The 139082-nt window shown below is 47.6% G+C and overlaps 10 protein-coding genes across 16 annotated transcripts; 6 read left to right on the top strand and 4 right to left on the bottom strand.

Annotated features, from left to right (window-relative positions):
- Nucleotides 1–25415: 25415 nt before the first annotated feature.
- PIF1 (PIF1 5'-to-3' DNA helicase) lies at nt 25416–32557 on the bottom strand. Its single transcript, XM_030455416.1, has 12 exons — nt 32075–32557; nt 31885–31990; nt 31683–31808; nt 31432–31585; nt 30747–30861; nt 30556–30662; nt 30009–30148; nt 29238–29344; nt 28373–28460; nt 26890–27035; nt 25752–25943; nt 25416–25472 (listed from the first exon to the last, which is right to left on the bottom strand). Exons 1-12 carry the CDS (start codon nt 32555–32557, stop codon nt 25416–25418), a joined length of 1821 nt encoding a protein of 606 aa, XP_030311276.1.
- A 216-nt stretch (nt 32558–32773) lies between these two features.
- On the top strand, nt 32774–35900 carry FAM183A (family with sequence similarity 183 member A). The gene is made up of 4 exons (XM_008490811.2): nt 32774–32906; nt 33805–33864; nt 34736–34836; nt 35835–35900. The coding sequence occupies exons 1-4, from the start codon at nt 32774–32776 to the stop codon at nt 35898–35900; spliced, it is 360 nt and encodes a 119-aa protein (XP_008489033.1).
- On the bottom strand, nt 35289–40636 carry EBNA1BP2 (EBNA1 binding protein 2). Its single transcript, XM_030455662.1, has 9 exons — nt 40532–40636; nt 40344–40427; nt 39990–40147; nt 39264–39387; nt 38083–38172; nt 37769–37844; nt 37438–37528; nt 36956–37127; nt 35289–36618 (listed from the first exon to the last, which is right to left on the bottom strand). The coding sequence occupies exons 1-9, from the start codon at nt 40604–40606 to the stop codon at nt 36568–36570; spliced, it is 921 nt and encodes a 306-aa protein (XP_030311522.1). The 5' UTR covers nt 40607–40636; the 3' UTR covers nt 35289–36567.
- A 90-nt stretch (nt 40637–40726) lies between these two features.
- Nucleotides 40727–62707, top strand: CFAP57 (cilia and flagella associated protein 57). 2 transcript variants are annotated; one of them, XM_030455378.1, is made up of 22 exons: nt 40727–40883; nt 40957–41252; nt 42660–42943; nt 43099–43306; nt 44265–44417; nt 45442–45581; nt 46278–46443; nt 46814–46927; nt 47269–47481; nt 47871–48044; nt 49078–49239; nt 49447–49602; nt 51622–51715; nt 52387–52577; nt 53586–53759; nt 54848–55006; nt 55395–55538; nt 56716–56832; nt 57792–57926; nt 58009–58152; nt 61928–62054; nt 62336–62707. In XM_030455378.1, the coding sequence occupies exons 1-22, from the start codon at nt 40727–40729 to the stop codon at nt 62512–62514; spliced, it is 3687 nt and encodes a 1228-aa protein (XP_030311238.1). In that variant the 3' UTR covers nt 62515–62707. The 2 variants fall into 2 exon arrangements, with proteins under 2 accessions (XP_030311238.1, XP_030311239.1); XM_030455379.1 differs by having other exon boundaries at nt 43123–43306.
- Nucleotides 62708–71324: 8617 nt separating this feature from the next.
- On the top strand, nt 71325–72018 carry TMEM125 (transmembrane protein 125). The gene has a single exon (XM_030455477.1). The coding sequence runs from the start codon at nt 71356–71358 to the stop codon at nt 72016–72018; it is 663 nt and encodes a 220-aa protein (XP_030311337.1). The 5' UTR covers nt 71325–71355.
- Nucleotides 72019–75696: 3678 nt separating this feature from the next.
- C8H1orf210 (chromosome 8 C1orf210 homolog) lies at nt 75697–80882 on the bottom strand. Its single transcript, XM_008490807.2, has 5 exons — nt 80873–80882; nt 80270–80373; nt 78690–79197; nt 77898–78044; nt 75697–77448 (listed from the first exon to the last, which is right to left on the bottom strand). Exons 2-5 carry the CDS (start codon nt 80357–80359, stop codon nt 77117–77119), a joined length of 1077 nt encoding a protein of 358 aa, XP_008489029.2. The 5' UTR covers nt 80360–80373; nt 80873–80882; the 3' UTR covers nt 75697–77116.
- A 3014-nt stretch (nt 80883–83896) lies between these two features.
- On the top strand, nt 83897–97381 carry TIE1 (tyrosine kinase with immunoglobulin like and EGF like domains 1). Of its 3 annotated transcripts, none has more exons than XM_030454968.1 (23): nt 83897–84476; nt 84988–85275; nt 87890–88000; nt 88113–88268; nt 88366–88497; nt 88793–88933; nt 89134–89262; nt 89639–89784; nt 89995–90139; nt 90396–90554; nt 90748–90885; nt 90979–91269; nt 92350–92640; nt 93152–93465; nt 93567–93777; nt 93928–94038; nt 94149–94339; nt 94468–94581; nt 94748–94818; nt 95054–95094; nt 95217–95313; nt 95574–95673; nt 95958–97381. In XM_030454968.1, the coding sequence occupies exons 1-23, from the start codon at nt 84431–84433 to the stop codon at nt 96027–96029; spliced, it is 3495 nt and encodes a 1164-aa protein (XP_030310828.1). In that variant the 5' UTR covers nt 83897–84430; the 3' UTR covers nt 96030–97381. The 3 variants fall into 3 exon arrangements, with proteins under 3 accessions (XP_030310828.1, XP_030310829.1, XP_030310830.1); XM_030454969.1 differs by having other exon boundaries at nt 93152–93345; XM_030454970.1 differs by lacking the exon at nt 92350–92640.
- Nucleotides 97382–98317: 936 nt separating this feature from the next.
- MPL (MPL proto-oncogene, thrombopoietin receptor) lies at nt 98318–104060 on the top strand. Its single transcript, XM_030454972.1, has 12 exons — nt 98318–98517; nt 100613–100742; nt 101094–101269; nt 101440–101705; nt 101783–101939; nt 102106–102235; nt 102532–102704; nt 102814–102956; nt 103111–103270; nt 103446–103533; nt 103669–103756; nt 103848–104060. The coding sequence occupies exons 1-12, from the start codon at nt 98403–98405 to the stop codon at nt 104040–104042; spliced, it is 1821 nt and encodes a 606-aa protein (XP_030310832.1). The 5' UTR covers nt 98318–98402; the 3' UTR covers nt 104043–104060.
- Nucleotides 104061–104358: 298 nt separating this feature from the next.
- On the top strand, nt 104359–109921 carry CDC20 (cell division cycle 20). Of its 2 annotated transcripts, none has more exons than XM_030454973.1 (11): nt 104359–104415; nt 104817–105050; nt 105602–105747; nt 106457–106553; nt 107093–107221; nt 107589–107785; nt 108136–108230; nt 108560–108791; nt 108903–109028; nt 109197–109314; nt 109658–109921. In XM_030454973.1, the coding sequence occupies exons 2-11, from the start codon at nt 104852–104854 to the stop codon at nt 109834–109836; spliced, it is 1518 nt and encodes a 505-aa protein (XP_030310833.1). In that variant the 5' UTR covers nt 104359–104415; nt 104817–104851; the 3' UTR covers nt 109837–109921. The 2 variants fall into 2 exon arrangements, with proteins under 2 accessions (XP_030310833.1, XP_030310834.1); XM_030454974.1 differs by lacking the exon at nt 104359–104415 and adding an exon at nt 104534–104600.
- Nucleotides 109922–113558: 3637 nt separating this feature from the next.
- Nucleotides 113559–127652, bottom strand: ELOVL1 (ELOVL fatty acid elongase 1). Of its 3 annotated transcripts, none has more exons than XM_030455007.1 (8): nt 127633–127652; nt 117154–117215; nt 116543–116733; nt 116295–116375; nt 116044–116100; nt 115709–115814; nt 115412–115548; nt 113559–115003 (listed from the first exon to the last, which is right to left on the bottom strand). In XM_030455007.1, the coding sequence occupies exons 2-8, from the start codon at nt 117197–117199 to the stop codon at nt 114749–114751; spliced, it is 873 nt and encodes a 290-aa protein (XP_030310867.1). In that variant the 5' UTR covers nt 117200–117215; nt 127633–127652; the 3' UTR covers nt 113559–114748. The 3 variants fall into 3 exon arrangements, with proteins under 3 accessions (XP_030310867.1, XP_030310865.1, XP_030310866.1); XM_030455005.1 differs by having other exon boundaries at nt 127564–127652; XM_030455006.1 differs by having other exon boundaries at nt 127521–127652.
- Nucleotides 127653–139082: the final 11430 nt, after the last annotated feature.

The raw sequence follows: 139082 nt of genomic DNA on the forward strand, positions 1-139082 counted from the left end.
GAAGATGCATACACATATTTTAATGGTAAAAGACACGTATTTGGTGTTCTACCTTTAAAAAGCCAAAATTCAGGGCAATTAAACCTGCCATACGTCATCTTAAGCCAGTGAGGAACACTACTGACTGAGTGGTCTTTTGTGCAATATATCAGGTTTGCAATGCTAACTCAATTTCAAAAGTTTTCACTGGAACTAAGTTATGTACCTCCAGGAAAGATTTATTATGTCTTCAATCACAATCATTTCCAAAATGAAAAATCAAACCTCCATAATTATCATTCCCCCCTCACTACAACTTAAAGACTGTAAAGTCTCTGTAAAAGTACCCTCAGCAGTTTTAGTACATATTTATTGATCTTGCTCTATAGTCACAGCCTAGGTCCAAATAGCAAAGAAATCAGAACTTGAAGCCAAAACCATTTGAGAATGTCTCAGTGAAATGTGTTTGCAATGCAGATTTTTAACATTAGTGTGCAAGACATGTAGCGGGCTTTCCTGCTTCTATATTTTTAAAATGATTATCAGATATAATTTTCCTGTGTCTGTCCTTATTTTCGGTAGTGCAGCCATTAGTGCTTACACATCACATAACACCTCGATTTTCTTTCAAGAAAAGTACAAATGATGTTCTGTGTGAACACCAAGGAGGGAATAAACTGTGTATAGACAGATATGATTTAAACAGAAAAAAATTTGGAAATATAATAACTCTAATCATCCTCAGGTGAGCAACGCTGCTGATTTCATTTCCCCCAGAGATTTTTTACATGGATTAATCTCAATAAAACTACAGTATTTCTGTACCATACAATACACCACAAAGTATCAAAGCTTAAGATAGCCTGTGATTTATCACGCACACTACAATAGAATTTTATAACATTTTTATTATTTTCAAAGCCTTCTAGGATTTTCTTTATCAAGACGTAACAGAAGTCTTCCCCTAGCTCAGATGTCTCTTTAAAATGCTGCGGTACATGATAATGAAAATGCTGTACAGTTGGAGATAAACTTCCTGTGTCTGGCATTCCATTTTAATAAAATTTACAACAGCATTTGGAGAAATTTCAGCACTAGATTTCATTACTCTGAAAAATATATACTAGGAGTTAGATTGATGTTATGCCCATTTAGACACTTTGTATAGCAGCCACAGAAGGAAGAGATTGTCAGGACAAGGTAAATTAAGGATGATAAGGGATGATTCAATTTAAATTCTGGAGTGCATATGCAATCAGGATGGCTGTTCACATCAGGAAGTGTCAGACTACCTGGATAGCCTAGATTTTTCTGTGCAAGAGTAAAGGCAACACCCACCTGCAAACACAGAGTTTCCCCATTTTATTCACCTGAAATAAAGTTACCTTTTGCAGTTAAAGGCACCTAATGTAGAGATGCTAAATTTGGAATTGAGGAGACATGTAATTATATTGGACTAATCTTACCTTTTAATTCTGTTAATGAAATATTGCAGAAGTGGATACCACAGACAAGATGGCCACTTCCACTGATTTTACCCAGGACCATATTTATGTCTTTCTTTGTATAAATCACAATCCTTAGAGAATTTTCTGTAGAGGGAAGACATGAGCCTGCCTCTTAGGCGAGGTCACAAGCATCTTAGCTGGTTCACAAGCATCAGCAAGGACAGCTCTGATATGAAGGACAGTAATAGCTCTGTCACATCCTTTGTATTCTTGGACAGTTTGTTTTGTAAGTTAACACGTATCTACCTTCTGCTGACAAGAAGAACTGACAGCTGCTGCAGTCCTGTAAAAATCTTACTGTAATATAACCACAACCAGTGAGTGTTCCCCTTTTGCAAAAAAATCAAGAAGGAAATCAGGCCTTGCAGTCACATTCTGCTTCTGTGAGCCACGCAGTTGCTGTTGCTGTAGCCCAAGTGCTGTAATATTAATAAGGTTTCAGTCAGGACTAAAAGGTCTTGGGATAACATGATGGGTTGGGGGAAATACAGAATAATGGAGGTCAGGCAGGAAATTACCTCTATTGCAGCTTTGAGAGCATTTCCTTCCTTCCCCTGGTTACTATTTTTTAAATCACACAAAGCAAAGCATCAGCAATTCCTTCAAGGGAGGAACTGCAGCTCGGTATCAGAAGGTAAAGACATGAGGCCACTGATTGGAATAGTTAACTAGACCAGCATCAGGTTTGGGTTAAGAGCTGACAAATTTCTGTATAATTCTGTTTTCACTAACAGAAATAGGAACTGTTTTTCTAAAGTGAAGTTCTCTTTCTTAAAAATAGCCTCTCAAACATCAGCCTTAGGTGAGAACAAATTCCTCACCTTTCAAAGCTCTATCTTAAACCCACTTGAGAATTCAGTGACATTTTCACTTCTACAGTGTGCCCGGTATATTTCTATCCAGCTTTCAGAAGAAAAGCATTATTTGTACTGAGAGTAGCTTTTTTGTGCACAGCCCAAAGTATTACACAAAATAAGCTTAGGGAAGTGCAGAAGAATTGAGTTTTGCAAACATTCAGACAGTAGCTCCACTTTGAACTAAGCTTTTGGGGTTTTATCATGCTGTTCCATCTCTCCTTGAGAATAGCTGCAAAGAGAGATGCGAGGTCACAGCGACATGACCAAGATCTGCTTCATGAGACTCAGCATCAGGCAAAATAAAATTTTGGTGTATGGGGTTTAAGAGAACAAAAACAAAACTGTAACACAATCACACTGAAAAACCCATCTGTTATCTGGAAAGATCCAGGAAAATAACTATTAAACAATAAGTGGTGCTACAATAGTTTTTTAACAGAGCACATGGCAGATGCAGAGCTTTGTTGAGTGTAAGCTTGACCTCTGCATTAGGAACACATGAAACCAGTGTTGTTCTGCAAACAGGAAGAGAATTATGAGATAAAAAATATTACAAACCTTTTAGCTTTTTTAATGAAAAATGTTGGGAAACTGTCTGGAAGAAAACAGACATGTGAGCAATCATCATTATTTAGCTTTAGCTAGAGTAAGCTAAGGGCCTTGAGGCCTAGTTTCAAGGTTACTGAAAGATGAGCTATGGGCCAAAGATAAGGGACCTGGCAGAAGAAAAGGACAACAGGATAATGATGTAGCCAGCAGAAGTTCTGTGAGAACAGGATTTGTGGCCAAGATATAGCCACCTGCAAGATATCATTATATAAACAAGGGCTCTATATAAAGAGAGTCTGAATTGCTCATAAACGACTTCAACCATATTGGTGACTACGTGTTGTCCTTAAGCCTCCGTGAATTTGTCCACAGAAAAATATCTTGAAATTTGAAATAGATTAGACAATCACATCACAGAAATATTACCAGGTGCATGTAAAGCTAGAAAGGTTTCTATCTTCACACTGGATTGGCAAATTTCATACCAGCTATTCCTATCTAAACATTGCAACCCCAAAATAGAGCATAATCTGAAAGAGTCGAGCTTATTACATGAGCTACAAGACAATTAACCAACCAATTATTTGGTACGTATATATGCCTCTGTGTGTGCAAAAATATCAAATCATGTTATTAGCTTCTTTTCTGTGAACATGTTTCTTTTTCCTCACATTAACCTTCAAAATTGTTTTACTGTATTTCTCAGACTTTGGTGGTTCAGTTATCTAATGAATTAAGCACTTACATTGTGAACACTTAGATTTGTTTGCACTGGGAAGAATGAGTGAGTGAAAAAACCTTCCTGGAAGTATAATAATGGAATTTGTTGCCAGCACTCTAGCAGTAACAGAGAACAAGAAAAATCCTTGAGTGTGGCATTAATGACATCCAAGGCAGATTGCTTGTGATGGGATTATGCTGTACTTTTAGACAGAGTGCTCTATGTGAATTCCTCTGGCCATGGCCTTGACCCTATAGGTAGAAAGGCAAATCACTGCCATGGAAAAGAGTAGTATATTTTGGCCAGCATTCCAAAAGGTAATGAAACATAAAATAACATTGGAGTTTAAACTCGTTAGCATCATGCCCTCCAATTCCCACTGAAGAATTTTGCTTAGGAACATGCGTGTGGCAGTACTCAGAGAAAGTACACTTTTACAGTGACAAATTGAAGAGGCATCCAAGCACATACACTGACCTCCCTTCCCCTTCATGCTATTTGGTTGGATACAACAGCTCACTGCAGTTCCTAAACACCATTCATAACTACAGCAGTGCAATTCACAGCTTGTACTTAACAGAGACACTCCAGGTGAGAAGATTGAATTATTTTTCCGCATCAGAGCTTTCTAACTTGCCCTTTGTGACCTTGCTGCTCTCCTTTCCCTTCTACTCGTCTCAAGTGCAGCATTCTGGTAGCACAGTTGCGAACTCAGCCTGATTTATCCAAATGCTATGCTTATTTTCACATAGTCCCACTAAGCTAGAGAACAGTAATAATTAAATAACACATTGCATTTGTATGCTTATTTTATCTGTGGCCCAAGCAATTTATTTTCATTTTTAAATAAAATAATAATTATTAATACCATTAATTCAATGGTATAGACCAGGTTATATTATATGTCTGGAAGACTATAAAGCAAAAACTGTCTGGGACATGCTTAGGCAAACTGGAGCCCTTAGGTCTGTCTTATCATACTTTGAAATCAGTCTCAAGAAGAGAAGGAATACTGAAGAAATAGACATCAGGTGTCTGAAAACAAACGCCAGGAGCATGTTGAACATGGACCCAGAGCCAGTCTATTTCTTGTTGGGATGAAATAAAGTAATTGGCTTTTTTATCTCAATTTCCCACTTCTGTTTTAACACATAGAATCAGCTGATGTTGCCCAACAAAATATTCAGAGTTATTAGGAGATAAACCACAAAACCAAAGAGATGTGCATTAAATAAATAAATAAATAGGCCTTCAGTGGTCAGAGTCATGTTTCAAATGGGATCCTTGTTTCTGAAGAATCCTTTTTTTTGCAGAGTTGGAGGAACAAAACATACTATTTCCTGCAACTAGCCAAACATGATGCTAGATGAGCAGGAAGGAGTGTAATGTTCTCATCTGCTTTTCATATTAAGAAGACATTCATACTGTCTCCATTATTTTCATTTCACTTTTCAAAACTCCCTTAAAGTTGGTGTGTTGTGTCACTTGGTCTTTACGCCTACAACCACTCACAGTTCTGGTGTGCCAAGACATCATAATGTAAATAAAGGTAATCCCTGGGAGAAGAGGGAACTACTTGATTGGAATTGTTCTTTGGAACTAATTATCTTTTTGGTCTCTTTCTTGTGAGGGCTGTCAGAGAAAAATACTGCCTCTGTTTCCCCCATCGCTGTCTATCACACACCCTGGTGAATGAAATCAGTTGAAAATTCCTGTCCTCTTAAGAAACAGCTCAGAAACAGACCATCATTAATGACCATTTTCAGACTTGTGGTCTGTGTTTTCCCATTACTTGCCAGGGACCCTTCATGTGACTGCTGGCTGATGCTGTGCATTCCCATCCAGCACAAGTGACCCTCACAAGCTGACAAAAGTGAAACAAACAAACAAGCCTTTGAGCCATGCTGGATGGTCCCCATTTCCAGCATACTCTCTGTGAGAAAGGAAGAAACAACTAGTAATGTAAGCATATGTGACTAAATTACTTTCAGATTTCCTTTCTCCAGCTTAATACTCAAACATGTAGGGAAGTGTTAGAATAGATTTTTATTTTATAGAATTTATATATTTGGAAAGATGATTACCTTGACCTACTATAGCTCTTATGCTTTTAAGTAATCAAATGACCTTTGCACGAAAACAAAGCCTCAGGCTGAATATCAGCACTTTCTCTTCTTCTAGTACTGGATTTTGTGATACTTTATATGAATTAAATGTTTTCCTGCTATTTTGAGAGTTTGAGCAGCCTTGAATTGACTGATTATAGTCTCCAGAATGACAGCAGAAGGGAACAGCATTTATTGCAGGAATCACTGTCCTTCCTTTGTACTTCCCAAGTCAGTCCCCTCCTCCTAGCTAAAATAACACCTTTAGCTTGCTGCAGAACTCCATAAGCCAGGTCTTCAGAGATTTCCAACAACCACATCCTGCAGTAACAGAACAGCTCTTTACCACTCCAAACCCAGCATACCTCTACTAGATACTTACAACTTTTTGAGTAAAAATCTGTTGCAATAAAAACGTGAGGAGAGGTATTGCTGCCTATATCCTACATAATAGCCAACTACAGAACATCTGCTAAGAAGCAGGAGAACATTGTTCAACTATCTCCTCAGACTGAGATTGTTCAGATCTTCAAAGAAGACATCCTGGCAACCTCTGCTGTCAGGGATCTGCAGTGGGATCATCATTTACCCCACATGCTGGACTTGGCCACAGTGTGGCAAGGGTATTGGTGGAGATCAGTAAAGGTAACACCTATTGGTGAGGAGTCCCAGCTCATGGTGGCTGGGGCCACACCTAACATCAGGAAACAAATGCAAAATAATTTTCATGTGTCCCAGGAGCAATGCTGGTCAAAAAAGTACCCTGGCTTGGCTATACACCAGCCACCAGAACACCAAAGTCTGCCCAGACTCAAAGCCACTCAGTGCACCCTCAGGCTGAATGGGGACCAAACACTTTCAGCTCAGCCTGTGGAGCTGAGAGCCTCTGTAGGCTATCCAAGCTATCACCAATTTCTGACAGGTACCAGAACATAAATATTTGTATGACTGAATCTACAAAATGTGATGTGACTGCATAGAGGGCTAAGTAATTACCTAAACATATTAATATGAATATAGATACCACAAAAACTCATGAGTAGCAATTTCATGGTACAGTGTTGTCTAATCTTCATCATGCAACACAGTACTGGAAAGTAAATAACATTGGCTTGTATCAGAATAAGCAAATGAACAAAAGTCAAAACTCCCTCTTTATATCTAGTGTGCTTCTTTGTACCATATTAAGGTGGTTAGGTGTTTCTGCAGACATTTTAGAACTATCAGCTGAGCTTGAAGGTTATTGTCTTTAATCTGAAAAGCTAAACTAGAATGTGGGCAAGTCACCCATATGCATCAATGAAGCTTGGACAGTGTTGTCTTTCTTCAAGAGCTTCCAATTTTGTTTTTGAGTTCCTATTGTTGGCTCCAGCTGGCAAAGCAACACATTGCATACAAGTCACAGTGCTTAGGAAACACTTGCATCCTAAGGTGGTCAATGCGTGGCAAGACTGGGAAAAAAAAAAAAACAAACAATTGCACTGTCACCTGTCTACTGCAGTGGTGCTCTCCTGTTGTTTCTCCAGGCCATGGAGCAACATCTTTCAACCAGTTCATGAATTACTTATAATACTGACCATGTTTCCCAGATAACCCTTGCCAAAGCCTCATAAAGGGTGCACGTATCTACCTCGGGCAAAGCACAGCAAGTTAAATCACCTAAAATGGGAGACCGATCCCTGATTTGTAGGAAAAATATCCATCATATCATAAAAAACAAATATGAGCTTGCCAGGTACAATTATACATGCTTTATATAGTTCTCCTTGGCTTAATACCTGGCTTTGCCAGCCAATATAAATAATGCTTTGTACTAAGTACTAACTATCCCTAGATGTTTTCATGCAGCAACACTCTTCCATCTCCAACACAAGTTCTCCAGATCCAGCATACTCTCATAATAAATCTGTCTCTCTACCTCATCAGCAAAAAGTGCTTCATTTATGCTGAGGCTTGCACTAAATAAAAAAAAAAATAAATTTTCACTCCATTTCATGATTTAAGGAGTTTCTGCACTATAACATCACATTTTGGCCAGGTACAGGCATTCGGTGCTTTATTGTGCTGGTAACTACACCATAATATGTTTGTAAAATCTCTTTGGAAAGTTAAAGAAAAAAGGAGAGAGAACTTCAAACCAACTATTCATTAGTCTTTCACTCTCTTTAGAAGAGCTGGTCCTGTTGAGAAGATATTTTTCTGTTTCTTTTAAAACATCCTTACAGCATCCTACTCAGAATATGTTACAAAAATTATTCTACATCAGATTAATTGTAGTAAAATACCATTAAGTGAAACAAAGCTTCTTGCTGAAACAAACAGAAAATGGCTTTGCTTCCATCTTTGTGCTAAAATAGTAAATCACAGAATCAAACTGATACAAGCTGTCACTTTAAGTGGTTTGAAAACATGCCAGCACATCCGAGCAGTACTGACTTCCTGAGAATACACAATAGCAGATGATACAATTAAGACGAGGGCTATGCAAATAATTGATTTTGCAGTTTGCTTGGGGAACACAAAAACTCTTTTCAGATTAGTCTGACACATTCTCAGTTCTCGAGTGAGAAAACAGTCAAACAAACAAACTAATCTTACTCCTGTCAGAAGGCAGCCTTTCAAACTTAAAGTTTTAACCTTCTGAAATGTGCCTGCATAAGAAGCTAAGAGAATAAACATTTTAAATGTTTATTGAACACTCTGCCAAAGAGTCAATGCTATTTTTCAAGCAGACTTTATAGAGGAAAATATAGAAACATATCAATCCTTATGTGCATGTATTTGTAAGTTTCCACTATATTTAATTACTAATAAAAGGAAATTTTCAGGATGAACTTTATACCTTCTGCATAGAATACACCACCTAAATCTATTGCAAACCATGCCCTGTCCCCACCTCCCAAAAGAAATTTTGAATTTTTTTTTTTCTGGAATTTTGACAATATATTTAGCAGAATGCCTTAACCCATTCATATATATGCTATAGAACCCATCAGAATAGTATTTCATTCAGAGGAAAATTCATAACCTTTCCATCTAAGGCCTGCCCATCTGTATTCCCTTGTCCTCCAGGCTGTAGTGCCCAGAATAAAAGCTTTGTTCGCTCTGTTTCACATGCATGGATTAAAATTAGAAACAACAAAAAACTACAAAGTGTCTATTATTTGTGGCATCAGTAGTGACACAAGAGAGAGTCCCAGGCCAACGATGGGCTTTCACTTCCTTTCCCATCACTAACCTTTAAATACTCTCTATAAGTTTACAAATCCATATGCAGCTCTAAAGCCGCTTAAGTATTCATAAAAGAAGCAGAGGTATATTATTTCTACAAAGTCATTAAGAAACTTTCTCTGCTGTTCATACTTTGTAAGGGTAGAATGAAAGTTATGGAAAACTCTTAACAAACTCAGCATTATCTAACATGCTGACTCTGAAAATTCAACCAGCAGCAACCTCTTCACAGCCCCTATTTAAATCTTAGCACTTAAATAGTATTCAACATCTTCAAAGACAGCGCCATAAAAACACTTAAGTTACTTCCCATAACACTTTGAAGTCCTCATTAGTTCAACAGTTTAAAAAGAGAAATAATTTCTACTTAATATGAAGGAAAAAATAATTCCAGAAAGGACACATAGGCAACATGCAGTCACTATCCTGAATACACAGACACCAGGCAGCACTTGGCCCACTTTAGAGACAACAAAGCTCACCCAAAGATACTTTGAAATACACTATTACTAGAAAGTCAGCACTCCACACACAATGCTTTGAGAAGAAAAACACAGCTAATAAAACCTCATCAATAAAGCTTCATTTTTGAACCAACCTTTAGAAGCACATCCAAATACTTCCATACTTCTCCAACACCAAACAAACTCTCAGCTTGCTCTGCGGGCAAACCCAGGCTGAAAAGCTGCCCCTTCAGAATGCAGCTCTCTCACCTGGGTTCAAGCTGTAGCAGCTGTGGAGGTCAATCTGCTTGTTAAGCATTTGGTAGCAAACAAACCAGCTCAGCCTTGCCTGGGCAATCAGAAGACAGCTGTGACTAGCTTGGACAGAGTTGCTTTTGGGCAGCTATTTTGCCAAAGCCAAGGTTTTTGTCATTTCCTACCTATGGCTGTGGGCCTCCGTTCTGTGCAATCTGTCATCTCCCAGTCCCAGTCAGAGTTAATCTGAGGATTTGGCACAAACAGCTCATTTGTGCCACTTCCTCAAATCACGGTCTCTTCCTTCCCAGATTGTCTCTGTTTGTATTGGCTTCTCCTTTCCATCATGCTGTATTTTCATTGTTCAAACCCATCCTTGCTTATTGCCCACTGCTGGGGCTCCATATGGTATCTCATTTCACCTTTAATTTAAATTTAATGGAAATGCTAGAAAACCACAATGGACAACTGGAATCTAACTTATGTAATCAAACTATGTTGATGATGCCATCAGCTGACCACTTTACAATAGCTACTGTAAGAAATTATTTCAAGTTCAGAAACTGCCTGAGTTTAGCAACAATGACTTCATTGTGCATGGCAAGGTCACCTCACTCCTTCACATGCCACCTGGGAAAGGTAGCAAGATGTTAGAGGAGTTTCATCCACATAGGAGGAAAATGTCTTCTGCAAATGAGTCGTTTAGGACAAACCTACCCAGTTCCTGCCACAGATAGGAAGGGTCAGGTACCAGTCAGAGCTGACACACCTGGGGCTGCAGTTGTAGTGCTGAATGCTGCACTTAACCACAAAGCCACCCACAGAAAATCCCTGTGAGGTCAATCATACACCAAAATAGTCCCTAACTGATCTCATATTGGTCCATCCAACAGCCAAAACATAAGTGGGAAAATTAACATAAAGTTTTTTCCCCCCTCCCTGCCAGATGTACCCGCTACATAAGAGAATCTCTCCCAAATTCTTTCATGCAAACTGTCTCCCAGATCTGCAGGGCTGAAAACTTGGCTGCAAAAGAACACATGTGGGAGTCAAAGACACAGAGATGTTTTTCCCAGGGAAGCTTAATTAATTGTTTTTATAGCACATTAATGACATTAATTGCTTTGGAAGTGCCAAGCTTTTTTATCATTACCACCACAGGCAGTCATGGAGGACAAGAAATAGTCCAACCACTGTACTTCAGGCATTGATTTTATACTGTGACCTGAGTGTTCTGTAGCTTTTTTTCAATAGATAATTACAGACCACACGATACCACAATAGAAAGACCTTCTAGTGCATATAAAGGATGTTTGGGGGGATTAGGAGAGGGCAGAAACTGAGCATTTTTTTCCTAGTATTTTTCTGTGGTATATGGAATCTCAACTCATCTTTTTTGTATTCACTTGAGTTCATGCTGGTTTTATTGCATTGTGAAATTATCTTGGTTCGGTTAGGAGGCACTGCTCTCAGCTGAAATAGATAAACACAAAGGATAAGATAGCAATTAAAGGTTGCTTTTTTCCCCAGCCCCTGCTCACACAGTTTGTCCTTACTGGCATTCAGAACCAGGACCACAGTGCCATCTCTCTCCCTGAGCAATGTTTGCAACATAATTTAAAGTGCTTTCATCTTAGGGCAAAGTAGTTGTGAGGATGAATTATGCTAGTGTGTGTTAAGCAGGCAATCATAGCAGCTATTGTGCATCCCCCCATCCCTTTCATACAGCCACAGGGAGTTGCCCCACTGCCATTTTGCTGTGGTCTCTCTCTTTCAGTAACACCTTATTGAAAGAATGTAAAATTCTGTCAGTTTACATCCTCTATGCTATGTGATTGAAATACTGCAGTTATGGAGCGGGCCAAAGTAACAGATTCCTGCAGAAATAATTGTGCTGCTTTGCAAGGGAGTATAGCTGAGAAAAGCAGACAAACATGCTTAGCTGGCAGACCTCCTGGGTAGCCTTTGCCCACAAGAAGGTTAGGGAGGATGGTAAGGCATTGCTGTATTCTTGCCTTGTCTGGTAATAATTGTCAATTTACCAGAAAGCACAGGTGATAGAGAATTCTTACCATGCCAAATTTACCACTGGGTGTACCAGTTGCTCTAAAGGAAGGGGTCTGCTGGGCAACAGGTTTGGTGCTGTATTAAAAAGATTTATTTAGAGATCAGCAAGCTGGTCTATCCTGGGAAAATTTCAGGGGAATCTCTCCTGTGTCCCAGAATGATGTTGTGGTAAGCTGCACCCATAAATATTCCTCCTTGTGCTAAATTCAGTGTTCCAAATATCCTCATAAGGCAATAATGCCTGAGTACCCTCCTGCTCTCACCAGCATCATACTTGGACATTTGGTAGAATCCCTTTCCATCCTATAGCATTTGGCACTGCATTAAATTTCCAGCTTTCTGAGACATGTTGGCCTCTAGGAACACAGGAGCACAGAGACAGCTGCAGCCAACACCCTTGGCCACCTCCAGTTAGCAGCCTGATTCGAGGCAGAAGTTCAATGTCTTATTTGGCAAAGTGATTTCCAAGAGCAAGCTGTAGCTTCTCTGTGAATCTTACATATCTGGCTCAGGAAGCTTAGACCTAGAGATAGTTTTCAGCTTACTTCACCTCACTATCTGACTACAGAACTGCAAAGATGTTCTTGACATGTTAGGCCTATCCACTGCAGAACATCCTCGATCTTCGTCCATATAGCAGTTATGAATTTAAGGCAATATGATTTAGAAAATCAGCCTTAGGTTGCAAGTCGTATGAGGTGCTGATCTGCCTAACTGAAATCATGTTAGGAAAATAGGACAAAAAATTTCAACCCTAAGAATCCTCTGAATTCAAATTCAATAAGCCTATACAAATACTAGAAGTGAGCAAATCATAGCATCATGGAAATGGAGTTAAACAAAAATATTTTGCTTTTTCTGTATAACTTTAATCAATCAGGTCTCTAACTTAGAGGATAACAGGAAGGAAAGGGTAAAATAACTAGGAACTCAAACCAAATATATCCTTTCCCTTTGTCTCTCACAAAACAAAGATTTCCCATATAATAATACACTCCAATAGGAAATTAATTGTGATTCAGTGACCTCAGAAAGTTGGAAGCTAATAAAGCAGCAAATCAGCACAAGTGAGCCGGAGCCAGGGCTAACAAAGAACACAAGCTACCAGTTAGACACTTGGAGGGTAATTTTCTGTAGTGCTGAGCACTCACAATGCCAACTGAAGCCAAGTGGAATGGTAGATCAGTATATAAGAAGATCAGGCTCTTTGATTTAAAGACTATCCTGAGGCACAGAAGGCCTATGGTGGGATAAAAGAATGGAAGAGAATGACTGTCAGTAAGAATCAAGCATTCTGGGAAAACAAGTTGAAGCCAACAAAAAAGGCATAAAACTCAGCATTCTAAGAATCCAGGAGTGAGAAATATTTGTGGAGAGGAAAAAAAGTGCTAAGTGGTGCAGTAGTTTTTCAGAGCTGGGTTTTTAGGGTCACTGCTGAAGAGATGGGAATACCTAAGGGGGAAGTATATTATGTTCTCTAGCTGATAGAACCCATCTCTGCAAATGGATGGTGTAGGAATCTCAGTCATGCAGAAGAGATACACATATACACAGCCCTGTAACTTGACTGCCCAGCTGTTTAGCAATTTCCAAATCTGCATATATATAATAAATTCTATTTTACTATGAAATATATTCTGTCTAGTACCTATAAATATGACAGCTTATTGTAGAGTCTTGATTCAGGAGTATTTCTATGCCCTTACTTTGTTATTGCCTCATCCACTGAGAGCTACAACTCCATCAAGCCTGCCCGAGTGATATTCATTATACAGCACACACAGTATTAAAATACTAAAATTAAAATACTAAAAACGTACTAAGTATGAAAAATTATGTCACCCTCTATTCTTTCCCCTTACCAAAAAAAAAAAAGGAAATGTGACTAAAGCTTGATATTTTTGGTAAACATGAAGGAGGAACTGAATACATGTATATTAAACATGTAAAAAATGGTAAACTTCAGTTTGTAAATTAGCAACATTCCCAATTGTGTCAGACCACAAGCTCAGGACTGGATCAACAATCTCCATAAACATGTGAAAATGAAACTGTGTATTTCAAACTATTTTGTCAGACTGGAGAAATTAATTGTTATACTTTTTTTTAACCTTTCTTTTACTGTTCCTCATCCTTAAGACCATGTAACAGCAGGCTGTATCCTGCTCCTGATTCTATATGTAATTTTTTTTTTCCACTTCCAGAAATACAGAGGAAGTCTGAGTGAACTAGTTTATAACCAGTATGCAGCAGTAGCAAAGTCCCCCATTCTATTAGATGCAGAACATAAAACTGGGAGAGAGAACTGGTTTGTAGTTCTCCTAGTTGTAAAAGTGTCTCCACCTAATAAGAAAAGTTAGAACATACATATCTGGAAAGCAGGAAGCCCCCAGAACTTGTGAGAATCACTGGCCAACTCCAAAATAAGCTTCCCCTCGAAGACTGGTCACAGAAAAAACAAGGAGATTGCAGAAGGTGAAGAGTACATTCAGAAGAGGCTTAGGGAAACTCAAGTAGAAAGGACATGCCATTTTCACATTCTTTAGGAAAGAGAATCTGTAAAGATACCCCCCAAATACAGTGGTAAGTGTGCAAAGCCCCAGTTGTACAGTTTGTCTCAGCATGCCAAAGCCTACTTAGGTATTATATGCTGCAGCAGAACATGGTGAAAGAACAACATGCTTGATTCCTTGTAGAGAGGGGATGAATTTAAATGTATATAGTTGCTTTGCTGTGTTTCCATTAATGCTGGTTATCAGCCCTTACCAGAACTGAGCAGTCTGTGAATATGTTATTTTAAGCTAACCCTGCTTCAGCATGGAGATGCCTTGAGTTTTGCCTGTATTTATGCAATTAAGCTGCATTTAAGTTTCTCTGCCAGGGGTGATTTCTGTGCTAATATATTGTGAGCTTCTCTGCAGGAAAGGCTTTCAATAATACAGAGTCCAATAAATTTCTGGTGTAAACACATAGCTGAACCTTGAGAATGAACTGCACAAGATCTGAGTACTGAAAATAAAGCCAGGGTGGATATCTACGTCTTCACCTCCTTTCTGTGTCTGGCTGACCAAGTTTTCCTGAACAGGAAGTAATCTTGTTAGAAATTTAATCAACCTTGTATTTAGTGGGCTCTAAGTCCCAAATGTCTTTCCTTATTTTCGCTGGCTGTCAGTATTTTCAAACAGCTGCTAGTGAAAGCTGCAAGAGGAGAAATAAAAAAACCAAACCATATTCTGATTGTTTAATTCTTACATGCTTTTTACATGCTTTGATAGAAATTTGGATGAAATGGAGCTATGTCTTACATGACCTGAATGTTCCTTGTAAAAAATCAATGGAAAAAGAATAATTAGAGAAGAAATGTAAGATGCTTAGAATGAACAGCTTTCTCGAGGATAAAAGAGAACTTGATAGCGATGCCCTTAAAGTTTGTTCATTATTAATGTTTACTGTGGATCAAAAACTGCATGCAAACATGTTGGCAAAGTGCAGGGAAAGTTCAGGTCATTTATTCACAACTTTCACAGTTTGTGGAGGAGGTAATCAGTAAACTGATAAATTACATACATATTACTAAACTTTCTTAGTTTAAAATATGAGAATTAAACACCTCAACACTATTTGTCTGACAAGATGGGAGATAATGCAGTTTATTCAGTGCATCCAGGATCCCAGTTACAATCCAAACAGGTTTGATGCACCTTGCCCTGTAGCTAGGGCCCCACCTGAAACTCAGGAAAATGCATACATCTTTCTAAACACATTAAAAAACCTGAAGAACAGTTTTTAACTGATATATTTGAAAATGAAAAGTGATAGATAAGAAAATTATGCTCTTCTTCAGCTGGTGTACATGGAAAATATCTGATAAAGATGAGTAAATTTAAGATGGATCAGGTGAAAGTTCTTTTAACTGTAGTTAGAGAAACTGGACACAAAATATTTGTGCAGGGTTTTGTTTGATTTGGGGTTTGGTTTTTGTTTTCTAAGTGCAACAGTTAGATCTGTTGTACCTGAGTTAACGTGTGCATTTCAAGGATACCATAACTTAATCTTTCAGGGAAAGAGGTTACAACTTGTAAAAAAAAAACCCAAGGAGTCAGCTGTTCTTTCCTGAACAAGTTTACAAGTTTTCCTCCTCTCCAAGTTACCTAGATGAAAAATATTCATAGAAAAGCTGTCCTTCACTCTCTAAATAACCAGCTATAAAAGAGTAGGTAAAACTGGGGGCAAGAAATCAAACTTGATGGTCTGATGCAATATAGCAATTTTTTCAGCACTACTAGCAGTTCATTTCCATACAAAGTCCTTAAATAGCTAGATAAGAATTCCACTCTCCCTCTGATATCTCTGTCAATAGAATATTTATTGCGTCCTTCAGGCATTCCAGTGACTCTTCTCATGCTGGCATCTGGAGAGATCCAGGTGCATGTCATTCACTGTGAGGTTATGAAGAAACCCCTTGGGAAAGGAGCTCCAAGAGTCAGTCAAGGATCTAAGTATCAAAATGATTAGTTGAGATTGCACCGAGATATTACAAGTTAGCTCTTTGAAAATACCTGTTCAAGGCAAAAATAAAAACCCAGCAGACATTCCATATTACGGAACAGTCTGGCACACTCGTAGCTAATTGATTGTTAATGTTTAGTGTATTTGTTGAATGGAGCAGAAGGAAGCAATTAAACCTCCCTACCACTTATAAGCTGTAGAAAGGATTTTTGAAATTTTTTTTGATAGAAAATAACAGCAGCTTCCAGCCTGTTATCAAAGTATATGCAACTAAAGTAGGCAATGCATCTTTGTTCTGACAGTATGTCACATAGCATTTAGGATCAAAATGTGCACTCTGCCATGCTTTTATCATCAATTATCTTCTCCTTAATGAAACTGTATGTTTTAGAGACAAAACAATCCTACCGTATTAAAAGAGTGAACACAACAGCAGCTGTTTATTTTGGAGTGTAATAACATCAGATTAACTTCACTTCCTTCTGAAGGAACAGTTGGGTTTTAAAGTTTTTGCTATCAAAGTTTTTGCTATCAAAATACCTGTGAGGTAGCAATTTTTCCACTCAGTTGTTGGAAAATATGCAAAACAAATATTGAAAAAAAAAACAAAAACAAAAAAAAAAACCCAATTCTTTCTTTTTACTATGCAGTTCATACTGACTTGGGGTTTCAGCAAAGCTAAATTATCTTTGAAACAGGGGGATGTCACCGGTTGAAATTCCAAAATAAACAAGGAACCTCAGCCAAACCCTAAAGAAAGGAAAAAAAAAAAAAACAAACCAGCTATAAGGAAGTTTTCTGTCATCATGCTAAGCAAAGAATTGCCCCTTGATTTCCAGTGAATATTGCAGTGAGAGCAGGATGATGTAATGATGAACTGAGAGTTAAAGACAAAATATGCTTCATGGACTGTGCTCTAGAAATAAAGTAAAACATTCTTTTGAAGAAAAGGCAACACTGCAGACCCTAAACTCTTTTGTTGGGCAATATCCTCTGCACCATTTAGGCTCCATACTAATTGTAACCTCTTCCCTTTCAGTATGGCTTTCTAAGTTTTTTGTGTCTTTTTCCATTTGTTTGGGCTGAAATCTGTTAATACATAACCAGGTTGTGGACATATCATCACTACACCATGTATTCTACACACCTATACATATCACTTATCTTTTGTCACCTCATAAATGTTCAGGAAACACTTTTACCCACCTCCTTCAAAGAGTCCATTGTAGCAAAACATACTTCATGAGTGCCAAAACAAACAAACAAAAAAACCCAACAAACAAACAAATTAAAGATGTATTGAAGCATGTTGGTAGATATTGCTCTTTTCCAAAATGTTGTCTACAGTGTAGTCTGTACAGTATATACAACATCACTGCCCCTAGCCATGACTTTTTTGGTGGAGTACCTTATCATCACCTCACTTGAGTGGTATGCATCTAACAAGGGTTATAGTCATATGAATGCCTTCAACACTAACTTCACCATAATGCTTCCTAATGGCTTCTAAACAGACTGAACATCCATCTGGAGTCCTAAGGTGAACTGACAAATGCATTCTCAAGCAAAGAACAGAAAGCTCATAGAATGGGTGGGATTGGAAGGGACCTCCGGAGATGGCCAACTCCAACACCCCTGCAAAGCAGGATCACCTAGGGTGGGTTACACAGAAACACATCCAGATAGGTCTTGAAAATCTCCAGAGAAGGAGAGTCTACACCCTCCCTGGGCAGCCTGTTCTGGTGCTCTGTAAACTTTATAAATAAAAAAGTTTTCCCCCCATGTTGAGGTGGAACTTTCTGTGCTCCAGCTTGTGTCCATGGCCCCTTGTCCTATCACAGGCCATTACTGAAAAGAAACTGGCTCCTTTTACTTGACACCCACCCTTCAGAGATTTGTAAACATTAATAAGATCCTCTCTGTCTTCTCCAGGCACTATCACAAGGGCCCATATGTGTATCAGTTCTGGAAACTATTCTGTCAACTATTATAAATCTTTTTCCCCTTCCTGCCTTGGATGTATTTCTAAGGATTCTGTTTCTCTGCTTCTAGACAAAGTCCTTCAGATGTCATGTATTCTCCTCAGCTTCAGTTTTTTACATAGCTTTCATCTTAGCTTGATATCCTGCTCCCAGAACCCTCTTGGAGTTCTTCCAACTTGGTACAGTGCTGAATTCTTTTTTCATTGAGGACTCTGCCTTCTGCAGGACAAACAGTATTAATGCAGTCTTCATGCTTGAGGTTCATCAACAAGCTCCCCTTAACCTAGTGGCGTATAGTAGACACAAAGCTCCTTTTGTTGACTCTATTTCTTACCCATAAACAAGTTTGTGGCTATTCGTTAGAGACAGAAGAATATATAGTCCTTATATTTGAAAAGAAGAAATCACAGACCTTTCAAAAAACAAAGCAGGATCCAGAATATTTGAAGATCTGGACTTGCTTTCAACCTCCAACTGAAAGTCTGGACAAATCTCACTATAATCCCAGGGGTGTTAGTAACAATTTGAAAAAAGACCATATTATGGACTTATAGAAAACTGATATAGTCTTGTGTCTTGAGTAGATGGAGTATGTGATTTGCATGAGTATTCACCTACCAGCTGACAAAAATAATATATTTTAAGAGAAAAAAAAATTTAAACTTCTTATTAAAAAAACCTAGAATCTTAATAAAATTCCTGTCAGTCATCTTTATCCTTGCTTTACATTCTTGCAAAAAGATTATAATAAATAATTCAGAAAAAAATTGTGTAATGGTTATGTTTGGAACATTACAGGCTTAATTCAGTTGCCCACACATAGGCATTTAAGATACTCTTGGTGCTTATGTAGCCTCCAGCTGCCATCCCAGAAGGCTTCTCATAGGTTGTGTCACATCCTATAGCCCCCTGTAGAAACACAAGATTTTTTTTAAATAAAAAACTTGAGAGAGTGCCATAGACAATAAGTGAAGACATTTACTCTTAGAATTGTTATAAACTCATTTTGCTTGTACCAGTAACTTAGCTAAAAATGTCCATTTGACATCCTTATAACCTGCAATAGAAACAAGTGAAAAATAAGCATACAGGAAATATTGAGATAGAGATTTTACACATCTAAATACAATCTCTAGTAATTCAGTTTTTTCTCATGCTAATACTTGAACTGCTTAGATTTAGCAACAGAAGACAATTGATGTCACAGAGTAGCATATTACAAAATGAGAAACCTTTAATATCTGAGAAAAATTACACTATTAGCATTCAGAGGATAGCTTATAACATACCACATTTCCATTACTTAAGAGTAGCATTTGTTTGATCTATTCAGAGCAATTCTAGATAAGAAGATCTAATTCATGGACACAATATTATTACAGCACCTGAGACTAGGAGAACTACTGCTGCCTTTTCTGCTCGCTGCAGGACTTGTGGGTACAGACTGTAAGGACACATTCACATTTCATTATTACAAAAACGTCATGTAAAGAATGAGAAGGCTATTAAATCACCATACAAAGATTTAGACTGGAAGCTGGTTAAGTTTTAATAACTCTGCATGTGAATTATGCTTCCAATAACACATAAATGTATTATGAAGCTTTAGCTGGTAATAAAGCAGTTTCTTAGGCCTTACTGTACTTGAAAAAGAGAATGGCTGCATTTTGTAGTAAGAGAAATACCAATTATGAATCAAACTTGTAATTTAATTCACTTAATTATAGCTGCAGTTAAGGCAAAGGCCATGTTTAAATACTTTCTCTTCAGGTTGTGAAAGTGTAGAGACAATATTCATTTCTTCATATTTATTGGAGCAGGGCAAAGAAGCCCAGCCATTCGCTGCAGTGCCATGTACTCTCCTGGTGAGCCCCTCATGGCAGCCAAACTCCAGTGACACCGAATGTCACCTCTGCCTCCTGCCACCACCACACAGGAACAGCAGCATCTCCTTCACTGGCCATTTCCCATTTCAGCTACTGCAGCACCCTCAGCCTCACCTCTGTATCTTGGAGGTATCCAATTGCACAAGTGTTAGGAGCATCTACAGGAAAGGGTAAAGACATGATTTGGATGGATACCCACCAACTTGATATTTGGCAAGTCATGTGCCCATGGCCAGGTGTTGGCAGCAAACTCAGTGAAAGAAATCAGGGTTGCCTCATGCCTGACAAAGATGGTTCCAGCCACTTCCAGAGCAGCCCCACAGAGGGTACAACTGAGCCCATCATGGAGGCTGGCTGGTGCCTGTGCTGTAACAAATTTAAGGAGAAAACATCACACAGGTGTGAGAAATGAGCCCTGCAAGCTCCCAGGTCAGAGTCAGAGAAGCAGCTCCTGGTACTTGAGCAGAGACTGCCCTGCAGCCTCTGGAGAGACCATGGTGGAGCAGATTTTTTTTCCTAAAGGACTTGCAGCCTGTAGAGAGGATCTGCCCTAGGCAGGGGAAAAGGCTGAGCTTTGGGTTGCAGAAGCCAATAGCACATGTACTTGCTCTGTCACAAGCCATGTGAATCATCCTTGAAAAATCCAACCTGCTAAACCCACCTTGCCTCACCAGGTGAGAGCAAACACATCACCAGACATTTTAAAAGTGCCTTGTAGTGGCTTCATGTAAAATGTTGCTTATAAAAGTTGCTTATTCTTCAGATTCTTCTTCACTTTACTTGCTACTGAAGACCATCAGCTCAGTTCTTTCAGCACAGTCACTGCACCAAAAAAAATTTATAGCAGCAGCATTGTGTTGGTGGACTGGATTCTACCTCCATTCTAATTATTATCCCTCTGCAAGCAGAACTAGGATTTTAAAGAGTATTTGGAAGAAGATATTTTGATAGTGTTAATTTTTTTTTACCTTGTATGTATCTAAGAATTATTCATTTAAAAAGACCTCTTCAGTCCTGACTACAGGGGATCCATGAAAGGGCATGACAGGTCAGATTTGTCCTGACTGCTTATTTTAGGATTAAATAGCAATCTTCAGCTATTCCTACATCTGCTTTAGCAGAAGTGAGCAAGAACATCTAAAATTTACAGAGACAGACTTCTTTCAGCCTCAGAAAAGCTGCCAAGTCTCCAAAAGCCACTGCTGTTCCCACTGCTCTACCTCTGAGAAAGCAACCACAATACTTCATGTACATTTAATACTAACATGAAATATTTACTACCCTTTCCAGCTTTAAGTTCTGTTTAGTGTTTTATCTCAAACCTCAAACCGGCAAAAACCAACCCTATACAACTGGAAAGTTTTCAGTCCCTAAACACATGAAAACTGAAGTGAGTTACTTATGATCATAATTAAAATTTTATTTACATTGTACACAGTCAACCCTCTTACACTTTACATTATCTTGTTACAGTGGTACAGGAACTTAAGAGATGTTAAAGGATTTGAACCTGCATTTCATTACTCTAATGCAATCTCAACAAATCAGTGCATTGCGTATGACTGAAAGTGCCTGGCATATTCTTCCTAACCATCTACACCAACAGCAAAACTAATTTTAACATTTCTGAGCATTTCAGACTTCACACCTCAACCTCCAATGCAACACAAACCCCTCATAACTCAGCATCCCCTCTCTAAAAAAATCCAAGAGTGCAAACTGGCTCCATCTCAGCCTACTGGCCAAGCACATTTACCTGTTGGGCTTCCCTGCCCGCACAGACAGCTCTGCCCCTGACATCAGGGTCACCTGCACAAGGGGCACAAAGGGAAGATGGATGCTGTGCCAGGAGACCATCTGTAAAACAAGGTGAGTGAAAGCCAAATGAAAGACAAAACTCAATCCACAACAACAATGGTAAAGGTAAAGGACACATGTTGAGGAAGACACAGGAGGCATGAGTGACACATCATGGAGGTTTGACCACAGTACCCACTGCAGAATGGCAGCAGGAAGGAAGGACAGGTACTGGTGCAAGACAGGGACGAGAAGCAGAGCAGGGATGATGTGCAGCTGAGGGAATGAGAGACAGACAAGAAAGGTTGAAACCTGCCTGCCACAGGAGGCACAGGGCTGAAAACCTGAGCACCCTCACCTACAACTCAGTATTGCCACCCAGTCAAGCTGGAGAACACAGCCTGCAGCCTGGGAGGGGATACCTGCACCAGATCCCCAAGGGGTACAGGGCTGCAATGGGGGCAATCGCACAGCACCTACAGGATGGACAGGAGATTAGACCCAGCCAACATGGGGTTAGGAAGGGAAGGTCCTGTCTGACCCACCTGATCTCCTTTTGTGATCAGGGGACCCTCCTGGTGGATGAGGGGAAGGCTCTGGATGGAGTCTCCCTGGACTGCAGCAAAGCCTTTGACACCATCTCCCATAGCATTCTCCTGGAAAAGCTGTCAGCCCAGGGCTCAGACAGGAGCACTCTGTGCTGGGTTAGGAACTGCTGGAGGCCCCCAGAGAGTGGTGCTGAACAGTGCTGATCCAATTGGCAGCCGCTCACCAGTGGTGTCCCCCAGGGATCAGTGCTGGGCCCAGTTCTGTTTAATATCTTCCTTGATGGTTTAGATGAGGGGATTGAGTCCACCATTAGCAAATTCACAGACACCAAACTGGGGGGGGAGTGTGGATCAGCTGGAAGGCAGGAGGACTCTGCAAAGGGACCTGGACAGACTGGAGAGTTGGGCTGATTCCAATGGGATGAGGTTCAACTCGGCCAAGTGCCGGGTCCTGCACTTTGGCCACAACAACCCCATGGGGAGCTCCAGGCTGGGCACAGAGTGGCTGAGAGCAGCCAGGCAGAAAGGGACCTGGGAGTCTGGATTGACAGGAAGCTGAACATGAGCCAGCAGTATGCCCAGGTGGCCAAGAAGGCCAATGGCATCCTGGCCTTTATCAGGAACAGTGTGGCCATCAGGTCCAGGGAAGGGATTCTGCCCCTGTACTCAGCCCTGGTGAGGCCAAATCTTGAGTCCTGTGTCCAGTTCTGGGCCCCTCAGATCAGGAAGGAGATTGAGGTGCTGGAGCAGATGCAGAGAAGAGCAAGAAAGCTGTGAAGGGATTGGAGCACAAGTCCTGTGAGGAAGGGCTGAGGGAGCTGGCGGTTTTTAGTCTAGAGAAGAGGAGTCTCAAGGGAGACCTCATCACTCTCTACAACTCCCTGAAAGGAGGTTGGAGACAGGGGTGGTCGGTCTCTTCTCCCAAGTAGCTCCCAGTAAGACAAGAGGGCATGGACGTAAAGTCTGCCATGGGAGGTTTAGGTTAGATATTAGGAAAAAATTCTTTACAGAGCGAGTGATCAGGCATTGGAATGGGCTGCCCAGGGAGGTGGTGGATTCTCTGTCCCTGGAGGTTTTTAAAAAGAGACTGATGTGGCACTCAGTGCCATGGTCTGGTAACCACAGTGGCAGTGGATTAAGGGTTGGACTTGATGATCTCAGAGGTCCTTTCCAACCTGGCCAATTCTGTGATTTTGTGAGTCCAGCCCACTTATCCCTCCCTCAGCTCTAGGAAAGGCTTTGGGAGCCCTAAGCCAGGAGATCACCTCAGTGCTCATCTGCCCCAGCAGTAAAGCTGGCAGCCTCCTTCCCAGGACCATGGAAAGGTCATTTTTCAGTCCTTTCCCAAGGTGGAGTAACAACTCAAGCTCAAAGAATAAGATCATGTTGTTTAGAAAATATAAATGTATTTATATACATACAAGTGGAATGAGAGCCGGAAAGACAAGAGGTGCTGCCAGTTAACAGCCTGCAGTGTGAGAGGAAGTGTCTCACCTTCCACAGATTCCCATCTTAGGGTAATTCCATCTATTCTCCATCAGACTTCTTTGAAGCAGCATGCTGGTACATTAAGAACCGCTTTTTAGAGTAAGCAGCTCTAAATAACTCACATTTCTGTCTTCCACTATTACATCCTCTGAAACTCTACCCTCAAAAACCAAGGAAAAACAAACCCCGCTTTAAAAATATACTCTGAAATCCTAAAGTCTGATTTATGTTATGTTAACCACTGACTGGTCAGTATCTTTTCTAGCTTTAAAAAAGCTGTAGAGAAATAGCCTTCAGTTCTCTCAGACTGCAGAGGCTCCATTATGGACACTAGCCTGCAAGAGATGAATCATATCTGGATGTTGACATCTCCCATTATTCCTGCATCTTAAACTTTTAAAAATATACAAGGGAGTACTTAAGTTTTAAGGGATGTGCTAAAATACAAAGACCATAGCTTCTCTCTTATTAAAGACATCAAAAACCGGTATATTAGTTCTGCTCACCCCTGCTTTTGCAAAGTGAGCTGTAACTTCACCTGTTTCAGCATGTCCTTTCTTGGCCATCATTTCCTATTGCACTTTCAGCTTCAACCTCATTTGTCAGACATGTTGTTTCCAGCAGAAACTCCTTCCCCTTTAAGCAAGCCTTAAGGATTTAAGTAAGAGGGACTCCCAGCAGCACCCATCTCTCAGCTCCCTTCTTACTAATGGATTTTCATGAGTCTTCTAGTTCAGTAATTATGCGTATAAAACGAGAAACTGCACCAGTCCTGCACCTGGAATGAGATAAAACTCATTCCAGAAGGTTAAAAAAATAAAATCACATCTCATTGTATGCAACAGAAAATAAAATGGCTATGTATCACCATAACAGGCAATGTATAAATCTTTGTTCTGTTTATGGATCAGGTTGTACAAAGCCTCCTCGTGTTAGCATCTGGAAGGCAAGAACACTCAACATTCTGTAAAATAGTAGCCTGACTCCTGGCAGCTCCCCACTTGCAGAAGAATCAGGCACATGTTCCAGATACTAAGCATTGCTTTTTCTTGTGTCAGCAGCTCTTGTGAACAGGTGCAATCCGTCCAGGCAAAAGGACACACACCTTCCATGTCTCAGCTGTGGTATACTTGAAGAAATACACACATTTCAGTCTACACATATGGAGAACACAATGCAACCAGTCAGACAGGATAGAATGGCAGGAAAAGTCCTTCAAACATGTCTTTGTTCAGTCATTTTCTGTGTTTGAGTTGCATGTGTAACACAGAAGTATTCAAGACTGTGGGCCCAGAAAGGGGCTACAGGAGCCTTCCAAATTTCAGAGGCATGACATAGGGAGAATTCTACACATCCAGAGCCAGCTGAATGAAGGAAAAAAAAATAAAAATAAAGAGTCCTTTGACTTCATCTGTGTTTTCAAACATAGTCAATAGTGAGACTGCTGCAACTCAGTCTCTGCTGATGTTTCAGAGGCCAAAAGAGCATTCTCAGCTACACTTCCAGTTCTCCTTCTCATCAGTACCCAAATGGATGTGTTGTGAATCCTGGGGAAGAGAGAAAAAAAAAAACATACCACTGAGAAATTCCCACTTTCCTTTCAGTCCTAACTGCAAAAGGAGGATTAAAAGAACCCCCAACCCACCCTTTCTCCCATGGAGCCAGATGGGTGTTTTGCCCCCCACATTCCCTCTCTGCAGCTTCATCTCTCTTGCCTGCAAGTTTTAATTTTAATGATCTCACATAGGAATTACAGCATTTCAGCACAAACATGTCTCATATTGGTTGAGCAATGCAGTATTTGGTAGCACAGAGTTTTCCTTTACCTGGGTTAGAAGTTGATGACATCTCAGCTGTTTATAGAACCGCAATACAGAAGGATCAGCTCTCACTACTTTTGGGTCAAAATCCAGAACACGGAGACCTGCAAGGCTACGGGCTCGGGAAAGAGCTACATAAGCCTGTCCACTTTCAAAGACACGAGACAGGGAGATTTCCACGCAATCTAAAGACATACCCTGACAAAGGCAGAGAAGCTTGTTACAAAACAAATAAACAAGAACACTGTGCTGTATCAATGCTAATCTGTACTGTGAGTCTGTCAAAGGTACCATTCTCAATATACAAGCTTGACAAAAAGAAGAAAAAAAAAAAAAAAGTCCTTTGTTTGGCTGGGTAGCTGATTAAAAGATGGGGAATAAAAGAGAAAGACAGATTTTTACTGCCAAGAAGGTGCTAGCAGACAGTTGGGTCCACTAACTGATGAACCACTTGTGTGAAACTCCACAGATCCCATATACCCAACACAGTGAGGAAAGAAATCCTTCTGGCTTCACTCCTAGTAACTAACTGGAGGAACAGCCAGGCTCAAGCAATTCTCAGGCAGACTGTCTGAGGCAGACTTTGTTAGGCCTGGCCAGTCCTGTCTGCATCAAGAGATGTACCAGGAGGCAGTAGACTTTATAACTGGGACTGGTTTAAACAATGGCATTGGAACAAACTCACAGGTCTCTAACTGAGATGTATTTGTCAAAGTGTATGAAGTCTTTTGGAAAGGTAGGTTACTACTTAAACTGGAAAACCCAATACTCCATGGGATGGGAGAGTCCAGCCCAAAGAGCATATTACAAATCTTAGGATCACTAATGGTGATGACTATCAGAGAAACACTATCCTGACCAGCCCACAAGTGGTAAATAGTGACACTTTACAGTCCAACACCAAGTACACAGTCTGCAGAACTTTTATTTAAAAATTCTTGGTCAAAGGCAGGCTAGTAATACAGAAAAGCATCACAAACATGAGAGGAGATGCTGCCTTCTCTCCAGCTGAAAACACACATACCCTAGAATTCCCCCACAAGGGCCTTTCACTTTTCTTTCCCATTTTACCAGTAGCATGGGCTCACTCAGAAAATAAGGCTTATGGTGGTGTAAAATTATATCAGCAGCTGTGTAAGCTCACCTGACTCTTGTGAATGGAAATGGCCCATGCCAATTTTAAAGGCAACTGTTGGCGACTCAGATTAATTCCTGATGGTCCTTTGAAGACCCATTTCTCCATTTTGATGACTTGTGTGACCCCGCAGAGAAATCTAACCTTAGGCAGCCCTGTAGGAATAGCAGCAGGAGAGAAACATGTATGTCTCCTTGACACTCAGAAGCCAGCAGCCTAAGAACACTTTGTCCCTTCTTTCCCTATATCAGTCTTTCAGAATTTTTAGGGCTTCATTAGAAAAATAAAATCCCACACCAGTAAACTTAGTAAATGGGTTGTCCTGAAATGATATTTGGGACCTACTTAAGCAGGAGAATTAAAGACAGATGATTTATCAGTTGAGATACAGAGAAAAACACATTTAAGTAGCATAACATTATTCCCAAAGAAAAAAAACAACTTTCTTCAACAGCACAGGAAATGCAAATGAGCATATACATCTGGATAATAACAAAAAGCAAACACAAGAGACCTTTCAGACAACTACAGCTAATGGAGCATATGACATTACAGCTCATGAGAGCTCCAAGCATCCTCCTCTTTGCTTTCCCTCAAACTGGAAGTAGACAGTTGTCCTGGTTTGGGCCAGGATAAAGGTAATTTTCTGTCTTGTACTTTTGTTTTCAGCAAAGTCTCTTGTAAGTAGCTGCCCTTGCTGAAATTAACAGCAAGTTTCTCAGACAGTGTCTGCTTCTAGGACTGATAACACTCGATGTTTATAGATACAGCCAGAGACTGGGATGCAGAGCCAAGGACACTGCTCAGTTCTGAGGAACATTCTGCCCTCTGGAAGGACAGAAGGAATAAAGAGGTCACACCTGAAGCCCTCCTTTGGGGAGGAACAGACAAGACAGATGACCAAAACTGACCAAACAGAGTATTCCAACCCATACACATCATACTCAGTATAAATTTGAGGGATCACGAGAGTCAAACCCCCTCCTGCTTCCCCTCCTTCACCTGTCCCTGTTTGCTGCAGCATCCTGGGAGGATTCAATTCATTCATCTGCCTGTGGTCCTGATCCATACCAGCCTAAATCTGTGTGTTCCTGCCTCCAGCTCCCAACTGCTGCTGACCCCAGGAGTCCATTCTGGACTTTCCCAGGGCTGCCCTGCAGCCTCAGTGGTGATGTGGGAGTTACTGGGGGAGAGGGGGAGGAACGTGGTATCAATTTCCCTGTATATTTGTATATATTTAGTAATTTTTCCTATTTATCATTAATGTTTCATTAAAGTTGTGTAGTTTAGTTTCCAACCCATAAGTCTCTCTCCCTTATTCTCTCTCCTTTCAGGGAGGAGAGGGAGATCAATAGAGAGCATCTGTCATTCAGTTAATTGCCGGGCCAGTGTTAAACTGTGACAACAGTAGGCAAAATTAACATCAGCAGCTCGTGGTAAATTGTTGGGGACCTTCCCTCTCCCTCAGCAAAAGATCAAAAAGTTTACTTACCCTTCTCCTCACTTTCAAATCCCACAACAACACCTCGTGCCCCATTCACCAGCCCTTGAGACACATCCAGATTCTTTGCTAGCATCACCTACAAAGGAAGAGAAAAATCCCTTAGTACAGGGGCTTTGGAAGATGTTCAACCACCTGGAGCTCAGTTTCCAGCCAGGAAGCCTAAGCGCAGCAGGTTGGTGTAGTCACAGCCACATCATCCAATTGCAGGATACAATGTTACCGAAACTGTCTCATAGCCTTTCCTTCCTGAGATTCCCGGCTGAATCATGCTAAAAACACTGAACACTTCGCTTCAGCTGCTTCTGTCCACAGCTGTGAATTCAGATCTAAGGAACACACTTGCCTTCCCCAAACACCAACAAGCTTAGACATATATATTCTGGGAACACCTAAGGAACAACTTTCCTGTTGCTGCTGCTAAACACAGTCCTGCATCCTTTCCACTCTGACAGCCCCAGTTCACAACAAGGAGTCCAGTCCTGTAAATTTGGCAATCTGTGCCATAACCTTACAGGTCAGGAGGGCTGCTTCAATTGGAGATGAGATTGCACACAAGGACTGTCTGTGCTTACTGCTACCTGGAAGCTTCTATACCTGACTGGAAATGTGTGTCAAAGTCATAGTGATCACCACTGTACAGCAGATGTGGACTTGGGCTCAAAACAGTTCTCTGCCTGGACAAGTTTGCAAGCAGAAATGACACAAAGATTGCCAAGGCATCAGAAGACTCTAGCCCACAGACATTCGATACAGATTCTGTATTCTATACATTAAGCTAGCCTACACACTTATCTGCTGTTTCTTTTATGTTGTATGATCAACTGGTCTTTCACAGATGTACATACACACTCACCTGAGCTCCAAGCTTTAGCTCAACTCTACCACCCACAGGACACTGAGCATCAATTAACTTCACTAGCATTGGGTCACTGTCCAAAGCCTCAAAAGTGTGCACTTCTCCTATTAAGGAAAGAAAGATGTGAGAGATTGCAACTATTGAGCACATTCCACACAGCATTGCAGGATACTCAGCATTAATTTCCAACAGAAAGTCCTCTTAATGTCCACTCTGCTTTGCTGATAAGACATCTCACTAACCTTGTCACATCTGATAGCAGTAAGCTCACAGTTGCCCCTCTTCCCAACATATCTCCCAGATCACAAGGTAGCTCAGGAATCAAAGGCCAGCAGTTAATAGAAACTGAGCAGTCATCATTTTGAGCATACAAATAGTTTCATTTGCTGCCAACAACAGATCACCAAAGAGGACTAAGGAGGAATCTTAGGGCAGAAGGGTGGCAGAAGTGAACCCATCCTGAATACAATTTGTGGCCAGATAGAGCACAGCCTGAGGTGCTAATGGAAAGAAGCAGCAGGGGCACAGAGGGAATAATGACCCACTCTGCCCCCAGCAAGTTTGTGGTCTATTGCATACCAAGAAATAACAGTGTGGATTTTTAATCAAAAAGCTGTAAAGTTTTTTCTCCAGACAGTCTAACACACACAGGTTGGACTGGTGCTGTTGTGCATGACAGCACACCAGTTCCTCCTGACACTACAATATCCCCATTGCATCCCCTCAGAGGTCAGGTCCACAGCCAACAGCTTCCTCTAAGGAATTCACCTTGTAGCTGTTGCAGACGTTTCTCATTAGTTATTTCTACATCATCTTTATGGGTGCAGAGCCTTGTGGCCAGGATCCCATCACGCTCAGACCTGTTAGTAGCTGTCTGCATCAGCAGTCTGGTAACCTCCTCTGTGCACCTGGTAACCAGGAAAAGGGGATTATTATTTAAAATAACAAGAAACAGGTCTTGAGGACCAGTAACCTCCACACAGCTGGATCAGCTGTGCAAGCCCCAGGCCTCCAAAGAGAAAGACAAAGTTAACTACAAAGTGTGAGAACAGTGCAAGTGTCTGTTCCACCCCTATCCTGGCCACAGCCAGCTGGGGATCCATCACATTCCTTTGCAAAAATTACAACAGGGACCTAGAAAGGACCACTCCTTACCAGAGGAGCACATGTTAAACCTGCTTAGCTAAAGCATTTATAGCTATTGCCCCCAGGCATGTATTCTTCACAGAGCAGAGGGAAGAAATGATAATCCATTCTTTCCTCTACTCCATCAGTAAAGAGCAAGAATTACAAAGAAGACAGAATTGTTTCTCACCTTCCTAAACGGACTGCACTCAGGAGTGACACAAAGGTCTTGTCTGTCTGTCTCCGCACTTCAGTCAGCTCCATATTTATTTGGATGCACTTCCTCCAGCTTTTTGCCTGGCAAATCATTCTTTTGTTAGAAAAAAGATAGAAGTATAAGAGAGTTGAGGTATAAGGATGAATTCAAAGACAGTTTTGTACCTGGAAGCAGAACTTTGTTTCTTCATTAGCCTTGCAGACAGGGGGTAGTTGCAAGAAGTCCCCACATATGATCAACTGAATTCCTCCAAAAGGTTCATCACGATTTCTGACTGCCCTGAAAAGGAAGAAGGAGAAAAGAAGAGAAGCTTTGATTGCCCTCTAGGACTTGACCACAGTCACATCTCAGAAATTACTTCTTAGTCTGTCAGTGTATTCAAACATGCATCACCTGCAGTAAAAAATTATTATCCTCAGCTATATCATAAGAACTCAAATAATTAAGCAATGAGTGTTATTAAAAGACATTCATTTTTCTCTCCATACCCACCCCAGATATCATTAGCAGTCTTTGCCTCTTGGTAATTGTTACACTACAGCTGCTTCTCTTTGCAAGGGAGAGTTGTTGGGCAGAGCATAGACAGCTGCATTCTGGATTCAGCCCTATAGAAAACACTTGGCTCCAGAGATGGAAACAGGAACAAAAACAGCCACAGCTGAGGAGCAGGGACATGATCAAAACCTATTCAAGACAAATGTCTGTCCAGACAATGGCTGCAATTTCAGATTGCATCCACAGGCATACCAGGAGTTGCCTTGGATCTATTCACACAGCCAGAGGAATGAAGAAACTTGAAAATTTAAAGAAACTCATTTCTGCAAGTTGTTTAACCTGACAGTCACTCACCTGGCCACTGCCTCCAGCTTGTCGAAAAACTGCCCATCCACCATGGAGATCTCATCAATAATTAAGTGCTGGCAGGCCAGCCAGTGCTGCCGCACCCCAGGCCTCTCTGCCAGCTGGATACACTGCTCCAGCACTGCCTTCCCAGAGCCGATCCCTGGCAGGAGGGGGGAAAAGCAAAGCTTTGGGAGGCTCCCGACTCTTTAGGAGGAGAGCAAGAGTTCCCAGCCCCTCACCATCGGGCAGACCATTACCTGCGAAGGCATGAAGAGTGGTGCCACCAATGTGACAAGCTGCCACTCCTGTACTGGCTGTAGCATATGTGCTCTTCGGGGGGAGGGAGCCCACGATCTTCTTCAGCAGGAACGACTTCCCGGTCCCTGGGAGGACGGAGAGGAGATGGTTAGCAGCGAGACCCGAGGACTCAACCCGGTGACGGCCGCCCGGCGCCCTCACCTGCACAGCCGGTGAAGAAGATGCTCTTCCCGCTCCGCACAGCACCCAGCACCGCCTCCTGCTCAGCCGACAGCCTCGTCGGGGGCCGCCTCACCGCGGGGGTCACCTGAGGGACAGGCAGCGGCACTGTCAGTTCAGGACCCCTCCCCAGGGCCGGTGATGGCTCCGTCCCCTTCGCCCCGGGACTCACCTCCGCCGGGCGCTCCAACCGGGTCTCCCCGTCGCGGAGGCGGCCGGGGGCACGCAGCAGGTCCCGCTCCTGCAGCGGGCTGATGGTGGCGAACGCCGGAGGTGGCCGGTCCAGCAGACGGGGGCTGCGCTGCGCACCCCGCGGACCGGCAATGACCTTGAGGCGCAGGAGGCGGAGAAAGCGGCGCAGGGCGTCCGGGGGGCAGTCGGAGAGCAGGACCTGGGCTCCGTCCGGCCCGACCCGTACCGTCGCCCGCCCGTCGCCTGCGAACCGCGTGAAGAGCCGCACGGAGTCACCGACAAGCGGGAAGCTCAGCGCCGCGGCCGCTCCGCCGCTGCCTCCCACCACCCGCAGCACCGGCTGCCGCAGCTCGTTGCGGCCCAGCAGCACCAGCGCGCCCCGCATCATGCGGCGCCGCGGGGTCGGTGCCCCCGGCAGTGGCTGCTCCACGGCCACGGTGCAGCGGAGCTCCGCGTCCCCCATTCCTGCCCCACGCCCCACACTCCGGCGTTTAAACCCGCTGCGTGCGGCCGCCGCCAATCAGCGCCAGGGGCTTTAACTCCCTGGCCAATAGGAGGCGAGAAGGGACTCTGCCTGAAGAGGGAGAGAGCAGAGAGCCAGGCTGGCCAATCAGCAGCCTCCTGAGGGACCACGTGAGGCGTTGCCAGGTTACGGGACGCCGCGTAGCCCGGCGGGGCCATGGCCGCCCGCAGAGGGGAGAAGGAGCCGCTGGACGCGGTGCAGCTGAACCAGCTCCAGACCGAGCGGGTGCGGAAGGAGCTGAAGAGCCAGAGGCTGCACACGGAGTTCAGCGTGAACCCGCTCCAGCCCGGTGAGGCGGCCGGCGGGCGGGAGGGCCCGTGGTCACCGAGACGTGGCGTGAAGCCCCGAGTGCCAGACAAGCACCGCAGCGGGCCCTGGGAGGGGAGTTGGGGGAGGACCTCGAGCACTCAGCCGCATGTCAGGGACAAGCAACTACACCCTAGAACGCTAACAGTGGGCAGTGAAAGGGGCAGAGCGGGATGGAGCTTTTCGTTGCACCTGAGAAACCAGTCTGCAACCTCAAAAGACAGAACTGAGAAAAGACCAATTCACCCAAATTAGACCGAAACGCCGAAGTAAATGCATATAAGTGAGGCAATGATTTACAATCAAGGATCTTAAAAAAAAAAACCCAAAAAAAATCAACCCCCACAAAGAAAACCCAAAGAAAAATCCAAACTAATAAAAAAAATTACAAAAAAAAAAAAAACCTACAAAAAACCCAAAAATCACCAAACCAAACAAAAAAAAAAACCAACCCAAAGCCAAAAAACTACACCATGTTTCTTCAGCCCCATACTGGTTTCTGCTTGCCACTTGGGAGCCATAGAATGTCAGCACCTATCCTGGCACAGATGGGTGATGGAAATAGATGCAATCAGGCACAGCTTTCACCATGAAATGAAAATGAATCAGAGGAAAAATCACTTTAAACCCCACAGACCACCATGTGGACCAGGAGGAACTTAGCTGAGGTGGATGCAGACAGCATCCATGAGAAGGACCTTTAGCATGCATAATGCCTCTCCCTTTCAAAGAAGTTGCTTTGTTCAGTTCACACACTGCTCTTCCTTTACAACTTCAGTCAAGCACCTGGGCCCAGACTGGGGAAACAACCAAACAGAACATTTGCAATGACAGATGCCAAATTCACATCACAGTAACTCACGTGCATAATTTCTTTCCAGTTCACACCCTCGCCAAGAAGCCCATGTCTTGGCATGATAATATAGAAGAGAAAGGAGACGGTAAGAAATCTATGAACAGCTCATGATAAAAACATTAAAAAAGGACTAATAAATAAGATTTTTAAAATCCAGTTAGTCTAGAAGATGATGCACATGGAAATACCCCTGTGACAATTGAAGAAAGAAAGTTAAAACTCATTCACTACTTCTGTTAAATGTAATTATTTTAGGGCCCTTTCCTATTACTTGCCATTATCAAGCTTGCATTCATGCAATTATGCTTTTCATTTTTAGTCAGCATACTAGAAAAATTCTAAAACATGTTTTATATGTACATGTTGCCCATCATTGCAACTTCTACCTAGCTACTGCCTGTGGTAAACTGTTGAAATGGCTGCTGAGTCTTACATTAGAGCAGTAATAACAGGAACACTTTTAAGTAACTGCTCCCATATCTCTAATATGCCAATTTTGTCTAAACACCTTGTTAGTTAAGGTTGGCCTGCACTAGTCAAGGATTGGAATGAAGTGGGGTGGGAACCAGAAAAACAAGCAAACAAACAAACAGGAAAGAAAAGACAGCAGGTCTCAAGTTAACTGAGATGACAGCTTACGTGGAGCACTGGTTGATGCAAGATCTGGTGTAAGAAAAGTAAGATACTACAATATAGTACATGTGGATGACAGAATTAACAGGACAGTATGGGCAGGCAAACCTCAACACTTTATGAGGATAAATTTGAGTAGAAATGTCAGTCTGCATTCTCTTGGAAGATCATTCACAGATGCACACAGCCTGCAGCCACCCTTGGCTTTCTTGCTATTGCTTGGACAGCATTAGGATGCCCTGTTCTAACATACATCCACAGGTGACTGTTTTTTAAGGATACCTTCTTTCTCTTTGTATTTGTATTTGTGTCTCTTAATCCAGAGAAGTTTCTGAATCTTATCCACCATGCAGCACTGGAGCCAACAAAGAAGTATTCAGAGCCACAAACTGAAAGCCAAGAAATTGGCTGGAATGCACCTTTGGTGAGTAGGGTGCTCAAGGACTCGGCTCTTAGCAGGATTCAGAGAGGTTCAGTCCATCACACTGAAAAACACTCGTACAAGAAAGTAATCTGTGACATGAAAAACAGGACCAAATAGGGATGAACAAAGTTATTAATGAACAACAAGTTTATAAAATTTACAACCAAGAAGATTCTTCAAAATAGCATAGATTTGTGAACACAGAAACCACAGACTTCTCTTGAGAAACTTGCATGCAAAGTATCTACAATGACTGTCAACCCCAAATGTATTGCCAAATGCCACAGATGTAGTCATGGCTGTTTATTAGGCATTTAGCCAAGAGAAATGGCACAGTGAGCAATGTGAGCGGACATACACAAGTACTGTGAAAAGAAATGTGCTGCTGTACAGCACCTTTAACACACTGCAAGCAGAACCATAAAATTAATTATCAGCCAAGTAAACCTGAGGCAGAATACAGAAATGAGGATTCATTAAGGGAAGCTTGAATAAACAGGAGGAAAAGAGATCTCTTTAACAAGCTCAGACATCACCCATATCTGAAAAACAAATAGCAGCGACAAGGACTGACTCTGTAGATCAGTGTTTTTAGAGAGACAAACAAGGGCTTGATTAATTTTGGCCAAAGAAAACTTAAAATAAGAAAACAAGATAGTCTTTAGCAACATTTCACCTTACACTTCAGTTACTCATAACAAGGCTAGAGCCCAGCAGGGCTTAATGCTGTTAGATACTGCTGGTAGGATTAGGCTGGCAAGAAAGAGGCAACTAAATTTGTGGGTAAGGAAGTTACATTTACAGAGTCAGGACTCGTGATGCCCTTTCCTTTTTCACCAGGTTCTGCAGTACCAAAGCAGTGAACAACATATTCTCAAATAAGTGGAACCCTCCTCAATTGTCATTTCAGCATTTCTCGGCTACAAGAACACCCTGCACTGTTCTCAGGGGGGGATTACTACTGAAATTCTAAGCTATCAATCAGTTTTCTTTTCCAGATTCATGTGGACCGCACTGACCGCAGACTCCACTTCCCCCGCCGGAAAACTGATATCACTAAATAAATGGCTGCCATGGGGAGGAGCAGCATGAGAACCCACAGCAACAGAGTCACCAAGCCACACAACTTAAACAGAAGCAGTTAATAAGATCTAATGAGTTAGGCCTTGCCTGCTGTTAGGCGAGTCTGGTAGTTTTCTGGCAAGAGAAGATAGCAAGAAAAGAGAAGAGAAAACATCAGCCTGTCCAGATTTGCAGCCTGACAACAGTGGCAGAAATAAACCTACTTACAAGATGGCTGCATTTGTCTCACTGATGTTTCCAAACCCATCTATATGAATAGTCTAAAAAACACTAACTTCTTGAAATGCTTCAGATCTTGTATTCTGACACTGGCAACATGACCCAGAGCTCAAGTTCACCAAGTATATCTCAACAGTAGCTGTGGAAAAAGCTGTCAGAATGAAGGGAACAAAGGGCAGGCTTCAGCCTAATCATGAACTAGAGATAGTTCTGTGCAAGGCATTTAATGCATTCACACACCAAAAGTTTCAGTAGAAAACAATCCTTCAACAAAACAGCAAGAAGAATTTAGTGATAAGGCACTAGTTTACACCAAATTTTTTCTTGTCCCTTGACAGCATTCAGCTTGCTCCATGGTTAGCTGCTTGATGACAGCAAAAATGTATCTTGCAACAAAGAGACACAGGAACCCTGCTGGGGAGCATCCTCTTAGCGTGCTCGGCTCTTCATTTTCTGCCTTGCTCTCTTTCCAGGTCTCTTCTGAAAAAAACAAAGAACAGATTCAGATCTTTATCTTCATGTCCATCTTTGTTTTTGCTCTATACTTAGGAGAAGCTACAAAGTAGAGGATACTTGTCAGCACCTATGGAGGGGGAGGTTGTAGGACACAGGTAACAACAAACAGTACTTGCTAACTCTCCCAATAACTTCCCTGCTCAGACATCAAGCCAGCATCCTCAATTCCATCTGCAACTGAATTATGCTCAGCTCCTAAAGACAGATGCTGGAGACAACCATAATGTACTCAGCTATTCCTCTCAGACCAAGGCTGCCTTCCTAGCCAATGAGGATTGTTTGCATGCAACAGCTTACTTACATTGAGGGCTTTTTTCCCTCCTTTTCCTGCTTTCCTTGGTCCTTTGTTGTGAGCCACTTTCGACTGGAAGCTGGATACATCATTAAAACTTTCCTTTGTGTTCCACTTTGAGCCCTTCTTCTTCCCTCCAAAACCAAACTTCTGATTCTTGTACCGTCTTTTGGCATTTGGTCTGAAAAACAACCAAACACCATCATTGCCTACATTCCTTTCCTCAAGAAGTTCTCAAGAAGGCACATTTATTTGCTGGTGGACTCCCATCAGCCATCATAACCCTTTCCACTCTTATTGAAGAGTCAGAAATTAGCAAATATCAGTCTCATTCCGTTCTGGCTACAGTTTTCCTTCTCTCTAGGGACAGAAAGCCACCATGAACTTCTTCTAATGAACACTAATAGAACACCTTTCTTTTCCACAAAATGATCCCCTAAAAGACAAAAAAATCAGATTCTGCATTGAAACATCTTTTTTTCTGATCTCACCCCTTCTTTATCCGTTGATTTGCGTTGCCTTTTTTATTCCCCTGAGACAATGTCTGATCTTCATCTAAGAAATCCAGCTTGTCAGAGAGACCTGCAAAAGCAAAGACAACAGTTGCTCAGCAACCACCACAGAAAATATTAATTTTCAGTCCAACTAAGTAACAGCAACAAGGTACACTCTCACTAAAGAAAAGCTACTTGGAAGGATTTTCACTGCTGCTGGAATATGATTCAGGCACTATAGGTTGACACCACACATCACACTGCCTTACATTGCTCACACATCACTATTTTCATTGCATGTTTGTTCTTTTACACAAGTTAACTTTACCTTTCTGGTATTTCTTGACTGCATTCAACATATTTTTCTTCTCCTTTTGTCTCCTCTGCAGAATCTCTGTTTGTACCTGAGATTAGAAGCAGGAAGTTAGTGTTGTTCCTATTGCTCCTTGGAATGTCCCATACTTTTTTTTTTTTTTCAAAGGTGTCCTATATTTTGGTCTGTCTTCCTTCAGAGCAGGTAGACAGAAGACTAAAGAGACTCCCTATATTTAAGCCAGCCTCCCTTGGTCTTACATTCTAAGGTCCTCACCCAGGCTCTAGATTCTTGTCATAGAATAGGACCCTTTTCTTGCTCCTCCTCACCTTCTTGCCGTATTTTCTCATTGCACGAAGCTGTTTTGCTTTCTCAGACTTCTCCATTGCTTCCTGTTTACTCTTAAGCTTCTTCCGAATCTTAGTAGGGAATAGAAAAAAAAATATTAGTAACAGAAAAGAAAATACGAGAATGTTATGATTGTTGTGCAGCCCTGAAATCAGTAATTATGTGAACTCAAAGTGATTGTGAAGAATATAACATCTCTCAAACAGATAATGCTTTATAAAGCACAATACTCTTTCAACAGTTATTACAGCAACTCCTGAAATGATCTGTAGCCAATATCTGGTTAAAAAAACTAAATTAATATGGACACAAGACAAAGTCTTATAATAGTTCTAATGGAACTGCTAAACAAGAGTATCTTGTCACATCTTGTCAGTCTACTGACATGCCAATGAAACCATCTTCATCCCTTCCTTATTCACAAATATTTCTATAAGCATGCCACATTAGAAGGGATTACAAAGATTCCCACACAGATCTGCAGTCTGCAACTGCACTAAGAGATAAAAACTGTGTTCTTCACACAGAAGCCTGCAAAATAAGGTAACAGTGATGTGCAGAACTGCCTTAAGCCTCAGCACAAGACAACTACCAACCTCAGTCTTTAGGACTCCACTTTGAACAAAGACCACAATCAAGAAGAAAGTTTTTGAAATTCTTATTTCCTACACAAATTTGACTTACTACTTATGATAGATTAATTCAGTAATACACAGTTAAAAAAACCACAGAGAATCAAAATACACTGGGTGTATTTTGGCTAATACTTAAGTAGGGAAAAAGGATCATGTTATTGCCAAAGTTGACAGCAAGTCTTAAGACGAAGAACACAAACGCAGGCAACTTTACATACATATGGTCATACATATGTCATACCCACATGGTCTCAGTTTTTTACATCTATTACTTTCAGAACAAAATAACATAAATTATGTAATAATAATTATGTAATAATAATTATGTAATAATTTCATCACACTGAAATACCTAAACAGGAAGAAATTTCCTGCCACAAACAAAATTTCAAACACAAACGCTGTGACAGGCATGTGTTAAAGAGATGAAGACAAGCATTCACACACCACACTTTAAAGCTAATTCCTAATACCAGCTAAGCCCCAGACATAACACAGGGAAGAAACCCATTATTCACTGCACATACCTTTTGCATCTGTTGGTCTGATTTGGCCATCTCTGCAAAGTAATCATCTGGCCTTCGAGTAGGAACCTGGAGCTTACGTAGCTTAGGGAGGGCTTCCAGGACTGCTGCCTGAGCCTGCCTGTAGCTAGGGAGACAGCACAGCACCTCCTCTGTCACTGGGTACCAGGCATCTCACAGCACTGACAAACTCTGCCCACGTAAGTTAGCTGATGCTGGGCTCTAACAAGCATTGATCTAGAATTACATCTACACGCTGTGCCCTACTGCATTCAGTGCTACTAAAAGCAATTTACGTGCCAGCACAATGTTTTTATCTTGCACATATATGTTTATCTAGTTTTCAGCTACAGCTTTATATATAGGCTTATAAAAGGCAAGACAAAACAAAAGACACCAAAACAAATCCACAAAGAAAAATCCATATCCTGTGTTAAAGCCACACTGCTGCAACCCAGTAACTTTTAAAACCAACTTTTCAGCAACGGATGGCACTCTGCTGCAAGGAGGGAAATTACTTGCAGTCACAAGTTAAATGTACCAGCACTCGTTTGTAGTTGTTTTTGAAAACACGCAGAGACATCAGATGTAAAACAAACCCATGCCCCAAGTGTGGGCATGACACGGGTGACATCCCTCCAGTGTGGCAGCCTGCAGCACACATGGGTGGCTCCCAGCATGCAGCACTATGCCAAGACCCTACAAGGCATCTCCCCTTTCGACACTTACAAGCTCATCTCTCTTTGGAAATCATTCTCTGGGTCAACAGCATCTTTGTCTGAAGCACTCTGTGAGACGGGATCCGCAACCTGGCCCAAAGTCACATCCAGCCTTTCCACCCAAGCGAGCTGCTTTTGGAATTCGGACAGACAGCACTTCAGGCCCTCCTGTGAAAGAAGCACAGCTCTGCACATCCCCACACAGACACAGCTCCCCCGAGGCCGAATATCCAAGTCCCACCGGGGGCTGCTTCTCCCAAGCCGGGGCCTGCACTGTCCCAACACCCGTGGCTCCGGCGGGGGCTCCTCTGCCCCCAGCCGGCGCTGAGAGGATCCCTCCCTGCCTCGGGAAAGCCCCCCTCACCGTGTCGTTGCGCCGCTTCGGCCGCTCCTCCAGCACCACGTTGAGTCCCGGCTTCAGCTCGCCCCTGCGGAAGGCCTCCTGGAGCTGTGGAGAGGGCAAGCTCAGACCACGCCGGCGACCAGGACACCAGACAGCTACCGGGAGATACCTCACCGGCCACGGCCCCGCCACCGCGGCCACGGGCTCACCTCCGAGTCCGAGAGAGAGGAATCCTCCGAGCCGGAGTCCGAGTCGGAGCTGGAGAAGGATCCCCGCCGCGCCATGCTGCCCCCGCCGCTTCCGGCCGCCTGCGTGCGCGCCGCCGCTTCCGGGAGCGCCGGGGCCGCGGTTGCCACGGCAACGGAGGCAGCAGCGGCAGCGGCAGCAGCAGCAGCAGTGGCCACATGTCGGCGGTGGTGGCGGAGCCCGTGGCCGTCCTCGGCTGCCGGCCGCGGGTCGCCGGCGGCGTCTGCTTCGTGGAAGACCAGGTCGTGCTACACGCGGCGGGGGCGGGCTGCCTCCAGCTGCACCTCCAGCAGAAATGGCACAAGTTCATCCCAGGTGGCCCCGACCCCGGCTCCGACCCCAGCCCCGGTCGCTGCCCTCCTTGTCCTGACCCCTCTCCTCCCCGCAGGCACCGAGAAGAGCCAGGGCGTGCAGGCGCTGGCGGTCAGCCCTTGCCGGCAGTACCTAGCTGTCTCAGAGACGGTGGCGGAGCAGCCGGTCCTGACCGTCCATGAGCTGTCGTCGGTGCGGCGGCGGAAGACGCTGCCTGCGCGGGAGGCGGTGTCCCTGGCCTTCTCCCCCGACAGCCGGTACCTGGCGGTCGCCACGGCCCCCCCAGAGGGGTTCCTCACCTGCTGGCTCTGGGAGAAGAAGCGGCTGATGGCGGAAGTCCCCGTCGAGGCCCCGGGCAGCGGCGTCTGCCAGGTAACGGCCCCGGCCCCCGCGGGCTCCACCGTGTCAGCCCTGGGCCCATTGCCCTTGCCAGGGTACCGGGATGAACACATCTGCCCCCAAAACGGAGCTCCGTGGCTCACTTTTACCATTTTGATTCACAAATGACTGGTTCTTTGGGAGCCCATTGCAGCTTTTCAAAAAGGTGGACAGCAGGATTAGACTTCAGCTCAACTTGTGCTGGGTGCCAGGTAGCACATAAGTTCAGTCTCCAGGATGTGTGCACCTGTATTTTTTTCTGTGGCCATGTGGCTTCTATCCAGGGCAAGAGAGGGAGGAGAGGGCTCCACACTGTAGATTTTACATCATTTTTGTGCTGTGTGCTGTTGGCCTTCACCAGCAGGAGGACACTGGGGTAAATTAATTTTTCCTTCTACCCATAATAGATATTCTCATGTGTGTCTCTTATGTCACATGAGATTCATTTACATCACATGAGATCTGTGGCATGGGCCTTGAGCAACTAGTGAGTATGCAGTGTGTCCCTGCAGAAACACTGTTGTTTGTGCTCAGTAGGTGTAACAGACTCCTTGGAAGCTCTTGGCATGCTGGTGCATGTTTTCCTTCTTGCAGTCTATTCTATATGCCCAGGAAGAGTAGCTAGGAGGAGGCTGATGGCACTCAAACAATTCCTTCATCCTGCTTTGGATGTTGTTTTTCAGTATCTTTCTTTCAGGGAGGTAAGGGGCTTTCAGTATATGGGTTGGCCACACCCTCTCTGCCATTTTTTCTGGGGTATAATTACAAGATAGATAGAGGGTGGGCTACTGACATTATTTCCTAGCAAGAGAAAAGTGACTATAAAGATAACTGCTATCTAAAATCCTGGTAAACATGAAAAATTAGGTGTAACTACCCCTGCTATCCTTTTTGTTAGGTCTTGAGATGGTTATTCCACTGTTTTCACAAATAAATAACATGTAAAATTGGCAAGATTTGCCTGAAATACAGAAATAGAGTTTATTCCTGTCTTTTAAGAATGAATGGTCCCACTTTTCTGGAAGATTACTACCTGAAAAACTTGCTAATCAGCATTAAAATGTATTTTTGCCTTGCTTTTGTCATTTAGTCAGAGAAAACTTCTTTAGTATTGCCTTATGATTCAGACAGTGTCTTAGATTAATGGAATACATGTATAGAGTTCCCTGTAAAATTGATATACACAGTTTTGTAGGTGGAAAATTGCAACGTGTAGTTATGACAGTTATTTTTTAGACTCTTTTGTATTCCTATATGTTTCTATGAACCATCTTTCCTTGTTTGTTTTCCTGTATCTGGTGTTTTCCTGTATCTGGTACTGAAAGTCTTTAGAATGGGAATAATATTTGTTTGTGAACATAATTGTATTAAAATTTTTTTTCTTTCTCTTTTGTTCCCTAGGTGAGTTTTAGTCCTCATGACAATGCACAGGTTTGTATCACTGGAAATGGCTTTTTTAAACTTTTTAAGTACAGTGAAGAAACTTTGAAGCAGATTAATTTACAAAAGGAAGAGCCACAAAACTACTTGTGCCATGTCTGGCTGTCTGAGGATGAAGTTTTATGTGGCACTGACACAGGCAAACTGACCTTGTTTAAAACTGGACAGCTGCACTGGGAGACAAGTGTAGAGTACAAAAAACCACCCAAGGAACAGGAAGATGCAGACCCAGAAGAATATGAGAGGTAAATCTTTAAGTACTATTGCTAACAGTTTAATGCTTGTGCATGCAGATTTGGTGCAGGCCATTAACTTATTTCCTTCTTGTCCAGTTTATAAATGGATTGTAATATTTTAATTGCTGCTGATAAACATTTTTGCTTCATCTCTTATTCTTAAGTCTTTATTCATTTACTCCTTGCAGTTCTTCTGATGTTTCTTATGTACTGGCCTCTGAAGATAATGGTTTACAAAAGGATTCTTTGCCTAAAATATGTGCAGTTGCAGCTTATTCCAAAGGCTTTGCATGTTCAGCTACCCCAGGAGTTGTTCTTCTGTTTGAGAAGACCAAGGAAAAGGAAGTCTACAAGGAGAGTCAAGAAATATGGGTAGGGAGAAAAAAGGTTTCCAAGCAACTATGGATCTGAGGCCTTTTGCATGGGGGGCGGGGGGGTGTGGGGAGGATGGATTCTGATTCAGTTATTAATAATAATTTTTAGCACATCTCTAAATTACATTGTAAGTATTGGCTGGCTTTCCCAGTGGTGACAAAAGAAAGGGAGTTGCTAGAGGTCACACTAAAAGTCAGTGGCAGATGTCTTTTTGCAAGGTAGATCTGCATGTTTCCACAAGTAAAATGTGCTTTAAGAGTGATAAACTTCAGGAAACCTTTAAGAAACTTGAATTTATGGAGACTTTTGGCGAAAAGAAATAGTCTACATCAATTTGGAAGAACTAGGCTGCTTGTTTTTTTCCAAGACAAAGCTTTTCTCTCCTCTGATATTTATTATAGCTGTTATGAGATTTATGAACTCCTAAGTAATCTAATAAGAATTTAACCATTCTCTAGTGAGCTGTATGCACTGAATTACTGCAGTCACTTGATAACATTTGACTCTGATGATCTGGTCACGTTTTCACACTCTGGCCTAAAAGGTTGGATCTTTCCAATGCACAAGATGCTGTAATAAAACTGTTATCAACCTGCATGATACACTGCAAAGAACTCCTATTCTGAGATCAGAGTTTTCAGGCAGTTTTCATTCTGACATTTGCTAGGTTGTTGTTTTTATCCTCAATATTTTTCTGCTACCATTTCCATTAAGAATACTGCTGAAATGTCCTTTGGTGCTTGTTTTTTTCCTGCTGTAGTGCAATAGATTTAGTTGCATTATCTGGCCTCTAGCCCCTGCCTTGCAGTAGTTATGTACTATATCCTAGTTTTCTTACTAATATTATGTGTATGCTTACTAGAGTAGCATTGCAACTAAAGTCTGTATGTGTATGCACCCCTACCACTAAAACAAGAAGAGCTGGAATATCCTATGGGATATGTTTCTTTTGCAGCTTCCTCGGGACCTGTTCACCAGCGAACGAAAGCAGTCAGGCAGGCAGGACATTGTATGTATCTGCTTCAGCCCCTCTGAGGAAACCATTGTCATTTACACAAATGAAAATCAGCTTTACATGTTTACTATGATCTCCACCAACGTTGTGAAGGTGAGTGCAATCTTACCGCATTCCACAGCCATCATGTCCATCAAGGGGTGTATTGTAACAGTGTTGCTTTCCATGCTGCACTCTCATGAATTCCTTAAAACAGCATCTGAACCCTTTGCCTGCTTCTCTGAGAGCTGTGCTTCAGTAGCCCCTTCCTCAGACATCCGTTCATATGGATACCTGATGTTGTGCAGCAGAAGACACTGTTAAGTCCATTTAAGGGGGCTGTGTTTGTGTCACTGTTGAAGCACATAAGTAAGTCTTTAACATGGAGATTTTTAATGTAACTGTAGTAGTTTATGCTCTGCTGTAATATGCAGAAACTTTAACACAATGAACAGCCAGAACAGCCATGGGAATCTTACTTTCCTCTAAAATAGTAGTTGTTGAAGGCTTAGAAGTGAAACCTCTTTCTGAAAGAAAAAAGTAATGAAAAGCATTCTCTATTCTGAAGGAATATAAATAATAAGAAGAAAAAAAGATAAAGGTATTACCATGAAATAGACTTGCATGGAGTTGAATACCTACCTGTGTGAAACCATACAGAAAGAACTCTACAGGAAAGGGCTTTCTTGTTACAGGTGCCTTTTCTAAAATTCTATTCATGTTTCACTTCCAGCATTTAATAGCTAAACACTAAGTTAACTTGGCATTTGACACTTGATCATATTTAAATATGTGTCTGACCAGAAGCTCTTAACTGAATTCTTGCAGGTCCAGTTTTATTTATCTATCTTGCATTTCTTTGGACATGTACAAGTATGTTCTGCTCTTACTAATGTATTAGAAGTATGGAACCTACATCTTCCCTGCATCACTTCTCTTGATTATTTGTTCTGAAGTTGAAACTGATTCTAACATTTTTATCATTTAATATTGTTATGTTCAGAGTAGTTCAAAGGATTAAATGGTTTTTCAAATGTATTTCATAAGTGTATGCAAACACCTATGACAGATCTCTTACCTGGCCTACGGCCTGCAGTGAAATGTTTGTGATTTTTATTATGGTTTCATTGATTCTCAGGAGAAGGCAGCTTATTTTGCATACCTGAATTTCCCACTGCATTCTGCTTCGATCACTGGTCTGGACATCTGTATTTGGAAACCCATTTTTGCCACTTGTGCCCTGGATAGAACTGTCCGCATCTGGAATTACAAGATGAAGTAAAGAGTTCTTTGTTATTACTTCTTGGTTTTGTGCTTATTGTATTTAGCAGGTAGCAGCAGCAATCACGTATGAATGAGAGTGTTTTTCTGGTAAAATTCTTGTGTGGTGTGGGAGGTCTTACTGACATAATTTGAGGAATGTGAATATGCAGTGCCTTTAAAGCCAGTGCCAAAAGAGTCCAGAGTCTTTTCTATTAAACCATTTGTGTGTCAGACTTATCGTGTGTTACAGGAAAAAAGTTCAGAAATGTTTTAATCAGCTTTGTCTTTTAATCAGCTTTGTCTTAAGACATTGTTGTCTCATCTCCTGCTTCATAGCTATAGTTCTTAAGCAAAATCACTCCAGCTTTTGAGGTTCTATGGAGAGAGAGTGGGAGACAAACAAATCTCAGAAGAGATGCTTGTGTAAGTGTGCAATCAATGGTTCATTTACCTTTTTCATTATATTACAGTAACAAAGTATTTGCTCTTGCACCTTCCACACCTTCTCTGTGAACCAGGAAGTTTAGATTTGCCTTTGCTTTGTGTAACATCTGTGTGATCATTATTTAGCTGAATGACAAGACATTTCCTCCAGGGCAAGGCAGACTCAGAGTGTAGCTGCAGGTGTCCCTGCCAGGCCAGATAATGCCCTGTCAAGCATGCAAAGGGAGTTTGTACTATGCCATACTGCACAATGGTTTTCTCTTTCAGCACTTTGGAGCTGTATAAGGAATACTGGGAGGAAGCATACACAGTATCACTTCATCCCACTGGCCTTTTCTGTTTGGTTGGGTTTTCTGACAAACTACGATTTCTAAGTCTACTGTATGAGGACATGCATGCTTTCAAGGAGATTGCTGTGAGAAACTGTAGAGAGGTAAGGAGGGATGCAAAAATTAATTTGGGGAGTCACAGGGAGAAAAGAGGTGAAGACCATGACAGAAGACAGAAACCTCTTCAATAGATATCTGACTATTAGGATATCTGACTATTAGGATATCTGACTAGGATTCTGACTGTTGGAAATGAGCCTGTAGGCTGCTGCATAACTGTGGAGCTGGGAATCTGCAGAAGGGCTAGTTTGCTCAAACATACTCAAGGACTGAATTTTACAGGGGAAAGTACCAGTTAAAAAGGTAGTAGGATGCTAATTATGTTATGGATATTAGGCAATATCATTGGAATTAATGCATTCATTTTTTTATCAAGTACATCCACAGTAATGAGTTTTTATGTTCTTTTTGTAGTGCTCATTCAGTAACAGAGGCCATCTTTTTGCTGCAGTTAATGGAAATGTGATTCAAATTTATTCTAGCATCACCTTTGAGAACATTAATAACCTGAAAGGACATGGTGGGAAGGTTAGTAATAAAATTATGTACAAAACAACGTATTGATGAACTAGTCTGTAAGATGTATTTTAAAAGGTAAAGTACAATTTTGAATCAGAAATGGGCCCAAAAATTAAAAATAGAAATACAAAAGCTTAATTTATTTGGTTGGAAGTCAACTCATGCATGTTCTGCATACATCTAAAGTCTATCCTTAAATTGAAGGAGTTAGTTGAAAAACATGCAGAGGGTTTTAAGCAAGACTTAGAAGCATGATTCCAGAGGTGTAATAAATTTACAAGGAAAATTACTTCAGGCTTCATGTCTATAACTTGCATCTCAGGCTTCCTGTTGTGTTTTGCTTTTGCCAGATACGTGCAATTAAATGGAGCACAGATGATGCTAGATTTTTCTCCTGTGACACACATGGTGCTGTGTATGAGTGGAACTTGCTGACAGGTGAAAGGCTGTCAGAGTGTTTGCTCAAGTCCTGCATGTACAGCAGCATTGCCCTGTCTTCTGATGCCGAAATCATCTTTGCTGTTGGATCTGACCAAACTCTTAAAGAAATTTCAGGGTCTTCGGTAAGCCAACAAGCACTCTGGGATTTTGATGAGTTCTTGGGGGAGGGTGTTAGTCCTTGGTTTGGTAGTTAGAAATCACTCTGGTTTTAATAGGCCCAATATTTGCTGACACTTTTCTTGTGGTCTTATGTCTTATTGTATGTGGTAACTATTACTTCTTTCAGAAGTTATTAACTCATGGAACTAGTCTTAAAATTTTAAGACTGCATAGATATAAAGCTTAATACTATTTATTGTTCATGGGTTTACTCCTATAGCTGTGTACATTCTTTTAACTGCATTATTTGGTACAGGCAAAGGAATGACAATTGCTTATGCAATAAGCAATCAAATAGTATTGGGAAACTTAATGTAACGTGTGAGTTTTGTTTTGGTGTTTGCTTTTTCAGATCCAGCATGAGGTTCCTGCTTTTGGTGCCATTTACACTGCAGTAGCTGTTTCTCATTCTGGGCATATGGTGTTTGTTGGTACATCTCTGGGGTCAATTCGAGCTATGAAATACCCATTACCTGTGACAAAGGATTTCAATGAGTATCAGGCCCATGCAGGTGCTGTTACAAAGGTAATATGGAGTACTTTCTTTTCCCTCCCATACCAGCTGCACATGTCTTCTTTAGTATTGATTCTCCTTCCTATTTCATAGCATCATCTGTTAAAACTAAGGTTGAGGCTGCAAGAGGAGAATGAATATTACAGCATGCATAGAAGTCCCTTCTCTAGAAATAGCTACCACTGGATAAACTGTTGTTGGCTAAAAATGTTTTGCAGCAGAATATGTAACATTGTATCTCCCTGATGGAGAACTTGGATTTAAGCTTTTTCTGGAAAGAGAAGATAAAGTTATACAGCTTCAAATGTATTAAGTAACTTGCTGCAGTTAAGGATAGGAAAATATTGCAGTACTGGTCTGCTAACTGTGATTCTAAAAGACTAATGAGCAGCACCTGAAAGGTGGGGACATAGGGGGTAGAGTTTCTATCCATGGAACATTTCAGTACACTTTCTCCAGGAAGCAGGATGTTCTGTCTTGTTAGACATAATGTTAGTGTTTTCAGTATCACTGTCAAATACCGCACCTTGAGCTGCACAGCCTAACATGAGACTGTGAACTTTAGTCACTGGAACTCTATTTTTACCTCACTTGTAAACTGTGCCAGCTCCCAGGTACTCTATGCCAGGCCATGCAGTCACAGGAGGCCTGGAGGAGGTGGCAGCAGTTGTTACTAGATGGTTCTTGGTAGGATTATTTGCAGATTCAAAAGAAAACATTTAGTCATCTGTTGCTCAAACAACTTCTCAAAGAAGAAAGCTAGAGACCTTTGCAATTGTCATATAATTGCCTGTCTGTGCTATAATTGTCTAGAAAGTCTTTTTTTTTCCAGGTTTTAAAAAATCTTCCTACAGTTGTGAGAGCAGGAGAACCAGTGTCTTAATGTGTTCCCCTGTTCTTTCCCTTCCCTTGTTGCCTGGACCAGGGTGAAGCAGGAGTAGAGGACATAATCAAAATGGGATCAGGGAGAAAAATTTGGTATAAAATCAATGTGTCTCCATTTTTCCTTATCTCTGCTATTACTTTGTTGTCTCTTTTTTCTAAGATGTTTATAACAAATGATGACCTATTTCTGCTGACTGCCTCAGAGGATGGTTCTATATTTACCTGGAAAATCTTTGAAAAAGAAGGTGGAATACTGAAATGGGACAAGGAATTTAAGTATGCTGAGGAAGTGTTGATCATGAGATCAGACATAGAAGAGAAGGTAGGAGGAGCAACTTGTGAACATGAACCATAGGACTCCTGGTAAACCACTTATGGATTACTTTTGGAATTACTTCTGTCTGCCTGAGCATTCTCTGCAGACTGTATTTCATAAATATGTGCATGTGAAGAAAACATCCTTAACAAGTTGTTGCTAATGGCAAATAACCTCTGTTTTATACATCATTTTTTATCTATGTCTTAACAGAGTCAGACAATACTAGACCTGCAGATTCAAGTGAAAGAGCTACAGACAGAAAGTCATTACCAGCTATATCTTAAGGACATTTACTGTAATGATAAAATCAAGGAATTAGAAGAAAAATTCACTCAGGAAGTAGGCTCCCTTAAAACCAAACACCAGGTATGATTCATATTGCAGAACCAAATACCAAGAAATCTCACTGAAAGTTGAATTCCTGCTTGCATTATATATGTATGAATGTCATAAACCATCTGAAAAATTAAGCATCTCTTTACAACAAAGATATTTGAAATATCATATCTTGATATTTGTAGAGCATGAAGCTACTTTTACGTCAAGTCTCTTGTAAGTACAAGGGGATGCAAGAGTTCTGCTAAGTAGCTTTAGTAGAACTTAGAAGTAACCTTCTTCACATAAAAACAGTCCCAGCAATAAATGCTGCTTGAGACAAAGGATCAGTAGCTATATCACCCTTGAGTAGAAATGGGACCATGCCTTAAAAACTCCATCACATATAATCTTGCAAACAACTATTCTTAATGCCACCTTCTTTGTGCCCTGTCTGCTTAGGCTTTTAAGAATGTCTGCTGAGGTATCTTGTCTTCATATGCTTATTGGTTTCTTTATTATTAGGAAGTAGGGCTTCCCTGAAAAGCAAAAGCCACAGTAATTCCTCTCAGTGTCTTGTTTATATGTGTCTGTTAATTCTACTCTGTCCATCTGTCTGGTGCAGAAGCCAGACTGCTAACCTGCAATTTGCTGTATTTCTATACCCTTTTTAGTTGAAGGCAAGTGATCCAATAGCAATTTCTCTGGCATTAAGATGACAGCTTACATATCACATGATTCAATTCTGTCAAGCTCATGTTCTTTTTTGAGATTTTGGATTAGTATTATCCCATCCTGATGATTTGTTACTGCTTCTTTTGTTGAGTTGTATGAATTCCTTTCAAGCATTTCAGCTTGACTCCACATAAAGAAGGATTACAGTGTGAAAGCCTGCCAGTTCTGTTACCAGTTTTATTATTTTATGGGTTTGTCATTTTCAAAAGCTCCTTTTATACCTTTCTTGTCTTTTGGCTCTATAAATATTCTATCAGGTTTTTAAATACTTTTTTTTAAAATTCATTTTACTGTTTCTTCAAATAGTTCCTCAGGCTCTTTGGCTTTTTCTTGCTGTGGTTTTTGCATTTAAGTAACCTGAGTTTTAACTTTCTATTTTTCCTCATTTTTGTGCAGCTTGACCTTTTACAAGAAAGACATTTCACTTCTTATTGATTCTTCTACCTGTGTTCTGCCTCTTCTGATTTCCTTCTGAAGTTCTTCAGGTGTTTTCATAGATGGTACTTGGCTAAATTATTATAATAATGTCAGCTAAACTGAAATGTGTTTAGGTTTGTTGCTTATGGGCTTGTAAGGAAATGCCTTTGAAGGTGAATAATAGTTTTTTAGGTAGGCAAGTTGTACTTTCTGTCTGATTATCAGTATGTATTAAGATGAAAGTAAGTAACAGACGTAGACAAGCTTGGGGCTAACTTTTCTCATATTTGTGTCCAGCATGCAAATGGAGTTTTTCTGCTTATTATAAGTAGAAAGTGAAAAAAATTGACCTACAGTACAATGCTCAACTATTCTGGGAATTTTCTCAGCCGTTTTCTCCTTCTATTTCTTTCTGCTTTTTTTTAGAAGATCATATAATTTGTAGTGGTAGTTGGGCAGTCAGACCTCTCTTTTGCTTACATATATGTCATCCTATGCAAATGTCAGTGTTTTAGGACCTCAGGGTTGCTTCAAGTGAGACAGAAAGCAGCTTGAACTGTAATATCTGGACAACAATTTGTGGAACTATAAATTCTCTTCAGGCAGGCACATACAAATAAGTGGAGCCTTTTGTAGCTCACAAACTTCTCTTGTTAGTTTATGATAATACAGTACCCTGTATTATATATTATATGAAATCCATTTGCTACTTTCCCTTGGTTTTCCACGTTTTTTTAACTTGTCATAACAAAGTAATCTCTGGGAAAACTTGACCTAATGGCATGTGGCATCTGAATTTTGGTGAGAGACTTCAAACTTAAATTCCGTTGTGTATGTGGTCCCCAACACGGACAAAAGCACAATCAATTTGGACACTGCTTTGCCTAGTTTCAAATTAAATTTTTTTTCTCCCCTCAGGTTTTACAGGCAGAGAAAGAAAAAGAAGATCTACAACACCAGATTCAACTGTCTGAGCTAATGAATAAACAGGCCAGTGAGGTCCAACAGCTAGGTTAGACTATAACAAGTGTTCACAACTAGAATTTGGAGGAAGTGTGTTAGCTTCATAGCAAGTAATGTGACAGGGAGGAATTACTAGAGTGGAAGTACAAGGAAAAATGCACGTGTCATGCAGGTATTGCAGACCAGACATTTCTTTGGACTGCACCACACACATGATCATGATGAGAACATGCACATGGGGACTGTATCTTAAATGTTTGTTTTTTTGAGGTTATTAATTTCTTCATTTACCTTGTAGCTCACTGTGCAAACATAGTGAAGTCATATGGCTCAGCAATGAGGCTAATGTACAATCCACATAATGTAGACCCCAGATTTTAATCAAGATAAAGCAAAAAATACTGGGAATTAGTACCAAAAATTCAAGTCACCCATAAATGAGTCCATTGCCTGCTCATACAGCGTATGAGCAATGGCAGAGTAGGAGGTTTTGGTGTAGGTTTTAGACATGCTCAAGCTGGAACAGAACTACATTCTACAGAACTACATACTACAGAGTCTAAACCCCCTGATGAAGAAAGTGATGAAATGCTTCTAGCATAACTATTCCAAAAGCTGTGAAAAAGACAGTAGAGAATATCACATTGATGGCTCTAGAAAGATAGGCTACTTCTCTCTTTTCTATTAGTTTTAGCTATTCCATATGTTTCCTGTTACCAGAATCTGATACTAATCAGAAACTCTTAATGGAAAATGAGAAATACCAGGAGCTGCAGGTGAAATCCAAGAGGATTCAGGAGGAATATGAGAAACAACTGCACGATTTGGAGCAAAGCAAAAGCAAGGCTGTGAAGGATCTAACAGAACACTATGAGCAAAAACTTAATGAGAAATCTGTCCTACTGGAAGAGGTAGGAAACTTTATTAGCGGATTTAATTATTGACTAAATTTATCTCCAACTGTGATAAAATGTTCCCTAGGAGAGGAGTTGTTGGCTCCCTCCATACAAATCCTAATCTGCCTGTAACCTTGGGGAAATCTGTCTACAGGCAGAATGGTAATGAGGAAAACCTAGCTGAAATACCAACTTTATGGAGCATTATACCTTGAGTAGGTAACCCGCTAAGATTAACACCCTTGAGCATTCTCAGCTTCATGTCTTTTTCTCCTATATCCAAGAATTCCTGCTTAATGTAGGTTAGATTATACTTTTGCTGTAGTTGAAGAAATAAAGATGCAATCACTTTCTTCTAATGAAAAGAGAACATTTCTAAAATGGTGAATTCCCTTCCAGAGTCTCCGAGGTCCCTGCCTGCATAATTCAGGAGGGGACAAAGACAAATATCCTGAGCACTTAAAAAAATCCTTCACATTGAGGTCAAAAACTTGGTTTAACAAAGGACAGCCAGATAACTAATGCTTGTATATCTGAAGTCAACACATTCTATCAGCATTACTGTTTGCAGCCCTTTTTTGCAATAGCAAGTTGGAAAGAATGTGAGGAATGAATGTTAGAAGAGAAGCATAGAGACTGATGCACACCTGAGTGATTATTTGTCCTAATGCATCAGAAACAGCTGTTTTTAAAGATCTCAGTTATTACTCTTGTTTCCATTTGCTGCTGCCAGAATAAGTTTGCTAGTGCTAGTATTTGGGCCAGATTCCTAATTTTGTGATGGAAGCTTTAAGAACATTTTTTTTTTTTTAAAGTTTTTTTTTTTTTTTACATTTGTCTTAACAGTTTTTAAAGTTACTTGAATCCCTTATGAAGATAAGTTATCATAAATGATAATGCTGCAATTGAAGAGCTCACTAAATATAGATTCTCCCAGGAGCAACATAGTTACAAAGAAAGTATTGTCCTCTCTATTCATCTCTTACTGTTGTCTTCTGTAATGTTTGCTTTCCTTAATTGCAGGCAGAGGAGAATATGAGGCAGCAGCTTCACATACATGAAGAAATCAGGAAACAGATTGAAGAAGATGAAGACCAAGAAATCCTGGAAATCAAAATCAAGTATGAGAGACAACTCTTTGAAGAAAAGGAATCAAACCTGCAACTGAAAGGAGAAATAGGAATCATGAATAAAAGGGTATCTCTTATTCTGTGATAGGATCAGATCTTCACATGGAGACCTATAGCCAAGGACTGATTGTGTTTAGAGGAATGTCAGTTTAGTCTGTAAATACGTGGCATTTCATCTGAGCACAGTAGCCCCTGCTTGGATCAATTTTAATGTTTTAGAGTATTTGGGCATCTGAGTGATAATTGTCTTGCTGATATAGTTAAAGGTAGATGGTAGAGGAGGTGTGTTTTTATTCATACACTTTATTTTATCTGACATAGTTTTAAATTATAAATAATAATATCATTCACCCTGTGATGGGAAAGAAATTAACCTTTTCATTTTTCCAAGATCTAATACATTGCATTGTCAGAAAAATACTTCCACTGCTTCATTCAATGCAACAAATATTTTGTGTTTTGTATGCATCATCATTTTTTATTGGTTTTACTCCTAGGATTTTTAAGGAGGCATAAAACCCTTTAGTTTTTTTACTGGCTGGGAGTTACATTTGCCTAACGATGTTAGAGGGGCATTTTTCTCTTCAGTCTCTTCAGTGTCTGTCTGGAAACACAGTTTCTCTTCCTACATACCTTCTGCTGTCCTGGTACTGTCTTCAGTCCCTGTGTCTTTCAAACACCAGTAATTTCTTCATGGGTCCTCACAGTTTGACCAGTGCCATTCCTTGGTTCTGATCTTCTTGGCTTCACAGATCTTAGTACTGAGGTGGAGATTTTGAGGATACTTAATGAACTAGACACCCTTACAGTCTGCTTTTGACATCTTTAGGGATGTATGACAGGTGATCACCTTAAAATAATTTTCCATTACTTGAGTGTTATTTGTAACTGATGCTTGGGTATAGTATCCATACCCTTCCTGCTTCTGGATGCACATTCCTTGGTTCCTTGTAGTACAGTGAGTATTCTGTCAGAACATACAGAAAATGCAAAAGTGGATATTCAATCCCATTTTGAGTTACAGGTGCTCCTTCATCATAGCTTAATTTGTTATCCTTTATCCGACACTGTCTACAATGTCTCTTACAGAGTAGGATGGCTAAGTGCTGCACAGCCTTTGCACACTGTAAGTTTCTTACTTGTTTGCCTCTCCAGTTGAACAGCCAGCAGAAGGAGCTCAAGGAGAGAAACAGGGACCTTGGAGAAATGAAACTGGAACAGCAGAAGCTGCAAGGCATCATTAAGTCACTGGAGAAAAACATCTTGGCACTGAAAACAGAGATTGAAGAGAGAGCCAATACTATCCAAGACAAGGTGAAAAACTGGACAATTGTCTAAAATCAAATTCACACTCCCTTAATTTCATACAGATATTTATTTTAATAGTATTGTGTTGCAAGTGTCACATGACTGGAAACTCATAACAAAGAATTTGTGATTGTTAGTTTGGGATTTTAGTTTTTTCCTGACATTCTAAGCTTTTCTGAGGGAGTTCAAGTTCAGGATGTTGAGTTTCTTGTCCCTGTTCTGAGATGTGCAGATGGCTCTCTGCCCACCCAGTCTGTGTAGATGTGCAACTGAAATCCATTCTTCCACCAGATCTGTGACTGCTGGTTTTATCTCAGCCATATTTGTGCCTCATCTTAGGGATCTGTCTGAAAGTGCTGTGTGTGATTCAGACCTCTGTATCTACTTCTCCCAGGAGAAGAATATATATGACCTAAAAAAGAAAAATCAGGAGCTGGAAAAGTTCAAGTTTGTACTGGATTACAGAATAGAGGAGTTTAAGAAACAAATAGAGTCACGTGAAAATGATATCAAAACAATGAAGGAGCAGATCTCTGAGGTGAGTAGCCCTCTCATTTGTCTTCTGCTGATAAGCCCTTTGTCTGAATACAAAGATGACCCAGCAAGTCCCAGGAAGGACTCCACCCTTGTTTGTTCCTTGACTTCTTTCAAGGGGACATAGCACTGATTCAACATCTTTACAGCTGATAAAAAATATTTGTGCACAATAGCTGCTATTTAATTTTCTATCACATGCTACCAGTGATCAGCACAGTTATTTAAGCTCCTACTTCAGTATTGGTTCCTAAACTCCGGGCAATATCACTTTTGCAGAAAAAAAGATCTTGTCCTTATGTGTTTGCCCTCCATATACCCTGTAGTTTGCAAGACATTGCCATTACTGATCTGGAGAAACAGAGAGTGAACTTCTCTCAGAAAAGTTTCAGATTTATGCAGATAACTCTGCTAATGTGTTAGGTACATGGGCAAATTACTGCTCACCAGATGATCTGTGGAAAATTTCCATGTGTTCATGCTTAGCTTACAGCAGATTCATGAAGGCAACTTTTTAATTGTAGAAGTTAACTGTGGTCTCTCCATAGATGTACCTTTAGCTCAGCCAAATTAGGACTATTGTGACACAGCTAATCAGTGACCAGTTAGTTTTCAGAAGTCTGTTTATTGAGAACAAAATCCTTTTAAATAAAATACACACTAACAATTTGTAAGTACATTAGACCTGCATGATGAGTGCCCTGTTCTCTATTCTGTTCACCATCTTATGGCAATAAATTCTAGCTTGTGCTCTTACTACTTTTTTCATCTGTCTTCTATATAAGTAGTCACAGCTTTTCAATGCATTCATTTCTTTTCAGTATTAGGTTGTTCTATTATTATTAAACTTAATCGTTTTAGTATTGACTGTTAATTTCTTTCTCACCCATTTTTACTAAGATAGAACAGTAAAGCTTCCGTTCAGGTCAAAGAAATAAGGGGGCACCACATCACTTAAATACTTGCAATTAAAAAAGAAGTTGAATATCCACTTTTGTGGTTTTTGTATATTCTGACAGGGGGCAGTGTTGTTCCAAACCTGACTATTTTCGAGTTGTAATTCAACCTGAAGGGGGATCTATTGCTTTAAGTCTGTATTTCCACTATCTTGTTTTGCTGTTATGTGTTGGTTTTTTCATGTTTCCTTTTAGTTCTGATTTCCTGCTCTTGCTTCCTTTCAGATGGAAAGGGAACTGGAACGATTCCACAAGGAGACCACAGAGCTGAAGCTGAACATCACACAACTGCAACAGAAACTAAAGGCAACTCATCGAGAGATGCGCAGAGAGAGGCAGAAGGTATGGTGTACAACCACTATGCAGGTCCCACATATTGAGCTTTGTGAGGACAGAGCACTACAGAAGCATTAATCTGAGAAAAGAGGTACTTCAGGGGTGCTGCATCCAGAGACAGGAGCATCTCTGACCAGTGGGGACAAATGCAGAAAACTTAGAAGGCTGCAACCAGGTTAGAGAGTTGATAATAAAAAAAAAAACCAATTGTTTATGTGCCAGTTTGCTCAGTCAACACATATTCCTATGGGTTTAGCAGAGCAGTGAAGTAAAGGCTTACCTGACTACCCTTTCCTGCCCAAACTTGAAATGTGGGGATATTGGTCTAAACAGGAGCAGCACATAGGCTACCACTTGCATTGACACATAGACATTAGTAGGATGAAATGAAGGCTGGGCTTACTAATGGAGGAGACAAGGAGCCCTTCTGTTTGATAGCAGGTGTGTCAGATGTGAGGAAGGAAAAAGGACTGCAAGTAAAGGTGAAGGATCTTAGGCAGTGCAGGACTGCTGAACCAGGTAAAGGGGCCTGGTAGATACCAAAAAGTTAATCTTGATTTGAAATCATGAAGTTGTGCATGTGTCTAATACAAGTTTTTACCCCTTGCTTTCTCCCATTAACTCTGTGTTGTTTCTAAATAAGAAGGTATGTGGTTTAGGGAAGGACATCAGGGTACAGCATTCATGATAATAAGCCACTCATTTTCAGATGAGACCTCTGGATGCTGGCACTTACAATGCCTAATGCAAATATCTTTGATTAATATTACTGCTGAAACTTATTGCTGCTATTCTATCTGCAGCACTCACATCCTCAGCATTTTTTAATGAAATATTTTTTTTAAATTAAGTGGAAATAAAGTACATAAAAGCTATCACCTGTGCTACTAGACTTTCTAGAAAATTGCACATAATGGAATGCCCTGATGAGCCAAGTAAAGACTGTCCCTACATCATTCTTGCAGAAGCAAAACATGGAAGCTCTCATCACACGATTTAAAACAGATGTTCATAACTGTGTGGGCTTCATTCAGGATTCAAAAAAACTGAAGAATGGGATTTGTGAGCTCTACACTAAGTATGTGCAGCAGTTAGACACGGTGAGTCAGGCCTTTGCCTTCTCCTTGCAAATGAATTTCTCTGGTAGTGTAATTACTGAGGCATCATCCTGTGCCCCCTCAGGTGGAGATGGAAGTTGTAGACACAGATCTGCAGCAGGAATACATGAGACAGCGCGAGTATCTTGAGAGGAATTTGGCAGCTTTAAAAAGGAATCTAGTGAAGGATCAGAAAATCCACCAAGCTGCTTACATGCGCATCATGCAGGTAATAAGCCTTCTCGTTGTGGCATGGGGAGGGAAGAAGGAAACAGCTGTACAGAAGAGACTTGAGTAGCCTGAACTCCTTTCTTAGGACTTTTAAACAATTTTGGTTTACTTCCTCAACAGAAATTCTGACATTTTTCAAGTTGTTCCATTAAAGAATAATATTCATTGAGCTACTAAAGTTCTATAATTTTCTGAATGTAAAAGTTGAAGATCTCTGAAGTCAGAAATTGCAGGTGTTTTGTGGATACTTTGTTTATCTACTTGTGCATGGATACTCTGCTGCCTGGGTATTTTTAAAATAACCAGTGTACTTATTTTTTATTTCAAACAGTATTAATAATTGCTGTCGTAATCAGGTTGCACCTGTTAGAGTTGCCAACCTGTATTTGCTGTGTGGTGGTGTTTAGCAAGCACTTTTTGAGGAAGAAATTAAAAAATAAAAAAAGTTACTTTCTTTGGACACAGTCCCATGTCTACTGGCCTGAATTCAGAGGAACTTTCTGCTTTTCAAACGGACATTCAGAAACCCAGGAGGACTATGCCAAGTCATACCAAGATCTCTTGGTTAGAATCTTTATTTCTTACAGAGCAAAGTAAACGTGACTGCTGGGGCCAAAGATCCAAATTTTTTTGTTCTGGAGTGAGAGGATCTAAAGCCCCAGAGCAAACATCCTGGGAAGACAACTCTTTTACAGTCTCTTCTTACCATGATCTCCTTCTGCTCAGTCAGCATTTCCTTTTCCCCTCACCAGCCCTTTCTTCATTGTTGCTTTATTATTCTTCCTCAGGATCATTAGACCTCAATGCCCTCCTAAGTCTTCTGGTCTTTGCTATTTATTCATAGGGTTCCTACAGGCCCAGGCAGCAATGATATTCCCTGGATCCATTTTATTTTTATTTTTTACTCTTTCTGTGAGTTACCTTTGGAAAAAAAGGAGATGGTCTCAGAAAAATAACCTGAAGAATTTCCTTGCTGGAATTGGGTGACAGATGGTGCTCATAATGATAATACTTGATGTCTTGGATCAGTAAGCATAACATGAAGTGATGATTAAAACTGAATTAATAAAACATCTGGAAGATGAAGATATCAAAGGTTCTAACCAGCCTGGTTTCTTCAAAGAAAAATCAGTTCTCTGAAGTCTAGTAGATTAATGAGACTTTACAGCCAGGAGGAATTATCATGGTCTTCCAGTCCTTCACAGGGAGCTTTTAAGACTAGTTTAGGCAAACTTCTGTCAGGCCTCGCTTTGAAAAAGTAAATGACATCTTGACTGCTTTTTAGCTCTGTATTTCTGTTATCCCACAGCTAAGCTTAAGTTTTCAAAGCTGTGCATTTTTCTTTGAGTGACTATACATAGGTACATTCCACTAATAACTGCTGCAATGATTAGAACTGTCAAGATAATTTTAATTATTCTCACCAATTGGCAGGTTGCTTGTTGTTACACTGTTTTCCCTACAGCCTTCTGTATTTGTAATGGCTTATTTAGTCACTTCTGTACATAAAAACAGATGTACTAAATAATCTTGAAGTAACAGTGCTTGAACTGAAATATGTGTAGGGTGACTTTTTTCTATATGTCCTACCTGCATCTAACAGTCAGCACTATGGGGACTTAGTAGGCTGTAGATTTCATCCAGACATCATATGCAGTTGTACCTGTGGCTCACCCTCTGTACATTTTATCAGTTCCTTTTCTGAAACTGCTGGTACTTTGCCACTGCATCCTGCGACAAGGAGTTTTGCAATGAACACTCATTTTAATCATTTGCACGATCATTTAATTGCAGTGCAAGCTTTCTGTCAGAGTGCAGAGATTGAATGAAAGGCTAATGCCTCTGGACAGCATGCTGGTGCAGAAAAACACTATTAGTGTTAATCAGCAGCCTTTTAGCACCCAGCAAATAAAACCAGACATTTCTACACAGTCCAGACTGCCTTGTACAGGATTCTGTGTATTATGCCATCTGACATACCCAAAGCAAGATCTTCAGTTGATATCAGCATTCATCCACTTGGACTGAACTTATGAAAGTGTTCGTGATTAAAGTATGCCTAACAGAAATGGTGTTGCATAACCCTGACAGAACACCTTCTTGACTGATTCTTGCAAGTCATCCTCCTCATGTTTTGTTTTCAGGATCAAGCTCTGTGCAGTAGAGTAGAGATGTTTTCAGGATCAAATGCGTAGCAATAAAAATTCACTTGTGTTTAAAGACTTGTATTAAACAAGTCAGAGTCAACAAAATGTGGTTTCAGAGTAGGCTGCATAAGCTCACCAACTCATACTGCATTTAAGAGTCCACACAGCCACCGAAAGGACAACTGTTCTTGTCCAACCAGTTCAGACTGTAACACCTTCCACAATCTGCCTCGAGTCAGTGGCTTTGAGCTGAGGGGAAACTGGAACACAATTGTGTACAGTAAGTGTTGTACTTTGGTACCAATCGGTTTTCAGTTCTGTTTCTGCTACATTGACTCTTGTGTGGTGCCAGTACTTTGGAAGTACAATAGGAGGAATGGAATCATGCGCCTTACATAAATCTGTTATGGCAACATAATTACCTTTATCAACCAGATTAAAAAAAAAAAAAAATCGAGAATCGAAGACAGCTTTTTTGAAGGAAAATACCATTAATTGTTTTTCTTATTTTTCTTATACTGGGTTCCCTATTGCTTGGAACTGGCATTATGTGAAGTACCCAAAGCATGCCTTTTGACCATTTATCTTTTTCTAATACTGCCATTTGTGATGAAGTTCCAGGGACTGCAGTGGTGCTGTGTTCCAACACTTTTAAAAAACCACCACAAGTAGCTGAAATCACTGCTGTTCTTGGTTCAGGTATGGTGGTAGCTGGTTAACATTTGCACTAGCTGTTGATGTGGTAAGGTATTTCATTGTCTTTGCAAGAGGCAAACATACAATTCCACCTCTCTTTAATTCAGATAATAAATATTCCATTAATGGTGCTTCTGTTTCTGAATCATGAGCATTTTACCATCCTTCTCTAGTGTTAACCCATAGTGGTTTTGCTGAAATCTTTGAATATGTTGAAACAATGTGCAAAGTACGTTCACTTGTACTTTCACAAGTCCTTCAGCAAGATGCTTTGTGGTAGACTATTAAAAAAAAAATCAGAAGATTAAACCTTTATGGGCTGCAAACTGGCTGAAAAAAGAACAAAAGATGAATCCATGGAAAACTTTTCCTCATAGCAGCATTAGTAGGCATATCAAGTCTCCATAGGCTTTATGTATTTCTTAATAATTTGGAAGGAGTGTTGTAAAGTGATGTCTGTCAGAACTAATGAAGAAGGCTTTGGAGAATTGCAAGGAGATACAGAATATTTAAGTGAACAGACACATGGTGGTGAGTGAAGAACAAAATAACACTCTCTGGAGGGAGAAATGGGAATTCTTCATATTAATTCTGAATTAATTGGATCAGTCAAGGAAGGGACTTGAGCTTCCCTGTGGCAAGGAAGATGATACCTCAGAGTGCAGCTGCAATCAGAAAAGCAAAACAAATATTAGCTTCTTGAGCTAATATGATTTGAATACTGTTGTGTTTTCTGTCAGATCTACTGTGGCCTTATCTGAAATGCTGTGTGCTGTACTGATTGTCCTAGCTCAGAAAAAGTATGCACTGTCTTCTGCTGTGTGATACTGATTCTGTACTGTCCAGTGTCCTTCCCAAGGATGTGAGGATACATATTTCCGTGCTAGATAGTACCCGTGCTTTTCCTGATAGGACATACTGTTTTTACAGGAAAATGTGGGTCTGATTAAGGAAATAAATGTCTTGCGGCAAGAACTGAGGGAGGCCCACATCCAGGTGCATGACCTCCAGTCAACACTGAGATTAACTAAGAAAAAGCAAGCAATTCAAGACACAGGTGAATAATGCTTCTTATATATTTTCCATATTGTTAGTACTCATGCCAGAAGCCCTTTTTGTCCTAGGTGAATTATTCTGTTACTGTCTTCATATTGTTCCAGCTTGTCTGCCTGATGGTACCTTGTATATTAATATGTAGAAGCTGCTAAATACAGCAGAATCTTATTATTTATCTCTACTTCTTGAGCCCTGATAGAAATCTTTCCTTGTTCATACCAAAGAGCTCTGCAAGCTGGACCTTTGTTATTCAGATCTGTCCTATTTGATTTTATCTTCTAGCTCCCTCCAGTGAACTGGTGCCCAGCCCATCTGTCCTGAGGTTGAATGCAGAGAAGGAATATGAGAATATCATAGAAATGCAGCAGCTAGAAATTCAATACCTGCGAGACCAAATCCAGAAGGGACGAGTCCTTGCAGTTCCACCTCTCTTAGATGGAAACCTTCCTAAGATGGATTAGGAAAGCAGCCACAGGAGTCAGCAAGAGTGACCTGGTTCATAGATACCTTATATTATTACACTCTCCTGGCAAGATCTGAAATGCAAAAGCATAGATTAGACTTTTCTGTACTCTTCCCTTAGAAGTATTTATGCAGCACTCACTGCTCTGAACACAAGACACCACCCTTCACTCCCTTCTGCTTTCCTCATGTCTGTCCTTTCCATGAGGTGTAGGAGCCAAGAGAAGAAAAATAAAATTGTGTTAGTGCAAGACTCATGTTTGTGCCTTCATGCTATGGCAGGTACACACCTTTCTACTGAAAAATAAAGTCCTAGGTGAGAAGATCTGATAAAATTCTGTAAGCACCTTCTGCTAGGGTTCTAATTTAGTTTCATTGTGCTGCAAAAACAAACATCAGCCTTTTTTTTTTTTTTTCCCAGTATTGACTTGTCTATGTCCATGCAAAGGACTGCCTGTATTTAAGACAGGTGTCACTGTTATTCCAAGCAGGTATCCAGTTACACACTGAAAATCAATTGCCCGGTGAGGGCAAGCTTTAATGATCACACACACCTCAGCTGGGCCCTTGCTCAGGCTTCTGTCTCCTATCTAGAGATGTGTTATCTGTGAAAATCACTTCTGCAGGACAAAAAGGCAGTGCACTTTCAGGCTCCAAAATATGGAGTAAAATCCAAAACTAACCTCACAGCTTTCCTGTAACTGATAGATTAATCTTTGCTTGTCTTCTTTCTAACATCTGCAACCCCTTTATGTAGTGAAATGAGGCAATCAGGTGTTGCTAATTACGAGGTGGGAGGCGTGAGCTTGTGTTTAGCCCACCTGAGCCCGATTAGGGCTGACCCCAGCTGCCCATAGCAGCATTGGACGACCAATAAAGCCCTAATTGGGCACAGGTGGGCTTAACACAAGCTCACGCCTCCCACCTCGTAATTAGCAACACCTGATTGCCTCATTTCACTACACCTTTAGTTTAGTTTTTTTAGTGAAATTCTCCTTAAATGTCACTTTGTAACGTACTCATGTATAGAAAAAGGCAGGGAGTAATTCCTTTAATAATGAGGGTGAAAGAAGTTAATTTTTCATCCTTTGTTGTCAGTACTTGACACACTGTCTCACTGAGGAATACTTCACATCTAACAAAAGTTAAACTACTGACTGAGCATGGAACTATATGGTATTGTAACAGCCAGTAAGTTACTGTTTCCATTTCTTATCCTGAATTGTAGAGAAAGGATGAGCACTTTCCACATACTAATACTAATATTATACAGAAGATGGTGATGCCAAGGCTGGATAACATGTAAGCTGTATCACCATTAGGAATGCCAAGCTAACAAGCTAACACCAGGGCAAAGCAGATGGGTCCTTGAGCTCCTATGGCCTGGGAAAGCTCAGCTGAGTGCTTGTGAATTAAGATTCTTTACAGTTACTTTCTTCATTTTGCAGCTTTAACCTGTATGAAGCAGAGGTTTCACAGGAACAAATGCAAGAAGTTATGATGGAATTGGTCTGTTAATGTGCTAGCTTAACACCCTTTCTTCTTCACACCCCATATAATCATCTTGATACTTCCTGTACAGAAAGAAGATGTAATTAGAGTAATTAGTAAATATTTTAGAAACTAGTTCCCTCTTAAATTTTCAGAACACACCCATTTTAATTTGCTAGACTCCTGTGTGGTATAATTTTCTCTGTCAGAAGAAATTGAGTGTTAGAAGCCACTGCTTTAATAGCTGTGGTTTAGAGAAATGGACTTAATCTTTCTGAAAAAGAAGCACCATAAAAGGAAGAAGCATATATAGGTGAAGAATTATTTCTAAGCAGTGATTGATACACTTTTAAGATTTTAAAGACAATACAAGGCCCATGGGATGAAGCTTAGGTAGACAGCTGGCAAATAGATTCAAGAGGATTTTGAACTTTATCTTAGTGGCTAAGAGGCAGCTAAAACGTTGTTTGTAAACAGTGAACACTGAAAGTCAGGCACAGCAGAGTGTTACAAGTGAGGTTTATCAGAGACCTGCTGGAAGAAAAATAGATGTACAGGCCCCTTCTGTACTGGGAAAACTAGACCAAGGTCAATCTCCCACACATGTGCTGAAGAAATGTTTTCAGAATGAAGTTGTATCTGGATTATGGTTTTGTATGCTAATGGTCTTCTGAGTTTTCTCAGGGTGCAAGGACATTTTCTACTTTCATCCCTTCCTGGTCTGTGTTCTCTGTTTCTCCTTTTGATACCTCTCAAAGGAGCTGGGAAGTATATACATGCACAAATAAAGCTACAGCCCACATTTAAATGGAACATACGGCTATCTTTGAAGCTGAATAAGGTTTCCCCTTGGATGATGTATTTGTTAACTGGCCCAACTAAAGGACAAGGTTTTTCTAGGTAGAAGCAAGCTCATTGTTCAAGGCTGTTATTATAGGGTATATCTACCACATATCACTTGTTGTTTTAGGTTTAGGACAACAACCACTGGACAGATGATATTTCACAAGTTTGGAAAGATCTGTCAGATTTTACACAGATGAATTCCTGAATCTGTCATTGTTATAATTCCCAAAGCTTCCTGTCTCATAGCCTGCTAAAAACACTAGCATAAGGTTCAATAACCAAGCCTCCTTTCCATTAGTTAGGCAAGAGCTGTTGTTGAGCCCCATTCTGTTCATTCCACATCCCCTAGGAGATTTTCCTGCTGCTCAGATTCACAATAGTGATCCCTTTGCTGTCATTAAGTCCATCCACAAAGAAAGCAGCAAGCACTCTGGCAGGGAGTCCCATTCCCCTGCTGACTTCAATTTTTTTGCTACTTCCCTTTCCTTTCTTCTCTCAAATGAGTCCTCTTTCTGTAACTCCTCTCAAAATGGTCACCTTTTTTTTTTTTTTTTTTTTTCTTCTCCATTACCAGGAAGTCAGCTTCTCTGCAGTATGGTAAGGTCTGCAAATACTGCTGTATCCCTGGGAGCGAGGAACTGCCCCTGGCTGGTAATGGGGGAGATGGCACCATAATGACTAAAGTTCCTGCCTGGACTCATGCCATACAAAGATCCAGTCCTGATGGGACCAGGATCATGGGATAGCCTATACAGTAGCACAGGAGTAATTTTATTTCATGCCGAAGATTTGCTGAATAGGTCAAATCTTCCCTGGTGCTGCCAACATGGCTGCAGGCTTCCTCTCACCTGCTGCCCGGGAGCTGCTCCCTGGCTCCAGCACCCCCTTCACCTCCCGATGGGAGGAAATGAGCCACCTTCCAGGATCGGTGTGCGGCCAGATCCTGCCCGGGGAGGGACGGAGGGAGGGAGGAAGGGAGGAGTAGCGCCTGCTCACCGGCGCAGCCCTGGATCTTCTCCAGGCCATCAGCAGGTTTACTGAGCCGCCACCCTGCTGGGGAATGCACCTGCCCGGGCGAGAGCCGGCCCGCACCGCACCGGGAAGGGGAGCCGGCAGGAGCGCTGCTCCCTGGCAGGAGGTTGCCGGAGGAAGGGAAGAGATTTTCCCAGTGAGATCCCTTGTTAGCTCAATCCCGTGGGAAGGAAAGCCAGGATAGACCATTGCTGCCAGCCAGGAGCAGGGCACAGCGCTGGGCTGTGGCGTGTGGGCAGCGCCTGCTGCAGGTGAGTGAGCCCTCCCCAGGACCCGAGCGTGTGCGGGAAGGGCCGGGTGCTCCATCAGGAGCTGCTGGCAGGTTCGGGGGAGGCTTCGGATCTACTTTGTTAAGTGATTCCTCCTCTTGCCTCCACAGCATTTCTCCCTTGTGCCATCATGCTTCCTCTTGGTTCGTAAGGCCTGGGAGCTTCTTGCCTCCTTGGGACTCCCAGGCCTTCCTCAGCAGTGGTGCATCAGGACAGGCTCCATGGAGTCAGGATGATGGATGCCTGTTGAGCATTCAGAGAGGAAGGGTAACCATGAAACTTTATAACTGAGCATGCCAAGGCTATCTAGATTTCTGTAAAAAGCAGCTGCATGCTGATCCTGTTACAACAAACCCTTACCCCCCAGATTCTCTAGGCTTGCTGAAAGGAAGGGATGGTCCACCATCACCCAGGGCTTCCTCAAAACTTCCTTAATGATGTCTGGTGGCAGGAGCACTGGTGGGACAGATGCTTACTTCTGGGAAAGCATAATCCCTCTGGCAGGGTAGAGAGGGTTGGCTTTCCCCACAGATATATGTTTGCCTGGATTTTGAGCAGCCCCAGAAGAGCAGTGGGAATTGGTGATGTAGGAGCCAAAGGACTGTGGATCTCTTGCTAAGATTTTGGGTGAGACAGACAGATGCCACATAAAACCCCCACTACTCCAATTCCCTCTATCCTCACTCCAGAGAGGGAACCTTCCCACACATCCCAGGGCAGCAGCATCCCTGCTTGCAGGGGTACAGTTGGGTCTTCAGCACCATGACAGTCAGAGCTTCTGATTTGTGTATTGGCAGTAATTCAGGTGTAAAATAAGATATATGAGCTTCATTCTCTTTGCACCTTCTAGGGAGTTAATGGATAGGATAGGATTGGATTGGATTGGATTGGACTATTGCAGTTGAAAAGGAACTACAACCATTCAGGACTGGCCAAGTTAACACCAGAAGGGTATTTTCCAGCATTGGGAGATTGAAAAAATACACAAAACTGTGGGAAAATATGTATGTCTATTATTTATTAGAGGTTTCTGGGAGGCACCGAGTGGTAGCAGGTCCATTCCAAACAGACTATGGCCAGTTCTAGCCAAGAAGCAAATAAGCTGTGACAGACTGGAAAAGCAGTGGAAGGAGATGGCATTTATCTGTTTGAGATTGTGAGGCTCTGTTTGCTCTCATCTGGATTTCTCATGAAAATCATTTATGTAGTTATTTTACAGCAAATTTTGCTAGGCTCTCCCAGTATCCATGATGCTTACAAAGTTCACATAGCTGTATAAAACCTTTCCAGGGCTGTAAGTGCTGCAGGAGCCTGACCCACTCCAAAGGCTTCCCCTCATGAACACTGTGGGTAAGCAATGTCAGGTGGTCTACCCTGGGCTGGGGGAGAAGAGGGAAGTGAGGAGTATTTCTCAGCTGAGCTGTACATGACTTTGAACTGAAACTGTTAATTAACATACAGTCTGTGGCCTGTCAGCTATCAGTCAGGCACTTAAAGTACATGAGTAAACAAATGTATATACCTTTCCCAGGCAGCCAGCAAGCATCTCCCACACCTGCAGTCAGGAGTGGCCAGACATCAGTTGATGATGACCCTTGATTCTCAGTTAAACATTGACAGTATAGGGGGAAAAAAACACAATGAAAAGGAAAAACACGAGCATTTTTGTTTTCCTGCATTCCCAGAGCTTTCCTATCCTTCCTCCCCAGCTGCCAGCCAGCAATGGGGAAGGACAGCATGTCATTTTTTTTCCTGAAATGTGACCTGCAGTCAGAAAGCATTGTGTGGCTGGGCTGGTCTTCTCTTTTTTCTCTTGCATAGAGTGATAGGAGTACTGAAGGTGTTGGGTTCAGTAGTAAGTAAATGGTAGAGATTAATGACCTGTGATATTATCAGACTGGTTAATCTGGTGGGCCAGGGGACTTAAGCTCCCACAGCGTCTGTGTTACAGCCTATCCGAGGCTAGGTAGCCCAAAGAAGAGCTACAGAAGGGTAACTGCTGTGGAAAGGCTGTCCTCCTCCCTTGGAGAGAAGGATCCCTCAGAGAGAAAGATGTGTCTCCACATTCCTTCCTTTCCCTCGATCTGATCTGGGCAAACTGTTGTGCTGAATAAAGCCAAGAAACCCATAAATCATAGTTGTGAGATTAGTTTCACCTCTTCTCCAAGGAGTGGCAGCCCAGAACAGGGCTGCTTTGGTTTAACATATGAAGACCGTCAGGTTTTTCGCAAGGGCAATGCACTCATGCTGAGGAATGGGAAATTGTAGTTAGCTTTAAGGAAAATTTATCCATGGTGAGGATGGTTAAACACTAGAATGATTCTAGGGGGGCTGTGTATCCTCCACCAAACCTCAGACTCTAGAGAAACCCAAGTAAGTGTAGATGCTAATTTTATCTTTATCTCTCACCTTTTCCTGAGCAAATAAAATAAAATTGTTAAATATTTTAAAGTAACATGAGAATACAGTGCTGTAGCTTGATTTTTTCACTGCATTTTCCCTCACTGTGGTTTGTGCAGTTGTGGTATTTTGCTTACTCTTTGACTCACAGCTTGTGTGTGCAGCTTCAGTCAAGCAGCAGAAGACCGCAGACTCTGCACTTCTCCAAGCTTTATGCTTTCTTCTTCCAAAAACTTGATCTAATCTACTAACCTGCTATCTACTAGACTCACTTGTTTGCTGATAAGGAGGAGGTAAGGCTCCTCTGTGCTTGGGGAAGGAAAGAAACCAATAGAATTTTAGAATTATAGAAAGTTAGGGGTTGAAAAGGAACTCAAAAGATCACCTAGTCCAATCCCCAGGGAAGCAGTGCTTAGCACCAAGATGTTTTCCATAAGCTGGGGAAATGTCTCCAGGCTCAACATCTTCTCACTCCTCCACTTTGAAAGTGCCTCATGACATCCTCACCTTCTCAAGGACCTGTGTCCTAGGCTCATGTGGACAGTGCAAAGTATCTGCTGTCTCATGCAAAATCTAAATGGGTCCCAGCAGGCACAAATCAGCTTACCAACCACAGTTTTTTTTTTTCCTTCCTAACTGATGCCTTCTGATTGTTCTAGCTCTAGCTAAGAGCTGCAGCTCTCTCACGGGCTTCCAGGCAACCATACCCTCTGGAGCTTGGATTTCTGTGTCCCAGCCTACTCCTGGCCCAAGCATGAGCAGCCATGCAGGGGGATGGCACATTGTGAAGTGCACAGCACAATGGGTCCCTGGGTCTCGTGGTGGTTAGAGACTTCCTGGACACGTGCTGCCAGCTGGCAGTGAGCCCCGAGCCAAGTCCAGAGTGACCTCATGCTCCATCACAGCCGGGGAGTGACTCAGGAGGAGCCTGGCCTGACACTGTCAGGCAGTGTCTGGTTCAGGCACCTCCACTCTATTGTCCTCCTCCCCCCACCCCACGCTGGCTTGTTCCCCATGGAGGGGATTTTGATGTGTTTGCTGGAAACAAAACCAGTGCCATAAGGGGATGCAGTCTCTGGAGATAGTCTAAGGATGTAGAGAGCTGTGGGAGGGAAAAACCTTGGTGTGTATGCAGAGCTGCTATGCATGGAGGTCACAAATCATCCCTACGAGTCCATGATGAACCCAGAGTCTCAGCGCTGAGCAGAGGAGGGCACAGAGGCAGATGGGCTCCTGGAGAGCCATTTCTAGCAGACAGGGTGCTGTGTGACTGTTCCTTCATCCAGGAGAAGTGACACAGCCCTGACACAGGTGACCTGCATCAGTTCCTGTCCCCACCACGGGCTTCTGTGGGACTCTGAGTGGTTTGTCCATGATGGCCATGGGTGTGTCATCCCGTTTGGGAGGTGCTGGGGAAGCAGTTTGGGGATCTCGAGTCCATCCCATGTCTCAAGGGCTCAATGATACCTGAAATGCTCCTGCACAATCCCCAGCACATCTCCTTGCTTTGGGTGCCCTCTGATGCTCAGGGATCAGCTGGAGTACTCACATGGTGGAGCATGACTTCATGTGAGAGAAATGCAAGTGGTTTCCTCTCTTGGTGTAAAATTGTACCCAGATAAGTGTTAAGAAGGGCTAGGATGCTGTGGGGATGGTGAGCCTGTGAAGCCAGGTTGCAGGGTAATGAAAGGTGCTGTGTTGAGGGGAGCCCAGCTAAACACAGCAGCATGGAGCCTGGCTCTACCCTGCAGCCACTGATGCCCTTCCCCTGCTTCCCTCTGGTAATGCAGTGCTTCAGGGACCAGGAGGAGTAGAGAAGAAAGCAAAATTGCAGGGTACTGGGTCCCAGCTGTGTGATGGGCTCTTTTCAGGGAAGTGCTGAGACCACTGGAGATGTAACCATTGCATTTCTGTAGGCAACTTGGGAGGGAAGACTGACAGTGGTGCAGCAATAGGGACATTGCTGAGGATATGCAGCAAGTGCAGGTCTTACTCTTCCAACAACTGGGCTGGAAGGGTTAAGCCCTGGTCCTGACCCCCACCTCCTCCAGTCCTGCTGGCCAGCAGAGCCAGTTGGTGACAAGAGGCTGATGCTGATGAGGGAACATGTGAAGCTGAAGCTGTGAATGAGGCTTTATCCCAGGAGGGACCTGCCTCTGCTCTGTCCCTGCCCGGCTGCCAGCACCAGCTGCAGGCAGAGTCCTGCAGGCAGCAATGTGCCAGTAGCCTCAGAGCAGGGCACACGGGGCTGGGGAGGCTGGGGGCTCACCCTTGGGGCAGGCTGATGTCCTTCTGCAGCTCTTGGAGGTCTCCTGGGAAGATGTATGTGGCTGATCCGTGCTCCAGTGCATGGGGCTTTTGTGAGGGAGGCAGGGGAAGGTCTGCAGGCCAGCCTGGAGCAACCAAGGCCAAGGGTTTGGCAGGGGATTGTTTGGTGTAGGGGAGCAGGATCTCTGTTTAATGATGTTTTCTCTTCTTGACTCTTTCAGATTGAAAACACAGGAAAGAAAGGATGTAGCCCTGGTTGTTACCTTACAGTGCTGCACTGGGGATGCTCCACCATGTCCTGCAGCCCTGACAGGTGGGTGGGCTCACCCCCAATGCATGGACCATAGCTCTTCATCTGGCACTGCTGCAGAAGTGAGCTCCAGCAGGCTCCAAAGAATGGGACAGAGGCATTCCTGCTTGAGAAATGCAGCTGCCTTCACAACTGCTGCTGTCTTGACCCTCCACTTTGCTGTAAGGGTGTAGATTCATCTGTACAACCATCCCACTCTGTCCCCCCCCATACAGCCACTCACCATGCCAGAGCTGGCAGAAATGAGCAGTCCCCGCACCCCTGCAGATGCAGACCACATCCAGAGGAACATCTTGGAGGAACATGTGGAGCTTTGGTGGTTTCAGGACCCAAAGAAGTCCATCCTGTGCTACGGGATGGCTGTGGTGCTAATCCTAGCTTGTGGGATCGGGGGCATCATCCTGCTGTATAGCACGAGCAGCCGGTCTGGGGAGTGGCGGCTGGCTGTGGGCACCACGCTCTGCCTCCTGGCTCTGCTTGTGCTGCTGAAGCAGCTGCTGAGCTCTGCAATCCAGGACATGAACTGCATCCGCAGCCGGGACCAGATTGAGCTCCTGAAGAGCGGGGGCTTCTCGGATTGCCTGGTGCTGCTGCTCAGTGCCCTGGTGCTGCTGGTCTGTGGAGTCGTGCTCACCATCCTCTCCACCACCACCATGCAGCTGAGCCCCGCACGGCCGCTGGCCAGCATGTTCACTAGCGGGGTTGTCCTCCTGACTGCTGGCAGTGCCATCCTCCTCTGCCTGCTGCTCTACCTTCTCTGCACCTCCTGTCACCAGGCTTCTCCTCGGACCCTGGAGGCCGGTGAGATCCGTGTCTTCACCATCTCCGGCCGCCTCACTGCAAACAGGAGGCTTCCTCCCACCTCCAGCATGGCCAACCTGATCTGACCCAGGACCCCTTGCATGAACCTCACTGGACATGACCCGTTTGCAGGGCTTATGTCAGCCTTTCCCCAAGGAAGGATGAGCATTGTGGTGTGCCCTTTGCTTCTTTTGGAGATGACTGGCACGTGCTTTGCCCCGGACTGACGGCACGGCAGGGACTTGGGGTATCTGGGTGGGCTCTTTGACCTGGTTCATTTGGAGTGTGCTGGCTTGGATGGTGTTTTTCTCCACTAAGCCTCCTATGACAGAGGCTGCCTACCCAGCTGTGACCCCGTCACAAAATACAGGTGAGCCCATCCCATACCTCTGGGGACCCCAGTGCTTGCTTTAATTCCTGCATTTCCCAGGACTGTGTTGTGTGCTCTCCTGGCACGAGAGGCTGCAGTTGTGGGTGGTGCAAAACCACCCTGTGCTCTGTGGAGAGACACCAGCTTGGACCCACGTCTCAGCTGGCACCAGCACTTCATGCCTCTGAACCCATGAAGATGTGTACACCCTGAGCATGCTGCAATGCTCTGTGCTGTGCATCCCCTCCCTCTCGGCCTGCAGGGCTCCTGAGCAAAAGTAAAGCCTGTAACAGCTGATGAATGGCAGGGAATATTCTGTGTGTCAGCAGGCATGCAGCACAAGTTAAGGACACTCAGAGGGAGGTACAGCTGCAAGGGCTTCTCCCAAGAAAGCACCTGTGTGTCTGTGGGAGGGTGGGATTTGCACAGGATTCTGTGTGCTAGAGCTGTGCGTGATTGGACCTTACATTAAATGCCCTTTGTATTTGCAATGCCAGGTTCTTTTCCAATATCACATTTCTGCAGGCCAACATCTTTGTAGTTTATAAAAAAGGTGAATAGAGTGTTGGCTTCAAGGTTCTGATAGGTTTTCAGTGCTGGACTGTGTGTCAGGGCTCTGTTATCACAGCTGTGTGCTTCAGCCATGTGAGCCACAAACAGCAGGGTGCAGTCACTGAGTGATGGTGATGGGATGCCCAAATCCCAGAGCTGGGGCCACTGCCTGTCAAGGGCACTGTGAGGGGCAATTGCTGTCACCCTTCAACAGAAAATTCCCAAGCAGAGGCACCTCTGCTCCCACAGGAGCACTGCAGTTCACACTGGTCTCTGCCTGTTTCCCTGCTGTTCCTGCCTCCCACATGCTGCCGCTGCAGCAGGGCAGAAAAGTTCTGCTACTGCTTGAGCCCTACCTGGAGCTGTTTTGTTGTTTTATCTCAACAGGTTTTATCTCTCTCACTGAGGTGCCTCTCTCAGAGGCAGACTAACAACTCACCCCCAGGAGTTTTTCCTGTGACTTGAAGCTAATTTACCTGTCAAAATTCCCATTTGCTTTGTAGACCTGCGGACCATTTAACTGTGCTTTCCATGAACATAGATCCTAACCTCTTAGGAAAGCTGCTCCTGGGCAGCTTCCTCTTCATCTCTTTGTCTGCTCCCATTTCCCCCCACCTGAGCTGCTCTGCCTCAGACATTATTTTTGTTCATTTGCTGAGTTCCCTCTGTAACTGAACAAACCCAAGCTATTATTGATTGGTGCCTGGTAGCAAATCTATTTGGAAGAGAACAGTAGCTCAGTCCCTGAGTAATGAATCACCTGGAGGCGATGTCAGAGATCAGCATCAGTGAACCTCACCACGTATGTGATGCACAGTGAGGGCTTCATCCCTTCGCTGCTCCAGGCCACACCATTCTGATGCACTCCTATTGCATGAGGGCACTTCTGTATTCATCTATTCTTGCGTTGCTCCTGCTGACTTTCCTTCCCCTTGAAGCCTTGGATTACTTCCCCATGGCAGAATGTCCTTTTGGCTTTTTTTTTCTGGATCTCTGCTATTTCTGCATGTTCCTCTGACACTTTCACATCATCTATAGATTTTATTAAACTGTTGTTTCCTCGTCTCTCTGCATCACTTCCCTTAATCTGCCCAAGAATTCAGATGATGTTACTAAGCTAAGATCCTTCTGTGCTATATTCCCTGCAAAGCAAAGAGCTGTCCTTCCCCTTCAGGCTGTTTGACCTCAGGTCCAGAAGGAACCCCTGTGCTTACATGGGGAGAAACAGGCCAGAGATGGACAGTTTTGCACATGACCATTGCTGCTGCTCTGCACCACCTCTGTGTGCATCAGTGCTTTAGTGGTTATTCCCGGATCCCCCAACCCGCAGGTGTGAACAGGCCACAGCTGCCTGCACACCAGCTGTTTTGCACATCTGGGCATTTCTTTGAAGATGCATCACTGTGAATCCTCCTCTCCATAGCCCCTTCAAAATGTGCCCCCAGTGCCCATGAATAGTGCCTTAAAGGATGCTTGGGGGCCGTGTCAGCAAGCTGAGGAAGTATCAGCTGTGAACCGGCTGTCCTTGTAGGTGGCAGTGTGGGTGTCTGGCTGCCCAGTGCCCAGTCCCAGGCTCACCCCCTGCAGCAGCAGTGCTGGTTTGCTCCTTTCTCGGTTCCCGTGTTGTGTGTGGAAATATGTAATAAAATGATACAGAAGCTGACTGTGTTGAAGACTGATGCTTGAGTGCTGGCTCCTCTGTGCAGCAGGCAGTGGCAGAGCTGTGCAGAGCTGGCCTCTGCTTGTGCTGAGCTCAGGGCAGAAATCATGACAGCCCAAGGTCCCTCCTGTGTCTGGTTTTGGCTCATCAGCTAGCGTGGCAATGCCACCACAGCCCCCCATCTGCAGTTACTTATTTCCTGATAGGTAACTCCCACCTCCAGGTGTGTGTGCATCTCCTTCTGCTTGAGGACCTAGAGCTGATCCCCCTTACTACGGCTCTGTGAACCCAAAATCTTGCCATGCCCTTGAAAGATGCTCTAGAGGATGCACAAAAAGCCTCCCGAGTTATGTCAGTGCCAGATGGTTTGTTTACAGAGAAGCTGTTTCACCCTGCGGTAGAGCCTGGAACCAGTCTGCCTGCATACCTCCTACTGTTGCCATCTGCCAGCAGCAACCTCTGCCCTTGAGGCAGCTTCCTGGTGGGACCCTGTCTTGAGAAAGCTCCTCCTTTTCTGCTCTGACCCCCTTGTATTCCCAGCTCTGAGTACCAGATGCATTTCCCCCCTCTCTCCTGGGGGCAGCTGCCAGGCTCCTGCCCACTTGTACTGGAGCTGCCTGGAGAAGGGGAACAGGGGCTGCCACAGGACTGAGGCTCCCTGCATACCTGAAAACCAGCCTCCCAACAGTCAAAGTAGACAAGAAACCCACCCCTAGGTACTGAGGGATGAGACTGAGTGAGATTCTGGATAAATAATTCTAACTGAAATACAATTAAGCAGTTGTATTTTAAAATCTCTTTTAAGACATCACTGAGACCAAAAGTAAAATACTGCATCTCACAAGAGTTCATAAGATTGAAAAGCATACTGAAAGCCCAGAAAATACCTTTCAAAACTAACTGAAAAGCATTTTCCCAACCTTCAGATTTAAGTCTTCTAGATGACCTGGAATATATTAGAAATTTCAAAAAAATTACAGCATAGATTGCATTTTCACAGGAAGCTGTTAAGATGAGCCCCGGAGGCAAAACATGAGATAGTGACTGCAAAATTAAAGTTTAGTTTAGAAATCTAGGCACTTGGGAGCAAAAACTGGCAGATCACTAAAACAAGCCAGCAGGTTTCACTCTGGCTTCAAAGAGCAAATTCCCTCTCTGGAAGGTGCTTTAACTCACTGGCCTGTATCATCCAGTCAGTGCCTAACCCATTTGTCCCCCTGTGGATTACATTCTCTGAGGTGTATTATTTACCTCTGTAAATAATAGAGCACCTACTGTGCTCTATAAATATCTCAATAAGTAAAGAAATAAAAGGGCGTTTTACAGTGAAACAGAGGTTTGAGGATGGGGAAATGGGGAAATTAGCCATGTGGCAGAACTGCAAGAAATGATGTGGTGGTGCTTCATGCTCTAGAGTGTGATGGAGACGTTCCTGGGCTATCAGGGGCAGTAGTGACCAGGCTGTGCCCTAGGAGATCCTCCCAAGTGAATGGTACCAACCTTGTGAATCACTTACTAAGAGTGAACGCTGCTGCTGTTCCCTGCTTTTAACTCCTGCGTGACCCACGCAGGCATGACCTGTTACAGCAGAAACAACATGGAGTTACTCATGTCTCATGAGCTGTTTATCGTACCACAAAGATGACAGGAATGCAAAAATTATAACATTGGTATAACACCAGGCTTAGAGATATAGACAGGACTCTGTAATGGCTGACAGGGGACAGGGCTGTCTCGCCCCAGTGCACGTGCCTGCCTGACGCCACAGCTGGTGCTGCCAACAAGTTTGCTCAGCTCTGCAGAGCTGTTCTGGGAAATGTGTCTTTCTACCATATCTTGCTGGAGAGGGAAGAGAGAAAATTGGGAAGGATCACAGCTGGAAGCAATGTTGGAGAGATGTTCACAGAAACCCTGTGATGATGCACCAGGGCTGCCTGCAGCAGATCAGGTAACAGATTTGTTTGCACAGCAGCAGTTGTGCCACAGATCTGTTCCCTCACCATCACAGTTGAGAAGGAATGTATTTATGGCCCTAGAAAACACATACAACAAAAGCCACACCCCAGCTGTGGGGCTGGAGATCTGCTTCCGGCTCTGCTGCTGGGAGAGCCCCAACACACCATCACAGGTAGAGCTAGGGTTAAATCATGCTTTAATCCCATCCTGGAGTGACAACACATCGAGGGACACAGCAGAGGTGGGTCTGGCTCCAGAGGGAAGCAGGACCAGTAGCTGAGACCCCACAGGGAGAACCAGGGCAGGTTCATCTTCCCACCCAACCAGGCTGCCCAGGCATAACAGGCACCATCTCCTTCAGACTCAGCATCTGAGCCAAGCTGGGAGAGCAGCAGTCAGTCCAGTGCCCTGTGCCAATGCAGCCCCACTGACATCATGCCGGGGCACTGTCAGGATGGCTGCCTACAGTCTCCATCACCATTCCCAGCTCACTTCCTCTCCTCCTGCTCTCCACCCCTTTTCTCCTGCTCCAGCCACATGGGTCCAAAAGGGCACGTCCCACCGAGGGCAGGTGGGAAAGGGCAGGAAGGGGACAAAGGTGGCAGGAACAGCAAGAGGCCACAGTGGTGGTGGCTGGACTGCAGGCTCAGATGGAGAGATGCAACTCCCGCTCCTCTTCCTCTGACAGCTGCTCACTTGGCTGGATGTAGTTGTCCTCAATGAAGCCATCATCATCCTCAGCTTGCAGATCAGCGGCACCAGGCATGGGGTGGCTCTCACCACTGTCATCCTCCATGGGGCAGCCTCCAATCGAGCTGGTTTCAGGCAGCTGCCGGTGGCGGTAGCTGGCAAAGTGCTTGTGGAAGAGCTTGCACTTGGCAGCCAGTGTGATCAGGATGGAGATGCCAATTGCTGACACCAGGAATCCCACCAGGTAAGTCCAGCTCCTTCCCCCCTTCCCAGAGGGTAGCGTGGTGTCTGCAGTGAAGGAAAGGCACATCAGGGCATGGTGGGTCAGCCTGTGGAATACCTTGTACTCCTCAGCATCTAGTCCCATGCGTGCCTGTGGCACGTAGCCAACACTACATTGCTCTCATGAGGAGCAACATAAATGCACTTCGCTGAGGGGCAGTAGCTACCAAGGGTGAGTGGGGAAAACTGCCCAACAGCTGTCTGATACTGCTGCCTATCACTGTGGACTCCGTGTTCTGCATGGCCCTGTGGCATATGCTAACTTTTCTGTTGCAAAGTCAGCAAACACCTCCAGGTGGTGACCACTCACCCACTTCACCAGCATTAGTCAGGCAGCCTGAGCCCCTGGGACTGCAAGGCAAAGGAGAGGGTCTCCACCTGCAGTCCCCTCTGGGGTGATGGAAGGCAGGAGGGAACCAGACCTTATGGACACACCCCCATAGCACACAACTTACTGTTGCTTTGGGTCACTGTGATTTGCTGCACTGTGCTTGCCTCCCGAGGAAACCGCTGCTTTGTCTGGCAGCCCAGGTCCTGGGAATCCAGAGCTGCAACCTCCCAGCCCCGCAGCCCTGGGGGTGATGCACAGGTCACCTGCACAGCTGGGAGACACAAGGGCTAAATAGTGAGACTGGGGGTCTTCACCCATTCTCCCCATTTTAAAGAAGGTGCTCCCTGCTTGCTCCTGGGTTGGTGGGATGCATTTCACGGTGCTCCTGGCTCTGCCCTCCAGCATCGCCAGCCCTCAGCATATTTAAAAGCACAAGCAAATAAAAAATTCTGACTAATAAACTATGCAAGTGTGTGACCTTATTACAAGTCTCCTTTTAACTGGATAATGACAATTTCATGGACACTAACAGAAAACCCACTGCCACAGGGTGGCTCTCACCTGGGAGAGCTTAGAAAGCTGCAGCCTGATTCTGCTCCACAGGAGGAGCTGCCAAGTGCTCAGCAGCTCCTAAAAGTATGGTCACTGCATGTAGATACATAAAGGTGGATTTACGTATTTCCCAGAAGAGTGGGTAAATCATCCTATCTGCTGTTCCTAGAAATCTTTTATATCATGTAACTTCAAGAAGGAAATTACACGGTTTCGTTGTATCACTCAACAGGGTGGGAGAGGTCCATGGAGAGCCATCTCAAGGCCTGCCCAAATGTTGGAGCAAAGGGATTGAGTGGGACCCCTGCACCCAGGGTTCCTCCTGCTCCAGACATGCCACCTGCCCCCCACCCCACCTACTCACCTTGCCTGCGTTGCAGCCACTGCTGCAGAGGCTGCATGGCACAGTCACAGACCCAGGGGTTCCCTTCCAGCTGGACCTGCGGGACTGCCTCCATCAGCTGCAGGTTCAAAGTGTTCACAGAGACCAGTTCATTGTGCTGCAGGTCCAGGTGGAAAAGAGCCTTCAACGGTAGGAAGAAAGGAACCTTAAGCTCCTGCAGATTGTTATTTCTTAGGAGCAGTGTGTGCAAGTTTCCCAAGCCCTTGAAAGCATCCACGTGGAGGTAGGCGATACTGCAGCTGCTCAGGTCCAGCAGACGCAGTGCCTCAAGGTTGGAGAAGACTGCTGGGCCCAGTGCCAGCAGGGCATTGCTGGAGAGGTTGAGGGAGTGCAGGGAAGAGAAATGCATCAATAGAGTCCCATGATGGGGCACAACCAAGGAGTTGAAGGAGAGGTCCAGACTAGTAATGTTTCTTGGCAGGGAGCTTGGAGCATGCAGGAGGTTCTTCCTGTTGCAGTTGGCCCATCCCTGGGGAAGGAGATGCTGTCTGAGATGTGCTTTCTGAGCAAGAGAGGATCTCTAGAGCAAGACTCCCCAAAAGTTCAACTGTCTTAGTCAATTAGCCTTGCAGACTTTAAAAAAACAAAGCCACAAACAGCTGTAAAAAAACACATGAGCTGCCAGTTTGATGTGGGCCGGGACAAATGGGAAAAGATGGAGCAGGGCAGCCCAGGACTGAGAGCAGCCAACTGGAAAAGGGGAGAGCTCAGACAGACAGGGTGGGTACTGTGGGACCATGGCTGGGCAGCGATGGGCTCCTGCTTGATGCAGTGTTTGGGCCCTGCAGGCAGATATGCCATGCTATAAGTTTGCTGGGGGCTGCAGTCCCTGGTTTTGAGGTCTGGCTGCTTTCCAGCTAGCTGCACTTTCTGTTTCTTTGCCTCTGGGGTGATCACCTCTCCTTTTGTCCTGTTCCTCCACCCTTCCAGGGCCTGTTCCTCCTATCAGGCCCTGCTGTCTCTGGCTTGATAGAGAAACAGCTGTGCCCTTATAAATCTGGGCTGCAGAGGACAGGGTTATATTGTAGCACTGCACAGGCCTCATAGAGAGCTGGCCTTGGGGAAGCTGCAGAAAACAGCACAAATGTTTTCAGAGTGTATCTGAGACCTTAGTGGGCAGCCTTGTGCTGTGCCGTCCGCCCATGACAGCCACTTTTCCCACCTCCTTCCAGCTCCTGCCCCTCACAGTCAAGCTGATGGCTGCAACACTGTCCCCATGGGATGGAAGAATTGTATTCCCTGCTCCTTGCCATGTGCTCGGGGATCCCTACAGTCAGCCTGACCTGGCTCAGTCACTGCACCACTGCATGGGAGAAGGAGCTGGGGGATGTGCCTCGCTACTGCTCACCATGCAGCACCCCTTATGTGCATCCACATTATGGCCGCAGCCCAGAGACCCCCCACAGAGCCAGAAACACCACAGCTCCTCATGTCTCAACTTGTGCAGAGAAGGCGCTGTCCCGCACATGGTGCCACCACTCCCGCCGTGCTGGCAGGACACCGGGGCCACTGCCCACACCAGAGCCCCCTCGCCCCCCTACCTGGTGGAGGTCGAGGCTGCAGGGGTGTCCCATCAACACGGACCAGGCGCACAGGAGGCTGCAGACCCCGAGAAGGCGGGCAGGAGCCATTTGGCTCCAGGAAACTGACAGCCAGAAAAACAAACCTCAGGGAAAGCTCGGAAGCCGGTGGAGCCGGCCGTGCAAGGCGAGGTGTGGCCGCGGCCGCACGGCCCTGGGTCCCTGCCGAGCCCCGCGCCCCCCGCAGACCCCAGCCCCCAGAGAGCGGCCCGGCTGCCTCCCTGCCCCGTTCCCTCTCTGCCTGCCTGCCTCCCGCCCCCTGCGGGAGGGTGAAAGGTGGCAGCACCGGTTACACATTAACCACCACGCCCTGCCACCACCCCCCGACCCAGCTGCCACCCGTGGCTAGGGGCCGGGGGACCACCAGCATCGGCCTGGTGAACAGTGGGGTGCCGTGGGGCTCCCTCAGTGGGAACGGAGCACCGGGAGTTTCTGGGGCTCAGAGGAGGAGGAAGAGGAGGAGGGGGCATTTCCGTGTCACCCTCCCCGGCAGGGTCGTTCTGGGGCAGAGCGGGATGACCCCAGTCCCGGTGCTGTGCCACCCCTGCGCCCCGCTGCACACACCCGGGGCAGGGGCAGGCAGCAAGCCACGGCTGAGGAAGTTGGAGCTGAGGCAGCAGGGAGGTATTCTGCAAGAAAGTAAAAGTCCCACTGGGGTTCAAGAGGAAAAGTGTTTAAAACATGCAGCAAACAGGCAGGTTCCTGGGCTCAGCAGTGGCTTAGCAGAGTTGGCTTTCCAGCATCGGAGAGTCTCTAATAAAAATGTGACTTCCCTGAGCAGCACCCAGGGCTACGAAAGGTCCCACAGGACTGGGGTGACCCAATGCTTCCAGCACTCCCTACTCAGACCTAGCAGTCATCAGTCATGCTCCCTGCCAGCTCTGCCATGGATTCAGTGAAAATCTAGAATATTATGTCCAAACAGCATCTTGCAGGTGTTTGCTGGCACATGGTATGTGGGATGTGCTCCCATGCCCATGGGTGCTAGAAGGAGGCGAACACGTGAGGGGTCTCAAGGTCACTGTCTGGGCAGAGAAGGTGCTGGCAGTGCCCACTACCAGCTTTGTTTCTGCAGCTGGAGGGAACCCCAAGCTCTCTTCCCCGCTCCCCATTCCCTTCTCTCTGCTCTCCCTCCCCATTCCTTCCCCCACTCTGCAGCAGAAGCTGCTTGCCAATAAAGGCACTGAGACTCTGCAGTTTCCAACCCTGTAGGGGCAGGGCAGCCCCACTTCCAACAGCTGCCAAGGGACTCTTCAGTGGCCATGTGTCCCACCCTTTCCTCAGGGAACAGCCTTCCCAGCAGCCTGTCCTTCATCCTGTGAGCGTGGTGGATACAAACAGCCAGGCAGCTGCCTGCTCTCCAGTTGCGCTGCCCATGCAACTGGGCATGCTGGGGATGCTCAGCCACCTCCTTCAAGGCTGCTCTTACACCTGGCGGCAGCAGCAGCCCTTAACCTAGCAGGGCCTCCCCCGTGGGTACATAAAACAAAACAAATGGCCAGAAAATCAGGGCTAGAAGATGTTGCTGAGGCAGCCCATCCCATCAGTAGATTCACAGGGCGTTTGCATTTCCTAGGAGGAAACATATCGGTGTGTTATTGTTTCTGGCATGTGGTGCTGTGCATTAGAATGTGTAAACGATAACAAAAAGGGGTATTTTTGTAACTCTATTTTTTTTCAGTCTGTTGTGATTCAGCAAAAAAGTTGAGGTCTGTGAATTCAGCAGAAATTCAGGTGCTTTCAGCGCATTGTGGGTTGGGCCGATTCCATATTATAGGAAAGCAAGTGTAGTGAACTGCTTTGGCTGTCCTTAAGTACACCTAACCCTATAGTTCCTTCTCGGGAGATACGAAAGGTTAAACTGGAGTTGTAGGGTCCTGGTTGTGTCTCCCCACAAAACCTTCCAGAGAGATTTCCTACCTTACCTCCAACCCAAGGGATCTGCACTGACAGACATCTCTTATCCAGGTGTTCCTAGAAAAAATGCAAGGGGACAATCAGCTTGGGTCAGATCCCTTGGTGGATCCCTGACATCTCCTGGACAACACTTGGAGTGGAGAGCTGACCCAAATGCCTTCCATTCCCCAGAAGAACAAAACAATGCACTGATTCCCCTTGGGAAGGGAGAAAAGCTATGCTGTGCTCCCTGGAGGAGCACTCTCCAGGGCCTGAAGTTGCAAAGCCTTCCCATAAAGTATGTTTGTTCTGTGTACATTATCCTGATCAAACAGGTGCTTGTGTCAGAAGACATTTCACAGAGTGCACTATAACTCCCAGCTCTACATGCTGCTGGGGAAGCACAGAACAAGTTCTTTCCACAGGCAGAGCACATGTCAGCACACAGTGGCACAATGACAATTACTGTTCTGAAAGTGCCTGGCCTCTACAGCCAGTGAACTAGGTGAAGAAGCCATTGATGTATCTATTTGTGTGTCTGTCCCTTTCCTGCAGCTGTACTGAGTACATAGATGAGTCCCTGACCCAACAGATTTTCAAATGAGCTTGGAAGTTAACCAGGCCAATGGGGATGTGGGGTTCCCCAGGAGTGCACCATTGGCAGGAGGGACCAGCCTCAGCTTCCCACCATCTGCACGTCCCACTACAGTGAGACTACAGTGTCCTACAGGACAGCCTCATGCTCTGCAGTTACAGTATGGTTGTGCCTCAAGTGCCCTGGGGTTCTCCCAAAGCCAAAGCATCTCATCTATGCACAGCCCATAGCAAATCACTGTGCTTACTTCCAGACAAATGAGAGCAGCTGCATCATCTAGTGTCCATCTTTGGCAGCACCTCTCCATCCCTCTTGTTGCAAGGTGGCTGGGTGGCTGAGCTGAGGGAGCCCCTGCCCATTGCCATCCCTCCTTCAGCATGCCACGGGTACCACACGGCCCCAGAGTGCACTGTAAATAGTCGGAAGCGATGAATGGATTTCCCCTTCCTGTCCATGTGTGTGTTAGATTTTTGGCCGGATACAGCATGGGCTCAGGACACACCAAAACATGAGGCTTGCTCCCTGGCAGCCCTGGATTTCACATGGGACCAGCTCAGTTTGTAAAGCAGAATGAGGTCTGGTGAGTGAAGCTCACAGTGGTTTCCTAGGGAATGCCTTTCCTTTGCCAGGCAGAGCCCAAAGCCCATCAGAAACTGGGAGAGCTTTGCAGGAGTAAAAAAGACCTCAGGGAAAACCAGGCTTTCTGCTACTTCCCACTTCCTCCCAGACATGGAAGGAGACATTACTGCAATACAGAGGGTTTTCTTGCCCAGCAGCAGCCATCCTCCCGGGCAGTCTGGATGGCTGTTTGTTGCCCTGCCTCTGCTCCCACTCAGCCCCTTCCAAGGGGCGGCTGCAGGGGTGAGTCAGGCCCCGGCACAACATGGAGCTCAGGCAGGAGGCCAAGGTGTCATGAGGTGTGGACGGCCTCAGTATCGCTGCATGCTGATCTCCAGGGGAGAGACTGTGTGAGGCAGCTCCCGCCAGCTCCTGGAGTCAGGGCTGTCTCCGAACAATGGGTGGAGAGCAGGAAACGCCACATGGGAAACAGGATTTGGCTCCGCCGCCGCCACCAGCCACGGCCCCTTGGCCCCTTTCCTTTCCCTACTCCAGAGAGCCCTTCCCACAGCCATCGGCTGTGCCGAGGGGACAGAGATGCTGCCTCCCAGGCAGGCTGGGGCATGAGACCCTCTGCATACGGGGCAAGGAGGGGGGTCGGGACATGGCCTGGCTGGGCTGGGAGCTCAGCATGGCTCAGGGAGTCCTGAGCACGCAGCCCTAGCCTGGAGGGGTGGGTGCCTGCTCCCTAGGAGAGCTGCCACCAGAGAAGGGACCTCAGTGGCCTTTTCTCCACCAAGCTCTGCTCCTGAAGAGCTGGGTGGACACTGAACAAGCGGGGACGTGTCATCTTCCTCATGGTGCCCAGGCTATGCTCAAAAGGTGGTTCTGGCTGCCCCAGAAGATAAGCACCAGGGCAGAGGTGAGATGGCAGACACAGGCAGGGAGCAGGAGTCCTGAGCCGCTGCTCTCACAGAGCCCCTAGCCAGCTGTGGCCTCCAGCTGCAACCCCTCTGGTGGGACATGCCGAAGATTTTCTGACCTCTGCCAGATTCAGAACACGCTCCGAGGACATGGGATTCCCTGTTTATCTTCTGCTTCTCCTCCCATGTCTGGCAGGTAAGTTGTGCCTTTTCTTCTAGCCCAGGCAGCAGCCCCTGCTCCAGGGGAGACTTGGTGGGAAGAGGCAACTGTGGGAGCTCAGTGGCGCCATCAGAACAGAGTTTGTAGGGAGAAAACATTCCATTGTCATCAGACATTTGGAGACCTCAGAGAGCAGCAGTGCCCTCCCCTGCCTGCCTCTCCCCACGTGGGACTGGCATGTGGGGAGCCTGTGGGAGGAGAGGGGCCCTGGGACCCCCATCCTGCCACACACTTGGCTCATGCTGAGGGAGGGGCTGAGCCCATGGGGATTTCCAAAAGGAGAGTGGGAATGCTCATTGTGCCAGCCCCGTGGGTCTGCACCCGAACTGGCTGTGCTCTGGCATGGCCCCTGGGCTGGGGTGGGGCTCCTGGAAAACGTACTGGAAAGGGGGTAACATCTGGATGAAGTGGGTCTGGCTCTGAGGCAGAGCTGGGACATCTGTGGCCCTGTCCATCCTTGACACACCTTCATGCTCCCCTACGCCAGGGGCCATTCTGGACATCACGCTGATCGCCAACGTGCAGAGCCTGTCTCACTCCGAATTCTTCCTCTCCTGTGTCATGGGGGAGCACGATGTGAGTTACCTGCAGATCGAGAGAGAGAACAAGATCGTGATGACGCACCCCAAGACAGGCTTCCAAAACTACCGCAACAGCAGCAACCAAGTCCAGGCCAGGGGCTTCTCCATGGCCGACCTGGTGGGGATCCTCTACTGCCTGGGGCGCACCCCAGCCGAGCAGGCCCAAGTGTTCTATGTGCACAACAGCCACAATGGTGAGCAATGTGGGGGGGATTGGGCAGACCCTCTCCTGCCAGCCAGGTTCACCTGAGAGCTGCCTGCCTGGTGTTTCCAGCTCCCAGCAGGCACCGAAGGGGAACAGGAATGACCCATGGGCTAGGTTTGGGGTCTGCTGGCACCAGAGGGGTGGAGAGGGGAGGGGTGTTCAGCTGGAGGAGCATGGCTGAGCCCCTCAGGGGTGTGCAGGGAACGGTGGAAGTGTGGGCAGCTGGATGGGCTGGGAACAGTGCCTGGTAGAAGGACAAGGTCCAAGAGGAAGCTGTGCACACTTGAAGGAGGCCATGGGGCTTGGAAATCATTAACTAAGGTGGGGGGCAGTCCCCAGGAGGCTGTTGGAATGACAGGTCATCCCATGGTGGAGGGGTCACAGCCAGCCCTCTGTTCCTGGGTCACCACAACCAGGCAAAAATACTGTGATGGAGGAGATGGGCAGTGTCTAGCTTGAAGCCCCTGCAGGAGTTAGAAGTGCAAAAAAGTGTCTTTTTTCTAACTACCATGCAAACTGTTGCTGATCTGTTGCTGATGTAGAAGTAATAAAAAGAAAAAAATTAAAAATGAGGAATATGGATCAAAGGAAAAATTAAACAAAAAAATTACATCTTTGCAGTGAGAAGGAAGGCTGTGTACAGAACCTCCTGGGGAGGCTCAGCATGTATTTTCCCTCATGTTAATCCCAAGAGTGCACTAAAGCAGGCCAGGATGATGAAGCAGCAGGTGAGGAATGCTGATGGAGGAAAACTGGAATCTTCCAAAAGGTCATACACAAAGAAAAACACAGGAAGGATGATAAACTTTGGAAGTTTTGCTTTAAAAATACAGTAAAACAAATCAAAAAGGCCATGAAGAGCAATTTCAGAAGGATTTAAAGCTGGCAATAACTATTTTTCAGAATACCCAAAGAGGCCATTGCAGAAAAAACCACAAAATTCTTTTATTTTTGCATCCATGTGCACAATAGAGAAACAGGGGAAACTTCCCAGGGCATATGTCTGAAACACCAAAGCTGACAGCAGTAAACAGATGGTAAAGAGTGAAACAGAGCAGCTCAGCATTTCCAGACCAGCCTGGCTTGAGCAGTGCTGTGGGGTTGGTGAGGCTGCTCCTGGGATACCAGCCTTTCCTAAAAGCTTTCTGTGTCAGGAGTTACAGACCTATTTACTGAAACTGGAATTGGGCAAACTAGTAGGAACTTTAATAAAGAGCAGAATTTGCATTTGTTTAGTACATGAGGAAGAGGCTGCATGAGTTTTCCATGGAAGGGTCTCCAGGGTCACAGCCATGATTGCTATGGGTGACCTGGCTGACACTGTCTGCTTGGGTTTCTAGATAAAACAGAGAAAATTCCCTTTCAAAGGCTCTTCAGGAACAACTCTGCACCCAGAAAGTGGCAGAGGCGACGTCTCCATGTGCTTAATAACTAGAAAAATAGAGCAAGAGTAGAAGTTAATTTCTGGATCTTGTCACATGGGCGTCTCTGCAAGGACTTGTGCCACTCCATGTGGTTACAAACAAACAACTGAGCAAGTGGCAGTATCAGCTGCTGTCCCCAAGTTGCCTGGGGAGTGACAAGCTCTGGGAGGGGCTGCAGACACTGCTGAACAGTACTGGAGCTGCAGAGATAATTTAGCACAGGAAATGCAAAGCTCTGCACACAGGGTCATGTTGGCTCTCACTCGCCTGAGAGTAAGGCAGGACAGGGATCACATCTGTGTGCCCTTTAACAAAAGACTGCAAAGTCTTTGCTAGAAAGATCCCAATTAGAAGGATAATACCTGAGTCAGGAAGCTCCTGGGCTGCAGTTTGCAGAAGGCAGAGAGTCACATCTGGAGATTTACTGGGATGTGTGACCTGCGGTGCCCTTCTCCAGGCATCTGTGGTGTGTGCTGCTTCCTCCTGGCCCCTGGCATCGCTGGGGCAGGATGCAGGGCTGCATTGTGCCCTAGTTCCAACCTGCCATGTCTATTCTTAGTGTGTGCAAGCCAGTATGCTCCAAGAGCCAGCACCCGCCTGTGTCCTCTTTTGTGTCTGTCCTGGCACACCCAGGGCTTGGTTTCCCAGTCTTAATATATTTATAGCTCAGTTTGTGCTCCAAGCTGGGCTCCGGATGACTCTCTCTAATGCAAGGAGAGTTTATTGCTGCTGCATTCTCCAGCACCTTGGAAATCAGTAAAACAGCTATGACAAGCTCGCTGGTCTCTGCATGACTTGTTTCCCCTCATTGCCTTCACCAGCCCATGCTGTTGCTGCCTGCAGCCACTCTGCAGCTCCCTGGGCTGCAGCAAGCAGGGTGCAACATTCATATTTGTCTCAGTCCCATGCTGGAGCTGGTGGGCTGGCAGTGGGGCAGGATGCCCCATCCCACTCCTTGGTGTCTGCCCATGAGGGTGGGAGGGGCTGGGAAGGGAGTGACTGTCACTGTGGAGACTTGAGGTGATCCCAGCTCCGCCGCAGGGTTGATCCGAACAGAAACCTGCATTGCATGCTGGGCTACACTGGGGCCGTGTGTTGGAGTGGCTGATGCTGTCCTTGGGTATGAGTGCTCTGGGGGCTGACTGCTGCTCAGCTCACTCTTCTCCTCCTCCTCCACAGCCCACCTTTTCCCAGTGAAGGCCACGCAGTCTGTGAACATCGCTGAGCCAGCCACCTTCTCTGCCAGGGTCCTCAAGAGGAAGGAGACAGATGTTATGTGGAAAAGAAATGGCAAGTGACCTTGAGAGCAGGCATCCCCTGGAGACAGGGCCGCTCCCAGCTGGTGCGTGATGCCAGCCCCAGGAGTGTGGAGGCCACTGGGTCACCTTCTGTCCTCTTGCAGGCACCTACTACCAGACCACAGACCGGGGCGAGGTGAGGGGCGACCTCGTTACCCTGACACTCCCCAACGTCAGTGTCAGTGAAAATGGGGTCTACAGTGCCACATTCATGGGGGACAGCCCTCTGTGGAGTGCCTTCTACCGCCTGATTGTGAGAGGTGAGCAGGGCCCAGACTCCCCAGGACCTGGGGACAGGCAGCTGTACCCTGCCCCTTGGCCAGGTGCCACCCTGAGCCCCCTCATTTCTCTCCACAGGCTGTCCTGCAAAGAAGTGGGGACCATCCTGTGAGAAGGACTGTCCTGACTGTCTGAATGGTGGCATCTGCCACGATCACGTTGGCGAATGCATCTGCCCTCCTGGGTTCATGGGCACCCGCTGTGAGCGAGGTAGGTACTAGGCTGCCAGGCAGCAGGAGCACTGCCCAGGGCACACACGAGGGCCCTGCTGCACCCCCAGGCTTGGGTACCATCGCCAGAACCTCTGCATGCATCCCTAGCACCTTCCCAGCCTCTGTGGTCCCTGTTTCTGGAGCAGGATGGGATCATCCACCTTTTCTGCAGGACCCCCATGCCTGATCAATGTGGCAAGACAGGACTCAGAGCACTTGAGCAGGTGCCATGCCATGCACAAGCAGTGTGAGGGTGAACAGTGGGTGAGGACAGACCATCCTTGTTTTTCCAGCCTGCCGGGAAGGCCAGTTTGGCCGCAACTGCCAGGAGACATGCCAGAGAGCCCAGGGATGCAGGGGGCTGAGCTTCTGCCTGCCGGACCCCTATGGCTGCTCCTGCGCCTCGGGCTGGAGCGGCTCCCGCTGCAGCCAAGGTATGAGGGTGTGGGGATCCCAGCATCCAGACTGGGATTCCTCCACAGCCTCTGCAAACCTCTTCTGGCGTAAGAGTCAGAGTGAGCTGAGCAGGGCTGCTGCCTGCACCAGCTGCCTGTGGACTCTGCCTCCACTGTCTGGTGCTGTGCCCTCTCTGTGCCATGGCCAGAGGTGGCAGTGAGTTCTCCTCTTCCCACAGCCTGTGCTCCAGGATACTATGGCCCCAACTGTGCCCTGAGGTGCTCCTGCCGAAATGGAGGCAGCTGTAACCGCTTCAGTGGCTGTGTCTGCCCCGCAGGCTGGCATGGGCAGCACTGTGAGAAGTCAGGTGAGGCTGGTGTGGGTCCACGGTTGGTTCCTATCTCCCACCTGTGGGTTGGCTCTGGCTCCTTCCTCACTGGTAAGGGGAGGGGGGGAGGGTGTACTGGGGTATCTTGCCAGACTGATGAGCAGACCCTCTTACCTGCAAAAATAGCCTCAAACCCTATGGAAACTGAGGCACTGCCAGGGGACCATCCAGTCTGGTTCTCTGGGAACAGCTGTACCAAGAGTGCTGCCTGGCCCAGCACAGGGGGTGGGGATCAAGGTTGGACTGCAGCACCCTGGTACCAGGGTCCATCTGCAAACTGGTACCTGGGAAAGACAGCAGCCTCTTTTGCATGTGGGGGGAGAGAGAAACCCTAATGTTGGTTTCTTTGTGCCAGACCGGTTCCCCCAGATCATCCAACTGGCCTCAGAGCTGGAGTTCAACCTGGGCTCTGAGCCCGTTGTCAGCTGTGTGGCCACTGGCAACCCGCTGCCTGCCAGCGACAGCGTGGAGCTGCGCAAGGCTGATGGCACTGTGCTCAAGGTACCGCTGCTTGCCTGGCACTGCGTCCCCACCACCTCATGACCTCACCCCACTGCCATTCCCACACTTTGACACACACACCCTCCCCCCCATCATTGCCAGCTCCCCCAAAAGCACCCATTTCCCCATCAGTCTGCTGAGCAGGTCCAGGCCAGCATGGGGAGCCAGGGAGCTGAGCCTGAGGGCTGACAGCACCCTGTGTGCCCACAGCTGATGAAAGCCATCATCGAGCCAGGGCAGATCACCTGCGAGTTCCAGGTGCGACGCCTGACAAAGGCGGACACAGGGCTCTGGGAATGCCGGGTCTCCACGACTGGGGGCCAGGACAGCCGGAAGGTCAAGGTCAACATCCGAGGTGAGGAGAGGGTGGTGGCATGAGTGGGATGAGCCAGGGCTGATGGGGGAGGCTGACAGCATGGTGTTGCAATGCCAAACCCCCCACCACTGGACTAGGTGGCACCTGTCTGTCACAGTGCCAACAGATGCATTTGGGTGTTGTTAAAAGACTTCCCTTACAAAGCTGGCAGGAGCCAAGAGGTGATAGATGTCTCCACACTTAGTTCCTCATTGCTCCTGGTCCCACTACTGTCACTCCCTCCTTGCTCCCCTAGTGCCACCAGCACCCCTGAGCCCTCCCCGGCTGCTGGCCAAGCAGAGCCGCCAACTTGTGGTGTCACCTGTGGACTGCTTCTCTGGTGATGGACCCATTGTCTCCATCAAGTTGTTCTACAAGCCCAAGGATGACAACTCAGCATGGTCATCCATTGTGGGTAGGTGCTTAGTGGGAGAGAGAGGACACAGGTAAGACCCAGGCAGAAAGAGATGGCTGCACCAGCCTGTGGAGGTCTGGGGTGGGTAGAGGTCTCCATCCTGAGACCTCTGAAGTGATACAACAGAGGACACCAGTGATGAGGAAGAGTGTGGATCACGAGTATGACTTTGACATGTTCTCTTGACCAACAGTTGACCACAGTGAAAACATCACCCTCATGAACCTCCGTCCAGTGACTGCTTATGTTGTCAAGGTGCAGCTGAGCCGGCCAGGGGCCGGGGGGGAGGGCAGCAAGGGGCCTGAGGCCATCATGGTGACTGAGTGCCTTGGTGAGCCCCCATCTCCTTCTCCCACATCCTGACCCTAACACTGACCTTACCCCTAACCTTGTGCCTGACCTTATGCTGACTTCTTGTTCACAGAGCCCACAGTCAAGCCTGTGATTGAAGGTTGGTCCATAGAGGAAAAAAACACACTTCATGTGAACTGGAAATTGCCAAGTAGCCATGAGCCAGCACATGGGTTCATAGTCCACCTCTTTGATTCCATGAGGAGGCTGGTCTCTGAGAAAAACATCACATCCATCTCCGTGCTCTCCGCCCGCATTGGTGACCTAGAATTCAACAAGGAGTATGGGCTGGAGGTGCTGGTCTACCACTGCACCAGCCTGGGGCCTCCCTCCGACCTCTACAAGGTCATGATCAACAGCAAAGGTGAGTGCTACAGCTCACTGGGAATTATTACAGGGAATTATTACAGGGAATTGCAATGATAAATCAGTTATCAGTGTAACAGTAACCATCCCCTGCTCTGGCTGCTTCTGTATCCCACCTCTGATAGTGCATGAACAGCTGCTTGGGGGAAATATGGGTCCTTTCCCTGCTAGATCCTGCAGCCTTCAGCACCAAGCCACTGAGAAACATCCTAAGCTGAACATGATATTCAGACTATCATGTGTGATTCCTGCAAACAAACCTGTCCTCCATGTCCTTGCCCAAGCCCTGATGGACCCATCTGTACTTGTAGCTTTTACATCTTTTAGCAACAAGTTCTTTGATGTAATTATACATTGCATGAAAAAATTTATTTCCCTTTGCTTCACTTTAGCCTTGCTGCTTGGTAATTTTGCTGGACAGTAACTAGGGCCTGGGGGAGATCTGCTGCCCCTCCTAGGGGCATGCACATGTGTGTAGACCCCAACATGGGCAGAAAACTATGGGAAGGTGGAACATCATCCTGACCAATGCTTCTGGCAGCCAAGGGGGAAGGAGTGTATGAAGCCTTCAGTGAGGCTACATGCATTGGAAAAGATGGTGGGCATCAGGCTTGGAGGGTGTGACCGTTCCTCTACTTGCTGATTGTAAGAGCTTTGTATGACTTGGCGATTTGGGTTTAGGAATGTGGGTGGGATGCAGAGGGCTCAGAGGAAGTGGTGGGAATGGTAAGATACTCAAAACCTGCTGTGTGAAGGGGAGGGTTGAAGAAAGAAAATATCCCAAGAGCTAGTCAATACAGAGATGTCTAGCTTGGGTAGTGCCTGAGACTGGGAGTATTTGTGGGTGCAATTCTGCTGCACTGTTATACCTGGAGTGATGCTCCAAGACCTGGGTGCCATGTCCGCTTTCTCCTGCCCCCATCTAAACAGGGACTGGGATTCATTGGAGATCCCTCAAACCTGACACTACTTTGGTTGAAAATGGCCACCTATGGGGTCTGGTCCTCATACCAGAACTCAGCTCTGGCAGCACCAGGAGCCCCATCGTGGTGCTGACTGCCTCTTCTCCTTGTCTCAGGACCCTCCTCCCCACGCTCACTCTCAGCAGAGTCTGTGTCTGACAGTGCTGTCAGGCTCTCCTGGCAGATCCCTGAATACCCCAATGGTGGCATCACCAAGTACATCGTGGAGCTGCAGCAGGTGGGGGGCACCAGTGAGCCCCAGTGGATTGACACTGACAGTGGTGCAGAGACCACTAAGATCGTCGGGGGCCTTAATGCCAGCACTAGCTACCAGTTTCGTGTCAGGGCCAATTCCCATGTTCCAGGGGAATGGAGCCACCCCGTGAAAGCCAAGACCCTGGGAGATGGTGAGTGGGGTGTCCCAGCAGGCAGAAGGCTCATGGCTCTGCTGGGGCATGGACTTGGCATCTGGGTCAGCAAAGAATGACTGAAGCACTGCTAAAGCAGCAGCCCAAACCCAAAATATTTGTGTCTTTAGAAATCCTGCTTCTCCTAGTTTTGATGGGCCAGGGGTGGCATGGTGACAGCAGGGGATCCACAGAAAGGCTCTGCCTTGGTCAGAGGGTGACACAGTGTGCAACAGGCTAGAGGAGCAGGGCAGAGTCAGCATGGGTGGAGCTGGTGGCTAGACCCAGATTTGGTTGAAGGTCCAGAAACCATAAGGTTTGGCAGTAGGGCCCAGGCAGTGACACCCTCACCACATGACACCACAGCTTCAGGAGCTCAGGATGCATCCCTGGTGTTTTCATGGGGTCCTGAGGTGCTGGGAGAGGGCTGCAGTCTCCATGCTGGGCCACCCATGCAGCCTGGGCAGGGCTAAGCCATGAACCACGACCCCTCCATCCCTCCTTTTGGCAGGAGTGCTGAGTGTGCCACCCAGCCTGGGCAGCCAGAGCACCGAGCAGGCAGGAATAGACCAGCAGCTACTCTTGGCCATCGTCGGCTCCGTGTCTGTCACCTGCCTCACCATCCTCTTTGCCCTCCTGGCACTTTTCCTCATCAAGAAGAATTTTTTCCACCGGCGCCGCACCTTTACGTACCAGTCTGGCTCGGTGAGTGCCACCTGCCCCTCCAGGACTGTGTCCCCAGCTCCCCACGTTCCAGCCCGATCCAGGTCACGCTCTGTAGCCTCCAGTCCGGACACAGCCAGACCTCACTTCCACGCGGAGAGGGTGCGGAGCCCACCCTTGACCATGATGCCTGCCATGCCAGGACTGCCGTGCAGGCAGAGGGGTGCCCGGTGCCTCTAACCTCACCCACTCCTATCTGCCAGGGGGAAGAGACCATCCTGCAGTTCAACTCTGGGACCCTGACCCTGACACGCCGGCCTAAGCCACAGCCTGAGCCCCTCAGCTACCCCATCCTGGAGTGGGAAGACATCAAGTTTGAGGACATGATCGGGGAGGGCAACTTTGGGCAGGTCATCAGGGCCATGATCAAAAAGGATGGTCTGAAAATGAATGCAGCCATCAAGATGCTAAAAGGTGAGCATTGTGGGGAGAAGGGCAGGGTGGCCTGGGGGACATGGCTGCCCCCAGGCCATGGTCAGGGCTGAGAAGGGGCAGGGACCATCAGAGGAAGAGCAGAGGAAGGGCCCTTGTTTTAGGACTGAGGTGTCCATTCTTTGCTTCCAGAGTTTGCTTCAGAAAATGACCACCGGGATTTTGCTGGGGAACTGGAGGTGCTGTGCAAACTGGGCCATCACCCCAACATCATCAACTTGCTGGGTGCCTGTGAGAATAAAGGTGAGGGCTGTCCCTTTCTCTGCTTTTCCCAATCCCACAGCTTCTGCCTACCTGTGTATCTGTTTTTCCTGGTGAGTGACACATAAGCCCAACCTCCTCCTGCCCCCCAGGCTACCTGTACATCGCCATTGAGTATGCTCCCTATGGAAACCTCCTTGACTTCCTCCGCAAAAGCCGAGTTCTGGAAACAGACCCAGCCTTTGCCAAAGAACATGGCACTGCCTCCACCCTCACCTCCCAGCAGCTCCTCCAGTTTGCTTCAGATGTGGCTAAGGGGATGCAGTACCTGAGTGAGAAGCAGGTACATCCCCAGGAAGAGCCCCCAGACCATCATTCCCCTGGGGCTTGGGGACTCCCCATCAGGGCACAAGACCCTTGAAGCCAGCAGATGGGAGCAGATGGCTCCTGCTGACTTCTGGCCCTTTCCAGTTCATTCACAGAGACCTGGCAGCCAGAAATATCCTGGTGGGAGAAAACCTGGCCTCCAAGATTGCCGACTTTGGCCTCTCCAGAGGGGAAGAGGTCTATGTGAAGAAGACAATGGTGAGGCAGGAGCGATGCATCTCTATGAGACCTGCACTGATGCAGTAGGCAGAACCCTGCTGTCAGCAGGAATGACCCACCACACTGGGACTGGATGGGTCACATCTGTCCTATGTCCACAGAGCATCCCCCCTCTTGCCCTGACAGTTGATCTCTGTTTCCCCAGGGACGCTTGCCAGTTCGCTGGATGGCCATCGAGTCCCTGAACTACAGCGTGTACACCACCAAGAGTGATGTGTAAGTCCTGCAGGCTGGGGCACCAGGGCTGGGGCATGGCTGCAGCCACCTTCATCCCTCTCTGAGGTGGTCAGCACAGTGATGCTTTTGCTCTGGGTGCTGCAATGGCAGGAGATGATGCTGATGCATCTCCCTGGGGACCTTGGCCCAAGCCCTGGCTCCCCCCTCCACTCTGGGCTTTGCCCTTTGGGCATGGCTGCGTGCTCCATCACAGCCTTGGCTCCTGCCCTTTCAGGTGGTCATTTGGCGTCTTGCTCTGGGAGATCGTTAGTTTAGGTAAGGCTCTTCTGTGTACCCTGCCTCCACCTGGGTCCCTGCAGGTCTGGTCTTCCTGCAGATCTGGAGGGAACACCCAGGGACTGTCCTTGCCACAAGCAGATGTATGTCTTTGGCCACAGGTGGGACACCATACTGCGGGATGACGTGCGCTGAGCTCTACGAGAAGCTGCCCCAGGGCTACCGCATGGAGAAGCCACGCAACTGTGATGATGAGGTGTAAGTGGGCAGAGAGCCCTGGCTGGTGGTGACACCACAGTCCCCTGACCCCTCTGCTTTACAGGGCTCCCACCAACCTGTGGTAGCTCCTGCCTGGTTCTGCTCTGCACTGTGTCTGGGGGTTAAGCTGAGGTCTTACACCCTAAACACCCTTCCTGAGCTTTAATTTCCTGCCTACTTCCCCCCATCTTCCACAAACAATTTTTCTACCCTCTCTCCTCCCCATGCACACTGAGCCACAACTGTCTCTCTGCCCCCAGGTATGAGCTGATGCGACAGTGCTGGCGTGACCGCCCCTACGAGCGCCCGCCTTTCGCCCAGATCTCCATGCAGCTCATCCGCATGCTGGAGGCCAGGAAGGTGAGTGGCAGTGGTGGTGGCAGAGCTGGGTGCAGGGCACCAACATTGCCCTGGGTTCAAGAGGAGGGAAGCTTGTCCACATGCTGGAACATGGCTTGAGGTTGGGAGGAGGTGGCATCCAGCAGTAGAACCTGTGGGACCCCACCATGCATGGAGGTAACCTCAGCATCTCTTTTCGAGTGTGGGGATCCCCCTGGGCACAGTGCCTACAAGTGTGCCAGCAGGGATGGGAGGTAGGATGGGAACACCATCACAACCAGCTCCTAACTGGGGTTTCCCCACAGGCCTACGTGAACATGGCCCTCTTTGAGAACTTCACCTACGCAGGAATCGATGCCACCGCCGAGGAGGCATGAGATGACACTGGCACTGCACAGAGGGGCAATGCTGGCCCCAGCCTGCTGGGACAGTGCTGTGGGGACGAGGGACTGCCCATCCTCCCCAGGGCCATGCAGCCAAATGCCAGTGCCACTTCCTGAGAGTGCCTTCCCCACAGCAGGACTGTGCCATCCCTTCCCTGGGTGCCCACCCAGCATGTGCTGGCCATGCTGGCACATCAACAGCCATCAACACAGCTCCACAGCACTGGGGGACATGATGGGATGGCCGCCAAGGATAAGCAGCAACAGGGTGTTTGCAGCAGAGCTGGTAGGAGAGGGGCTCTGTCAGGAGCCACGGACCCACGTGCTTAAGATTTGGGGTGAGAAGGGAAGCAGCAAACCAGCAGCTGCCTGCCCTCCATCTCTCAGCATGCTCTGGGCTTGAAGTGATGCCAGCAGGACTGTGAATATCACTGCTGGCATGGGACAGGGCCACCTCAGCAGGTGCGAAGAGACAAGGGACAGCACTGGCTGTGCACAGCCTCCAGCTCTGTGGTAACCCCTAAGAGGTGCCAGCTCTGCCTTATGGACAATAAACATAGTGCAACAGGCAGCTGTACATAGGAGGGGGTGTGGGGTTGAAGCTCTGCCCCACTGATGGCACTTCTCCTCACTGGGAGAAGGATGCGGGGCCCTGATGATTTGCTGACATAGTGGACATTCCTGGGTATCCTATCCCTGTTGGGGTCCTCTGACCCAGGGATTCCCAGCACTCTGAGACAAGCCCCAGGTTTCATCATGCCATGGGGATCCAATTTAAGACTACGTGTCCCCAAGGCATATGGAAAATGGACCATGTCCTTCCTCCGCACAATTGCCTCTCACATGCTTGAAAATTGCAGCTTCCCCTCAGCCAGCCACTCTTCACAGGGACAGCCCTGTTCCAGTGGCCAATGTCCCTGCAGGGCTGTGTGGCTCTGCACCCTTCCCACCCTGGACAGCTGGTTCCTGCCCAGGGACCATCGTGTCCGACCAGCCTGCTGGGGCAATTCTGTCCCAAGTGCTGGTCCGTTCAAAGATCATCTGGGCTCTGTGCTGACCCTCCCGTGGAGCTGCTGCCCCTGGCTGTGGTCGCTCGTCTTGCACGACTGCAGTTTATTTTGTTGACAGCAGGGGGGTTTCATCTTTTCTGGCTCCAACTTGCCAGGCTCTAGACATGCCATCAGCTGCCCGTCTAGTTATCTTCTACAGTCCACAGAAAACCAGAGCCCATTATCTCAGCCCAAGGCAGATGTATTTGGAATTTGCCCTTCTGGGCAGTGTCTTTTTTCTCCAGGTGTTTCAACCCTGGAAATACAATTCTTATTTCCCATTCTGGCCTCTGCTGCTCTTCGGTGCCAAATGCAGCCACTCTGTCCCATCACTGATGTCTCCAGTGAAGCAGTGATGGGGTCCAGCCCTCACAGGCAGCCTAGCATGTGCCACTGCCCCTGCTTCACCTCTGCTGCCAGCTGGGAACAGCACCTGAGGCAGCATCATCAGCCCTGCTGAAACCAAGGGCTTTTCTGCTTTTTCCCTCCCTGATGGCAAAGCCCAGTAGCCAGATGGAGAAGGAAATGATATTGGTTTGACAAAATTTGACTGTGACAAAATGGTGCAGGCCATTCTTTTCTCCCCTCAGTGATCCTGGTGCTGTTAGGACAAGGAGACAATAACACATCATTGGCACAGTGAGGATGCATGTGTGAGCAGCTCCTTGCATCCTAACTAGTGCCCCCCAGGCACTCCAGCAGGTTGGGACACCCCTCTAGGACCAGTGGTGGACTGGCATGAGGCTGAGCATGCCTGCAGGACCCCACCACAGAAGTCTTGCTCCTGCACTGGCACCAACCAGCATCTGTGCAGACCTGGCCAATGCCCCCTGTGCCTGCCACCTTCCTCCCAGCACAGCTACAGGGCCAGTGCCACTGGGCCATGCAGAGCAGACTGGTGCCAGGTGGCACAGGGTGGCACAGTGCCAGAGCAGCCACAGGAGCCCCATGCTCCCAAGTGTCTGCAGCCCCCAACAGCCTGCCCTGCCCTGCCTGCCCTGTACTGGGGCCTCCCTGGCTTTACAAGGGTTGTTTTTCTTCCTACTCCAGCCTCCCAGCATGCCGGTAGCCACAAGGACAGGACGTGCTGCCTATCTGATAGGAGCAGTCTCTCTTGGCACTGTGGCTGGTGGTGGAGGGGCTGCGGCACGGTGGTTTCGGGCACGGGGAAGTGCTGGCGATGGGGTGGGGGGAGCCTCCAGCCAGGCTTCCTGAGCTGCACAGCCACCACTTCCCAGATAAAGGTATTGCCTGAAGGAGCTGCAGAAGCTCCCGGGGCACTGGAAAGGGCCAAACACGGCACGCTTGGCCCCGGCACATGGGATGCGGGATGGCAGGCTGCCTGCGCCAAGGCCGGCTGCTCTCACTGCTCCCTGCCATCCTGATCAGCCTCCACAGCCTGCCATCAACCCCTGAGCCAGTGACATCCCAAGGTAGGTCCTTGGGGCCATTTTCTCCTGCAAGGGATGGGACAGAGAGGAGTTGTCACACCAGGTGTGGGCAGGGAGCAACTCTACAGCAGACAGAACCTGCAGGGCTGGGGAGGGAGCATCCCAGAATAGTGTGTGGGGTGTGCTCAGGGTGGGCAATGCAGGCCTCTCCTCACCCATGGGACACCCTAGGGTGCCTGGAACAAAAGGACATCCCTGGTCTCTGTGGGCAGGACCTGGCTGCCCTGAGGCATCCCTTTAGGATGGCAGACTGCAGCTCCCAGCCCTGCACAGGTGGCAGAGGGACTCCCTGCAAATCAAAAGCTCTTGAAGTTACCATAACAAGGGTCTGAGCCAAATTCAAGCTAACATCTGATGGCACAACTCTGCACTGAGGTAATGCTGTGGCACTGCTGGGCTTATACCAATGCTCACGAGCCAGCAGAGATCTAACTGCCCCAAGCATCATCAGCTCAGCCAGCAGCTGACCCCAGCCTGGCTCACTGTGCCTGGCAGAGATGCTTCCCAGCTTTCTCCAGTTTCAGACCTTCTTTGAGCCTCTCCTTAGCCCTTTTAACACTTTTTATAACACCATAAAAAGCATTAACTGACCAAATTCCTGTCAATCTCATGCTCATCTCTCCAGCCTCATCCCAGGTCTCTGGCTATTGCAGGCTGAGGAGCATTTCTTGAGTCACCCCTGCAGGGGTGTTGGGAGGAACCAAGCTGGGCTCATCCTACCTCTGCCCAGAGCCTCTCCAGCATCATCATGCCCCAGGGCTGATGAGGGCTGCAGAACCATGTGCCCACTCTCCCTAGGAAATAGCTTGCACCCAGCAAAGATGCTCTGGTTACCCACAGGACCAGTGTGGTATTCCACCAATGTCACGGATCCCCATGCCACCAGACTTCTGGGCCCTGGCTGACCCATCTCCTTGTGCTGGGAGTTGGGGGGGTGTCACAGAGCCTCATGAGGCTTGAGGTGGGGCCAATGGAGTGCAAAAAGGGAAGAGCAGGAAGAGGGGCTGTGGTCTGCAGGGAGGGGATGTGAGCTGGGAAAAGAGGAACAGGGATGGGGGGCTTGGGCAAGAAATGGATAGGTTGATCAGAGGGATACTGTGAAGGTGGCAAGGACATTTGGGGACTGTCCCTTATTCTTCACCCAGGGAGGGCTCAACTTGGCAGCACAAGGGAGGTGTCACATAGAATGGATGCACTCAGCACATGTTGCAGAGTCAGGTGCTGGGATCCTGTTGTAGGGTCCTGTAGCTGGGGGCAGCCTCTGGGAAAGAGGGTATATCCAAAGAGGAAGAGAAGGAGAAGGAGAGGTGGAGCAGGTTCCACTGCAGAAATAGAAGTGGAGAAGGAGGTGCTGGAGCAATACTGAGTTCAGCAAGTCCACCCCTGTGCTTCACACATCTGCATCTTGGTGCTGTCCCCTTTTTCTGGCAGTAGAGGTGGGCACCTGTGTGCCAGCAAAGCCACCAATTTTGGATGGAGATCCTGCAGGGTGTGATGCTCCAGTTCATCCCTGCAATGACAAGGACGTTGCCTTGCTAAGTGAGGCAGAGAAACCCACAGCCCCCCTGACCAAGCAGTCCCAAGGCTGTGGTGGGAGCATCCCGTCCATCTCAGGACCACACGCTCCCATGCCAGCCCCAAGGCCCTCTCCCTCTCCCTGGGGCACTGCTCCTCCTTATCTCACTTCCGGCGCTTTCCGGCATGAGCAGGGGTGCTTCCCCCCGATTCCTGGGGACAAGCCCCAAGCCCCTCTCTGACCACAGGGCTATTTTGGGTTGTTTGTTTGTCCCAAAGGACCCCGAGTACTGAGGAGGGGGGAGTGGTGGGGCTGGCTGAGGGGAGCCATGCTGCCAGCCAGGACCTCAGTGCAAGCCAGCAGCTGGCACCTGTGCTGCATCCCTCCCTGCCTCCCTGCCCAGCATGGGCATCTGCACCATATCCATTCCCACACTGCCCCAGCTGCCTGCACAGAGCAGCCTCAGGAGCAAACCAGACAGCGGGCATGCAGAGGGGGGATGCAGGTGCAGAAGGGCCAGGTTTGCATCCAAGGGATCTTTCATGCCCACACTCCTCCCAGATGCTGCTCTGCTGGCAGAGGTGCCTGAGGACATTCTCTGCTTCTCCCGCTCCTTCGAGGACCTCACTTGCTTCTGGGATGAGGAGGAGGAGGCAAGTGGCATGTGCCACTTCTACTACTGGTACAGCAGGTAGGAGGTGGTGGGGCTGCAACCCAACCTCTCTCTTTGCTGCACAGAGAGCAACAGGGTCAGGGTGCCACAGCTCTCCATGCCATGCCAGTGACCTCCACTGCCAGGAGAGATGGTGGAGGGCCCACAGGAGCTCTGTACCATAGCAGCGACCACACACCCTACAGCAGGGCTGGGACTGTGCCTGTCCCTCAGAGCCATGGAGGTGGTACGCGCTGCAGGGGATGGGGGAACAGGGAAGGAGCTGGTAACACCAAGGTCTCAGTGCTGTGCTTCAGGTCCCCCCCTCCTCCAGCCTGGCCCTGGGCAGGAGGCATAGGGGGCTCCAAGACCCTGCTCTCCACCCCTCAGAGATGTGCCCACAGCATGCACAGTTTCCACATGGCACCACGGGGCTGGTGGGATCCGGCACGTCTGCATCTTCCCCAGCCAGGACGTGCGGCTCTTCACCCAGCTCCATCTCCGTGTCCTGGACGCCACCACCAACCAGACCAAGTACTGGCGGGAGCTCAGCGTGGATGCAGTGGGTGAGTCCCTCCTGCTGGGCAGTACCCGTGCAATACCAGAACAACCCCCAGACCCGAGTCCCCTGCACTTCTGCCTGCCACCAGGGGTTGTCAGCACACTGGGCATGGAGGCAGCCCTGGGGGTCCACTGGGTGTGCCCAGATGCAAACACCCTGGCTCATTCCTCACAGGTCTCATCGCTCCCCCAGCAAACATCACCGCCCGCTGGGCTGGGGCTGTGGGGCAGCTCTGCGTGTCATGGCAGCCACCGCTCAGCGACTACCTGGACTTCTTCCTCTACGAGGTGCGGTTCTGCCCTGCTGGCTCCTCACAGATGCCATGCAGCACCATGTTGGACTCCAGTGGGGAGCGCCCACGGGACCCCTCCGTCAATCCATCTCTCAGCACCCACACACCCACGGCCGGGGCAGCTGCAGCCTCCCTGGGAGTGGGGCAGGTAGATAGAGGGGCCAGGAACAGGCAGGGGAACTGGAGTGTCCACAGCCACTTCCCAGCCTGGGCCCTCTTCTACAGGGGCTGGTCCAGGCTAACACCTGGGTGGTCCTCCGGGACCTGCAGCCAGGAGTGAGGTACCACATCCAGGTGCGCAGCAAGCCTGACGGCACCTCCTTGGACGGCGTCTGGGGGTCCTGGTCACAGGCAGTGTCTGCAGAGACGCCCCATTCCTCTGGTGAGAAGCCATCCCCACCACCAAGGTGCTGGCTGGCACAGCAAGGAGGCACCCACATGTGGGGCTGCAAGGGGTGGCAATCCTGGGGTAGGCACGGTGCACCACCTGGGTTTTGGGGGGCTAGGGGTAAGCAGCCCACTCTCTGCTCTGGCTCTTGCCTGCCCAGGAGACATCGGGCTGTGCTGCAGCACCCCTGACCTGCAGCACATGCGCTGTGAGTGGAGCTGGGACCCCACAGAGACAGGCAGCTCCCACCAGCTCTTCTACCAGGCACCTCCGAGTGGCGTCGGCATGAGGTAAGGGGCATGGTAGGGACATGCTACTCAGATGGAGGGGCAACACTTCCTAGGGACCACCAGCTCTATTTAGTATTCTGCACCTGGCTCTGCACCCTGCCCTACTCTACAGCCATCAACCTCACACCTCCCCACCACTGCTCCTGGCCACGCTGCCTCTACCACTATAGGCAGAGCCGGAATTTCTGGGCATGTGAAAGCAAGGAGGCAGCACTGACTGCAGCGAGAGGGTGTCCCTAGAGCAGGGTTGGCAGTAGTTGAGGGGAGGGCTGACCGGCTCCCCACTCCTTGTGCAGGGAAGATGGATGGCAGCAGTGTGAGGAGGTGAGTGTGGGGGCACAGGGCACCCACACCTGCACCTTCCAGCCTAGGGCTGGCAGCGCCATCTCCGTCCTGGTGAACATCACCCGGCTCCATGTAGCACCCACACTCAGCTACTTCAAGGAGCCCTTCTGGCTGCACCAGGCTGGTGAGTCCCAACACCATCATGGCCCCTGCTCTTGTCCATGCCTGGCTGGCAGGGGCCACAGCATCCCACATCCCATTCCATGGCAGCAACCTGTCTCCATCCCGAACAGTGGTCACAAATGCCCCGCAGCTGGTGCAGGCAACAGTGTCACAGGGACAGCTAAGCCTACAGTGGCTGCCACCTCTGGAGGTGCTGGCAGAGCAGCTGGACTACCAGGTCCGTTATGCCGTGGAAAACAGCCATGACTGGAAGGTAAGGAATGTCTGGGGCTCAATGGAGCAGCCCATGCCACCTCCACAGCCTGCAAGTGGTCTGTGTGGGGTTAGGCAGAATGGACCTGCATAGCAGTGCTGCCACTTGGCTGCCCAGCAATAACCACCATCTCCAGCTCAGCTCTGCCCTGCAGGTCTTGCAGGTCCCCCAGGCAGCCAGGAAAGAAGTCCTGGACCTACAGCCAGGTGCCCGCTACCATGCCCAGGTGCGGGCCCAGCCCAGTGGACCATGGTACCAGGGTAGCTGGAGTGCCTGGTCCAAACCTGTTGTGGTTGACACCATGGCCAATGCAGGTAAGAGGCAGGCAAAGGCAGAGGCTGCAGCCAAAGGAGTACATGTCTGAGGGCAGAAGATCCAGGTTACTGGAAATGGGATGGGGAGCACCAGGCAGAGGGTGACAGGGCTGTGAAGGGCTCAGTGGTGGTGGAGAGTTGGGGCTACAGTCCCAGTGCTCCTCCTTCGACACAGGCTGGATCATCCCAAGCATTACGGTGGTGCCGCTGCTCCTCACGGGAGTGCTCCTGGGGCTGCGGTGCACCTTCCCCTCGCTCTACAGGTAAGTGCTGTGCCCGGGGCAGGTCGGGAGGGGAGAGAAGGGCAGTCCAGCACCAGGCCTGAGCACCCTGCCCAGGGGCGTCAGAGCACCTCAGCACCTGCTGTTTGTTTTCGACGACCCCTTCCCCTCACCCAGCAACGTGAAGCAGAAGCTCTGGCCTCCCGTCCCCGACCTGCACCGCGCATTGGGCAGCTTTCTCCACGAGAGCGGCAGGCACAGCCAGGTCAGGGGGCCGGACCGGGACCCCCGCGGCTGAGCCCGCACGGGGAAGCTCGAAAATCCGCGCCTACCGTGCCCTCACTGTCTCTTCCCAGGCCAGCGCCTTCTACAAGCAGCCGCCGGAGGAGGCCGTCCTGCCCTGCCTGCTGGAGGTGCTGCCGGGCCCGCGGGGAGAGGGGGCTGTACCGCCCCCACCGCCGGAGCACGCTGCCGGACGGCTGCCCAGCACCGACATCGCCAACCAGTCCTACCTGCTCATGAGCGGCTGGGACCCGCGCGGGCCATCCTGAGCCGCGCCCCGCCCCGACATAAACGAGACGCACAAATACCCGGCCTCCTCTCTCTTTCACGGCTACCCGGTCCCGCTCCCAGTCCCGGTCCCGCTCCCAGTCCCAGTCCCGCTCCCGCTCCCCTGTCCTGGCGGGGCACCAGAAGGGCGCGGCTCCACCCCCTTCCCCACCACCCACCTGGAGGGAGAGGGAGGAGAGGAGAAGGAAGGGCCCCACCTGGCGCCGTGGCCCAGCCAATGCCTGTGCGGCGCGCGGCGGTCGCCATGGCAGCGGGCGGCGGTTGGGTTTGAAGCGGCCAATGGGAGGAGCGGCCGTGCCGGGTTTAAATGCTGCCGCGGAGTGGGGCTGCGCGAGTGTTGGCTGCAGCACGTAGGTGAGGGGTAGGTAGGGCTGGCGGCCTGCAACGGGGAGCGGAGGACCCGAGGACCCGAGGAGCCTGAGGCCCGATCGGGGGGGGGTGGGAGGCGGGAGGCGGGAGGCGAGCTCGGAGACGAATCGGACCCTGAGAGAGACCCTGGTGGCGAAGGGAACCTTGAGGCGCGACGTTGTGGTGGGAGGGTGCGGAGAAACGGCTTCTAGGGGGCGGTCTGGAGGGAGGGGGGGGGGGTCCTGTGGTGGAGAGGGGTCTGAGGAGAGGCTCGGGGGGAGTCATGTGGTGAAGGCGGGTGTGAAGAGGTGGGCGGGCGGGCCATGTGCTAATGACGGGTCTGAGGAGCGGCCGGGGGGGACCCTCTGGTGGAGGAGCGCTACAGCCCGGCCGGCGTCCCTGCGCAGGGCCCCGCTGACGCCGCTCGCCCGGCCGCAGCGCCATGGCGCAGTTCGTGTTCGAGGCGGACCTGCACGGGCTGCTGAAGCTGGACACGCCGATCCCGAACGCGCCGCTCGCCCGCTGGCAGCGCAAAGCCAAGGAGAGCGGAGGGCCAGTACCCAGCCCTGCCACCGCCCTGTCGCCCATGAAGCCGGCCAATCGCTCCCACAGCTCCAGCAAGACGCCATCCAAAACACCCGGTGAGTGGTGGGAGGAGAGTCACCTGGGATGGTTGCCTGTAGCCATGAGGTTCTGGGCTTTGTGCCGGGTGCCCAGCTCAGGCGGGAGGAGGCGGGTTGCACTGCCTTGACTCCTGAGAGTCACCCACCATGAGGTAGGCTAAAGTCTGTGCAGTGGGGCTGAGTGAGCTGCTGACCCCTCAGCTGAGCTTTGCTGGCACAGCTAGCTGTGTTGGGACAAGTGACCAGGACTGTCTACTGTCTTCTGACAGCTTTACATGATGTAACTTTGTGTCCTTCACTTATCTCTGAACTCTGGAATTGTTGCACTAGATCCAAGGAGTTTTCTCCTGGCTGTCCCTAACCAGAGCTTAGTGCCATCTACTGGGGGAGGGGTGGTGGAATAAATATGAGTTAGTTGTGACTGAATGGCGTGAGTTCTCTTGAGTCCTGCTGGTCTGGAACTTGGCTGGTAGCTGTGATGTGGGAGAGTGCTGGGTTTACTGTCTCTTGAAAGCTGGAATACAGGCTGTTTAGTTGGTGTAAAAAAATATTAATGCATGTAAATGCAGGTAAATCGGGATCCAAAATCCAGAACACCCCAACAAAGGCCGGGGGAGATCGCTATATTCCCAACCGCAGCACTATGCAGATGGAGATGGCAAATTTCCTCCTAACCAAAGAAAATGACCCTGCTGAGGAGTCACCTACCAAGAAGGTGAGCATGTTGCCAAGTTACAGTTACTATGATGATCACTAACAAAGACCTAGTCTTTCCTGGTCTTTTATAGAGAAGCAAACTTTAAGTGCTATCAAGTGGGCATATAGGGTTGACAGCCCCAGCCACTGCTTCCTCTAGCTCTGGGCTTCAGAAGCCTGGGATGAAATGTAAGCTGTAGAGCCTGTGAATGGAACAGGTACACAGCTGCTTAGTGTAGCAGCTCTGTAGGGACATTTCTCTCAGCACAGAGATGAGTGCAGAGCCTTACACCTCTGCTTTCACTCTAGTCTCTGCTGCTTCTGGTAGCAAAATTCAGCTCTGGGCTACTGAGATTTAAAATATATCAGGCTACAGAGACACAGAGCTATGAGCCTGTGCACAAACTGCTGGTGGTAGCTATTCTGGAATGCGTACATTGTGTTCTGAAATCTGTTTATGAAGCATTTGGTCCCTTGTGGCTGTGGCTTTTCCCCACTGGCAATGAGATGATGCTGAATTTGCCCCACATATGTACAGAAATGTGTGCAGAACTCTGTGCCATTGTCTAAGGAAAAACTACTTTGAGCTGCTTGTCTGCAGCACAGCCATACACCTCCTGATTCTAAGAGAAGAGGGCTTAGGTGTATGCTCTGCCAGCCACTGTTTTAAGTGCAGCACGACCTTTGTGTTTCAAATGCATCTCACTGAAGTTGGTTTGCCTCTGCAGGAGCAACAGAAAGCCTGGGCAGTGAATCTGAATGGCTTTGATATAGAAGAGGCAAAGATCCTCCGCCTCAGTGGAAAGCCACAGAATGCTCCAGAAGGTATGGCAGATACAGGGTCTGTGCGAGTTGACTTAGCAGCAGAGATCTGTGCAGGGGAACAGCAACATGAAGGCCCTGTGTTGAACACATGAAATCAACAAGCTGCTTCTCAGAGCTCCCATGCACACTGGAGTCTCCCTTAGCTTCCTGAGTTTGAAGAGCTGCATAACATCTATGATTAATTTATTTGCAGAAGTTGAAGTGACTGCAAGTTGCTCACTTGTACTGTAGGTGGCAAACCTTCCTGAGCTCTGTAAAAGCTTCAGGCTCTCTGCTGTGCACTTTAATTTAACTGTTGCTAAACATAATGGAATACAAAACACCAAGTGTTTGTCAGTTAAACTTGTTCCTATGAATTAGGGAGTAAGAGCTCACCTGTTGCAGGAGTTCATACACCCACTGATGTTGCACACTGTGCCCTTCTAAGCTTACCTCTTCAAGACTTGTCACTGGAAAGGATTTCTAGTTGGGTGAGCAGTGCTTAGTTGGGAGGAAGCAAATAGTAAATCAGGTTAACAAATCTGTTCCTCTACACACAGGCTATCAGAATAACCTAAAAGTGCTCTACAGTCAGAATATGACACCTGGATCCAGCAGGAAGAATGGCAGATATATTCCCTCAATGCCAGAGCGGATTCTGGATGCACCAGATATCCGCAATGACTACTGTAAGTAGGCTGCAATGTTGAGTGCTGGGCATGGGGATAGTGCTGCACTGGAGTGCAGTTCCCAGGACAGTCTGGTCTGAAGAACTAGAGCTCCAACTGGGCTGTTTCTGTATCTCGGGATGGACCACTTCTGGAGTGTCCCTCTTGTAGCCTTATAGCGACGGTAGTTCCAGAGTACTGTGTAGGTGACTTGGATCATGGCTTACCTGACCCCACTAGCTGGGCATGGTGACACCCAGAAGGCTGTCCCTTAGCTGTATCTGTATGACACACATGTGCATGGGATAAGACCTGGTGTCAGCACTGGTGCAGGGCAGGGCTCTCCAGGTAAGCACAGTGTGACCTGCATTGCTCTTCCAAACTGTAGACCTGAATCTCATTGACTGGAGCTCTCGTAACTTCCTGGCGGTGGCCCTGGACAACTCTGTCTATCTATGGAATCACACCACTGGGGAGATTATCCAGCTGCTGCAGATGGAGCATCCAGATGATTATGTTTCCTCTGTATCATGGATTAAAGAAGGAAACTACCTTGCTGTTGGCACAAGTAATGCTGAGGTCCAGGTGAGTGCAGAAATAAAACCAGAGGTGTTGTCTAGGGATTGCTGGAGCTGTGGGGTGTTGGTACAAAGGCTTGGCTAGCACAAGGAAGATGCTATGCACTCAGACTTGTCTTGATGGTGTGAAATGGTGTGCAGCCATGGCCAGTGACCAACTGCAGCAGCAGTCTGGTTTTGGGATTCTCTGACACCTGGGGTTACATTATGTTCTGTAGGCATGAGGTACAAACTGTCTTCTGCTCCCACACTGACAAGGCTGAATGCCAGACCCTCTGCAATGAGGTTCCTAGGGGGGCAAAGCAACAGGGCTGGGTTTCCTCATCCTGTGGAAAACTTACTGCTCTCTTCCTCCAGCTATGGGACATACAGCAGCAGAAACGCCTCCGCAATATGACCAGTCACTCCTCCCGTGTGGGGTCCCTCAGCTGGAACAGCTACATCCTCTCCAGGTAAAGCAGTGGGTGGGGGTGGGTGAAGGGCAGAGTCCTATCCTAGATCTGTGCATGGTGCAGGTCAGGGATGCCAGAGAGGAGTTTGTCCTGACTTGGGATTCTTACCCAGCCTGCTCTGGTGGGACTGTGGTGACATGGCCTCTCTTCTCTCTTACCCTTTGAGCTGAAGTTTGGAAGAAGAGCTGCTATGGCTGCTTCACTCATGCCAACAGGCCAGTGATGCTGGTAGCACTGGTTGAAACCAGTGCCAGGTTCAGCAGTTGTGCAACAGCACAGAAATGTATTTTGGTGAAAGGCCTAAGCCTAAGTAAATCTTCTCTCTGCAGTGGGGCACGGACTGGCCACATCCACCACCATGATGTCAGAGTGGCTGAGCATCATGTGGCCACACTCGCCGGCCACACGCAAGAGGTGTGTGGACTCAAGTGGTCTCCAGATGGCCGCTACCTGGCCAGTGGTGGCAATGACAACCTGGTGAATATCTGGCCATGCACCCAGGGGGACAGTGGAGAGTTTGCTCCTGTACAGACCTTCACTCAGCACCAGGGTGCTGTCAAGGTGAGTATAGGGCTACAGAGAGTGAGGTGGGCACATGTCTGTGTGCAAGGCAGACATGCAGAACAGGCTGTGCACAGGTTGCCTCTCATGTAATTAACTCTTTTTCTTCAGGCTGTGGCATGGTGTCCATGGCAGTCAAATGTTCTAGCCACTGGAGGTGGGACAAGTGACAGACACATCCGCATCTGGAATGTTTGTTCTGGCTCCTGCCTCAGTGCTGTTGATGCCCATTCCCAGGTGAGCAATGAACATTAATATGACAAACATCTTCTGGAAGGACACCTATGGAAAGGTGCTGGCTCCTGCTGCCTAGAGGCATGGGAAAGGAAAAGGACAATGCTCATCTCCAGGTGGTGAGCATCAGCACAAGCAGCTTGTCTTACCTGAGTTACTACCTCCTCCCAGGTCTGTTCCATCCTGTGGTCAACAAACTACAAGGAGTTCATTTCAGGCCATGGCTTTGCGCAGAATCAGCTGGTTATATGGAAGTATCCAACGATGGCCAAGGTCACTGAGCTGCGAGGTAGGCTGAGACCTTTGCCTGAGGAAGGGAGGGCTGCTAGAGGCTGAATGCACCACTTCCTTGGTTTAAGCAGACCCACAGTCTAACCTGGAGCATCACTGATGCAGAATGGTGTCCAGGGGCATGCTGCTAGAGGGAGGCACTCCCATGGGCTGCTGAAGAAAGACCATTACTTTAAATGCATGCCTAGGGTGTGAATTCATTCTGCTACAGCATGGTGTGGGGACAGCTATGGAAGCTGGTGGAGCTCTCGGGGCATATGGGAGCAAACCGGACCACTGGTGGGACCAGGGTATGTGGTGATCCACATCAGCCCAGCTCTGACTGCCCCTCTCCTCCTCAGGTCACACTGCCAGAGTCTTGAACCTGACCATGAGCCCTGATGGTGCAACAGTGGCCTCGGCAGCTGCTGATGAAACACTGCGTCTCTGGTGCTGTTTTGAGATGGACCCCATAAAGAAGAAGGAGAAAGAGAAGGCAAACAGTGCCAAAAGCAGCATCATTCATCAGGGAATCCGATAAGTGCATGAGTTGTGGGAAGGGGGAAAAGTTGGTTTATACACTGTACAGTATTTTAAATGTTAATAAAATGCTTTAATTGACTTTTCACCATCAACTATGGCTCAGAACTAAGCTTCTCTGACCTAAGGTTTGTGATCTGGGCAAATAGTGGAGCTCTTGTTCTTTAGGGCCAGTTTGCAGGCAGCCTGACCCAAGCACAGCCCTGAAGCCCTGGGAGAAAAATGCTGTGTACTGTCTGTACTTCTGTATCTGTCCCAGCTAAGGCAGATGTGTCACCACATCTTAATGTTGACCACAAGTGCAGCTCCATCAGAGGGAGGGGGCTGTGTCTTGCTTGCACCCCAGGGGGAAGCTGTAGCCTTGAAAGACAAGGCAGGGGCTCTCTGTGTGCAGCCTGGCCTGTGGCTGGATACTGGGGTATGGTGCTGGGGGACAGAGGGCCACCATAACCTTGTGTTCTTGGTTTCCTTTATAAGAGTGAGAGCCTGGGTGCCTTCCTAGCCCTCCATTCCTGATCAGTGGGCCAAAACTCCCCCTCTGGCCCAGCCCTGGGGATAGGTGGACATATCCCTGCCTTGCCTCAGCCTCCCCAGAGCAGTGAGCCAGCTAGCTGTAAACTCAGCCTGGCACTGGAGGGTGCCCTGTCCAGCTGCTGCTGCTTTGGTGACAGCTGTGGGGGGAGGGAGCAAGGCTCAGTGCATCTGTGTCCCCAGATTCTCCTATGTCCAGCCTCTTTGGGCAAGATGAGCCTTACTGTGCCTCTGCAGGCAACTACCAGCAGTGATCACCTGTGTCAGAGCAGGCTGGTGACTTGGTGTTGGCAGTCTGAGCTGTAGTGTTAGCTGCACACAGCAGTTGGCCTTGTTCTGCTACACCCAGACTCTGCTGCAGCCAACACTGCCTGCTCTTTGTGGTACTAGGGTAGAATAGTTATTTCTGCAGAGAGCTTAGCACTGAATTTAGAAACCAAATGCTACTGAGAAAAATAAAAGGGGGGCAGGGGCTGGAAACATGCAGGAACAGCTGTAATCACCCCCAAAGGCCAGAAAGGAGCTGGCAATGGCATGAAACCTGATGCAAAATCTAAAGCTATTTATGTTGCTACAGCCAGCTTAGACATTGCATGAAGCACCCAAAGCACCATCGACACCATGTACAGCTCTTAGTCATAGATTCCATTGCCCCCTATCTGTCCTTCCCTCCTGCTGAGGGGAAGCCCTGGTGCCAAGCTGAGGCTGCATGCAGAGAAGCGGGCAGCAGGGCTCAGCTGACATTTGATAGAGCATGACTTCCCATCACTTGAAAAATGCATTTTTTTCAGGCTCAGTTGTGCTGGCACAAGTTTCAGGGCCTTCACCAGAACCAACAAGGCCACAGCCACCATGCCTCTATGCATGCTGCAGTGTCTGAGGTTATGGGGCTGCACCAGCACAGCCAGGGGCTGCCAGGGACACTGCACAGCTGACTATTGGCACCTTAGCCTGTGCAAAGCCTCTCACCAAAGCCTGTTCCTCCCCTCAGCCTGATTAGTTGAGGGTGGATTATTAGTAACTATTTTCACCTTCCTCTTAGCACAGTGCCATGTTGTACCTGGTGCCAGGCTGCTGCTCTGCCTCCTGAGCCTTAAACCAGCTGGATCCTTCAAGGGGGCACTGTTGGCAGCAGCTTGCACTGTGCCAAGGCCAGCCTGAATGCACCTCATACCCCCTAGAGCAGTCCCACACCTATTGCTGGGTGCAGTGGGGCACAACCCCAAAACCAGTATGCAGCAGCTGAGCCCAGCACTGGCCCAGGAGGTGCATCCCCATTTGGCCACCTATGGAAGGGCAAGGGGGCTCCAGGGGAAGAAGAGAGCACTCTACTTCCTCTTCAGACGCAAATTCTAGGACAGCAGCTGAATTTAATGAGGAAGGGAGCAGGAACCCACATGCAAAGTTTGACTCTTCCCCAGAGCTGTGGTGCTGGTGTAGCAGCCCCATCCCACACCCCTGCAGCTTAATGCTGGGAGTTAGCACAGACACGCTCTGTGGCTCCAGAGCAGATTAAGGCTTCCCTGGAAGGAAGACTTTACATGCCTGAGAGCTGGTGTAGTTTGTTCACTCCCCTGTAATAACAGTTTATCTTTCCCAGACAGAGCCTGTCTTGCCTCTCTCCTTAGCACATATCCACCCCAAGAAGCTGTGCATTATACACCCCTTGAAAGCTCTCTGAGCATTACTGGAAGGTGATGATAGTATAGTGTCTCCCTTTGGCCCCATACTGGTCCTACTGCCTTGGAGAGAGGAGGAACAGAGGAAGGAGCTGGGAGCTGACCCAGCAGACCCAGGAAACACTGCCATATAAGGTGTGAATTCAGTTTGGAGCAGCAGCCTAGACTGACCCGGACAGGGTATAAATCACAAACCCACATGAAGATTACAACAGGAACAATTGGAGGAAGAGAGAACAGAGCACACAAAGGGAACAGCCCACTTTAAAATACCAAGCATAACTAGTTTAAAGTATTGTTTTTTTCCAAAATACTAACAAAGACAGTCCTGTCTTTATGTAAGTCAGCTGGAGGGGAGGAGGCTAGACAGGATTGTCACCTGAAGTGGTGACTTCCAAGTACTGGTGTTACACACCATTTCAGCAGGGACTGCTGAAGCTCTCCTGCCAGTCCTTACCCACAGAGAAGCAGCACCAGCTAGGAGAACACTACAGCCAGACCCCATTTAAAGGTTTCGTAGGTACAAGGGCACTGAGCCCCATAAAACCAGGGTAATGCCCATGTGCAGTTAGGCCCATTGGTCACACCAGTTCAGGTCACTTGTAGAGGTTTTCCTACATTTCAGAGTATGGCCCTGAGGTGCACTGTAGCTCAGACAGGGTGAGCAGAGCTTCTCCTCATAGCAAGCCTCACTCTGAGGCTTTGGATAGACACCCACTGATGTTCTCCCACACCCCAATCAACCTACAGTGAAACTCAGCTCCCAGAGGCCTGCTGATCTAATGCACCCCTCCCAGCTGCAGGCAGCCCAGCCAGATACCCACCCCTCTTCCCAGGCTTGAGTCAGCATCTAGGCTTGCCCCTGCTCAGGAGGGCCCTGGGCAGAGGTGGTGAAGGCAGAACTGGAACTCAGCAGCACTGAAGGGAAGGCAGAGTGTCTCAGGTGGTCAGGAGGGCAGAGCCCAGCCAGGAACACACACTGCTGTAGCAAGAGAAAAGCAACCACAACACAGCCCTCCCTCTGACCACCCTCATCTGTGCTCTGCCCAGACCGACACTGCATGAACAGTCACAGATGGCAGCAGTTTTGGCTTCAGTAAATGCAGAAAGCAACAGACTGCTGTTTCCCCATTACCTGGGCTTCCAGGGTCTCTATTCACTGCTCTGCTGCACATCTGCTCCCCAGGATTTCTGAAAAGCAGCAGCTTCTCAGGGGCAGCTGGCCCAGTTCCCAGTCCACACCCGCACTCCACCCCAGCCATTCTTTTGCAGGGTGGAGCCACTTTCACAACAGGAGCCTTGACACATTTCCTGCCCTCAGTACAGCTCTACTATAGCGTTGAAACAATCTGCCATCTGCTTCATCAGCACACTGCTATCACCCTCTCCCTCTAAGACACAAACCTGCTGCTCCAGCTGCTTCTCCCAGCCCTGACTCCAGTCACACTGGGCAGGACCATGCACCTGGAACAGCTTCTAAGCACAGCAAGCCAGCAAAAACAAGAGGGCAGAGTCATTTCTCCTTCTGTTTGTTTATTTGTGATAGAAGAGCAGCCCAATCTGACAGGGTCTGGCTTCTTCACCTCATCCTCAAGGCCACCAGCATCATTTTGGTTACAGCCAGAGCAGGTGATGGGCACCAGGCCCAGTAGAGCTACCGCACGGCCCTGCTATAGGGCAGAGTACACCTTCAATCAGGCTCAGTTGGATCCACAGAGGTGCTCACTATTACACCACAACAGGGCACACTACAGCCATCCTCTGCTGTGCTCATGCTGGGCCAGAGCAGGGCTTGGTCCCAAGCAGGAGAGCCCAGGAGCAAATTCTAGGGGCAATTATTGCTCAAGTCGAGTTTGCAGGAGTGGAAGTGGTCCAAGGCAAGGCTATGCTTGGCCTCCCCCACTGTGGGGCAGGCCACCAGCTGCCATACAGGATCAGGTAAGTGTGGCTAAAGCACACGCTAAGCACCCAGCCCAGGCACTGGAAGGCAAGGCAGCCTGGGCTTGTTGTGGGGGGAGGAATTTCAGGCTGTCACAACCCCTGCTGTGTACTAGGCACAGGGCATGTGTTACTGTACTGGGCAGGCTGGGCCCTCGAGTCCCATACCACTGCCCCTGCATTTTCCACCGCCCCACCTGAGCAGATACACCAGGGCAGGGTCCCCCCCATCTGGACACACAGCCATCAGAAGGGACATGCAGCACTGTGGCATGGAACAAGGTGGCACAAGGCATGGTAGAGCAGGAGCACTTGGGCTGGCAGCAAGCAACCAGGGACAAGTCTGCTCATCCACACAGGCTCTGATGAAACAGGGAAGAGGAGAGGGCACCAGGGCAGGGATCGGTCTCTTCTTTTGGTCCTACTCAGAAGGAAATGGCCCCCAGGCAGAAGGGCCAGATGTAGGCACTTGGGGGAAGATCCTTTGGAAACACTGGAATGGGACTGCAGCCCCACAGCTGTGATGCAGGCAGCTGCCTCTCTGCTCAGCAACACTGAGCATGAGCCCTCCCAGGAGCAGGAGAAGTTGCCCATGGCTGCTCAGAGCAGAGGGGCTGGGCATGCAGACAGAGGACAGGAGGGCTGGGCACAGGGGTACAACAGTCTGTAGGCACTTGACTTGGCTAGTGGCACCCAGGAGCAGGGGAACAGGTCCCAGCTGCCTCTGCCCCGGGGCTCTCATTGGCTCTGGGAGGGCCTTGCCCTCTAGTTGGCTTTGATCTTGCCGTTGGTGACCGTGCCATTCTCATGGATGCTGCTACCATTGTGCTGGGCTGCTTGCTGAGCCACCCTGGGCAACCGTTTGCCCTTGGTGTAGGACTGGTACCAAAAGTTGGAGAAGAGGATGAAGAAGATGGTCCCATAAATCCAGATGAGGTGGATGAAGATGGGGAACTGGTACTGACAGCTGGGCATGAAGTAATACTGGGAGATGTGGACAGAGACAATCACGAACTGCGCCTGGGAGCAAGGCAAAGCAGGGACAAGTTACTCATGGGAGAAGGGTCGGGGATCCCACTAGAGACCTTCTCTCCAAATGAAGCCAATAGGCTCCCTTCCCACTCTGAAGTAGAGATCCCTATGGGGAAGGCAGAGTCAGGAGCAGCTGGAATGGACAAGCACAGGTCTGAAGGCAGCATGTGCCTCTCACCCTCCCAGCATGGTTGCAGCCCAGAGACAGCAGGCTGAGCAGCACCTACAATTTAATAAGGCTGGAAGGGTGCTGATAGAAGCCTACAGCTCCCTGAAACCCAGAAGCTGCAGAAGAGACAACTACAGCTGTTGGCTACACCATCCCTAGGTACAAGGGCTGGCCTGCCACTCACATCAGAGGCTGAGGCCATATGCTCTGCTCCACAGCAGACTCACCAGCTGGATGGCTGTTATGTGCTTCTTCCACCACAGGTACTTCTGAAAGGCAGGTCCTGCTGCTGAGAGCCCATAGTAGAAGTACATGACAACATGCACCATGGAATTGATCATGGCATGGAATGAGCCCATTCCCCCTGTTAAGAAAAATTTCCATTAGCATAAGTCAATCCTTCACAGCAGCTAGCACTACAAGGAACAACTAGGAGCCCAGCTGGGCCAAAAAATCCTTCTTGGCATCCTGGAGTTAACCCTACCCTTTCCCCAAGCAGTAGACCAAGATAGTTTCCATCTTACCTGGACCAAACTTTGCTCCCCACCACCAGCTCCAAGGCAGAACAGAGTGATGGAAGAGATGCAGGAATGTGACCTGTTCATTCTTCTTCCTCAGGACAAAGATCACCTGCAATGAAAGCCCAACAGCATCAAGGACCTGCATCCCTGGGTGCAGCTGGAGCAGGCTGGGCCACTAATTTATAGTGTCTGATCTCAGCAATGCAATGGCAGACAGAAATACTGCCAGGTCAGACTGGAAAAGCTGAAGAAAGCACCTACCCCAAGCACACTGGGCCCCAACTCCCAGCCCATCAAGCAGTGAGTGAGTGACAAGGCCAACTCAGTAACTCACTCACCGTGTCTGTCAGTTCAATGAACTTGGAGAAGACAAAGAGCCAAGCAACACTGACCATCTGGAACAGAACAGGTTAACATTAGAGACCCACTTGAGCCCAAACATACCCAGTCTCCACCCAGGAACTTTCTGGTGAAACCCAGAGCCAAGGACTAAGTCCTTTGCCTCAAGAGAGGCAGGTAGGTGGGATCTTGCTGTCCAAAAGCAAGCACTAAAGGCCATTCCCACACACTGGAAGAGGCAAGAACCTACCCGGAGGGCTTTGGGGTCCTGTGAGAAGTCCACAGGGTCACATCGCCAGGTGTACCCAGTAAGCCATCCTGCCATCAGGAACTGCAACAAGAGCATCATCAGGGTGAGGCCCAACAAATCACCCACTGTACCTCCCAAATCCTGCACAGAAGGGCAGGGAACAGCATGCAAAAGGGCTTTCCATCACCCACAGAGCATGCATGGGCTGCTGCTTTATATACACCACACAAAACCTACTGCCAACTCACCTCATAGACTATGTAAAGTGAGAGTCCCACCAAAAAGAAGTTGTATAGCACCATGAACTTCTTCAGGTTTAAAGGCTTCCTGTTGGCCATTAGCCGAGGACCCAAGGATAGTACAAAGTAGACATATGCCAGAAGGATGCCCATCACAAGGAACGGGGACTGCATCAGTGGATAATCAGCAATGCGGGGGTCTGTGGAGAGCCATGGTGCAGAGCAGTTAGCATTCCCCCCTTGTCTGCTGCCAGCAACACTCTTGCCAGAGTGGAGGCAAGGACATGGCAATCCTGTTCTCCTAGGACAGCACTGCAAGTTGGGAGCAGATGCTGCTAGGGCCAGCCCAATGCAGCAAGGTACAGCCTGAAGCCACATTGCAGGGCAGCTTGAAGACCCTCTGCCCAGGAGGGCACAGGTGCCCCAAGAGGACTTGCACAGGCACTGAGATCAGGCAGCCTCCTAACAGGCAGCACTAGAAACCTAGAGCTGCATTTATGTCAGGGCAGAGGCAGAATGCAGCTAGACTTAGACTCCTTCAGGGATGACAGACCAGCCTCCTGTGACAGTGAGGAATGTAGTGCCACCTGCCCTGCACCTGGGCAGAGCAAAACACTCACCTGCTTTCTTCATGAAGTCCTGATACATGGTCACAATCCCCTCCATGGTGGTGGCAGTATCTCTGTGGAGAGGAAAGGCAGATGAAGCAGCTATTTTCCCAGAAAGTAGTCAACAGAACATAGCCTCACAGGTCAGCAAATTTCAAGCACAGCTTCAAAAGTACAGTCATGTGTATCTGGCCAGCATTGCTCTCAGCTGATCACACACCAGTATCCACAATTCCACACACTCCCTACTCCTCACTGAGTCCAGCCCTCTCACCAGCTCTGCTGGGAAGCCCATCATCCACCACCAGCAGTCCTTCCAAGGCAGGACCCTAACATTTCAAGGCAGATCAGAAAGTTTCCAACCACAGCACTGTACCTCTAGATCCTTAGTCTTGCTCCTGCTATACAGACACCAACATTATCACCCACAATCATGGTATTGCCTGACACCTTTGCTACTCATACCCACACAGCACACTGGTCTGCCTGGCCCTAGTGCAGCATCTCCAAGGGAGCTGGCCCACACTCTCCACAGAGTTGTGCCTTTATGATCATGCTTTGGGTTCAGGTCCACCAATTCCCCTCAGAGAAGAAACTCAGCACCACTGGTAGACACACTGCATGAGGAAGGAAAGCCACCAGTTAAGAAACAAACACCACTTTGACCTCCTAGTTCCTGATTTCACATCCTTGCACACAAACATCCCCCCTCACAAAAGCTATCACTCCATAACCCAGTCCTGTGGAGTCCAGGCACATCCCACTTGAAAATAGTTCCACTGTCCTTCTAAACAGGGGACAGTATCACCAGCGAGGGGAAAAACCCACAGGAGAATTGATACAGAGTTGCAGGAAGGACTGGTGCTATCCACTCTAAGAGCACTCACCAGCCAGCAATCCAGATGCTCTCCAGAAGAACAGGAAGGGCCCAGATTCTTATGGTTGCCGGCAAGGTTGAAACACCTTCACCCAGCTTCCTCTCCCCAACTTACAGGACACCAGGGAAGGAGGCAGAGCACAGGCCCAGCCTCACCTGACTCACCCACCTGCAAGGGAGGCATTCCTAATGGCTGCTACTAAACATGCTCCACCTACTGCTTCCTCCAGGAAGGTGCACAGGAATCACTGCCCACACACAGGCCTGGGTCCCCAGCCCAGTTTCCCCAGGAGGTTTCTTGCTGCTGACACCAGGAAACATGCAGCCTCTCCCAGATCAATAGCCAGGAGGCTGAAGCCAAAGTAACCTTCCTTCCAGTAAGGTCCCAGCTGGGAGCATCCAGCACCCACTGGCACCAGAAGTTCTCACCAGCGAGCGCATTGCTGCTTCAGCTTCACTGCAAGAGGAAGAACTCAGCAAAGCACTGTTTGCTCTAGCTGGGACCCAGGCAGGACAGCAGCAGACATCACCTGTGCAGTGCTATCAAGCACCTACACAACAGGCTTCATGGGCAAGCAGTCTCCAGAGGCCTGGCACTCACCATTCCAGCACACCAAGCTCTGCAAAACACTTCAGTGCAGCCACAGTCTTGGCCCTGCATCTGCCCAGTCATACCCTGTGTGCTTCTTCAATTTGGGGAGAGCCACCCAACCTCTCTGCAACAGAAGTGGTAACAGGTCTCTCCTTTCACCCACACCCACCAGAGTACCCATTCCTCCAAGCAAGGCTCTGGAGCAGCCTGCACACCCACACACCCTAAGGACAGAACCCAAGAAGTTTTGATGTGCTTCAGAAAGCACAGAAGGTGGTTCCTTACACCCCTTGGAGGCAGCTGCAGCAACAGGGCAAAACCTACTCAGGACTGATCTCCACACTCCAGGGGCACCAGCAGCAGAACAGATACTCACCTGCCCAGCTCAAGGTTTAATAGCAACTAATGCTCACTTTTAGTATCCCCATTATACAAGTAAATATTTAAGGTCCTAAGCTTTTCCACTCTCCACATGCAGCAGAGGCCAGAAAAGCATAGCAGGAACCATACATCCTTGAAAGCCACTCCAGGCTCCAGCTGTGGGAAAGAGTAAGCATTCCCAAGTCCTGAAAGCTGCTGAGCTTTATGTTGCTTTAATAGCTAAGAGCAAGCTTCAAACTTGTCTGTCTCGTTTCAGCTTTCAACCACTACACTACATCCAGCTACACCTTTGATAGACTGAGGAGCCCTCAAGAGTGAGTGAGTTCCCAGCACAGGTACCTGACTGCTCCAGCTCTGTGTTTAGCTTTATCAATGTGAATGAGTCAGCCTTACTACAGGTCCAGAGCAGAGACAAACTTCCTGCAGAACACTTGCCTATTTTGGGCAGGCAACAATGATAAGGTATTATCAGTCACCCACAAGCTTAGGGCTTCATCTCACACTGCAGGGAAACATTTGAGCTCAGATACCTTGCTGACCCCGATTCCGGCAAGGCTCCAGCACCACTGATCAACTAGGATCTCAAAATTCAGGGCCCTAGGACACTGGGGACCTGGGTAAGACTCACACTGTAGCTTTGTCCTGAGAGACCCACTGAAGGCTGCACATAGCAGACATGGGCCACCCTGGTAATGGTCCTGAACACTGACAACATCAGCACTGGATCAGCTTCAACCCAGCACTAGCACCGTGCCCACCAGCATGAACACCCAACAGGTCCCTCTTGCTGCTGTGTCTGGTGAAGGACACAGCACTCCTGCAGCCTTATGTACCACAGTGACAGGGGAGGCATTTGACTTATCCAGAAGATGGGATCTGGGTAAGCACCAGGACTTCTACCAAAGGGGGAGAACTAGCAAGATTATGCTACCTGCCCTTATGAAAAGAACCTATGAATTTTCCACAGCTTCCCTCAAGAGAACAACATCCTACTGCATTCAGCTTACAGAGCAACCACATCTTCAGAGAACTTCTGACATCTTTGCAAGACCTGGTACCCACACTGGCATGCTCATGGTCCTGCATTAGCCAGAAGCTGAATGTGCCTTGCTCAGTGAGCTGATGCAGATCTTTCACTCTCCTCCATCTCCCAAGGCACAGCCACTGGACTTGGGCTGTTGGCAATTTAGCTGCCAAGGGGGGGGGGGTAGAGCAGGCCCAACCATGGCCTTAACTAAGCAGGAGGATGCAAAGTGCAGTGGCCTGTTTAAGATGTGATGACTTCCTGACAGCCCTGCTGCTGCAGGCAGAGGTTTTCCAACATAGAGCAGTAATTCTCAAGGAACCTGAATTCACTCCTGTCATTTCCTCAGTACACACCAGGACTTGATGTCCCCTTGCTCTTAGAGAGGTTGACCACCCAGTCAGGCATCTGCTCTTACTGCCTTCCATGCTATACTCTACACCATACACTGCAGACATTCACAGCTCTGCAGTTGGAACCTCTCTGCTCTTCACACTGAGTCCTCCTAGATCCTTATCCTCTTGAGCAAGGAACTGGGAGGTGATGGGGAACCTAAAGCTGAGTCTTGAACAGTTTAAGATATGTCAAACAGGTCTAAGCATCCCCAAGCACCAGGAACCCTTGAGGCCCAAACACACCCTGCACAACATCTAGAGACCTTGCAACACATCTCCTTCCCACCACTCACCAAGAGGGTGTCACTTCATCTCAGCAAGAAAGTTCCCACTCTTTGTAAGCAAAGTATCAGGCCACATTCCGCCCTAGTAACCAACATCAAGGATTAGATACTGTGTAGATTGCATATTTCCAACAAGCTATACAGCCAAGTAGTGCAACTTCAGCAAGAGCAGCAAGGCCAGCCCCAGCAGCCCAAAAGCAGTCAGACCACAGCACTGAACTGTGACACTGACACCTAAGAGCTCAACCCTGTTTTGTGATAAGCCACACAGGGCACATCTGTCCCCCCACAGCAGCCATTGACAACTAACAGACTCTGTGCCAGCCATCCAGCACTCCCACCCCTTCAGCATCTGAGTCAGGTATCAGGCCTGTAACTAGTGAGAAAGCAAGCCACCCTAATCTCCCCAGTAGTTTAATTACAGACATCACCAAAACAGTCTGGTAGGTGACCACAGAGCCATCACCCCAGGGAGAGCTGGCACATGGCCCTTGCTGAACTGGCTAAAGCAGGCCTGGCCCCTGTGGGGCTCCCTAGGGAGTACAACCCCTCAGAGGTCAGGAGATAACCAACTGGCCAGAGACCAAGCCAACCTTAATCCCTGACCTGCAAGCTGGCAGTGACACTTGCTACCTGAAGCATCTTGGAGCTCCACAGCCTCCTGGGAAGAAGCATCTTCCTCTCCTAGCTCCTCACTACAGCAGTTGCCCAGCTTCCTGGAGCTCCACAAAGCCATTGTGGGATCCAGCAAGACCTCCTTACAGTTCCATGCATCCAGGGAATTATGGAGGCCTGTGGTTCAGAAGCATCTCCCAGCAGCAGCTGTCACTGTGGAAGAACAGACTGACGAACCCAGGGGCTCTTGGCCCCTGATCAGGCACAGACAGGGAGGCACATAGCAAACACTGAAGCTGGCACCTCAAACCATCACTGAGGGCTATCAGTCACAGCTCCAGGAGAATTTTTCCTGAGCTTATGCACAAGTGAATACAGCAAGACAAGGAGCACAAAACACACACAACCCACAAGCAGCAAGGCAGGCAGAGCAAGACAGCCCAGCCAGCCCTGAGGAGCCACAGCACTGTTCTTTATGAGCTCTGCAGTGAGATCACTAAGACTGAAGTTTACCATAAAGCATAAAAAATTGTATTTGGATCTCCTGATGCTGCTCTGTGCCCAGACAAAAGGGAAAGGGACCTGTAACCAGCCAGCACACACTCACTTCACACAGCATCTTGGGGCAGCAGCTCAAGCACATGCAGCAGAGAGCACTCAACAGGAGAGCTGTATTTAGGAACAGCTGCATTATTACTGGTTAGTTTGTCATCTCACTGAAGACCCAGTTAAGGCACTGTTGTCTACATGCTACTAAAGTCATGTATTTTTCCCCTGCAAGTGGGAAAATAAAAAGTCTAGAGATCTCTGTACACCAGCTCACAGGGCACACAAGACCAGCCTGGCAGTAGAGTACAGGCTGCCATTTCAAGTGTGGAAAGCAATACTGGTAGGTAATAGGAAAGAAGAGCCCTCCTGGCCTGGCATCTGGGTTCTAAGGACTAGGGACAGACTCTGACCAGAGTCTGAGGCAGTCCCAGAACTCTGAGCTTGCAATAACTACAAACTCTACAAGGAAACTTCATGTTAACAACACCAGGTAAGTTCTCCTACTTGAATCACATCTATTTGTCCCCTCCTGTGGTTCAACTACTTCATGCTGAGGGTCAACAGACATGACTAACAGCCTTGCTACCATATGCTCTGTACCAGTATACTCTGGAGTCAGTATAGGAGGATTCTGTTCAGAGAACAGAAAAGAGAAGCAAGCTCCCAAATCCTTAATATGTAGCAGCTCTTGCAAGAGCTGATGTTTTAGCTGGTGTGGGAGCTGCACTGCTTGGGTGCTGTTCCTGGCACCAAGTGCTAGGAAGTGACCTGAAGGAGTTTCCCCATCTTCAGTGTGTGTCAATACCCTACCATTATCTCTCAAAGTGGCTGTGAAACCCTGAGGCCTTTGGATAGCATCCTATAAACATAGATTAAGTTCTCCTCTTCCCATGCTTGCTGGAAGCAGGGAGTGCAAGAGAAAACTCCCAGATTAGCAGCCAAACTCTGCAGAGCATGGGCAGTTAGTGTGGCACCCTGCCAGCTTTCATCCAGAGGAAGGAGCAAGTCCCTTGCAATAGGGTACTGGCAATCTTGCACAAAACTCCAAGGTGGTTTTACCAGACTTCAAGGTCTCACAAGACCACACATTGCAATAAAAGATTTATATACATAACTTTCTTAGGCCCAGCACCTCCCCAGGCTGATCAGGCAACTGTTAGAGTAGGTTAACTCCTTAACATATTCAACACTGGTGGCTGCATATTTGGGGCAGTGGTATTGGTACAGATGACAGCAGTTGGAGAAAAGGAAATATTAAGCAGAATGCCTGATATCACAGGAATCAAAGAAGTAAAGCAGTGAAGGGGGAGAACACAGGGTGAGATACCTTCAGGAGTAGAAACTACAGTATTTCTTTTCCATGCTAGCAACACTGAGTTGCATCCACTCCCTCATGCAGCATCAGATGAGGCAAGAAGAGGAGGCAGAGATGGCTGTGCTCCCTCTCTGAAATGATGGCACCCAGTGGCCTCCCAGGGTGCAGGGGAGAGCACTTGAAAAGGAGAGAACCAGGCAGGTGACAGGGGAGGATGGAGTTATTCAAGCAGAGTTGGCTCCTGCCACCTGCTTCTAAATACAGGTCAAGTCTTCCAATGTCCTCTAGCAGAAGAGCACAGAGCACTCCTATCTGTAGGTGATACAGGCAGTACCAGAGCATTAATCTCTGGTTTTAATCATTATGCAAGTACCTCACTAAAAGGCTTGACCTCCGTTCCCACAGCAGTGTCTAATCATTACACAAGTACTGATTCTTGTGCTCTGTCCCATCCAGGCCTGCACAGTAATTGAACAGCCACACCAGGACAAGACAAACACTGGAAGTCTACAAAGCAAAATGCACCAAGGAAGCCTCCTGATATCCCTCCAACAGCTCTGTCTGGACCAGCCAAGAAACTGAAGTGTAAATCCAGAGCCACCCCTCATAGAGGGAATGGGTCACTACTTGGAAATTACCCTGACATCTGCTTCAGACAGCCCTGCACCAAGGCAGCACAGTCACACAGCCACCCTCTGACAAGAAAAGTATATTCACTGGCAATACCAGAGAGATGGCAGCAGAAACACTCCAAATTCCATTAGGCCTAAGGCTTAATGAGGCCTCTTAGGGTTAAGCAGAAGAAGCATGAGATGTAACTCTACATATACAGAGCAAATCTATTAGCAAGCCACAAGAGCAAACTGGCTGATCTGATCCACAGGGTAAGAGCACGCCTTGCAGCAAAGCTGGAGAACGTACTGCCACAGTGACAGCTTATCACCCTGATCCATACCACAGGGAAGAATTAAACAGAAACTAACTACCCCATGCAACACTGGGCAATATCAAGAAACAGAGCCAGCTGCCACCTCCACCAGTCCCAAGCCACTGAAGTCTCAGATCACATCCAGAGACAGGCATGCTGGTGGGAGCTGGCTGTGGCAGCTCTAATCTGTCATCTCTGAGCAACAGCAGCCCCACAACTCCTGCAGGGCAGAGCCCTGGCTCCTGGGGACCAGCTCCTCCCTGCAGGAGCCCAGGCTGCCTCACCTGTTTGACTGGCAAGAACCAGACTTTCCAGCCCAAGTACTCCCCACTATCCAACAGCCAGTGGGGCACATGCTAGCACAAATCCAATAGAACAGTACAGAAACACAGATCTCTTGGGACATGACAAGCACCACTCCCAACATCTCCTGTAAGCCTCTTCCTAAAGCAAGGATCTCCATCTGAGCATTACCTATGCTGTAATCCCAGCAGAAGAGGTGAAAGCATTTACCCACAACCTTCAACAACAGTGCAAGCATGTAGCAATGCACCTGCTTATAATGCCATCTCCAGAGTTTCCTGGGGGTACAAAGCTTTTCTCCACCAGCAGAAAACAGAGACACTATGCATCTTAAATAAACTGACTTATTTTCACCTCCAAAACATGGTGCAAGATCTCTGGGCCAGACTGAGTTTTTACTCTATTAGCCTCAGTTTTAGCAATGCCTTCTCTCATTACATTTCTACCCCAAAGGACCATATGAGCCCCCCCATGTAAGAAACTTTCAAGAAATATGAGATGACAATACAACACAGAGGCCCAGGCTGTGTGGGTGGCACAGTTTAAACACCACAATGAGATGCAGCAAGATGATGCTGCAACAGCTGGCATCATGCTATTTCTCAAAGGAATAAACTGTCAGCAGCAACTCACACCCACAAGCTAGAGAGGCTTCCTAGTAAAGAGATAAGACACAGCAGTCTGTAAAGGCCAAAGGCCTCAGCCAACTGTTTAAAACACCTTCAAGAAGCTGCCCAGCAGGTCTGGTGGAAAGGTCAGCTCCATCCAGACAAAAATCTGCCCTCACCGCATCCTGGCAAAAGAGGTGGTCAGTTTGGGTCAGCACAGCAGGATGGGTGCACTGTTGCACAGCAATCCTGGCCTCTGAAAAGGAAATGTAGTCTGAGGGAATGCACTAGCAGGGAAGGTACCCAGGGTTATCATACCCTGCCCACTGAGCAAAGGAAAGGATATTCACCTTGCTTCTTCCTGCCCTTAGGATCTGAGAACCAAGGTAGTCAGTCACAGGGTAACTTGACTTCTGCAAGAAGCAGCCAGGCAGAGGCACACAGACTGCCACCTGCAAAGCCTCCCCTCCTGTCCCAGTGCCTGGGTATTTGTGCTGTCGCAGACTGTTGCAGAGGTCAAAAGAAGCTCCCTTCCAAACTGCCTCTTCACTACAAGAGAGGAACAGGCCCACATGAGACCTACAAAGTCCAGTGTCGTGCAAGTGCAGAACCCCCCCGATGCATGACCGCACACCACTCTGAGGTCAACTTGTCGCTAGGCTACTGCTGCCACCAGGAGGGTGACAGGGACCTTCTCCTCCCACCGGCGTTCCAGAGTGAGGGCCCGGAGGGAGGCCAAGCACCTACACGAGCCGGCACTCAAAGCTAACATTGTGTCGCAGGAGCGGAGGAGGCCTGGTACTGCCACCCTGCCCGGAGGAGGAGGGAAGAGCCATCTCAATGGTACATTGATGCCGAGAGCTGTGTAGAAGGCTCTCCGGCTGCCCAGCAGCCAAGTGCTGCCAGCGGAGGCTGCTCTCGACCTGCTGCAATGAATCCCCAGCAGACCACGGTCCTCGTCCGCTCTTCAGCTCCCCCAAGCCCTCAGCCAGGGCCAAGCCCCGTGGCCGCAGCAGCACGGAGGGTGCCCGAGAGCCAAGCACAGAGAGGGCCCGGGTCAGCGCCCCGCACGGGCCTTACTCCCACCCCCAGCGAGGCGGCTCCATCAGCAGACCCCAGCCCCACGACCCGCAAGGAGCCAAGCCCAGCTCATCCCGTCCCGCCGCCTCCCCCTCGGCCCCGGAGCCGGGAAAGCGGGTGGCTCCCGGCCCGGCCTCGGGGTGGGGCGCGGCGGGGCCTACCCCCGCTCCGGGCCCCGGAAGCGCGGTGCTGCGGCTCGGCCCAGCCGCCAACGGGGCCTGTACAGCCGGGCTCGGGGATGCCGCCCGGCCGGGGCTTCGGGGAAGGGCCGCCGAGTGACGCCCCGGCGGGCCACAGGGAGAGTCCGCGCTGCCACCGAGATCAGTGCCGGGGTCGGAGGGTTTAAACCACCTCCCAGCCACCCGCGGACACGGGGCAGGCCCGGACCAGCCGCAGTGCTGCCCCCAGCCCCACCGGCAGCACTAACGCTGCCATGGCGATCCCTTCCCTGAAGTTGTGTAGACACCAGATCTTGACCCGGAGAGGAAACAAGCCCCTGGCTCCGGGCCCATCTCTGCCAGCAACAGGAGGGAGCTCCGGCACGGCCGACAGGCAAAAACCTGCCGGGAAGGAGGCCAGGGTGTTCGTCCCTTGGCACAGAGCCGGTGGGGAGAGGCAGCCCTCCCTCCTCGCAGACTGGAAAAGCATCCTAAGCACCGAGCACCAAGGGATGGGCCTGGCACACAACTGTCCCGAAGCACCCCAGCTTTAGGAAGGGAAGTGCACCAGCCATGAGCTGGAGGCTCTGGGAAGCAGTGCAGTTCCTCAAACCATCGGGATCCAGCTGCTTTTAAAATCCACTATAACAACCCAACCTGGGGACTCCACTTATCTACCTCCTCCCGACACAGGCAGGGTTGCACAGTGCTGTCCTCTCACAAGGATCCCTGCTGCTGTTATGGCTGTTCCCCCTCCAGGAGGGGTGACAGTCCCCACAAGCACCTTCTTGCCTGGTGGCAGCCGCACCCAGCCTCACCACCTGCCAAGGGCATGTCGCAACACCCATCCCACTAATGAGGCCACGGCGTCCCCATACTCGTCCCTCCACCACCTGGGTGAGGGGGACACCACCCACGTCCTCCCATGCCCCAGAGCATCCCGAGTGACGGGACACAGACACACACACGAACCTTCCCCCCCAGCCTCTTCCACTTCCGCAGCCTGTTCAGCAGGTGGCAAGCTGGCACATGGCCTCACCGGGGCAGGGCCCAGCACCCCTGCCAGGAAAGGTTCGGACCCAAAGCAGCTAAACATTGCTAAGGCCTCAGCATTCTCTTGCCATGCAACAAACTTTGGCAAACAGCCCCAAAAGCCCCTCCAGCACGCACCAACAGCAAACCCCAAGCACCACGGAGCTCAGACACCTCCTTTCCAAGCCGTCCTCCCGCTCCCGATAACCCAGAAGGAGCCCTGGCAGACACCACGCACCCCCAGCTCAGCCGCCCCAGGCAGGGCCGGACCCAGCACCCACCGCTCCGGAAGGGCTCCCCCCGCCTCGCGCGCACGTGGACACAGCGGCCTCACTGCCGCACGCACTCACCACCGGCCGCACCCCGCTCTGCCCGCCACCACCGGCGCCCGGACTTTAAATAGGGCTGCCCTACCCCCCTCGCCGCTGCCCATTGGTCCTGAAGGGTGACTCCGCCCTTAAGGGAGGAGCTCGCAGCCCTGGACCAATGGGAACGCCGGAGATGCGGCCCGCCCGTTCCGTGGCCACGCCCACGCCGGCTTGGCCTGGGGGCCCGGGGCAGCGCAGGGTTCTGACATCTTGACGGGGGAGGGAGGTGCGGGGCGTTGCGTTCTGGGGCGGGTTTGGGTGATTTTGGGGAAAGCGGAAGCTGTCTGAGGAGGTGAAGGGGCAGCAGGAGGAGGGAAAAGGATGCATAATGGCTGGGGGAAGGCTGCGGGTTTGGGCAGGGGCTGGTGGGGTGTGGAGGGTTGGGTTGAGAGTGGTGGTGAGGTCTGGAGGGAAATGGCGGAAAGTGGGTCCTGGCTCCGCTCTCAGGCTGACCTCAGCTTTCTTTGGTTCTCGAGAGGTGGAACAGATGCTCTCGCAGTGCAATTCTGTCTCGCCATGTATTTCAAACCAGTCCTCCAGCAGATTCTCCCAGGGTGACCCCAGTCCATCCCAGCAGGCAAAGCAGCAGCGTGATGGGCACAGAGGATGAGCAAAGCTTGGGGCATCATCTGCAGCCAAAGTGAAGCCTCCTGGTCAGCCGTACACTGGTGTCTTCACAGGACCTCAGTGTCAATGGGAAGCCCTCAAGTTTGATGATGTAGATGGATTCTTCTCATTTCACACTTCTAAGAAATAACCAACTACAGACTAGGAAATAGTACGTATGCTTTTTTTTTTTCCCAGTGACACCACAACAGCTATAAGGACCATGTGGTGACATAGGACAGAAAGGCACCCCAGAGACATTAAGTCTGTCTGCATGCTGTCTCCAATACTACTTCATTGCGTGTTATCTTCACAGACTTATCAAGCTTCATCTTAAAAAGTTGCTGGTCTTTGGCTCACGCTCGTCTGATCTGAAGGTGGTTTCAGAATTCACTGTTCTAATTGTTACAAATCACATTCTCATCTCCAGCTGAAACTGATGCACAATCAGTTAATATCCATTATGTGTGCCAGTGCTGTCTTTTATCTTACAGAGGTCCTTGTCCCTGTATTTATTCTCCAATGTATTTGTAGACAGCAGTCATCTCCCTTTAAGCCATTACATGGAAGACTAAACGAGTTTTTCTACCATTTTCTTACTAGCCATCCCATCCCTGTCAGGGTAATTCTTCTGGCCTGATGTTGTTCAAGTTGCCTTTTTGAAGGCAAAGTGACCAGAAGTGATCACCAACTGCGCTCATCCAGTGACAATTCCCCATCTTGATTTAGCCAGTCCTGCTTTGCAGTGACAACTCAGAGTTACTCTGTGGCTGGTTACTCTTGTAAGTCTTCTTCTCAGGTGCTTTCAGCTCACAAAATACCCTAAATCAAGTAAAGAACTATACACCTGGTGACCTACACAGCTTTTTTTTAGGGCAGTGTTCATTTACTCTCCTATAGTGCCAGTGCACAACAATGTTGCATTCCAGTAAGATTTCATCCAAGTACTCTTACTACTTGTGCCAGCCCTTAAGGAAATCAGTTTATAAGAACATCCACAAAGCACCTCAGCAGTAACCTTCTGTGTGTCCTCATGTGCCCCCTATCACCAGGCTCTGCTTTCATGGTGACCTTAAACACTCCTTCCCACATGCAACTCCTGTGCCAGTTTCGGTCCCAACATCTACCAAGGTTCACAGCTCCTTCCTTGGAGTCCACACAGGGCCTACAGCTTTATGGAAAGATTTTTTTAAACTACCTGTTTAGTCAGACATAATGGACTACATTTTACCCCAATTCCCATGTCTTGTCCATGTGCTGGGCTACTCTTTAATTGAGTACTATTAACATCAGACTGGCAGGCCTGCAGCTGTCTGTATCTCTTTCTCTCTTGTTAAGTATAGGCATCAGTCGTGTTTGCTATTCTTCACTTCTTTTTTGTTCTCATTTTATTTTGCACCATTAATCTATTTTTAGTTGATTTGTGGTCCAAGTCAGAGGAAATCTTGATACTTTCTTTGTCGTGAAATATCACTAGTGGACTCCTTCCCACTCCATTCTAGATATTTTTCAATATTATATCCCACATCTCATACCTTTCTTCAGGCATTCCTTCTTTCCCCTGGATCCACCCTATCTGGCAGGCTTGTCAGGCTTCAACAATAAGCCCCAAATTGCACAGCCCAGCCTCTTCCTATTATTGGAATAAATTTCCAGGTCACTCTCTTTTTCTTCTGCTCTGAATGGAATTTCTTTCTTCTCAGCCCTGGATTGTCATTACCTATTGTGCCTGCTGTCTCCACCTTTTTTCCTATGGAGTATTTGCTCTTTGTTTTTGTCTTGCTACCCCAACTTTTGTTTCCTGCCTTAATTATCCAACACATCAAATATATTTTTCCATTTAATTTATCCTTTATTTGTTAGGTTTTATTTTCACACTCACTTGCTTTAATGAGTTACTCTTGTCTGCAGGTCTGCCTTTTCTAACTGCTTCTGCTCAGCAGGTGTCTGCAGTTCCTCAGCGTTCCTCCTTCCCACCACATCCCTGGAGCTCCATCAGCCTGGCCAGGATCTCCACTTGGCACAAGGGCCCCAGTCTGCCTGAGCCACCCCAGCTGCAGGCAAGTGGGTCCAGTGCTGTGCTGACCCAGTTATGGTTGGCCATGGGGGTGATGCAGAGTCCCCTCCTAACCTTGGGGAGAAGCCTCCAGCAATGGTTTGACTAATCCAACCTGTGTTGTGGACCTGGATTTCTGCCCTGCCACCTCTTTGGAAGCAGGGTAACACAAGCACTACAGGTACAAAGTACACAGGTAGCAAAGAAAATCCCTGAAAAAAAAAGGGAGGTGAGGGTGAGGGAGGCAAAGCTAGAGTGATTTGACCCGTTGTGTACAGCCTGATGTTCCCAGAGTATCTGGAGAGACTTTTATAAATGGATAATCTTCTGCTTCAATCTTGAATTCTGCCTGTATGACCTGAAATCTGGGGGGGAAGCTGTCTGCAGCCAGCCAAGCATGTTTGTTTTTCTGACTGCAGTCTGGACTGCTGAACCAGAGATGATCCTGTCACATGCCTGCATCAGGGTGTCCTTTCTGCACCAACCCTGCTTGCAGCAGGCAAAACCCTACAGGTCATTAACTCTTCACCTGTGATTCAGGAAACAATCTGGCTGTTGTGATCTTGGTTGCAGCAGCCTGGGCTGTACTATGCTCCGGTTTAAGAAAACTTAAGCTCCTCCTTCCATTGCTTGTCCTGGAGCACAACACACCATTTCCACTCTAGCTTTAGTGACAGTCCTGCTGATCCTTCTCAACGTGGAGATCAATGTGATGGAGGTGGGTGTGAGTATACGTTTCTCTTTTCTGTTGTTCTTGCCACCTTTTCTGCTTTCTTTTTGCTTCTTGTAGAGCCAGGTGCTCCTCTCCTTCTCCCTGTTGCTCTTTCTTGGTTCAAAAAGCAGGTGTGCACTAATGTAACTTGCTGAAGGCACAAAGATGGAATCCATCGTCAGGGCAGAGGATTATCAGGCTATCAGATGGGAAGGTCTGGAGGAACTAAGCAATGTAAAAGGAATGAAGTTCAATGAAAGGTTATGACCTTAAGGATTAGTAATTATTTCTTCTGCATGTGATGAGAGATGCCAGTGCATTTTCTCAGTTTTGCACCTTCTCTGCTCCTGCCAGTCCTGAAGACTGGGTTAGAGTCATCATGCAGCTCAGCAGGGATATGAATTTACTTTTATTTAAATAAAAATATTCAGAACTTAAATTTTAAGGGTTTTATGTGGCAAAAGTATTGACATTCAACTTGCAAAATCTAAAAGATAATAAAAAGACCAAATTGATTTAGTGAATTGATTTACTTGGCCTTGTAATTTTTCAGTAATGTCTTCAGCATATATGGTTAACAAATTACCTAACGTGATTGCACTTGGGGAGTGAAAAGATGATATCTAAATCCTTCCCCCCTTCTATTTCTGATCCTGAAAAGCCAGCAATTTTGGATGCAAGCAGTAAAAACACTGAATGTAAACTGGCTTTCTAATGTTTAACACCTCTCCATTTCTCCTCAGGTGGAGCCTTAAAGCACTACCAGCCACACATCATTGCTGCACACCTCTCTCTGACTCCATGACAATAAATGACAATTTGATTACACTCACAGTCCCAAAACCTCCAAGAAATGCTCCTGCACCACCTCTGTCTATACTGAGAGTATAAAGCAAGGCTTTCACGGTCACTAAAAGTGGAGACATATGACACTATGCAAAGGAACATTAAATGCTGTAGTGTGGGCTCAAGATTTCAACAAATGGAGATGGCAGATAGGCTGTGCCAGAGCATGCACTCTTTGCTAAGCTCAGGCTGATGTACTGCCTCCTTCCACGGTTGATATCAACATGAAGTGACTCATCTTATGCAAACTTTTGTCTGTTATTTATGCTGATTACATCATCTTGGCAGTAAAGGCCATTTACCCCCTTGCTGCCAGTGCTGTTCTCTTCCCCTTCAGCCAGAAGACAAGAAAATACCCTCAGTCCTGGAATCCGAAGTCCCCAGGAGCCCCTCAAGCTACCAGGAAACAATTCTCAACATTTCTGTAGCCAGCAGGCACAAAATGACCCCTCTCAAATCCCTACTGTAACACTATGCTTTAGTTTTACTTTAAAACATCATCTGGAAGAAGGCATACCACAAGAGGGAAGGCAGAAGCTTGCAGGCACTGTGGTGGTGTGCTGCAGCACAGATGATTTCATGGCAGACTTTCACCCCTGTGTGTTTGATTGCTGGACTTTGCCTGCCAGCTGGGGTGGGCAGCACGCGTGACTGTGGTTTCCTGCCAGGATAATAATTCTTTATAAGCTGCATAAAAGCCAGCAGCCTCTCCCCTGTGAACCCTGACACCTGCCTCCACAGACTGACAACATCACCTCAGCAATGCGTGACACCCTGGGGACCTCCACAGACATCCCCCCTCCAGCTCTGCTAAAACATCTCATTTATTCTTCTGGCCTACAGGATAACTTTATGGAATAATGGTGTTCCAAATCCACATGTACCCTGGGTGAGGAGCAGGCAGCAGAGCCATGGTTGGAGCAAAATGCCTGGGAAGTCTAAAAGCCTGGTGAGACCAGTTCCTCAGTGCCTCTGCATGGCAGCAGGCACAGCAAGACCAGTTCAAGGCCCAGGATAGAATGGTGAGATACTGGAAAGAGTCAAGAAGTTTGAAGGCTTCAATATGTGAAGCACAACAGGAATCCTGGGTCACCAATGCAAGCATTTGTGGCTGTCCCTGTGCTGCATGCCATGGCAGAACACCATAGGAGCTCTGTGAGCTTTGTTTCTGGGAGGGACCTGAAAACTGCCCTATCTCAGGGACCTTTCAAGGTTGTCTCATGGACACATGCTCCTGAAAGGAGAAAATGCAGGGGACGGGAAAGCCTTGGTGCTGCTCATCCTTGTACTCTCCCTCTCCATCTGAAGGCATTTAATTTTATCTCTGTGATTTAGAGCCCACAGGAGTGGATGGGCTCCAGCAACCTGCCCCAGACTGCCTGGAGCCTGAGAGAGCTTGGCAAAGCCCGGTGACTTCTCCACACCCAGCAGGCAGTTGGGATTACAATCAGATTTGGTGACTTGACACCCGCATGTCACACACCACAACAGTGTCCTGGGCTGCCCTCTCAATGTGTGGTTCAGCAGTGCTGGGCATCTCCTTGCAGTGAACAAAACCAGAAGAAAAACACCTTCTAAGTGCCTCAGGTTTTGCTAGAGACCTTTCTGGGATGAGACGACTCTACCTCGACCTAAAGTGGTCGCCAAGTCCCAAGCAGAGGCCACCCAAGCCAGGGGTGCTGTACCTCAGCTGTGGGGCAGCAGGGCTGCAAGCTGCCAGGCATCGGGCTGAGCACACTGCTGGTTGCTCTGTGGAGGATAAGCCACAGAAAGGACATTGTCAGAGCAGAGGATTGTTCTAGGAGAACAGGCCACACAAAGAGGGATTGTTTTGCCATGAAATGAGGCCGTGTTTTAGCTCCAGCTGGGGCTGGGCTTTGCCTGCCTGTCCGAGCTGCGGGCTGGCAGAGGACGCTGCCTGCTCCCCAGAGGGGAACTGTCCTCTCCCCAGCCTGCCTGGCATCTTCTCTGCTTGTGAGGTTCTCCCTGCAATCAGCAGCACAGTGCATCTCCTGAGACCCATGGTGTGTGGGCAGGAAAAGGAAGTTGAGAGATAAAAGAAACCATAGCTCGTCCTGCCTTCAGCTGCCATCTCTCCCTGGCAGGTCCAAGGGGTGTAGGGGCAGGGAGAGCAGCAGTGGGGCAACTCCCACAGGGAGGGGCTGCGGAGTTTCTCCCCGGTAGCCAGGAGTAACGGTGCTGCCTTGAAAGGACAGATATAACCAGGAGGGAAACAGAGATACACAGTGAACTGCGCCAAGATAGTGGGCAGAGAACACAGTGGCTTCCTTTCTGCAAACACTCACCTCTCAAAAAAGTGTTGATGGTGAACATCACAAGCCTGCTTGGATGTCCTCAAGCCTGCACTGTGTATGGGGAGAAACATAGTGTCATAGAATTGTTTTGGTTGGAAAGGCCTTTAATACCATCAAGTCTAACTGCTAACCCAGCACTGCTAAGTCCACCACTAAAGCACATCCCTGAGCACCACATCCACATCTTTTAAATACTTTCAGGGACGGGGACTCCATCACTTCCCTACGCAGCTTGTTCCAGAGCCTGACAACCCTTTCTGTGAAGAATTTTTTCCTAATATACAGTTGAAACTTCCCTGGCATCTTGCACTTGAGCTCCAAGAAGACACAGCAGGGACCACAGGACACAAAGAGGCAAAGGAGAGGGAGCTGCTGCATGCCCAGATTCTGAGTTTGAGCATTTCTGTGTTTTTGTTTGTTTCTTTCTTTGTTCTTGTTTTTGGTTTTGGTTTTAATTGCCTATGTAAGTGCATACAAACAGTTAAGAGTGAGGGTGGGCACAGAAGGCAGCACAGTGTGTGAGTCACTCCTGCCTGGGCTGTCCCTGCCCATGGGCCGTACTGCAGCACTGCCCCTCTCCCTGCCCACCTCCCTGCCCACATCCCTGCCCATCCCGGAGCTCTGCACGGGGCTCCACGTGGTGTGTGCTCCCCCAGAGCCCCACGCAATGGAGTCATGTCCTGGTGTGTTGTTCAGCTGGCTGGAGCAAAACAGGCTGTGCTACAGTGATGATGATGACGATGACTGTGGCTGATTCTATTGCTGTGGTGCCCATGGGAACCTAAATATACAAAAACAAGGCAGACAAAATTATGCCTCCTTGGCCCCACTTACACAGAATGCATTTCTCTTGGGGTATACAAACTGGTCCTGTATTAGCTACTGCCCTTAGCTCTTTAGGCACTACTCTGAAGTCCTGCCATGCTGCTGCAGCAGAGCAGAAGACAGGAGTCATCTCTCTCATCCCACACAGCAGGACCCTGGCTTCAGTACTACATCAGTGCTGAAAATAAACTCCATGTAAACATCTGCTGCATGTTTCAAAGTCCACTTCCTGCAGGAACAGCACACCTCTGTGCTGCATGCCAGGCTGGGAGACAGACCTGTCCCTCCAAGGCCACAGGGCAATAGGAATTGCAGGGAGAGGTCTGCATTCCAGAGAGAAGCATCCTGGGAAACACCGCAGCTTCAAAATAACACCCATGGACAGGATGGCAAAGGTGCTTCTTTGGCCCAAAGCATAGTCAGCAAACATTCAATGAAAAAATAATGCAGAAGTATTCTAGGGCAGTCTTCACCCAGAGGAAAGGAGCTGCCATGCCATGAAGCACAGTGGGGTCTTAGCACCAGTGCTAATTCAGTGCAGAAACAGCTTGGACATGATGGTAGCAAAGGGAGAAACTTTGCAGAAGGCATGTGAATCAGTGACAGAATCTGAGGAGCAGTGACAGGATAGCCACTGCCAGAACCACAGCTCTTGATCTTTGACTTCGGAAAATATGCATCTCAGTCAGAAAAATACATGCAGTAATTTCCTGTTATAAGAAAACACATACAGACAATAGACAAGGCTTCTCCTTCAGATTGCCTTGCAGCCAGCACACTTTGCATTACTCCTGTGCAGTCCCTTATGGACAGATTTACCTCTGAGGAAACTGCAAAAGGTTTCCATTAATTTCTAAGTGCAGGTTTCCACCAAGGCAATGTTTATGGATCCATCCATAGAGTTGCATTATTCTAAGGACAATAAATAAACAAACTGTGGAGTCACATCAGCCTGAACTGTTTTTATGGCATTTATTACAAATACATCCAAACCTCCTGTCTCTCAAGCATGTACTTTTACTGCCACAGGATCTATGTGAGGCAGTAACGTTTACTTGTAAGATAGATGAAGATTTACTCCATTCAGTTGAAAGGAGAAGCTCCATGGAATTTTCCAAAGTGCCTGTATATTCATTTGTAGCCACTACTATCATATGGACATGATCTGGCTCCCTGGGGACACCGAGCTCATGGAAGTAGCCCCAGGGAAAGCAGAAACCCAGCTTGGGGTTTCTGCCACCATCACTCTGCTGTTTTCTGTCTGTTTGTACCTTTGACTTCCAAGCAGTTTCCGAGCTTTCCACTGTCTGGTTCAGACACATTTTACTGCTATTTCCATGCATTTGTTCCTCCTATGTAAGCTGCAGGTGAAGATGCCCTGGGAGCGATGCAGATGCAAAACTTGGCTTTGTGTCTTTTGGCAGGACACACCACATTATGTTGCTCAGGGTCCCTCAACCCAATCCCCAGAAGACTTCTCCTTTAGTCCCAAATGTTTCTGTCAGAAATGTTCTATCCTAGCAGCAGGTTGGACACCAGCCTCCCATCCCATGCTGAGATCCCTACTTCAGCCTTAGCTGCAGTATGGAGAGTGGAGAACTACAGAGGTTTCCCTCCCTCAGCTGTTCTAGGAGTCTTTTTGGTTGTGTTTCTGCTCACACCTGACATACTTCACCTACGCAGTAAAGGCTTAATGACACTTACTTTAAATATCTGTAGGTTAAAAAACAAACAAACAAACCCAAGTGTGATGTTTTCTTTTTCAAAACAAAAGGGGCCACCTGTGTGTACATCTCCACTTGGAGATGGGACAAGAGAGCACACACAGGGTAGATGTAATCTGTGCTGATCTGTGGATGCAGAGAGATGCAGGGAAACGGTGGCATCATGCCAAGTTTCACAGCTTCCAGAGATGAGCCAGCCCTGGGCAGCAGCAGGACAGGCTGCAGACACTACCCAGCAGGGCTGGATGCACAATAAGGGCTGGGAAAGGTGGGACTATGGGTAGCTGGGCAGGAAGGAAAGGCAATAAATATTGTGCTCGTGCGTTTGTGAGGAAGCCAGATGAAGCATTCCTGTCACAAGGGTGAAATGTCTTCCACTCTAGCAGTAACTCCGGAAGATGTTAAACAGCAGATGCATAAAGCAAATGTCAGAAGCTCAGCCTCTGCATATCAAAATATATATTAAAAATAAATCTCTTTTTTTAAAAAATCCAAACTATTAATACTGACATTCAGAAAGTAAAGGAAGCCTGGAAAAGATCCAGAGAACAAGCAAGCTGATGTTGTGCCAGCATTTAAAAAAAGTAAACAGGATGGCCTTGTAAACAGGTGTGTCTATTTGACAGTCGTCCCATACAAAATAATGACTGAAAAATATGTGATCATATTGATAGAGACTTAAAGCAGATAAATACAAATACTAATCATCAGGGATTACAGAGAGTAAGCCTGCCAATCTAGCATGGTAATTTTTGTGGCACTCTATATTCTTAAATATCAGAGTGAGCTGGCTGCTACAGTGGCATGTGTGATCAAGGAACAAGAGTGCTGGCAACGTGACTAAATGCAAGGCAGCAGAGGAGATCCTCCCTAGGAATTGGCACTGAGGATATGTTTCTAGCAGGGAGGGTTAAATAGCGTGAAGACAATGACCTTAAAGGAACTGAAGTCATGACAGTAAAGGTACAGCTGCTGTCACAGGAGCTGGGGGCACCTCAGGCATCTGGAGTCCTTGTGACCCCCCGGGGCAGCGGGGACACACAACAAAACGTGTCCATCCTCTGCACTAGACTCCAGCTGGCACTAAGGGGATCCCTGGGGGGCTGGAACAAACCAGTGCCCATGCTCTGCATCCCAATCCTGTGTCCTAGCTGGGACCCAGACAGCCTGGCAGCAACCACCACACCAGGGCTGAGGCTCCTCCTTTCCAAAATTATCCTACTAGGAAGAGACAGGTTCAAAACAGTGTTTGGACAAGGGCAGGGGAAAAAACCCTGAGAGCTCAGTGTGAAGGCATATCCTGTGCTTTCAGGGAGATTGCTTTTACCTGAATGGCTGCTGAGCCCCTGCCACACACCGAGCCTCTGCCCTGCCTCAGCAGGGCTCTACTTGTATTCTGACACAGTACACCAGGAATGGTGAATCCCTGTTGGGCTTACAGGCCACAGCAACAGGCAGTGGACCATGAATTTTCACTGTGACTTTATAGGTAAAAGGCCTGTTCTGGTTCCCTGTTTAAACATTCAAGCACTGGCAGTGACTGGATAAGAGGTTAAAGTCACTCTATTTGAAATTCACATTCCCACAGTTAGTATAGCATGTCCTAGTCCAGTGTCCCAAAGGACACAGATGCATAAGATTTTTATATCAGCCAAGAAGTGGAAAATGGAAAATATGCTTTAAAGCAAAAAGGACTCCCATCAGTGAAGTTTATTATTATTAAAAATAAGAAAGGATCAGGAAAGCTTAATCATAATTTCCAACTCCTCTGTCTGGGACAAATAACTCACAGGCTCACTCCCTCTCTGTGAAGATCCAGCAGCTTGAAGGTAATTGAAGGAACGCAGCCTCACTATAGAGTGCAATAAAAAAATTCACCTTTAGAACAATCTGCCAGCCACTGTAGAAGAGACTATCAGTTCATGATCAACTGTTTTCCTAATAACAGTGCTCAAATTTACACAAGCACTAATTCAGGGCAGCCTGTGTCATGCAGGAAGTTACACTGCCGAGCCCAGCCGGCCTCCCCGGCTCTAATCTATGGAAAAAACCCTGCCTGTATTTCCCTTCCTCCCATCCAAGTGTGTGAAAGGTCTGGCCTGCCCCCCTGGAGGCGTTTTTGGGAGAGTCAGGTTAGTGTGGGTAGCAGGCAGCCACACTCTGCCTGTGTCCCAGGCTGCCTGAATCACCCCAGTGAGCTGCTGGCCCTGGCACTGCTGTGCCCTGACGTTTGAGCTTTATAAGGAAGCCAGTCGGGGGGGAAGAAGCGAAGCAGCACCCCAGAGCTCAGTCTCTGCGGATGAGTAGTGTCGGGGATCTGACACGCCTTCCTCTGACAGTTTTCTGCC

Source organism: Calypte anna, chromosome 8 (assembly GCF_003957555.1).
Source record: "Calypte anna isolate BGI_N300 chromosome 8, bCalAnn1_v1.p, whole genome shotgun sequence".
Taxonomy (NCBI): Eukaryota; Metazoa; Chordata; class Aves; order Apodiformes; family Trochilidae; genus Calypte; species Calypte anna.

Coding starts and splice junctions, on each gene's coding strand:
- FAM183A (XM_008490811.2), top strand. CDS start 32,774: ATGGCCGCCCGCAGAGGGGAGAAGGAGCCGCTGGACGCGGTGCAGCTG. Junction 32,907..33,804: donor CGTGAACCCGCTCCAGCCCG/GTGAGGCGGCCG, acceptor ATTTCTTTCCAG/TTCACACCCTCGCCAAGAAG. Junction 33,865..34,735: donor TATAGAAGAGAAAGGAGACG/GTAAGAAATCTA, acceptor CTCTTAATCCAG/AGAAGTTTCTGAATCTTATC.
- CFAP57 (XM_030455378.1), top strand. CDS start 40,727: ATGTCGGCGGTGGTGGCGGAGCCCGTGGCCGTCCTCGGCTGCCGGCCG. Junction 45,582..46,277: donor ATCTGGAATTACAAGATGAA/GTAAAGAGTTCT, acceptor TTTCTCTTTCAG/CACTTTGGAGCTGTATAAGG. Junction 52,578..53,585: donor AATCTGTCCTACTGGAAGAG/GTAGGAAACTTT, acceptor CCTTAATTGCAG/GCAGAGGAGAATATGAGGCA.
- TMEM125 (XM_030455477.1), top strand. CDS start 71,356: ATGCCAGAGCTGGCAGAAATGAGCAGTCCCCGCACCCCTGCAGATGCA.
- CDC20 (XM_030454973.1), top strand. CDS start 104,852: ATGGCGCAGTTCGTGTTCGAGGCGGACCTGCACGGGCTGCTGAAGCTG. Junction 106,554..107,092: donor GCCACAGAATGCTCCAGAAG/GTATGGCAGATA, acceptor CTCTACACACAG/GCTATCAGAATAACCTAAAA. Junction 107,786..108,135: donor CAAGTAATGCTGAGGTCCAG/GTGAGTGCAGAA, acceptor CTCTTCCTCCAG/CTATGGGACATACAGCAGCA.
- TIE1 (XM_030454968.1), top strand. CDS start 84,431: ATGGGATTCCCTGTTTATCTTCTGCTTCTCCTCCCATGTCTGGCAG. Junction 85,276..87,889: donor TGTGCACAACAGCCACAATG/GTGAGCAATGTG, acceptor CCTCCTCCACAG/CCCACCTTTTCCCAGTGAAG. Junction 93,778..93,927: donor AGCCATCAAGATGCTAAAAG/GTGAGCATTGTG, acceptor CTTTGCTTCCAG/AGTTTGCTTCAGAAAATGAC.
- EBNA1BP2 (XM_030455662.1), bottom strand. CDS start 40,606: ATGGCGCGGCGGGGATCCTTCTCCAGCTCCGACTCGGACTCCGGCTCG. Junction 40,148..40,343: donor CGAAGCGGCGCAACGACACG/GTGAGGGGGGCT, acceptor CTTCTTTCACAG/GAGGGCCTGAAGTGCTGTCT. Junction 38,173..39,263: donor CAGACCAACAGATGCAAAAG/GTATGTGCAGTG, acceptor TTCCCTACTAAG/ATTCGGAAGAAGCTTAAGAG.
- PIF1 (XM_030455416.1), bottom strand. CDS start 32,557: ATGGGGGACGCGGAGCTCCGCTGCACCGTGGCCGTGGAGCAGCCACTG. Junction 31,586..31,682: donor CACTCTTCATGCCTTCGCAG/GTAATGGTCTGC, acceptor CCCTCCTGCCAG/GGATCGGCTCTGGGAAGGCA. Junction 29,345..30,008: donor ACGTCTGCAACAGCTACAAG/GTGAATTCCTTA, acceptor TTTCCTTAATAG/GAGAAGTGCACACTTTTGAG.
- C8H1orf210 (XM_008490807.2), bottom strand. CDS start 80,359: ATGGCTCCTGCCCGCCTTCTCGGGGTCTGCAGCCTCCTGTGCGCCTGG. Junction 79,198..80,269: donor GCAGCCTCGACCTCCACCAG/GTAGGGGGGCGA, acceptor CTCCTTCCCCAG/GGATGGGCCAACTGCAACAG. Junction 78,045..78,689: donor GTGGCTGCAACGCAGGCAAG/GTGAGTAGGTGG, acceptor TGTGTCTCCCAG/CTGTGCAGGTGACCTGTGCA.
- MPL (XM_030454972.1), top strand. CDS start 98,403: ATGGGATGCGGGATGGCAGGCTGCCTGCGCCAAGGCCGGCTGCTCTCA. Junction 98,518..100,612: donor TGAGCCAGTGACATCCCAAG/GTAGGTCCTTGG, acceptor CACTCCTCCCAG/ATGCTGCTCTGCTGGCAGAG. Junction 102,705..102,813: donor CTTCTGGCTGCACCAGGCTG/GTGAGTCCCAAC, acceptor CATCCCGAACAG/TGGTCACAAATGCCCCGCAG.
- ELOVL1 (XM_030455007.1), bottom strand. CDS start 117,199: ATGGAGGGGATTGTGACCATGTATCAGGACTTCATGAAGAAAGCAG. Junction 116,376..116,542: donor CACTTTACATAGTCTATGAG/GTGAGTTGGCAG, acceptor CTCTTGTTGCAG/TTCCTGATGGCAGGATGGCT. Junction 115,004..115,411: donor ACATAACAGCCATCCAGCTG/GTGAGTCTGCTG, acceptor CCTTGCTCCCAG/GCGCAGTTCGTGATTGTCTC.